This window comes from Styela clava, chromosome 4 (genome assembly GCF_964204865.1).
Source record: "Styela clava chromosome 4, kaStyClav1.hap1.2, whole genome shotgun sequence".
NCBI classification, from domain to species: Eukaryota; Metazoa; Chordata; class Ascidiacea; order Stolidobranchia; family Styelidae; genus Styela; species Styela clava.
In genome coordinates, this window is record NC_135253.1 from 12,441,681 (window position 1) to 12,568,597 (window position 126,917).

General features: G+C 35.3%; 12 protein-coding genes across 14 annotated transcripts; 6 read left to right on the forward strand and 6 right to left on the reverse strand.

Moving 5' to 3' along the window:
- The first annotated feature begins 902 nt into the window (after window positions 1-902).
- LOC120325646 (alpha-(1,6)-fucosyltransferase-like) lies at window positions 903-6,290 on the forward strand. Its single transcript, XM_039391730.2, has 8 exons — window positions 903-2,043; window positions 2,394-2,630; window positions 3,022-3,130; window positions 3,707-3,944; window positions 4,312-4,537; window positions 4,836-5,012; window positions 5,289-5,439; window positions 5,804-6,290. The coding sequence occupies exons 1-8, from the start codon at window positions 1,958-1,960 to the stop codon at window positions 6,140-6,142; spliced, it is 1,563 nt and encodes a 520-aa protein (XP_039247664.2). The 5' UTR covers window positions 903-1,957; the 3' UTR covers window positions 6,143-6,290.
- An 852-nt stretch (window positions 6,291-7,142) lies between these two features.
- On the reverse strand, window positions 7,143-10,745 carry LOC120325657 (universal stress protein YxiE-like). Its single transcript, XM_039391747.2, has 4 exons — window positions 10,539-10,745; window positions 10,326-10,418; window positions 8,266-8,372; window positions 7,143-7,755 (listed from the first exon to the last, which is right to left on the reverse strand). The coding sequence occupies exons 1-4, from the start codon at window positions 10,630-10,632 to the stop codon at window positions 7,510-7,512; spliced, it is 540 nt and encodes a 179-aa protein (XP_039247681.2). The 5' UTR covers window positions 10,633-10,745; the 3' UTR covers window positions 7,143-7,509.
- A 1,135-nt stretch (window positions 10,746-11,880) lies between these two features.
- LOC120325642 (uncharacterized) lies at window positions 11,881-29,742 on the reverse strand. 2 transcript variants are annotated; one of them, XM_039391719.2, is made up of 12 exons: window positions 29,265-29,742; window positions 28,479-28,569; window positions 28,126-28,208; window positions 23,995-24,080; window positions 21,391-21,577; window positions 19,592-19,747; window positions 18,537-18,686; window positions 17,623-17,809; window positions 16,559-16,675; window positions 15,936-16,043; window positions 15,177-15,347; window positions 11,881-14,672 (listed from the first exon to the last, which is right to left on the reverse strand). In XM_039391719.2, the coding sequence occupies exons 1-12, from the start codon at window positions 29,337-29,339 to the stop codon at window positions 13,333-13,335; spliced, it is 2,751 nt and encodes a 916-aa protein (XP_039247653.2). In that variant the 5' UTR covers window positions 29,340-29,742; the 3' UTR covers window positions 11,881-13,332. The 2 variants fall into 2 exon arrangements, with proteins under 2 accessions (XP_039247653.2, XP_039247654.2); XM_039391720.2 differs by having other exon boundaries at window positions 17,635-17,809; window positions 29,265-29,741.
- Window positions 29,743-35,767: 6,025 nt separating this feature from the next.
- Window positions 35,768-53,542, forward strand: LOC120325929 (uncharacterized). The gene is made up of 16 exons (XM_078112028.1): window positions 35,768-35,885; window positions 36,551-36,742; window positions 37,360-37,440; window positions 37,714-37,797; window positions 39,431-39,535; window positions 39,800-39,829; window positions 42,506-43,918; window positions 44,306-44,625; window positions 45,252-45,416; window positions 46,181-46,360; window positions 46,637-46,798; window positions 49,660-49,821; window positions 50,139-50,306; window positions 50,825-50,989; window positions 51,416-51,583; window positions 52,510-53,542. The coding sequence occupies exons 1-16, from the start codon at window positions 35,846-35,848 to the stop codon at window positions 52,690-52,692; spliced, it is 3,618 nt and encodes a 1,205-aa protein (XP_077968154.1). The 5' UTR covers window positions 35,768-35,845; the 3' UTR covers window positions 52,693-53,542.
- Window positions 53,543-59,921: 6,379 nt separating this feature from the next.
- On the forward strand, window positions 59,922-67,464 carry LOC120325656 (fibroblast growth factor 16-like). The gene is made up of 3 exons (XM_039391745.2): window positions 59,922-60,829; window positions 62,281-62,384; window positions 65,773-67,464. Exons 1-3 carry the CDS (start codon window positions 60,328-60,330, stop codon window positions 65,974-65,976), a joined length of 810 nt encoding a protein of 269 aa, XP_039247679.1. The 5' UTR covers window positions 59,922-60,327; the 3' UTR covers window positions 65,977-67,464.
- A 490-nt stretch (window positions 67,465-67,954) lies between these two features.
- LOC120325651 (haloalkane dehalogenase-like) lies at window positions 67,955-75,033 on the reverse strand. Its single transcript, XM_039391734.2, has 7 exons — window positions 75,015-75,033; window positions 73,660-73,771; window positions 72,980-73,206; window positions 72,545-72,716; window positions 71,443-71,610; window positions 70,667-70,922; window positions 67,955-68,227 (listed from the first exon to the last, which is right to left on the reverse strand). Exons 1-7 carry the CDS (start codon window positions 75,015-75,017, stop codon window positions 68,206-68,208), a joined length of 960 nt encoding a protein of 319 aa, XP_039247668.2. The 5' UTR covers window positions 75,018-75,033; the 3' UTR covers window positions 67,955-68,205.
- Window positions 75,034-76,198: 1,165 nt separating this feature from the next.
- On the reverse strand, window positions 76,199-76,843 carry LOC144421973 (uncharacterized). The gene has a single exon (XM_078111615.1). It carries the CDS (start codon window positions 76,841-76,843, stop codon window positions 76,199-76,201), a length of 645 nt encoding a protein of 214 aa, XP_077967741.1.
- A 559-nt stretch (window positions 76,844-77,402) lies between these two features.
- LOC144421974 (uncharacterized) lies at window positions 77,403-78,272 on the reverse strand. Its single transcript, XM_078111616.1, has one exon. It carries the CDS (start codon window positions 78,270-78,272, stop codon window positions 77,403-77,405), a length of 870 nt encoding a protein of 289 aa, XP_077967742.1.
- A 22,255-nt stretch (window positions 78,273-100,527) lies between these two features.
- Window positions 100,528-103,638, forward strand: LOC120326299 (haloalkane dehalogenase-like). The gene is made up of 5 exons (XM_039392561.2): window positions 100,528-101,103; window positions 101,253-101,473; window positions 101,820-101,994; window positions 102,394-102,561; window positions 103,285-103,638. The coding sequence occupies exons 1-5, from the start codon at window positions 100,944-100,946 to the stop codon at window positions 103,527-103,529; spliced, it is 969 nt and encodes a 322-aa protein (XP_039248495.2). The 5' UTR covers window positions 100,528-100,943; the 3' UTR covers window positions 103,530-103,638.
- Window positions 103,639-105,580: 1,942 nt separating this feature from the next.
- Window positions 105,581-108,264, reverse strand: LOC120325639 (haloalkane dehalogenase-like). Its single transcript, XM_039391713.2, has 5 exons — window positions 107,785-108,264; window positions 107,444-107,664; window positions 107,095-107,266; window positions 106,728-106,895; window positions 105,581-106,239 (listed from the first exon to the last, which is right to left on the reverse strand). Exons 1-5 carry the CDS (start codon window positions 108,152-108,154, stop codon window positions 105,977-105,979), a joined length of 1,194 nt encoding a protein of 397 aa, XP_039247647.2. The 5' UTR covers window positions 108,155-108,264; the 3' UTR covers window positions 105,581-105,976.
- Window positions 108,265-110,150: 1,886 nt separating this feature from the next.
- On the forward strand, window positions 110,151-114,141 carry LOC120325653 (haloalkane dehalogenase-like). The gene is made up of 5 exons (XM_039391740.2): window positions 110,151-110,340; window positions 110,631-110,851; window positions 111,550-111,706; window positions 111,920-112,090; window positions 113,314-114,141. The coding sequence occupies exons 1-5, from the start codon at window positions 110,211-110,213 to the stop codon at window positions 113,580-113,582; spliced, it is 948 nt and encodes a 315-aa protein (XP_039247674.2). The 5' UTR covers window positions 110,151-110,210; the 3' UTR covers window positions 113,583-114,141.
- A 2,259-nt stretch (window positions 114,142-116,400) lies between these two features.
- On the forward strand, window positions 116,401-120,169 carry LOC120325655 (haloalkane dehalogenase-like). 2 transcript variants are annotated; one of them, XR_013475061.1, is made up of 6 exons: window positions 116,401-116,637; window positions 116,937-117,157; window positions 118,013-118,169; window positions 118,397-118,567; window positions 119,362-119,458; window positions 119,758-119,897. XR_013475061.1 is itself a non-coding variant. In XM_039391744.2 (5 exons), the coding sequence occupies exons 1-5, from the start codon at window positions 116,508-116,510 to the stop codon at window positions 120,015-120,017; spliced, it is 939 nt and encodes a 312-aa protein (XP_039247678.2). In that variant the 5' UTR covers window positions 116,440-116,507; the 3' UTR covers window positions 120,018-120,169. The 2 variants fall into 2 exon arrangements, 1 of the variants encoding a protein (XP_039247678.2); XM_039391744.2 differs by lacking the exon at window positions 119,362-119,458 and having other exon boundaries at window positions 116,440-116,637; window positions 119,758-120,169.
- Window positions 120,170-126,917: the final 6,748 nt, after the last annotated feature.

Here is a 126,917-nt window from a genome sequence, read left to right on the forward strand (position 1 = left end):
TGCCGGCAAAGCTTTATCTTCCTTACTGTATTCGTTTTTGTAGTTTTGAATGATATCTGTCAGTTTTCAGTAGTGTTTCAAGAAAATAACTGTGAATTATAGATAGATAGTTTATTTTGAAAACTCCACAATCCGACAATACAAACAAATAAAAAATGGAGAATTCTGGAGAATTTATTAACTTAATTGTCATCATGTCTTCCGCGGAGCTTTACTTTAGTTGCAGTAATTAAAAACGAATCTCGCAAATGCTGCGATGGACAAGGCTTAACGTAGCTATATCAATACCCGCAAACAACACATGGTTGGTTAATTTCAATAAAAATGATGGTTTCAAACACGTAAACCTGCTTATGAGCGCCAACACATCAAAATACTCTCAAAATAAGTATAAATTTTACAATAGTAAAGTATAAGGATAATTTTCCTGGGCCAATAGTCGGGGAAACGTCCATAGCGCTGGTGCGCTACCAGACCTTGTCTTTAGAGATTGCCCTCGCCCGCTTTGCCATTATTAAATGAAGCGATATGGGCATGTCTTTGTCCTTTTTGCGTGTTACGCCACAAAAGATGTAGTGTCACAGTATAAAATACTCCCACAGCACGTTTCTTGTGTCCTCAGGGTTGCCATATTGGCTTTTTTAACGCTAAATTTGCCATTTGCTTTTTTCAAACGCGTTTGGCGTCAGAATTTCCGTTTGGCTTTTTGGCTTTTTTCGAGTCTATTCTAGTGTCTATTATTAAAATCATATGAAATACAATATTTAGTGTGTAACAACTGAACAATAGCCTATTACCTGTATTTAGCTACTTAACATTATGATTTCCTGGAGCATCAATTTCCTTGTTTGTTACATTAAATCTCACCCATACCCAAAGCGTATATATTCTGCAGCTGCTCAGACAGATGTTCAAGCAGGGTTGTAAACATTGCCTCGTTTTTATAGTTTTGCGTGTTATTTGTCAGTTTACGTTCTGTTTCCAAAAAATGGTTGTATAACTCAATTTTCATTATGCCTGATATGGTTTATGTGAGCTTTCAGCTTTAGTTTAATTCTGCAATTGCAGTAACGATGTGATTAACTACGCTAAAATTACTGAATTTGATATCAGTGGTCCACCTGTGAGCGGCAGGGGGTTAGATAATTTTTTAATAAAATTGATGGTTTATAAATTTTAAAAGTGAAAAAATTTTCAATAGTAAAGTACGATATAGGGAGAATTTTTTAAGATGTATCACAAGTTTAAGTAGAAACATATTGTAGGTATATTACATACTGACAGACTGAAGCGGCACCCTGTATTGTATATATTGAATGGTAAAATAATGCTGCCCGCTTGATATTTATTTTACTTTCTACAGTTCTATAGGAACTTTACTTTCTATTTGTGTGCCTCACTGAATGAACTGATGGCTCTACATCATCATCAGTACGTTGCCAAGGGCTTAAAATCTGACAAATCATGGGGCTTTTGTACTTAGTAAAATTGTTGGCTTTTTCTGGCTTTTTTATGTCTTGATTTGGCTTTTTTTGATCGCTGGGGTCTGGCAACCCTGTGTGTCCTTTTCCCCACGCCGAAAAGGGGCTTTGTCGGTGGTACTCGGCCATAGTAAAAAACAGTAAAGTGGTACGCGGTCAGTAAAAGGTTGAAAACCACTGCGTTTAGATCTTCGTATTTAATTATGTACGTAAAATTCAATACAACAGTGATTGAACTGGTTGAATTCAAAATCTTACATGTTCAGGAAATGTTAATCGATAACATGTTGACAATGTAAAACACATAAGAAGATAGCACTTTGTACCTCCTGCATTCGAATTCTTGACCATCAGGGCATAACATGCTTTTTGCGTAGGACTAAGAGCTGACAAATTCGTTGCCCCTTTTGTGCTGTGTTGGGAGAGAACGTCCTCGTGTTCATCTGTTGCATTGGAATACTAGGCTGAGTTCATTGATGGCGAGAGATACTTGTTCTACTCATTATCTTACTACATTGTCTGGAATTGTTGCAACTACAGTTATTGTTTGCATGGCGTACGGGTAATAATATTTACTAAATTTTGTGTATAGTTAGTTAAAAATACAGCTGCTCGTATATGCGAGTATTTTATTCTGTATGCTATTTAGGGCATGTTTGCTGAGTGTATTCATTACAGTACTTCCATTACAATATAATGTTAAATTTATATTTATTCATCTGAAACATGGCAATGAGTTACTATGCTTTTATACCTTGCCGTCAACCCACCTACAACTTTCGTTATATATATCATTCGAGTAGACAATAAAACCACGTTAAATATGGAGGGACAGAAAGGTGATTAGTTATTTGTAGACTCCAACGGCTATTACCTTTGTTAAAAAAAAATCACAGCTCCATTCATTTTCAGATTGGGACTTCAGATTTTCAGGTACAGGGAAATCAAGTTTCTACGTCCCCAATTTGCAACCGTTACGAAGTCAACGCCTAATGAAATATTAATTGAAAACACGTCTTTTCCTTTTAAATATTATAAGCCACTGTTGGATATATCCGTCGACATTAAAAACTATTGGTTATATTTTCGATCCGTTGTAAATCAGATGGATTTAAGGAACAAAACAAGTACAGTCGACGATGGCTACGTGTGAGTAAACTTTCGCTACGAATCATATAAAACATGATAATTAGAATAATATATTTTTATGTTGCATTCTACGAGTTCGCCCCTAACAAGGTTATAGTTTTTTGAGGGATTATTCGTTTACTTGATCAAAAGAAAAGACTGTGCTGGGGGAACTCATGTCATCTTTCTCGAAAACTCGATATGACTGGGTTCATCTGCACAAATCGACTCGACAAATTGTCAGATAGGCTCGACTCGAGCATAGTTATCTACAACTTATTAATAATAAGATATTAAAAATGCCCTAAGGTTTCAATAATATTTAAAATAATTTGATCCAGGGTCGTTTTAGTTTGTCCATTATTGCAAAATTTTAGACAAATTTGCCTAAATTTGTATTTATTCGATTAAGTGCAATGCAAAGTGGAATAAGAAGTTTAATGGGAATAACGTTACCAGAAAGGCAACATCGACTGAAAGCAATGTCAGACCACATAACAAAAAAGATAGTAGAACTTCAGGTACAGTCATATCAAATGTTGTGAATATCGTGGCCGACATTCCATGAACACAAAGCCAAAATGAAGGACGAATTGTTAATTTAAAATGTTTCAAATTACAATTACTTTCCAGAAATATTTAAATTCTGAATTTTAATTAGACAAATGCTTGACTTGCTTGATTTATCGATATTAGGAAATCTAAAACATGAATATGATAAACAGCTAAATTTCATTTTCCAGATAAAATATTTCATAATAGCATTTGAAAGTGTTCAAATATTACTAAGGATTCATGGTCTGATCAATTTTTACCTACCACGGAATTATTGGGAATGTGGACATTTATATTATATATTAAAAATCACCTTTGATGGCGTATAAATCATATATTTTGCATTGCAAACGTTTTGCTGATTCTCCCCTACTTCAAAAAACATTCTAGTTCTGATTCAAATGGGTGACGGCTCTGAACTTTGTATGTCCCTCTGTTGTTGTCACTAGAGGTAGAATAGTGCAGATACCATGGACTCGACAACAAACTAGTTCTCAGATCTGCCGATCGCTTCGCTTGCTTTTATGCAATTTATTTTTTAGTTTCCCCATGACTGCAAAAAAGCCAGATTATTGCTATGCGACATCGGCAATTTTTGTGGATTTGGATGCACGTTGCACTCACTCATAAACTGTCTCCTGCAAGCATTTGTTGCGGGTCGAACCATGGTGTTCAGGTCAAAAGGATGGCAGTATGCAGATGAAGGTTGGGAATATGCATTTCTTCCGTTGGGAAAATGTAAAGATGAGAGACAACTGACCTCGATTCCAAAATTATCAGGTTTGTGAGAAATAATTTTTGCTACAGTTATTGACAAATGTCGTACGGATAACCCAGTATCAACCAAGCATGGTACATCTTGCTAAACGTTATGAATATGCTCGCCATCGCACCTCTAATTACCCTGCCTGGCTTTGCAGGTTCGAATCTTGTGAGGGATAATTATGTGCCAGAGGATTGCTGGACTCCTCGCCGCCGCAGGGTAGTTCACATAAACGCTGGGCGGCTACAGCTGCATCCACTATCAATTCCATGCGTCTGCAAACATATAACTGGCTAACTAATCCTATACCCGACAAGAAATTGTGAAATTTTATAATTGTATTTCTAACTAATCTCATCGTGGTTATTTCTAATTGATGTCAAGAGGCGAGCGAATCAGAAAGAGTTGTCGGTTTAAAGTCAAAAGTAGAATCTTGGATTCATTGGTCCATTCCAACCGAACTTGAATCGGAGTTGAAACAGTTGCATGGTCACCCATATGGATGGTGGTTGTCTCGATTTACATCATACGTTTTCAGATTGAAACCATGGCTGAAGAAACATTTACAAACAGTTGAAAAAGAGATAAACTTTGAATCTTCTGTGGTTGGGTAAGTAGTTCCTGGCGGCTATATTAAATTCCCATACTATGTGAAGAATAATACTTCACTAATTTGAAATATTATAGTGAAGTCGTCATTTTTTATTTTGTCAAATCAAATTAAAACAAAAAACAGGAGACAAAAAATTTGACCTAAAGTTTCAAATATAATTCTATTTCAATCATTCAAAATCAAAATAGGACAATAGTGACAATACCGTTCAAATATCCAAAGAGTTTTATTTAAAAGTTTCAACCTAAATCGTACACAGTACTTCCTCTATATAACAATTCTCTTATAATTGTAGAATTCACGTCAGATGGGGGGATAAAATAAGGAAGGAGGCCGAAAAACATCAAGTTGAAGAATACATGGTGTTTGTCAAAAGATGGTTTGAACAACTTGAAAACAGTGGTCAATCAGTAAACAGAACGGTATATCTGGCAACTGAAACTCCAGCAGTTGTGGCAGACTTGACAACGAGGTCAATTACACTATTTTGTAGAGTTTTCTGCCCTATTTCCACTCAAACAGCGGCTAAGTTCATATCCCAGGAGCATAGTTTTCTATAACTATTCTGAATCGGTGCATGGCGGATAAAATGAATGATAAACGTTCATTCCAATTGATAAGATAAGTTAAAAAAAATTTTGTTTGTATTTTATTCAATAAAACTTAATGTCTGACATCCACGTTTACATTTTTGGGTTTTCGTTTCACTAATTCTGAAATTCGTTTTAAAATAAATAAATATTTTCAGATATCCGAATTTCAAGTTTATCGGCAGTCGTCTGGTAACCACTAAAACTAAACCAAGGTCACGTTATGAGCAAGGAGGATTGGAAAGTGTTTTATCAGATATTTATTTCTTATCTAAATGCGACTACCTTGTATGTACTTTGTCATCTAGCGTAAGTGTTTTGGATTTGTTTAGCCAGATTATATTCTACGTGTTTTATTCCCTATTCCTTTACTGCGCTTTTCATTGACTGATGTACTGACTGACACCTTTCTCTTGTTTCGAAAAGTATAAATTCCCAGCAATCAAGACCTAATTGTCCCAATCTTCAAAATCACATAATCCAAACTTCAAAATCACATAATACAAAACGAGAAAATCATAAGACCTGGAAAATTCTCGTTTTTAGTCCCGGTTCAAAGATAAAGAATCTCCATAAAGATTATTTCTGAGTTCAGATATAAATTAACTATATAACATATCAATGCAAGCGAATATGATAATTTCTTAATGTTAACGAATAACTCGTTTTGAAGGTCTGTCGCACTGCTTATGAATTATTGAACAATCGTCATGGAGATGCAACAACAAGATTCCAGACTGTAGATACTTGGTACAGATTGAAAAGAAATTTTCGGAATCCTTGGATTGCTATCATGGATCACAATCCAGCCGAACCAGACGAGATAGAACTTCGCAAAGGTGATCAAATAACAGTTACACTAAGTGCTCACATCCCTACGAACGATGGATTCCTGAGAGGCACTAACCAGAGGACGAAGCAACAGGGAAAATTCCCAGTATTCAAAGGTCGTGAACAAGTTTTTTCTTATAATGTATCAGAACTATATGATATAACGTATCCTTGGATATAAGAAATCATACCTGATCATTACCGACAAGGCATAAATACGAATGCATCTGGAATAAACTCGAATCCATGTTCATAATTAACATTAGTACTGCTTTTGTTGCGACTTACATGATTTAAGAGAATAGAGAATAAACGTGGCGTCATTGCAAGCTCATTGTGACGTCTTCCGAATATTCCTCAACCTAAGAGTATTTTAGTTAGCATGGATTTTCGTTGATAAATTTCTTATTCAACTATTGACTGCTACAAAGTATCAATATTAAACACATTTGGATAAAAAAAACGCTCGTGTTGAGTTCTTCTAGTCGAGAGCAAGTCGATTTTCAATAAATTCATGAAAATTTCCTCTGTAGGGAGGAATTTATAGGAATATTAGCACCTAGTATATATTGAAGTTTTTAATTCCACAAGCTAATTTTAAATTGTGGCTCATGGCTGTCACTGTACTATTCACATTCTGTTTGTATATCAACTAGATCAATCGTAGATCCTCTTCATTTAATTGGCCTTTTTTTTTCGTCTGGCATCTGGGCCTAACCTAACATAATGATCGCTAAATCTGGTAAGAGTCTCATACAAACGAGCGGTAGCGATAAGTAAATTACTGTCTTATGGAATACTTGAAACATGTCAGACTCTTCATTGAATCAAATATCTACGCTTAGCAGATGTTCTAGATCTGTCGTCGCATTTCAGAACTATCAGCAGATAAAAGGAAACACTAGATTACCAATCGCATGTTGTCATAAAAAGCATTTTGTGAAACAGTGTTACGGTTAAATATGAGGTACGTATACCAATTTGGTAATACTTTTTGCATAGCTGAGTGGAAGAGAGTCGATATTTTATTGGAATTCCAACGCAGGCAATGTATTTAAACCGTATCTTCTCATAAAATATTGTATGCTTATTAGGCTTCACTGAACGCCAAGTAAAAGTGGTAAAGGTAATCTATACTTCATCAAGCCTGATCCAAGTCCCAACAATAAAATACAAACACGAACTCTGAAAATTATTTATTCCAAATCTAGGGGGTTTCCGAAAGTGAAATCCAGACATAAATTAAAATGTGTTGGAAGTCACGTGATCAAATTTACCAGTTGTTGTGAACGATAATAAATGTTTTACAATTCCAATCCAAATTTGCCTCGGCTTGCATGGATATGAGCACAACTAGCTTTATATTGCGATCAACGACCTCTCGCCATATTGTCAGTCCAGATAATTGGAATTGGTGTCTTAGTGATGCGGACTGAATTTACATTGCATTATAAGGATATAAATACATAGGAGACTTATTTTAATTACCTTAGTTTCAAAACCAATGTATTTGTTTTAAAATCATCATAAGTTGTCATATACACTGATTTAATGGTGGTGGTGATGTTTTTCATGATGATGGTGATGATGTTTTTCTCCTGGACATACAAGAGATGGAATATGGCTGTGATGGATAACGTAGGTACTGATAGATCCAAGTATCGTTCTCCTCAATGTTCCTTGACCACGAGAACCGATCACGATCAAATCGACAGTATGCTTCTTAGCCGATTCGACAATAGCATGGCCCGGACCGTGAGTGTCCTCCGATACGATTAACACTTTATGCTTCATCTAACAAAGGGAAATGAACAAAACGAGATGAAAATACAATATTTGACTCGTCTTTGGTACAAAACAAAATATGTAGCCCTGTTTTTTCTTCGGACGGATTTTGAATGACGACTGTATTAATATCACGTGTTCAACTTAGTCGATACTTTGTGTAAGAAAAAGAATTCTTTCTAAATCCAATATTTAAAAGTTTTGTACAAATTGATTTACTCTTTTATCCCTAACGACTTTCGCAAACCTGTCCCTAAATTAATTGAAATATTTCATCACGATGTTCAAATATTGGAATGCAATACATTTTGCTGGTAAATGGTTATAAAACTATGACAAAAGATTTACGACCAGGAAAAAATTTGATAGTCGTATTAGCTATATACATAGTACTGCGCAAAGTACGTTTAAGCGTGTGCAATGTCAATTTTAAATATATATTGTTGGCAGAATCTACTGACAAAATAATTCTGTGTTGACTACAAAACTAGTGTGAATAAATTATTTATTACGATTTACCTTGGAAATATTACATTTTGCATTAAACTTGTCTTCGAGTTTCTTATTTTTCTGTTTTAGTTCTGCCACTCGATCTCTCATTTCGTCCGCACTGAATCCAACACCCTCTGCAATTGAATAGTTTATAACAAATTAACTTGAAATACATTCACGTTAATTGCGCCAAAGGTGGAGTGCAAAATTTGATTTGAAAATCGGCGCTTCAGAAGTGTGTGTACCAATACGGAGGGAACTAATTTTGTTCATCTATTTTACATCAAGTTGTGTAATGGGACTGAAACCTATGGACAGCGGATATATTCACTTGGCTAACACAGACACCCCGAACTCGCATATAATTAAAATAAGGAAAATCGGAATAAAGTTATGGCCTAACCCTAACCTGGTACACACACTATACGGGAGTACCTGAAAATCTAACATATACATTTATAGAGTTTGAGTAATCATATAGGCTAATTAATTGAGAGGGATATGATATGTTGGATCATCGGAATTCTATTTTTTTTATGCACATGTGTAAAATGCCCATTAAAACAATAAGTATGGCCTCGGAATGCATTTCTAATAATCTAATGTGTAAGATAAATATGTAGATAATTGGAGACATAGTGTCAGAATATCACGATGAACGTAGGGCAATAATACTGGCTACTCTCTAACAAATCAGTACCAACCTAATACCCAAAATGGAACAGGTTTGACAAGGTTGATGTACGAGGAATTTATAGCAAATTATATTTTGTTTTATAGCATAAAATTGTATGTAGCGTTAATATGCCAGATACCTATTCAGTTTTGTAATCTTCGTGGTTAAAGATAGCTAACATTCCTGTCCACCACTTTGGACACATCGGATTTTTAAATTTTTCTCTTGCGAATATTCAATCGATTGTGTGGCATTTTTGATCGAAGGCTTTTCACGCAGACCGTGTTAGTATCAAACTTTCACGTCAGAAGCATGTAAATAACACAATTCATGGTGCAATGGCTTCGCGAGATAATAGCGTTGTGGTTTGTTCATTTTTCTGCTTACTGCAACAAAGCCGGTGGTAGACAATGCGCACCATGTAATAAGTAATCCATTGACAATATTAACGCTGATGTCTGAACGTTGTGGACCGTTTTGCAAACAATTTGCTCTGTTATTTATTGTATAGTTATTACCGGATATTTAGGAGTACGTATGATACAGTGATAACGTTCGGACTTCTCAAAGAAGCCTACCACGGAACAGTCTTTGCATTTGATCAGTAATTCATCAATTTATCAATGGTACTCCTTGTGTTATGTATATACCGGTATAGCAAGTTCCGATTAAGATCTTTCTTGTGCTGATAGTGAACGAACCCAACGATATAAATCTTTGGATTGTATTGAAATTCATGAAGTAATATCACGAGTAGAATTTTGTGGATTATACACGAGATACTGTATCGACATGTAAAATTTAGCGCGTCATGGACGCATCAAGAACGTCTTGTGATACTGATTCGTTTCTACAAATAGATGCCGGAAATTTGAAATCATGTATTGCAACTGAAGGCCAATTGTGCAAAATGTAATGCTTAATCAAACGTCAATATTAGCACAACGTCAATGGGCGTGTAAATCGTTTCAACCGGCGATCGTGTAATAACCGAATGCTCGGATATTCCTAAACGAAGCGCGATATTTTATGTGTTATATAGAAACACATTGTACTTATACCTTCGTAAAAACCGGTCATTACTTAAACTATCAAGTGCAAGGGGAGAAAAAGAGGAAACACTTTCTTAAAGATCGCACACTGAGAGGCGGCGAATATATTGAAACCAATCATGTAACCCTGTCGCCGAATGGAAATATACTTTAAGGGCGAAATCTTGTAGGCCTACTGAAATGCATTCGTCGCGATAGTTACATCCGACAGACCACATTAGTCAAAATGAACGAAAGGCTCGTGGGAGTTTATACGTAACCAGACTGTCTGGCAGAATATTTTTTTGTATTGAAAATTAATTAATTTTAACATGAGTAGGCCTATTGAAAGTCGTATAATTAATAAAAAATAAACGAACCTGAAAACAGTGCATACGTTGGCATCTTTACTTGATCAGAGACGTAAAATACTATAACTTCATTTCCCGGGCGGTGAACATGTTCGGCATAGTCTACGAAATTAAATTCATAAAGTCAGGACTAAACAGATTGCAGTGTATAGGTAAGTAAAGAATGGGCTAGTTATCTTTCCCCGAATTCAGTATTGAAATATTTTTGACTTCAAAACTTACAATTAAAAGCGTGTTCAGCATTCTCGCTGTTGTCGACTGCAATCATAACACGAATTGGTTTCCCATGCTGTTCTTCTTGTTGTGCTTCTGCCATGTTGAGTTTGAGCGATCGCACTTGGCACCGGCGTCTCTGACGAGAAAAATAAAAGTGAAGTAAGCGAGCAATTCAATCGTATATTTCCATCGTCAGCAGAACTGAGAAGTTGTAATGTTAATACGACACCAGGCGGATGGATATACACAACTAAAAGCTATGGAAATATGGCAAAATGAGAAACAAAAAATGTTTCCCTTCTTCAATCACAAAAAAAAAATTCTTCTTGCACTTTGTTATTTTTTGTGTTTCACGAGTTGCCATTCACGAAATGGTTGGCTAACGAATGGCTAACTAATCATTTCGATTCAAAATATTCGGTCACTGGGCCTAAAAAAGTACTGGCAACTAATTTTAGCCTTGTCTAACCCAGCTTTTTGAGACAGTTTTTTTAATTAAACTAAACCGCTCTCAGATAAACAAAAAATGACCAGTAGGATATTTAAATTACCCCTCAAGTTTGGAAACATAACTGAAACTGATATAAAGCAGCCGAAATTATAAACACTAGTCCTTATTCTAAATATAAAAAAACTTGGCTTGTACAATGATTTAGTGCAGTAGAACAACGGAAAGAGAAGTGCAATAAGAACGCAAAGTAATACTCAATTCTGAGTATTCAGTCTATACTAATTCTAGACTAAATTGGACCCTGAGGATAGACTTCTTTATTTTCGGGCGTGAATTCTGGCTAATAGCAAATCAGTGTTGGTTACAAGTCCAATCTAGTGTTATAAAACCGCATGGCGTTGAAGATTCTCTGGCATGGCACGGATCTTTTCAAATCAACAGGAAAACAATTGTGTTTAGTCAGATCAAATATAGCGTTGGCTTAGATATATAGTTATTGTGCAAATTGTCTATTTCAGACTGGGTTAGATAGTTAAAAATGGGTAGGTTTTATGAAGAAGCCTGTTCATCCAAATACCGTGATGCTGTTGGGCAAAAGTGCAAGCGTAGATATTATTCCTGCTTCTGGGTCAGAGGATCATTCTCCTCATAGCAACTCGGAAGAGTTTCGGATATTTGCTTACCAACCCGATGTGATAATTGATGTTGTCGTCGTCGTCAAAGCAATGTTGTCAAATATTATATTTTTGTGGTTCTGCGAATGCAGGAGCGCTCGGCGATGGTGGAACCACGCATAGATGTTTGGGAAACAAATGGTTTGAAAATTAGTTTTGCAATAAATATGCCGCAACCCCCAAACTTGTTAGTTAGCGCGCAGAAATAGGAGAACGCACAACATTCTATAAATTTTCGTGAGTTTTATTATGTAATATAAACAAGTGAACGAAATATGAAGAAAAAAAATACAATGCTGCCAAAAGTTGCAATATTTCATTTATATTTCTTTCTTTTTGGCAAGTTGGGAGTTGGCCCTTGAGAAAAATGGTCAATAATATAAGGCAACATAAGAAAATAAACATGGTGCGGTAAACCAACAAATCTCACAAAACAAAATTCTTGCTGCATATTAAAATGTAATCAAAAATTGAAATTTTAATGCTGGTATATGGCTGACCGAAATTGAAAGAAATTAATTTGCTGGCAAATTTCCAAGAACAAAAGAAATAAATCGCCAAAAACTGTTATTGAATAAGATCATAACAGTTGACAAAGTGTAGCAAAAATTTTAATAAAAGGAAAAATTCATAGATGTACCGTTTCAATAAATTTTGACAATAAATCTACTTGTTCGCTCTTGAATTTAAATGATATTGGTCGGCCATTACTATTTTTTTTTCGTTATGAAAAGCGTGAAAACTCTATTAACATGTTACCTTTTCATAGTAATATAATCGGTTTTGTAAACAGTGCTGGCCATAAAGAGTGAGATGGTGTTGAAATACGCCGGAATGTCGATGAAGTTAGCGGAGGAGTGAATGCAGAAAAGAGTTCCCATGGAAACCGGTCACTGGAAATGAGAGATTATGCAGAAACGAGAGATTTTACAAAACAGAGTTTGAAGAAAAAAGATATTCCATCGAAAGGAGAAAACCCTGACATTGATATTGCCGGGATAAATGAAATAAGCTGCAATTTCCGTCCAGCAAAACAGAGAGTTGGTGTGATAAAAACGGTAAAATCAACAATAAAGAATATGTAACCAAGAAATCTCGGAGCCATACTGCGGAAGATTTTTTTAGAAACGCACTTTTTATGAGGTAATAAAAAAACAAGGAAGACAAAACGAAAATTACCTTCTGTACCAATCAAATTGAATAAAAAAAAAAAGACGGAAGTACTAGGTATAAACAAAATCATATACAGAAAATTAAAAATAAATGTAATTGAAGGCATCGCATGCTTGCAAGAAGTGATAAAATCAGGATGAAATTTATCAACAGATCATGTTAGATGAAGCTTGATGGACACCCATAACCAAAGGAATGTTTAAAAAAATTTGATTGCGAGCTCAACTAGACGAAAAAGCATTATCTCGAAATCAAATCCACGATTCTTAGTATTGAGCGAAATTGAGAAAGATTTTGCAATTAATAAGCTTGATGCAAAAGTATCAAACATTTATGCAAGATCGAACATGTATCGTGTATAAAATTCATCCTGGACACTGCAGAAGACTTTGAAAGAAAAAATGAACTTGAAATATAAAATACAATATTAAAAACTGAGAAGCAGATAAAAACATGATTATTGAGTTGGATTGTTCAAAGTTTTTTGAAAATAAATCTCAAATTAAACTATGACTTCATTATAGCTTTCAACAAAAGGTGTCCGTAACAAGTCATATTGAAGAGGTTGCTGTTTGTTGGCAGGTGTGTGAGGAGAGCCAAAGTATTCATGATTTTCTTCTAGATTTGGGACATCCAAACCACTGCTGGAGTCATAGGTACGAAGACTACCACGTCCACTATCCATTCTGTGAGTGAAACGTGAGTCGGAAAGCTTTCTTCGCTGAGCTGATAATGTACGCATGCAAGCTTCACTCATTTTTTGTGAGAAATCGTCATCTTCAAATGAAGAGAGTCTTCCTTGATCAGCTAAGGAATATGTATGGCCATCTGAGAATCTGGTATTATTTGTACGCCTTGGTTTCTCAGTGTGGTAGTGAGGATGATGATGTGGATGTACTACTCCTTTATGATAATGACGATTCTTAGGATCATATGAACTGGCAGTGGTAACGTTACCATTTGGAGCAGAAGAATTTACATCATCATAGTAGATGTACTTATCATATCCACGAGCTACAGTGTAGTATCCCTTTTCCATTCCGATAGGGTTACTTTCTCTTGTCGATCTTGATACTGGGACGAACGCAGAATTTCGCTTTTGAATTTTAGCAGATTCAGTTAAATATAAAGCTGATGGAATAGAGTTAACACTTTTCCCTTGACGCTGTTTAACTTTTCCGCCAGTGATAAACGACGCTGGGCCCGCATTATCAGAACTTTGGGTGCGGTGTATTGTATGCGCTGTAGATTTCCAATTCGGTATAGATTCTGAATTACTTTTTGAAATAGGCTGTTCAGAAGATGGCCTTTTTCCACTTTTTTTCTCATGGTGTGTATGATATTCCACCCTTGGCTGATGATGTTGGTGTCGGCTCGTATACGGATCCTGTGCTTTAATATAATAGGCAGATGACTTGGGATCTTCCGTATGACTTCGTACTCTTGGTTTTCTGGGTATAGTATGAAAATCATCATAATAAAGTTTTGCATCGACTGTTTTTTGCGGCGTGGCAGTTTGTGTTGATGTGTCGATGAAACTCCGTACTTTTTTTCGGTGTTTCCTACCACCATGATCTGTAATATCTACATGTTTGGACGAGTGGCTGCGTGCAGCATTAGGTTTATCTGATATTTTGTTATTTTGTACTGCATTGATGAGGACATCCAATGGAACTCCGTTCTTCAGGGTATCATCTCGATTCTCTGAACTCACTGACAGATGTTTAGGTGTTTTTAAGTCTGGATTATTGTTTTCACAAATAAGAGAGACATCGGAAACAATGCAAAAATCATCACCGGTCAAAGTATTGCCTCTGGACGGTCTTCCCGTTCTTTTGACATCTAAACCGAATACCAAAACAAAAAATAATTTTTAATGATAAAATGAGAGGTAAAAAATAGGCCGAAAGTTTCTGTTGACTTGTATTTAACAATATGAATAAAATTGATTGATGACGCAATCCAATATTCATATTCCAAGTTTAACCAATACAAAATACCATTACACATGAACAGTTTCATGTATTCGTCATACGAAGCTAAATATATTACTATATTTAATAACAATTATGAATCAAAACTTGTTGAATTAGATTTTAAAATTTGTTGTTTCAAAGAGAATACAATATACCATTGTCATAAGTTATTTATTTTTTTTCGTGCAGAGGTTAGGCTACAATCTAATCGAACTTTACAAAAACTTTACAAATAAATTTATAAGTTCAGGCATAAAAAAATGATGGCATTCTTGTTTGGCACTCTAAAACCGTCTCCTCCAAGTAAGGAGTAATCGAGGAGAAAGAACTTTCAATACCCCAGTACCGTCGATTACAAACAATATCATACCTAACACACTGTTATGTAGAGGCTTTATTTTCATTTCAGTCAAGTTCGGATCCGCCAAGTTATTGACACTCAAACTTTTTGAAGGTGGAGCAGTTAAATGATCTTCAGTGATATCAATGATTTCTTCTCTAGCATGATCATGTGCAATAGGATCAAAGTCATCAGCATAATCTGAGAAAAAAAGAGAATAATTTATTGTTATCCCAGTAGTCTACTGTGAAATGCCTGTGTCCTTATATTTGAGCATTGCTCTCTTGTTTTTCACTTGGTTAAAATGTGAAGGCTTTATTTTTCCTCATTATCATCATCTATCCAGGGGTGGGCAACATTTTTGAACCAGGGGCCAAAAATTTTACCCACCTAGACTGGCGAGCCATGCAAGTGTGAGGTAAAAGGGTAACATTTTATGAACAATATTTACAGTGTTAAAAGCAAAAGTGGAAAACCATAAGCCTTGTGCCGAAACTAAATTTAATTGCAATCTCAACAAATTCCTTGAGCTTTGGTTGGTAGTTTGGTTGTGGTAGCATCGGGCGGGCCAGATTGAATTACCCAGCGGGCCGTAGTTTGCCCAGCGGGCCGTAGTTTACCCAGCGGGCCGTAGTTTACCCAGCGGGCCGTAGTTTACCCAGCAGGCCGTAGTTTGCCCATGTCAGATCTATACTCAAACCCACACAATCTGTTTCACATAGGGGTCGTAATAGTTAAGACCAGCCCTATTAGAAAATGTTCTTTAGATAATTGATATTGATTACTCACTATCTTCATCATCTTCCTCTTCTGTTCTTTGTTTCGAATCGCTTTCAATTCCTGATGTGTGTGAACTTCCATGACTGGTCATTGATCGATAGTAGGACTTTTCTCTTCCTGAATGAAAAACCCTTTTTTTATGGATAAAGTGCTATATGTGATCATTGGTAACTTCCATAAAATAAATCATAACTACCGGATTGTAGGGAAACAATTGTTTGTGGCCGATGTGAGATTGTGATCATGAAGAAGTGGTGAACTTAAACTTTTGATGTTACATACTAGGCGAACTATACAATGGCCTTTTAAATAATGGATGTTTTCCTGACTCTCGACCCCAGAAAAATTCTCCATCATAGCACTATTGCAAAATTTTTTACGCTTATTTTTGAGAATTGGTGCTTATAAACGGGTTTACCTGTTCCAAACCATTATTGTTTAAAAATCAAATTCAACCACATGCCACTTATACATACTGATAACTAGTTTTAGCCTAGTCTATCGCAGTGTTTGCAGAGCAAATTTTTGAATATTGCTATGAACGTCATTAGCTTTAAAATTTTCTAAGATAATAATATGACAAATATGCAAATGAAGATGTAATGATACAAAAAATTTAAACCATCCCCCACCTTGTTGTTTCGATTTAATTTCATCCTCGTTATCTGTAGAATGATGTTCGTTACTTGTCGTGTCGGCGCTCTCGAGGTTTTTACCAGCGATATAGGATTCTCTGTATCTTCTTGCAGCTGTAATTTTAGGAAATTATACCAATGCATCAAATTTCACAGAAATGATTTTATTATTCCTTTTTGTTATCGGATACAAATCAGACTTTTACGTCATTGGCTATCTATTGTGGTGTTTTGCAATCAATGAGTACAATAAATTACATGTATAATATAGTGTGTGTGGTGATAATCACAATATGGGAGTGTGAGAAAACTAGTTTATCTGCATTTTGAAATTTCTCAGAAAAGTTTGGAACCACCAGAGTAGTTGAAAGAAACCACATTGACTTAAACAAGAAATATTTTATTAAAGGTCTTTTCACATCAAGTGAGCTTCCGCAAACAATAATTGCCAACAAGTCAGATGGCAACCACCTTCGCTATACTTCAAATTAATATGGAATCACAAGACACACATCACATGGGCATATCCTAAAAAAATCTTACATCCACAACACATACATGATCGTGTACAAACCCATTATAAAAAAATTGACTAATATATAATCGTGTTATGGGTTGAGCCAACAAATGGTCACAAATTAAATATTGTGACCTAGAAAATCAAACAAAGAGATAATGTTTCTGAAAATTTCTATAGGCAGATGAAAACATTGACCACTAAGAGTAAATAAATGTAAAAGTCTATTTTTGGCTTGTTCAGATGAAGTGAAAATTTTTGAATGACCTAACTGTAAGCTAAGGAATAACACGGGTAACACGGCCCATGCTTGAAATTTATTAGAGACCCACTAGAAAATGTTCCGCATCCAACGATTGCGCCGTAGGCCATAATTTTCCAACCACTTATACCTTTAGCAAATTCTGTTAAAAAGGATTTCAACACCAAACTAGCTATTTGACTATTACTATTCAATTCAATCTAAATTAACAAGATATTCATGCACCATGTTCCGGTGTAGACAAAATAATTATCCACTCTTTTTGACTAAATAATCACATACCCTCTGACTCACTTTTTTTGCCATCCACTTTTCTCATTTGTTGAGCGTATGGCGAAAGACTCATATAAAGTGAGTGAGTTTCCCTCAAAAAATGGAGGAGATATTTTGATCGTGAGTGACTTCCAGTATAATATGTCAATTTTCTGCAAGCAGGAAGATCTTCGGGATAGATTTCAAATCGTTTACCCTGTGAAAATAGTAAACAGAACATGTAAATATTAAAGATTATTTTCATAAACAGACAATAACTGATTTACTACCTTGGTCAATGTAGCACAAGAGTGATAAAACATTTAATATCACAAAGTAATATATATAACCACAGACGTAATTAAATTTTATAGACGGTGATAAAATAGAAAAATGTAATAAAATCAAAATCTGTTGACAAGAATGTATCAACACACACAAATGAAAAATAGGTTTGGCCATAATTGGTTTCAGGCATACAATGTGATGAAATGCAGGCGTTTGTATTGTCTGCAGGCTGCAGCTATTCATATATATATATATATATATATACATATGAATATTTTGGTAATTTCTCAAACATTATTACTATAATTTTACTATACAGTATCATAATCCATTCAACTAGGATATGTCCAGTATCCTTTGGTTAGTTACAGCTCCCTCCACAATAAAGTTCATGCATCTGAAACAAATTACTCGTTACCTATTCCCCCACCATATATAGACTGGTAAAGGGATGAGAGGACGTGGTTCGCCACATTTTTAAGACGTCTTATAGACTTACCTCTAAAATCTAGTTCAATCTAAATGACAATCGCAAAACAATTTAACGCAAATGTCCATTCACAGGGTGTAAAGGTTTCAATGAATGTCTGCATTATATCAATACCGCACAGAGCAAAAATGCCAAAGACAGACAGATGTTGTCTTGGAATCATTACCGTGAAAAACAGTCGTCCAACTTTGTTCCACATGAATTCAAATTCAAGTTTCCATGGAGTTTGTTGCATTTTCTCTGGATTTCCATAATGAATTCTTATACCTTGATGAAAAATACCCAGCAAAACACTTGGCTTCGTTTCTTTTTTATTCTGTGTGATTTAAAAAGCAAAAAATGTTTTGTATGGTTACGGTGACACAAAAATACAAAACAAAGAAGCCCTATAACATATTCATTTTCTAACCTGAAAAAGCCAATTCTTAAAATCAAGTATCCAACTACTAATAAATAAAAATTGTCTCTATTATTAGGGATTAAAAAACAACAAATGTGTGTGGTAACCATGAAGCTAACAGTCCATATTTCTTTTTATGCTTATTGTACTCGATAAACTCTCTAATTAGGTTTGACAAGACAGCAGAACAATCAAAGCAGCTTTGACAGGCATGGTAACTATGGTTCAAATTACATTTCATATTTTATTGAAAATTTTATAATTGAAAAACATTACTTTCAATTTTACGCTTATTATGATGCAATTATCTGAGCAATTTAATATTGAGTATCAAAATTTTTATACAAAATTGGGAAAATTTTAACATAAATTATGGTTTTACTATCAGAATGGTGCATTCACAGGTTTAAATGAGATTCCCATTATTTGCATTCCTAAAACCACTTTCTTACATGACATCAATTTTAATAGTAATTTCCATCAAACTAAATTGTCTGGTCATTTGCCATGTTTGCCCAAAGTGTTAGGGTAGATAATAAGGTAAGCTTATATAGTTTTTCTCCCAGTACATACAACTCTACAAATTGTTCTTAAAAGCAAATAGAAGCACAGGAAAAACTTTTGCACTTATTTAGGTCTTGAAGACTTGACCAACACACTTGAACTAGATATCATTGGACTTAGATAAAATTAAATACCGGCAGTTCATTATTAAAAAAAACCAAGAATTCAATTCAATTTTTTTTTCAAATAGGATTTTCATATTTTTAGCGTGAGGGATGGGCAAGCTGACAATGGAGCTTAATTAATCAATGCATTACCTTATATAGTTTGTAATAATGTACAGGGACGTCATCGATTCCTGATGCTTGTTGAATATACAATGCTTGAGATTCGAATGAACTTCGACCTTTGTGTTCTGCATGTAATGTTGGGAGATGGGAAAGAAGATAATCACGACCCCACTTTTCAATAAACTGAAACAGAATAAACGAGAATGGAAAATAAGCATTTGAGTTTTGGTGAATTGTATTTGCCTCGACAACTACATTATTGGACACAAAGTGGACCTATAGGCTATTTCCCTTGGTTATTTTGTTGTTGTTGATCATCATGTTAGAATCTCTTTTCTTCTTCTTGTAGCAAAATAATCGCTTTCCTCATTGACCTAAAGATTATATTTTTCGCTAGATGGCTATGGTAGTTCGCTAGATGGTTGACTTTTATTTATTTCAAAAATTCCTGTGGCCCCGGAATTGTTGGATCAGTTATTTTTAAATTAATGTAAAATACTGTCAATTCGTTTTGGACATCCCCGATTATCAATACACAAAACGTACAATAATATTTCAAATTTCAATGTTATAAACCACAACGGTTACTAAAAGCAAATATACAGGGCACGACTGTCGCAACTTCAAGTACTATTGTAGTGGGATTAAATCATCCACTTGACCGTTGTCTGAGCAATCGTCAATTTCTCAACACGCTTGTGTTTTGAAACCACAAGATTGTATGTATCAAATCTGTTATGGTGATTATCTTATTTTAAAAAGAGTCTGCGACTAACGCTCTGGCATATTTTTAAAACAATTATTGGTTTACAAAAGATTAGGATACTTGAAGCAAAAATGGACAAATCCGAATTATTTGCTGTTTCAGATATATTTTTCTGAATTTGAAATATACAATATATCTTGAATTAGTTGAATATTTTCAATAAATTTATTCACGCAAATCATGGTACAGCATGGAAATAGGATTTCGGGAAGTTAAAAATTGTTGTATTGCCAGTTTCTATTTCTACTGTAATCAGAAGTAAAATGATGTCAATTTATGGCCGCGCGTCATATGCTCGAAAGAACATATTTAAAATTAAAATAATTTTAATTTCTCGTACAATGAAAATAAGACGCTGTAACGTGCATGTCAATTATGAATATACTCTAACACTCGATTAGTTTTAGACCTCCCTGACTAGATGTAGACCAAAACATTTCGCAGAAATCTCTGTTAATTCCATTCGAGAATGATATATTAAAGGAGCATTCAGGCACTGTGATTTGTGAATTCAAGTATTGTTCATTTTGGTGATGCTCATCAGTCATCACATAATCGGAAAATTTCTAACACTATTATTTGAATTCACTAATATGAATGCCTCAGTTAGTTCCAAAAATCCAATGAGGTGTGAGTAGACATGACCTAGTCTATGATAAACCTGTGAAACTAACTCAACAAACAATTCAACAGCATTGTCGTTAAAAAAACAACAGCTGCTGTGAAGTTTTACTTACATGAATTTGCATGTTAATATTTCAGTGTTTTTTAACAGTTCATTGGAGCAAAAAAAGTTTAACAGAACACTCTAACACCAAAATTTATTTCTAAATTGTTTTATTGATCAAAATCAATTATCGAACAAGCTTGTGATTTCCAGAATAAATATGTGTAATTTATGTCGAATAAAATTAAATCTTTTTTAATTTTAGCAAATTCACTATAAAATTACATTGCATTATTTAAAAGGATCCTAAATTATCACTATTAAAATTTTATGAATATCATACAAAAATATTCTACATGCAGCCCTTATAGATTATTAAATACACAGACTTACCCAAGAAGGGAAATAATCTTCTGGTCTGAAATAATGGCCTTTGTGATGAACTGTATTATGATCTCCCAAGTCTGTCTGCAATGCATGGGATGCAATAGTAAATAAAATTTCATCTTGGGTTAAAACTTTTGATCTTGCTACATTTTTCTTTAGCTGGAGGTAGTAGAGATGTCTTGATATTGGGTCACTGAAATTAATAGTAATGTAATGAATGGGTGCATAAAACAACATCAAAGCATAGAGAATGAGAGGAATAGCATGCACGAATGGGTTACATAATTCGTTATTTACAAATTTGTATATTTATAAAAAAAAATATGTTAAATTTAATGCAATGTCACAGCAATAATACAAAAAATATGATGCACAGCACACACATGAAAAATATTTGCAAAAATGCATGTAAAATTCAATGTGATTTAGGGTTAGAGTTACATTACTTAGAATTAAACATATTGTTTCAGTCCAAAAATGATACATGCAGGAAAGAAATATTGCAAAAATGCAAGTCAAATTTAATTTAATTTCATATTACTTTCAATATTACTCTGAATTGAGAATGTTGTTTTACATCAAAGAAATAGAAAATATTTTTTTTTTGTGTGCACATGCATAAGAAAGAATGGTTCATCTCTCCAGTCTGAGATTTTCAAAAAATTCATTTCTAACAGAAGTTGAAATTCCTTATGCTGCAATATATTATCAAGAATTCACAAACAATTTTCTCAAAAAAATGAGCAAATTACTACAGAAACAAATTAATATCCATAATATTTTAGGAACAAAAATTTAGGCAGATATTATAATCTGGCTGAAATTGTTTCGTCTGTTCGCTTAGCTTCGAGTTTGAGGTCACAGCTCTATTTTTGGTGAAAAATATGCTTTAAGGGCACAAAAACATGTGTGATAATGGTGATAATTGTGGCAATATTATAACTATTGAAAGACAAACTAAAAATTTATAAAGGTATAAGTCATAATTGAAAATTGTATAAAATTATAGTCAAGTCAGTAACCTGGAAAGCAATTTCCCTATATACACTATAATTTGAAACTGTAATGTGATATTATAATGATTATGTAGTTTCACATTTATTTTGTTACTCGATTGAACGGATTCTTGAAAGAACTTTAAAATACCAACTGGGAAATATTATTCATTATACAATTTAAATTAAGCATTTTAGGAAAACAAGTATTTAGATAAGAATATTCTTCCTTACTGTTTCGAAGGTACATAGCATGAAGTAATAGGAAGTAATCCATAGAAGAATAAATCTGAAACACTTCCTGAAAAATGGCACAGGCTAGGACAAGGGTTGGCCATATCTAACTCCATTCAATATTTTGATATGTCTTTGATTATTTTGACATGATAAAAACCACTTGGTGGATAAATTTAAAATATCAATACAATTACCAGACAAATGGGAATATTAAACACAGTCAGATTGAATACGCATTCCCAATTCAAGTTCAAATGTAATTAAATTTAATTCAAATAATGGTGACGTAAATAATAAATGACAATCATATATTGGGCGTGTATTACATTTCTATGTATTGTTAATAACAGCAAGTCAAGCGGTAATGAAAACAAACCTAATTCCAGTGACAAAATTAAATCTTAACCCTCTGAGTTCAAATGGGGTAATCTTTTGACTTTTTACATAACATATCCCTAAATAGGTTATTATCCTGTGGGCGAATTGAATAGGCTTAACAAAACAGCAGGGGTGACAAAAGGCATCCATCTTATTCAGTCAAGCATAGGTAACCCAATTTCTGCTAAAGGAGAGACAAGGATAAAACCTATCTCATTGAATAGTAAATTGGAATTCATAAGATATAATCTCAATACTTGTATCCCAATAATTCAAAATCAAATTTCGGGGAAAAAAGGTGTTTATGATTAAGTGATTTCCTCAAAATGCTGTCAAATATAGTTTAAAAAAAATTGTAAATAATGAATCTTGCTAAGCCAAAATGCTAAAATTAATAAAGAGCATTTGTAGTATACATGATTTAATATATTATGAGTCTGCCGCTTAACCATCAACCGTGCCTATCTATTCATTCTATTTACATTGTTTTGGAAAGGGTGAAGCCAGAGATGTATTTTTGAAACCCCAAAATTTGAAATTCCCCCAAAGTTGGGAGTCAGAATATCAGATTTTCAATAATAATAAAAAGTATAAATTTTGTACAAAAACTCATAGAGCATTAGATTTTCTAAACATTTTTAACATTCTATTAAATAAGGCTTGCATATGCCAAGGTTTCTGTTGTCAAAATTGGATTTTCTTTGAGTTCTGAGCTAGAGATATAATTTTATATAATCCAGACTATTCCAGAGTCAAGTTGCAGTCAAAAATTTTTCCAACTCCCTGAGTCAGAGTCGATTTTAAAATTTTCACGAATTCGTGGGAGCCGTGGTTATGGCAATGTAGTGTTAGAGAAAAAAAAATCAAAAAGTAAATACTGCTTCCTCATACTGCCATCACAGTTTTGTACATATATAAATAAAGCAATAAAACATGATATGAAATGATTGCAAAATCAATAGAAAATGTCGTATAGCTAAACTTGTATAATTATCATTACCTGATCAATTTAGGGTGCTCCACATAAAATTGAACTTGAAATTGAACAGTTAGAACTGCAGCTGAGCTGACTGCCAGATCGCTTGCCTGAATAAATAAATAAAATTGAAAATGAAAGAAATGAGCTGAAAAAATATTGCCACTGGCTGGATGTGAATCAGGGATGACCACAAGCGAGTAATCTGATATTCTGAATGCATTCCGAAATATCACTTCTGAATATTACGGAATATAGAATTTATGCTAAATGAGTCATGTTCAATGAGGTTGAATTTGGAAGCACAGTGATTTGATGGTTTTTTCCCTTTTTTAAATTTCCAGAAATTTATTGAGGTCCTTTAGGTCCTAATTGGAAACTTCTATTGCACAAAATTATCAAATTTTTATTAAGTTTTTCAAATGCGACTATTCTAAAATAGAATATAATTTACATTTGATTCATTTCAAATATTCAATTCGTTCAGATATGATTAGATGAACATATCTACAATGTTGAATATAAGAAAAAAAACAAAATAACCTTTATTCTTTAAAATAAAGGGTATTCCAGTTATAATCAGTTGAAAAAATAGGCCTCAATTATTGTTTCAGTGATAACACCCATCTCGCTCTCAAAAAGGTGCCAATATTCTTGATTAATGATAAATTCAACCTCCCAATAAACTGATGGATAATATAGGTCAACAAACCAAGTGAGCAAAGGCAAACTTAGGATCTGTTTCAAGAGCAAATGAGTTTATTAATAGCTATCAGTCATAAATTAGAAAACCATGGATGTAAGATGTAAACTTCAGTAAACAGCTATTCATAACTGCTCACTGACATATGGTATGGCCAAGCATAAAACATAGGCAGCCTTAAATGAAGTTCGCAAATTCCGCTTAACGACGGCGACGGAAACATGGTTTGGCGAGTGAGTGTAAACAAGACATCGCTTCAGATACTAGCAAAAGAAAATTGAAATTAAAATTACTTTACGCCGCCACGATGGTATTTCATCCTATTAGCATACCGCTGTGATATATCTCGATCACTTCACGGGGTGCGGAATGTTAGAAATCGCAAATGTCACACAGCGGAGGAAATATTTTAGTTATGACATAATGAATGCGTTATCGCTAACCATTTTACAACTTAAAATACTCCGTGATTATTCACGACGATGATTTAGCAACGAATGTCATTATAAATTGGAAAATATTTTATCAGAGAGCTTCGTTTGGCCAACTGCAGTTATCGCGTCGTTCGTTCGGCCACGAATTAAACAACACAACAGGTATAAGATATTCGAAAAAAAATATGTGTCAATATTCATGTCAGAAAGCAGCGGATCTAAACACAAGATCTTGACGACGACCAGTCAGTCTATAAATCGCACAATCTTTATCCTATACGCATTACACATTATTGATTGCTTGAGATCGGTAATTAGGGTTATTAACGACTGTGTATGAATCAGTACAACAAACCGCATTACTCACTGCTGTAGTATTTTACGATTGCGTCATCGATGTACGGCAGCGACATTTTGGACGATTTACGGGGGAAATAAATCGTAATAAATATAAAGACACAAATAGCCGATGGGCCGCTAATATTATTAGGAAATGACTTCGACGATCGTAAAGTTCTCGCAGTTGGGAGGCGGTTACTTTTGCAACGAACTTTTTTTGGCACGGTCCCAGTTTCCCACATCTACATTTTACGGGGGAAGAAGAGAATGCGCATAATATTGTGGAAACAAAGAAGCGGACGCAAAGTTATTCGATACCAAAAAGCCTCAAAACAATTCAAGCGACCAGTCACGTGATTGATGGGCGAATGACAACAGAGTGTTATGTTGTGGGTTGAGGCAGCAACAAAACGCCGTAGTAATTCGTCGCGACGTCGTGGTAGCCGGAGGGCATAAATACCTCTTATATCAAACTTCAATTCGCCAACGCGCTATTATATCCTTTGTATTAAAATAAGTCTTAACCGCGCTGACTCATTAATTTGTAATTGTTTGAAAATACAGAGAAGAGAGGGATTACGTAATTGATTGTTGATAAGTCGCGCAATTTGTGAAACATCAATTGATTTAAAATCCAATCCTTCCTCATAGAAAATTAACTAGTTAGCGTTGTTTATAGCGATATTAAATCAAAGTTATTGATTTACTTTGAAGATACAAAACCTCATTTGTAAGCATCAAAGTTATATTTATAGAATTCCGCTAGCAATATTGGATTTGGTGCTTTGTCAATATAAAGTACCGGTAATAGAGAAGTAATTGGGAAATTATTAACATTTTAAATTTCTATCAAATAAATATATTGATAGACCAAATACATGAATCAAATAGATTAATAAATTGAACAAGAATATTACTATTCAATAAATGATTACCGATTCGAAAAATGTTATCTTGTACAAAACTGACAATTAACTGTTTACTATATAATTTTTTTCATAGATGACATACTTCCGTTACTACTATTGAATATACTGAATTACAATTAATCTTACCACTCAAATAGTAAAATTATTCGTCATGTTTCTACTAATAACCAAGCCAAAAATATAACCAACTAGGTAGTAAATAGTAATATAAAAAAGCTAAAGGATGCATAAAGCTGAACAAAAAATTCTTGCTAATTTTTTAATAGAATTTATCCCGGGAGAGAGGAAATCTGAGATGACTCAATCATTATATGGCGAACCATGGCTTTTCGTCCGGTTACCAGTATATGTTGGGTATTGGATTAGTTAGACAGTTATTTCTTTTCAATTGCATGGACTTAATGGTGGGGGAAACGGTATCCAACCAGCCTTTATGTGAACCACCCTACAACGTCGAGGAGTCCAACAATCATCTTACATAGAATTATCCCTCACAGGATTCAAATAACGTGAACCCACGCAGGGTAATCAGAGATGCGGTGGCGAGCATATTCCTAACGCTTAGCATGATACACCCACTGTCGGAGTCAATTGAATTAAATATGTTATCATTGTTATGAATATCACACTATTGCAATAAGTCCCTTGCACAGCGAAAACAAGATCAATATAATTTTTCACAAAATAACATCCAAATATGTGGATATGTGGAAGTGGATATGCTTCATATTGATTGGACAAAGAATATTCAGAATTGGTTTGAGTGTTAAAACAAATGTTCAGATATTGAGACGTCACCAACTTGGCCACGCAAGTGACAGTAACGGAAATGGAATGTTGTGGTATTTAAGAGTAAATGCAATGCATGGTCTATGGTCTGTGACAAACCCAAACAAGGACATCTGCTTGAACAGAATACCCACAAACTTTCCCATGACTGAAATATATCATGGACCAAAATACCCTTCTGTAACCAAAATGCAATTTCATCTACCGTATCCAGGGAAATAGATATTGTGAATTATGTTCTAATGTAAGAACCAAAGTGTTTTAAATGCAAGAATGCACATTGATTTAAACTAAACTTACTAATTTCTTTTACCGATAATATACTAAGATGCTAAATAATCAATTAGTCATTTTCCCATGAAGAGAATAAATTAAACTGATATTTCTACAACAGATACCAATATAACGTACACTAAGCGGTAAAAATACAGCCTGAAATGAGAATCAAAATTGGCATATTGACAATCTAAAATTATTTACAGAGTAAAAATAAAAAACAAGATAGTCTTCATACACGACCCTCGGATCATAGGGTGAGAACCCTCAGGCCCGTTGCCGAAATTTTAGAAATCCCATCTTGGATTCCAAGCGAGAACAGAATGAAATGAGAGTGTAAAATTTCATAGCCCCCCCCCCCCTCGAGCTCCAAATTCATATCAAGCACACTAACAAGATAGTAGTCTGCCCATACTAGATAGAGGTTTTAAATAGCCACAATTGGTCACAGCTTAATAATTACAACGACAGTACGGGTATCAGATAAAATATTTCAATCAATAAAGTAAAGTTGGAAAAAACACTATTGCTTAAAGAATAGCATATAAGCAGTTCTCCTTCTAATAACATATAACAGTTCTCCTCCCATAGGACTAGCAATCACAACAATACTTTTTGTTAATAGATATCGGAAGATTGATCAATTTGCTGTATTTGTTGGGGTATTAAATAGAAAAAGACTCACTCTTCTCTTTATTTCTTTACCCCATTCTTTCGGAGCATACTTTGAAATTTTGTACTTCAAATCCATAAACCATTTTTCATTGTCTGTAAGGAAAATTATTTTTATAATATCAATCAGGTTAATATCAAAATTGCACGCAATGGTAAATCAATGGGACTGAGCATGTAAACAAAACACATTAACATCATAAGTTCAAAAACCACGCTGTACACTTTACACTTAGTGTGATAAGTTGGGTAAGCTGGGTGAACCAAGATACACAGCAACTCCATGGGTATCAGTGTAAAGAAGTTATCTGTAGCATTGCCAGGAGTAAATGTGAAAAGTGCATCAAAAAATATTATGTTACAAACCTACTACTGTAGAGAGACCAAAAAAGTGTTTTTCTTTTATTGATAACAGAGTGCAAACTTGTTCAAATAATTGCCGAACTGTTGACTTGGTCTAAAAACACAAAATAAAGATTATATAAAATTGATAAATAATGATACAAAATTTTATTAATAAAAAATATGCTGTACAAATTATGCAAAATAAATTAAATATAGTAATAAGTAAACTGACCAGATGATAATATTTATTTAACCCAAAATTAGAAAAAATTTATATTCAATATATTTGCAATTATTAAATAAGAACAAAGATATAATTGTTTTAAAGATAACAGTATTTTAATTTGCTGTTTAGATTACCTATTTTTAATTATATAAATACAGAAATAAAAGCAAACTTGTGGGATACCATTGATGATATCAAAATAAGATTATGGGTTTGTTAAATTATTCTCACAATTCTTAACAGACTTGCACAAATTAATTACCTCAATGGCCCATTACTGTGTAATTGATAATGAGCTTAGCAAACATAGTATGGATCGAATTGGCACCTTTTCAGACTTAGTTAATTACCATCATAAGCTTTTAGCAAACATCATGCTGAGCAAAAATCATTCATTGCTCTCTTTATCTCTATGATATACTGACCCAAATAACATCATTGTAAAACAATATGGCCATAAGCTTCCTATAACTGTATAAAGCGGTCCTATAAAAACCATTGAAAATGCATACCGGTATAGGCTGTGTTCAAAATGATAGAACTTAAAAAACATAAATTAAAATATTTCTAAACTGTCTTACCTCAAATACTAACACAACAGAATCGTTGTTTAACAAATGAATCCTCACAGGTTTTTTACTTAATCCAGTCTTCATTTCAATGTCCTTTTCTTTTCTATCAATCGGGTGGAAATCGTCGTCGAACTCGAATTGTTTGAATATGCCTTTATCCTGGTAAAATAGGCTGTCTGACACAGGTCTTGGTTTCAATATTCCTCTGGTTTCATTGGTGTGCCGCAACCGTGGTTTAATATCATTCCTCTCCGAATGATCACCAAAAGCTTTAGGCAATCTTGGGTTGCATTTACGGCTTTGTTCAGAATGACGCTTTATATTCCCTGTTGAAACGCTACGTGCGCCAAGCGTGGTTTGTTTCTTGGTTTTAAACTTGCGCTTCACAGTAAACCCGAAACTAATAAAAAACAAAAACAATGATTTCAGTAAGCTATAATCAGATAATCGCCATTTTCACATTAACACCGGCCTTCAACTACATTTGGTATACTGTCACAAGAATAGGTTCCCCAAATTACCGAGCATACATCCTACAGCGCCTACGCTGCAGTGCGAATACCAACGCGACTACGAGACATTCCAAATCTTTGACGACGATGAAGAGAGATTGCGCTAACAAAAGTGTTCCGAACTTAATTTCTACCGCCATCGAGCGTCAGTATCAAGACGAACGACAACTTTGCGACTGCAAAATAGATCGATGAATTATTTTATATTTTGAACCCGCCTCGGTACAAGAAATAACAACACACAAGACGGAAATAAGGTTAGCTGCCGAATCTTCTAATAAGGTTTTTAAATATGAGACATAAAAGTACCACGTGGACAACCTCAGCTCGTAAAATGTGAAATAGAAAATAAGGTAAAAATACAACAACGATACATGAACGGTACGGTACACGGGTTTGTTAGTCGTTGGGTACACGTAATCTTATAAGAATAAGCAAAAATTAATCGAAGCAAATTTTCAGAAAATTTATCACAATTGCTCGAATTAAATCCGTGCCTACAAATACAGAAATTTGGCAACGAGGCAAACTGCCGTGGTAAAGTGCTTTATAGTCAAGGTCATTTTTTCCATCCAGTAAATAATATACGAAATTGACGAAAAAGCCGAAAAAATATGTTAGCAAAAAATAAAAAAATCATCACTTATCCGAAATAATAATTGACGCACATATTATATGTGATAATTTATGATTTATGTGTACGTACTACAAAATCAGTAAACACAAAACAAATTTTCGAATGAAGCTTACTAAATTCCAGAAACAAGCCAATGCGGGATAAGTAAGCGGTTGCTCTTGCGCTATTGCTATTTTATATCAATCACGTTCGCGGAATCTTTTCAACTTCTCACGGTTTCAATTCTCGAGGGGACGTTAGGTATTCCCCAAAACGCCAAGTTGGTCAAATTAAGAAAACATGTATTCATTAATAACAAGTAAGTGGGTTATTTTTTTATCCGTTGTTAAAGTGAAATGTTCTCTGTTATTACATTGGTTGCCTCTCGTGTACATCCGTGATTTACGACGTACAAGGGCGCAGCCAAGAAATTCACATTTCAAAAAAATCCGATACGCCATACCTCTGACGACATGAGGCGGCGAAATTCGGCGATCTCAATCAATGACGATATCAATTTCTCAATAACACGAGAGCAATGATCAAATATACTGATATGAAAGACAAAACAAAAAAAAGCATCATATCTCTTACGGTACCGGTGGTATCGATGGTCTGATCTGACCACGAGATCGTTGAAATGCGGACACGGAACCACGGTACGGTGTACATTTTTAATTTTAAAATGCATCATCGAACAAAAAATTTGAAGTCGTTTTATATTTGATTTATTATTTTATTTTGCTCACCTTATTGTGTATTTCACCTCATCATGCGGTTTGTTTGTAAACTCGTTGTTATTTCCAAATGATTCCGATGGAAGCTCATGAGCTTTTACTCTGTGACAGTGGCAGCAATTTGACTTGATGCTGCAAGGCACACAGAAGCTACTTTCACAAGGATTCCGAAATCTGCCTACGCAACTATTCATACAAGCTTCAAATTCTAAACATACTCCGCATCCCGGGCATTTTGTTAAAATTAGTTGATCGCTACTGCGAAAACGTGTATTCTGTTTAGATGCCATTTGCGGCAACCCATCATCGCTCCTCTGTCGAATCTCTGTCGTGGTATCTATGCAAGGCAACGAATGCGGACGCTGTTTGGTTTTAGAGACAACGTGCTCAGTGCCATTTATTGTCAGACTTCGAAATTTCACATTTTTGGAACGACTGTTTCGTCGCCTTCTTCTGACAAAATCTTCTAGAATAGAGTTGATGTAATTCTTATCGTATTTCTTATTGCTGGGTATTGCATGAGTCTGTTGTACATCTCGCACATACAAAAGTCTCGACATTTTTAACTCTCAATTACTGCTGCACTAATTGAAAAAGTTCATTCGCAATCACTTTAACGCCAAACACCTTATATATATCTCACTATCATTAAGTTTCTCCCGTGGAATGGCAAGATATAAAAACCGCGCTCCATCAACAAAATTAAGAGGATATCATAAACATACTAAAGGTTACGTGACCTTTCATGTTTAGACGCCAACCGTTGGCGACGTATGGTGTAAAATTGTCATATATATTTTCTGACGAAATGGCCGAGGCAAAGTAGCCTATCTTTGATTGAAAAATGCGCGACTTCCAAACCACTGGCATGCAATATCTAATTCATTCACAATGATAGTACTGTTTTGCAATTTGCGCAATGTCCCGAGCATCACATAGTGACCTCTCTCTATGATTGTTGATATATGAAACAGATTAACGCTCAACACGGCATTTATCTTTACACGGGTTACGTTTACATGTAAATGGATAATCCGCAGGAAATAGGTTCATTGCCGTAAACTTAAAACAACGCTTACGAAGGTAGTTTTTCGCCTGCGAAGGTTCATGCCATAATGAGCCTTTGGCGAACAATTACTGCAGCAACGGCACCAGGACCAGGCAAATATGTACCCCTTAGTAACACTGAACGCGGAAGTCAGTGCATTTTTCATACCCAAAAGCAATTTATGTTCTCTTCGAGAGAATATCAATTTATGATTATAAAGTTATAGTTAGACATGATATAATGTATATATATATGAAATATTCTTCGCAAACAAGTCTAACGCATTTTTGTCGCTACGTAACCCTGTAACCTTTGTACTAAATTAATCTCGCCACATAAAACCAGTCCAATTATATAAATATATACACATTATTAAAACATACAATATATAATTTTTCAAATGTTTGCAACTTCGGATACTAGTTGTGCATGTTGCAATTTACTGTTCAAGCAAAAGCAGTATTTTGCTAATTATATGGGGATTCTTTAAATACCTAACCGAAATGATATGGTCAAAATTGGTTACTCCCGTAGTATGTGTACAAGGTTAGGGTTAGGCTATAATTTTATTCCGATTTTTCTCATTTTAGTTCTATTACTAGTTCGGGGACAGTCTGTGTTAGCCGAGTGAATATACCGCATGTTCATAGGTTTCAGTCCCTTTACACAACTTGATATAGAATAGGAGAACAAAATTAGTTACCTTCATATTGACAAACATACTTCTGGAGCGCCCCTCTTGTGCTTTGAGGGGGAATTACAAATGAAAAAATTGCAGTTATTTTTGGGCGTGGTAAGTTGTATGTATTTGTCCATAGTCATTATAAAGTTTAATTCCAGATATCACTAACAATGAATCAGATAGCACTAATAGGAACCATATTGCTATGTTCTTTTTATATGGCTGACATCAGATACAATGCAGATGCATCCGCTCAAGGGTTATTGTGTAAATCGAATACAAAAATAATGTCCGGCGATAAAACGAGTTGCTCTAAGGACATTTTAGTATATTTATCACCTGCAACAAGGCCTTATTGTTGAAAACAGTTCATTGCATTCAGATTCACCTTTATCGCAAGAGTGATTATGACGTTTAACAATCAGGGTTAATGAGAAAAAAGTCGCATGGTTTTGAAGAAAACAATACTTGAGCATAATGAACGGAATGAACGGACATTTACAAAAGCCGGGATTAAAAACCTGAGAAATAAAGCGATATCCAATGTAAGAGCCATAGTCACCCGTGTTCTTTTTATATTCTAATATACCAGATTTATTTATTTATTTATATTGAAATTTATGTTGTGATAATCTCATTGATGATAATAAGACAAAATTAGGACGTAGCTCAAAAATAAAGACAAATTCTAATAAAGGACATATTTATTTTACAAGACCTAAGGCCTAAAAATAATAACAAATATTAAAAATAAGAAACATACGGTATATATATGATTAGCAACTTCTTATTGATGCTTTCTGCAGGCAGCATATGTATTGTATACAGGCGTACTTCCGCATGACAATGTACGTTTACCATTGATCCATAGACTAGATAATGGAGAATGTATATTCCAGCGAAATTCCATTGAATATCTCCTCCTATTCAAAATATTTGCGGAAGTCAATTGAAATTGATCTTTGATCGGGAGTCTACACTACATACAAAGGAATAGCAACACCGAACTGTTCAGGTTTTTGGAGGAAGTTATTTGCGGACTGAAGGATTCTGCAGAATTTGCAATATACAGGAACAAGCGCCATTGAATATGCAAAATTTGGGGTTTGTGAGTTACATGAATTTGTTTATAGTTATTATAATGCCCGATGCCATATGGTAGCATGAATACGGAAATAAAAAGAGCGGCTATCCTATTGGCGTGCTATTTTACCACAACCTCTTGAACGTTTGTTCTGAAGTTAGTCATGTATTGCTTTAAATAAAAATATGAATAATATAGCAATGCTGAAATATAAAAACAACTACAAAAAAGTAGAATTTTAGCGACACATTCTATCCCTAAATACTGTATATTTAGAATCGATTGGTTTATTAGCTATGAAGAGGATCGGTTTTTCACAGATTCAATTACAAAAGTAATAATGTAACAATGCGATCACTTTTATGTCCAATAAATCAGAATGAAATTATACCGAAAATGTAAATTGGGGTACTTTCTAACGGGTATTACGAAACGCATTTCTGTGGAGTATACACATATGCTGTGTGAATATTTAGCAACTGATAGATCACTGATCCACGTATAACTGAGGATGACTTTTCAGGAATGTTTGCCTCCGAGAAAAAAGCCTCACGCTCACTTCAAACAATAAAATGTTATCGATAATTTAGGTGTCCCAGCAAAATAAATATAATTAAATTAAATATTATAAATTTAGAGGGTGATAGATATTTTGCTATTAACGTTGAAAATATTTGTAGCCTATAAAAGTGCGGTATTCGATGACCATCTGCACTGGTATGTGAGCCAGATTTTTGATATTCAAATACACTTATTAATATGTCAGGGGAAAAAGTAGAAAGGGAGGGTATAATTTCTGAGGGCGTGTTTACCCCCTATAGGGGTAGAGGGGAATCACCGATTGGACCCTATATTTATGGACGTATACTCTGATAATTGTGATCCTTTAATTTTATTTAAAATAGTGAATAACTTTGTTACTGTGTATTTTATATTACAGACACTCAACACAATGCAGATGCCAAGACAAATTCAAATTGTATCAGATATATACCATACACATAACTTTTAGGTTGTAGATAGGCTACTTCCGCATGAGGTAGAGCACGCTTACCATTGTGATGATCTATATTCTATGTAATGGAGAGTTTCACACTTCAAAGAAATTCAAATAAATAATGTTTCTTATTCAAAACATTTTCGAACTCCCATTGTGCTGGTTTTGATGGGAAATTTGTCACTTACACAGAAACAGTCACATTTTTTCGCCTTTAAAGGAAGTTTGCGAAGTGAACTAAGGAAAAATACAATATACTTGCAATATGAAAAAAAGAAAGCGTTAAAGGCAACCGTGTATATAATACAGTACGCGTTGAATCAGTAGTTAATAGGGACGTGTACTGTACTGTAATAGGGGCTTGAAATACTGCCTAAAAGTAATGGCTCCAGCTGATGTCCCAAAAAACAGGATCGAACTGTTCTGTGGATGAAACTATCTATTGAGAAGATGGTATATGAAAAACACTATTTTTCTATGTGGGTTCAGAATATCACAGCAGGGAAACGAAAATACAAATGTCAATCGTCGTGCATTTTGTACAGCTATATTATCTCATACTTGGTGAAGGCAAACCGTGTTACATTGCGTCTGCTAAACGGAATCTAGAAGGAAATTCAGGCTAAAAGGATAGGATAAAATTTGCGCAATGCGTGCATATAGTTCGTATTTTTATGAAATATGAACAGAGAGATTGCATGAGTGCTAAAAGCCCCCGGAAGGGTGCTACATGCAAAAATGTCCGTAACCGCTTTTATAGATCTTCTAGTAGTTCTTCTGATTAAACCAAAACGGTAAACGAGTTTGAAATTCAAATATTCAATTTTATGTATTATAGAAATGTGTCATCTTGTTTGAATTCTTGTGATAAAATATTTTGGTAAATAAAAGTATAGAAGAATCTCTGATTGGCAATGGAGACAGATGATGAAGAGAAACAGCACTTTATTCAAGGTAAGAATTTCAAGGCAGAATCCCTATTCGGGTATACTACATTCGGTCCGTGGTCGGATGTTGCGATAATCAGCGATTACGTTTTTGATTTTTGTTTAAGGCCATAGACGACCACAGTAAATAGGTAACGTGAACCTCAGTTGACTAGCGTTATATTTTGCGTTCGAAAGTTATGTATCAGATTTATGTGAAGCGTGTTATGGTAATGAATCGCACGTATAACGACATAGATACATTTTATGAATGTGATCTTTTTAGAAACAGTGTCAATAGTGATAAAAAATGTAAACAAAAAGATTTTCTTGTTTTGTTGAATTCATTTATTATACAGAAGGGACCCAAAATTGATACCAATTTCTTATTTTCTTCACGAGACCAAATTGAAACGTGCTAAAAAGACATTGGTAATTACTGTAAAATGCAAAGAGATTGTAACGAACGAGATAGCTTGCTGCTGAACAACGGGCCGACTGTCGACTGTTTTCAGAAATAGATTGGGAAATTCTGTCCTATACTGCCTTAAAATCGTTTTTTTTCGAAAAGTAAAAATCAATTAATCAAAATATCAAAAAGATTTAATTGAAGTATTTTTGTCATCGCTTCAAAAAAAAATTAAATAAATCAAACTATTACTTTTTGACTCAAAAGTACTTAAACACTTTCAGACATTCCGGTCTCCGAAGTTGATATGGAAAATTCTTCATTCATAGAAGAGAAAAGTGTTGAAGCTGTAAACTTTGATAACGCCCAGGCAAGGTCTATTGACTGTCATGTTTTACCATCGTGTTCTTCTGATAACAAAGACAGAAAAGAAAATCAGTTAGCAGGGAAAGAAGTCAATTGCAGTAATATAACCGGTGAGTTATACATAAAAGAAAATAGAGTAAAAATGCAAAGATGAGGGTTGGGTTTATAGTTACTAGTTACGCATTTTATTTATTTTATTTTTTATTCTGATTCAAAGTTTTCAAACAAGTGTTTAGCAATGGATTTCATGCTATTTAAAACTGATCTTAAACTTATTGTCCGATGCTTGTACATTTCCTGATGAATTAGGTTTTAAATAATTTTTTTTGCTCGGATCAAATTGAGAAGTTTATACGTTTTACACCAGAACATAACGCAGCGGTTCCCAAAAGGTGTGCCGAGACGAGTTGCTATCAGAATTGTGTTAAACATAACTAGAATATGATTGAATATTTTGCATATTGTATTTACTATAAATGTTTTGTTGTTTCTTATTTTAAATGCCGTGTATATGAATCAATAAATTTATATCAAACTTTAAAAGGCATAAAGTACACATTAACGATCACAAAATTGAGTTTTATTTAAAAGCACATTTTTTCGTGTAAATGTGAGTTTTTTCCCTGATAATTTGGCGCCGCACGAAGAAAAAGTTTGGGAACCGCTGAAATAACGGATGGAAGGTGGAATTAGATAAATTCAAATCCCCTAATCTCTCTATTTTCAGAAACAAACATCGCTGGAAATGAAGTTGCGACATTGAATGTGGCAAGGGCAGACAAGATTGTAAATTATAACTATTACCTAGGTATGTAGATTTCATACAATGTATTGATTCACTCGCATAAAATCATATCGTACGAGATAATATTATAAAATAAGATTATAAACATTTTTTCCCTTTTTATGCCAAGAATTTCCCAATTTCCATCGATTATTCAGTATTGATCAAATGGCTACAAATCGACTGGTATAAAATTTAGCTCCTACATTACAAAATAGGGGGCAAATCACATTGCTGAAGTATGGAAGTAAAGCTTTTGGTTCTATCATCTAACGCGTCGTTTTCATATTTTAACAGGCGGAAAGCCCACGACAGAAGATGGAACAATTACAACAACTGAGACTGATGCTTGTCAGAGTCGTCTTGGCGACGGTTATCGAGGTACGTCAGTACAGGAACGCGTAGGCTATATTTTTTAGTTGGATAAAAACAGCTTTGCAAACATCACTCGTCTTCCTGGTGGTGTTTGAATCCGATCCAGCTCTACATTTCCTCTTCCGTACCAGAGTTAGTATAGTCGGGGTCTAAATTTCAAAATACTCATATCGTAGTCAAAATATCAAATATCAAATCAAATCGTAATAAGTTCAGCCAATTGGCAATTGCTTGAATTGGGATAAAACGTAGTACGTCACTATACAGCCCCCCTCCCAACTCCAAAAAAATAGAGATAAAAAACTTGTCCTGGGAGTTTAAAAATACGACTCCATTAAATATTGTCTCCAGGTTCATGTAAACCCTCCATGTACTTCCTATCTAAATCTTTACTTCGTGAACGCCGAAAAAACTAGAAAAAGTTACGGAAGTTTATTGTCACAAAACAAACAGACGTAGAACTGAACAGAAATGCAATTGATTTATGTTGTAACAATTATTAATGTTTCTCTGTATGATGCCATCGATATGTCTGCAAACTCCCTATGACATTTTTCGGACTCATTTGGTGTGTAACTTTACTAATTGTTTCGACCCGTTTGAACGCCGGCGTTGCTTCTACATATATATATACCGTAAACCGGTTTTTTAAAAGGGGTTGGTTACGCTGGAATAAAAAAAGGGCGTAAGTAAAAAAGCGATGCAGTGCGAAGCAGGGCATGTCTTCGAGTTTATAGAGGGATAAATTGCGTGTCTTTCATATAAGCAATGCGAAGCAATGTAGATGAAACTTCAGTGTTGGGTCTCCCTCGCCTCTTTTTGCCACACGTCGCTCGGAGTCCATTTTGCGTGTCCTGTTTTGAAATTTTCACTACTCGCCGATCTTTGCCATTTAGTCAATATAAGCACATCGTGCTGGACGATCTTCATTGATCAAGTTCGGCTGCAGTATTGCGGATAATGATTTTTTTAAGAGATCAACATACAACCATTCAGCAACCGTACAGGACATTCAGCTTATGCTGCTGTGGGATGGGGCAAAATAAACATTTATTAATTAACAGTGTATTGCTGGCATATACGGTACATATTGAATTGGTCATTTCAATATTACTGCAATAGCTTATTGGGTGTTTCAAAAGTATAACAGCCCAGAAGCTGCTATACATTCGAGTATCTTTTGTTTGATTATTTATTTTAAACCTTTTTAAAGGTTTGTTCGCTCTTCAGAATTCTTTATTTTGAATTTGTGTATATTATGGAGTATGTGGATAAACTATATATCTATTGTCAACCTCCAAACCGAGTGGTTAAAACACCAAGGCTTTCGCCACTGTCCACGTATATATTATGTCGTTGTGTCAAAGACAGGAAATTAACCCAATAATATCAGAAGGAAAGCATTACATATAGGTTCGGAAAAGTCATCAAAAAATATACCAATTCAATCATATTAGAAATTAGAATACACCAAGTTGATCAAGCTTATCGGGGTAAATAAGTGAAAGTGATATGAGATGGATCCCACCGGACTCATGTCGAATTCCGATTGATCCATTCAGACTCTGCTAAATTCATGTCTGCATATCAACGCAAAAAGTTTGCCTCAATCATAACGCATTAATTTCATTCTATTAAGGAAGCTTTCAACAAAAACGACAATATGAAAACGAAGCTTACGTTGTTCCAGAAGAAGTCATAACTAAATGTCCACAGTACACAGTTGTGCACGGAGGACAATACGGTGGGTTTCGACAATTTTGCTATTAAAAAATATAGTTATGTCTGATTTCTATAACAGATTTTGCGTTCTATTGTTTGCGAACATAGTTCTAAATAGACTCATTGTGTAGGGTATTCTCATGCAAACTGCAATTTGTGATGTGTGCATATAATGACTTTAAAAGCGCAACAAGAAGATTGCCAAGCAATACAGTTTCTATGTAGAGGCTCAACAGTCATTTATAGTTTGAACTCAATTAAAAAAATTTAAATACTGTTTCTACAGGTTTCGACTGTTTTCAATGTGGTAGATCACGTGAGTCCATTATTATTATTTGCAAACTATATCTTAACCGTATAACCAACAAATAGTTCCAAAACGCCATTTGTATATCTTCAGAGCCCAAGGGTGGCACGAGTTCGGATTTTCACGGATATGTCCGGATTTTTAAAATTGAAATTGGCTTACCAGAGAAAACCGAAAACATTAAAATACCATGGATTTCCGCTATTTATTGTTCTGCATTTAGAAATTTTTCTCAAATGAGGCTGTCTTCCTTAGCTGGGAATTGAGATGAGAGAGATGAGCAAAAGGCGTGGCTGAGGCGTTCAATCGTGACCGAATGAAATGTGTTCCCGCGAATTAAGATAAAACAGCTAAATATCGGTTCAATGGACCTTTCCCCGAGCATCGACTTCCTTGTTTACCAAGTGACATTGGCCAATCAGCAAGATGCAAAAAGTGACGTAACAATGCTCCCTGTTAGCATCCGCTCAGACACTTCTCTCACTCAGACAGATTTTCAAGCGTGGTCGTAAACATTACCTTGTTTTCGCGTTTTTGAACTCTATTCGTTAGTTTTCAGTTGTGTTTAGGAAACTTAAATATAAATCAGATAATTCAATGATCACTCCGTCTTTCTAGGAGTTTTAATTTAATTGCAGTAATAAAAAATTAGTGTAGAAATAGCTGTGATAGACTAGGCTGAAATTCTCTACCGTTACTTTTAAAAAACAGATTGTTGTATGCGATGAATCATAATGATGGTTTGGGACACATAACTCATTTTACAGGCGCAAACTTGCATAAGCATTCTTAAAATAGCCCCGACAATTTTGCAATGGTAAAGTATAGGACGAATTTTTCGGGGGTCAAAGGTCGGGGAAAGGTCCATAGGACTCAGAGTGAGAATGAAAAGGGAGAATTGATAGCCTTTAGAGACTCTTTGATATTTAGGTGCTGATAAATTTAGAATCGACTACAGTAGTTGCAGTTCGACATTAGTAAACAATTTTTTCTAACAACAGCAACAACCCACCTACGCAACAACTAGAATAACAATAATATAGCAAAACAATCCATAGGTTCGATCGGTGTAATATTAACCGAGAATGACGAAGCTAAAATGTTTTACACATATTACGAAATAAGAAACGTGTATGAAATGACGCACCAAAAATATGTCAATTTTACTCCACGTGAAAGCATCACCATTTCTTCGAATTAAACTCACTTTTAGACTGCCACTCTTGATTTTATTTTAACATTCTACGAGTAGGCCTACAGAGTGTATTATGATGAAAATATAAAATACTGACTAATCATTAATTTGATCCCACAATCAAAACTCTTGTACACTATTTATTTCTGGAAATCGTTGGCAACCCTGGCTAACTTAAAATTATGTTTGAGTGACGTGTTACCACTTTTGAAATTGTCTTGGACCCCCTCAAATCTCGTTTAAACCGGCATTCACTTATGCGTATAGTTTCAGTAGTTCATGGAATTTCACTAGTTGATTGTGTCTTTGCTCAAAGCTGCTTTGATTTTGAGTAGGTGGGTAGTGGGTTGGGTAAGTGATTGTGCTTTGAGCAAATTTTTATGGAAAAAAAATCCTTATGGTTACGCTAACATTGACCTTGATAAAAAAAAATTAATGTCAGAAGAAACCTCATCGACCAACAAATTTGGTCCTTTCGTTCTCACCGTTCCAAAATATATTTTATGGATGAATGATTATATTAAGTCATTGCTTAGAGGAAGTTTGGATGAAAATCTTACATTTATTTATACATTTATTCGTGAATAAAGACTAACTACTACCGATAATTATTTCTCCAAACGAACAGATTCGGATATCTTTGATAGCGAATAAGTCTGTAGAGAGATATTGTTAAATATCAGTGGCAAGTAGGCAAGGTAGTCTTGCTGGGAACAAAAGAAGGTATGACTAAGCGTCATATTACATCAAAATTGGGCTGACTGCGATCCTGCCGTAATGCGCCATTAAAATTTTGGAACAGGTTTAGCAACAGTTGGAAATTTAGTTGTTGCCCAAATCTTTGCTCAAAGTAAAGTTTCTTTCGTCCCTGCATAGGTGCGTATGTCAATGCTTTGAACAAATTCTAACAAATATTTTTTGTTATCAAACTCTTTAGAGAAATTTTGCTAAGGCAGATTTTGTCCATGTAAAAGTCGAGTAGGTCAGAAACAAATTTCAGACTTTCTGTAGTCGAACATAATTCGAATACCGATCTGTTCATGTACAGAAACTTTTTTGTCATAAAAAACAATGATAATTATTTTAATACGTTTTCACGCATTCCATAATACCTAAAATATTAATAAAACGTGTACCTAAACAACAAGAATTTCTTTTTTCAAGTCGATAGTTGTTCTCACTGTTTTTCTTTTTTCCTTCCTTTTATCACTATACAATTGTTATCTCGCTAACGTTCTGACTTGAACTGATGTTTGTTGAATGGTCGAGGCTCGGCTCGGTTGTTCGATCTCCGAATTTTTTGTTCCAGTACCACAGCATTTTTAACTCAAATTTTTTGGTCGACTACCGATTTGTTCGAGTGTCGAGTCGTTCGACCACCGAAGTATCGTTGTATTTCTCTTACTATACTTACTTTTCCAGTCATGAAATGCATGGCGTTTAACTTGATGCAACGAATAATCGGCACTTTGAGCTTCCTGTTTTTACAGGAAAGTATGCATCGGAATTCAAAAAAGTAGTCAACCAGAGAACAAGCAGAGAGTCTACTTGCAAGGTAACCGAATCATTCGCGGAACAAAATCTTAACGAACCTGCATGTGAGGTCAATCCTCAAATTGAGGAGCTGAAAAAATTTTATATTGGAGAGATGGAGCCAAAGAAAAATCAATACAGAAGGGGAACAAATTTTGATGTTACTTCGGAAGCCTCGTCTGAAGGAGAATATGTGTCACTCAAGGACATGTATAAGAGTTTCAACAATATTGAAAATCGACATGTTGTATTAGTTGGACATGCAGGTAGCGGTAAAACAGTATTTACGAAGCGACTGATTCAGTATACACTCAAAGCAAGTGGGCTGTGCGAGAAATGGTACAGGAAATCAATAATATTCCGAAAAGGAAGATTTAAACTCATTCACTTTATAAACATTCGTGACATTCGCGTCTCAGGATCTATCAGTCCACGTGAACTGCTATTCGATAACATCGTCACAGATTTGATGAGCGATAAGATAAAAGAACATGGATATAAATGGATTTTGCACAATCAGGAGAAAGTGATATTTTTCTTCGACGGTCTAGATCAAGCCACATGGTCTTTGCTTGGTAGTCATCCAAATATAGATCACAATACAAGAGCTAGTACACCAACCGTAATGTTCAACATTATCACTGGCCATCTTTTCCCCAGGGTACATATCGTATTGTCTTCCAGAGAGCACTGTATAGCGCCTCTTACCGGCAAACTTCGTCCACAGTCAATCTATGCCCTTGCAGGATTGGCCCAAAATGACGTAAAAAGGCTCTTCATCTCGATTCTAGGCGAAATCGGCCAGGAACAGTGGGATAAGATGTGCACACATTCCCCTGCTATCATAGCTCTCTGTTCCGCTCCTGCTTTTTTGATTTTTACAGCGATTGTTCAAAGTAAATATTCGGAAGATTCCCCGGATACAGTGACTGGGGTCATGTTACAGATTCTCCGTATTTTTATCAGATCCGATCATGTTCGAGTCACGAAAGAAAAACTGGAAAAAATTCACAGGTTGAAAAAAATTGCATTTTATGCCATGAAAGAAAAACGTGTTATTTTCACAAGAGAAGAATTGGAAGAAGTCGGTATAAATTCCAAAAGTATCGGAGATTTTATAATAAAGGTTCCAAACAAAAATTATATCAGTCAATGTCTACTCGATGGCGAATTCAGTTACTTCTTTTCTCATCAAACAATTCAAGAAATGCTTGCAGCTTTGTTCCTGTGTGAGGCTTCTACGTCAGAATTCGAAGGGTTCGTGAAAGAATCGCTTCATCTTAATCATTGGTCGGTTGTTCTTAGATTTACAAGCGGAATTATGCTTAATCTTTCCATAAAACTAGGCGGAGCTATTTCACTGGTGAAAAGTAAGTTATTTTAGAAAATCAATCATCTTGCTTGAATTACTAACTTTTGTCCATAAGATCATGTCTCAAATGGAACTGAGAACTTCAAATCGAATAGTAAATTATTCGAATCGGTTCAGATTCGTTAGATAATATGTTTTCAGTAATTTTTTTGTTCCTGTTGGACTCATCACAATAAAAAGTCACATACAATCAAATATCTTCCAAATATTCGAGATTCGATTGTGAAAAATATTCGATTCATCAAGTATTCGAAAATGTCCAGCCGTAGTCTCAAACTTGATAACATGCTTTTACATTATCTATCAAAACTATTATGTAAAATTATATGTAAAACTATATACCTAAAGTGAAAAATACTTTGTAACTTTCTTCTTCTAACTTTAGTTGACAATGGATTAGAAAAACGAAAAATTCTGAAAGATAGTTTACGCGAGAGATTGAGAAAAACAAAGGAACGAGAGAAGCCTTTTGAGATGATGGAATTGTTCGGAGTTCTTTATGAAGCGAATGATAGTGATTTTATTCGATCAAACGTTTGGGAAATTAATTTCGTGAACGCGGTCATCACCCCAAGTGGAATGCTAGCCATATCATCAGTTCTACGGCGATGTGAAAATCTCGATCTCATTCGATTTTCGGAATGCGGTTTCAAATCAGAAATACTTGAGATCATGTCTACTAATTTGGTGAATGTACATCTCCAGGTTCGATTGTAAATTGATTAAATTCAGACAAACTGAGATCATTTATATACAGGGTGATCAGACCAAGTATAGACAAATGTTTATTAAAATATCTACAATACAAATGTGAGAGAAAAATATATTTTGCACAAAATAGCATTATAAAGATAAATAATAGAATTCATTGTTATTTTTCGATATATCCTCCCTTTGCCTTCGCTACACGCCTCGATCTGATTTGAACTTGACTGCACGTGGCACGTATGGTTTCTTCTGAAATTTTGTCCCAACAAGTCATCAATCTATGCCTTAGAGCAGTTGTTCTCAAATCGAGTTACCCGCACCACTAGTGCTCCGTTTTTGGTGGACAGTAACGGGCGAGGGCGAGTCAAGCTCCAAACAGATCGGTAGGATATATCAAAAAATAATAATGAATTTTATTACTTAACTTTATATTGCTATTTTTCTGCAAAATCACCCTGCAAGGTAAAAATATTTAATTTTATTTTTGTATGCTTTAGTAGGTTAAAAAGTTTGTATCTCCAGGTTCGTTTGTAAATTAATTATATTCGGACAAACTGAGAATATTTATATATATACATATATATGTTAAAATGTTGCTTTTTATTTTTCTATACTTTGTTCAGGTTAAAATGTTTGAATTCGTACAAACTGGATCTGGACTGGATATTGACGGATTGAGCTACCTTGGATCTGTTCTGGGAGCTTGTCAATCAAACGAATTATTTTTAAACTTTGGATGCACTGGGACAGATTACAAAGAGCTTACTAAAAGCTTTAAAGAAGCAAAGGTAATGTACTAAAACAATTCAATTAAAGCATTCTCTTATAAAAGATTGTCAAATTTTTCAAAAATAAATTTCTAACAACAGTATGTGATTTTATGACTCAATCTATACAATGGAACGCAGTCAAGTCAAAACAAACGCTCAGAAATGATCAAAACAAATACTGCAACATCACGTTTATATCGCTCGAGTGTGGACTGATAGTGGTGCGTGAATTGTATCGAACCGATAAATTAATTCCATAGGACACATTATTTTTTTCCGGACGATGAAAACACGAAAAGTTTAACAAGAAAATATCACTTTTTCCATGCAAGGTGCATAAGGATTAATATCAATATTTTCAAAGGGAATCGCAAAATTAGGACAAGAAACGTATTTGAACTTCCGCCGCGACTCAGTCATGCACTTTGATATATTGGTGAACAATTTGTAATAATGGCAATGGGTGTTTCCGCGACTTTTCGATCGCAGGAAAATTCGTCCTGTTGCCGTTAAAAAATTTCTAATAGTTATTCAAGTGCATTTATGAGATTGAACTTACGTACATCAGTTTGACCTTGTCAAATTACCATTGTGTTTTAAACTATTTAAAACACTGGTTAACTAAAAAGTATTTATATTTCCCAACGATGGTCGATGCTAAACAATAGTAATAATGCTGTGATTACATCATATATATACCTACTAATACATACTTACCAATAAATAGCGTTTTCAACATTGAAAGTATATTTTGAGTAATAAAAGACTTTGAATTTGTTCAGATGCCGAATGTTCGAATTCAAAAATTCACATTCGAACCGACAGACGAAATGAACGGGCCATTGTTTTCTGCAATTGCTGAGTTTGCCGAAAATTACGCAGATGACGTCTTGGTCCCTTCTTTACTCAAATGTGCCGAAGAAGATATCGATGTAATTGGTGAAGGAATCGGATGCAAAAAAGCAAGTTTATTTGCCAAACATTTTTCTTACTTAATTTTTTTGCTATTAGCAGCAATACACTGCGGTAGCAATTTGCTATATATATATATAATATATTTTAAAATAAAAAAATGGGATTTTTCAGTAAAAAATTGACCGTAAACTGCATACTTTGTCGTTGCAACCTAAATTGTATATTGTGCTATACAAATAAGTTTCCATCCTTCTGTTTCTTTTTATAATTTATATTGATAACTATAGTGAAAATAAACCTCAAAATAAAATCTTTCTCTGTAGATGGTAATAGAACATGTGCAAATAGTGAATATGTCTACAGAACGAGCTAGAAAACTTGGAAAAACTTGCGCTAGCTTCCACGTCCAAGCAGTGGAATTGGATGCTGTTTTTATAACTGGAGAACATTTAGACATTGTAAAAGAGAATATTGGCGATGAAAAGGTATGAGTAAGCAGTACAGTATAAAATTTCAAGCTCTAAAATAGGCGCTCCAGAGGTATGTGCATCAAGATGGCGCACAACCTGACAACCCTAACCTGGTACACATACTATGTTCAGGTTGTGCGCCATCTTGGTGCACATACTTCGGGAGCACCCTAAAATAAAATACAAAATAGCTTTCGTTAAATTATACACATAGGCTATATTTTTTAAACATGTTTCTTTACCCTGATAATCAAAACGTTTTGCTTGATATAAAATCTCACATTTTGGGCTTGAATGACACGACTTTTTATATCTCCATCAATTAAAGACTTCTTCGTCAATCATTCATTACATTGAGTATATTTAATAAAAAACATAGCCTGCTTCGGTGAATATGTAATCAGCAAACGGAACTTTACCTGAAATCACGATCATACTCTATTTTATCAAACATGAGTGATTCAAAAGTATTGCTGTACACTAACATAAATAAATTTCTGTAACGTTTTGTCTGACCAAGGTCAGACTTCCTCGAACGTACATAGTTCAACTATAGGCTTGCACGTAATTTACGGATTTACGGAATTACGTAATTATTTGGAGTTACGGAAGGGAAGTTACGAATTACGTAAAGTCGTAATTATTGCATTGAAACGAGCTTTCTTCAAAGCAGTCAATTTCGTCGATTGCGAAAATGAAAGCTCAACAAGTAGAAGAAGTTAGAGTTCCGGTATTCGCAGCCGTTTTTCTCTCTCTTGTTACGTAGGTGAAGGAAGGCATGACGCGTTGCCATTTACTAACCTATTATCAACTTATCTGGCGTGGCCAATGTAAATTATTAACGTAGTTAATGGGGCAAGAACTGAGTAGGGCCGTTTGACGCCAACACACTTGGTTTTAACTTCTCCCGCAACTTAACCGTAGATAAGGGATAGAATTGCGTTGAGACCGATTGACGCCAACACACCTGGTTTCAACTTCTCTCGCATCTTATCTAGCATGGCCATGGCCAATGTACATATAACCGTAGATAGGGGGAAGAATTGTGTTAAGACAGATGGACGCTAACACGCCCGGTTTCAACTTCTTCGGGTGAAATGACTAATGAACGCAGGAGATCAATCTATCAAACATGGTCTATCAAACATTTGTATCCATTTTACTTTTATTTATTATTCACTTGTTCCAGTTTTCCGTTACTTATGGTATATATGTTCCGTTTCTATTTTATTCTATTTTATAGTCACGCGTTTGAATAGTGGGAATTCCCCACCAAGTGTGGATTAGCAATGCTTAACCATTCTTTATTGTTAATCTCAACACTTGATATATGAACATGGAATATCATATTATTTTTGGCTGTTTCATTTCAGACTTGGGGTATAAACAGGAAAATATCCATATCCTTTCAACACGACTATCTTGTGAAATTCAACGAAGAGCTTTCGCGACGAATTGGAACCAAATAAGCGAAAAGAGCGATTGATCACTCGCGCCAATACCTCGCCGTGATAATTAATGTCGCGCTTATCAAATAGCAATATGACGACAAAAGAGAGATTGCGTAATGAACCAAAACGACGGATTCCTCGTGGACCGTTGAAAATTTAACTGCTATCATATATAAATAAATATGAGCCTGTGTGTTTATTCTGTGCGAGATCCATTTTCTATTACAAAATCTTGATGTTCTGTTAACGGTTTTATCGTTATATATCAGTCCGGACTTGGCCTTGCTCATGATGTTTTTCACAATTCCTCTCAATATTTCGGCCATATATGATTAACTGTCTTACCAAATGCGGCAACTTATTTTGATTTATCGTCGACTTGAATACCACCGGCACTCGACCAAACTTTTGTCAATCTTGGCCGATAGGATCGCCGACTTGACCAAATAAATGTTGTGAGTGTAAAATAAATGTCACAAAATGCATTGTTTTGCGATATAACTTTGTATTTTTGGAGAAGGCATGTCATATAAGTTCGGTATTTAAATTATACGCAAATAAATAATATTTGATCTAAATTTATCGCGAATAATGTTATAAACATTCAGTCCGCGAAATGATTGAATGTAAAATGAAGCATGGTAATAGGAATATCGTCAATGAGTCGACATCAATAATCATTATTATAAAAATGCTAACAAGGCAGTAATGTCGGATAATGCAGAAAACGCTGCAAAAACAAGTCTTCGTCGCGAGGAAATCGTTGTTGGTTAATAAATTAAAAAACCCGTAATTTTTATTCAGTACTCAGGTGGTTTTAAAAAACTATCGTTTCCATAAATATCCGTATACCAGTGTCGGTAATGATAAAATAAAATTGATCGCATAAAAATGGGACGGTTAATTTGCGAAGGTGAAAAGAAAAACCAAAGCTAACACAAAAGATAAAAATCAGAATAAAATTAATTTGAATTCACTCCTTGATAGTTGGCTTTAACATCTGCCGCCGGCGTGTAGTACTGCCAAGAATAGGAAAACCCAACTTCAATGTCCCATTCGGAAAAAAAGTGGATTCAATTGGTTGTTACGATAGGTTTAAATGCGTGGAAAAATATCGCAATTACGGGGTCATTACGTAATTGATTTTGCCGTAATTACGGAATTGATTTTTGTCAATTACGTGCAAGCCTATTCAACTATAACAAAAAAGTAGTTGCATGCATAATTAATCAGTGATTGGTGGTTAACCTATCAGTGATTTGATTGGTTAGGGTATCAATCGGATTGGGGTTTGAAGTCAAAACTCAATCAGACGCTGATTTGTCATTATGACACAACGTGATATTGTTCTATGGAACAAGTTACTACTGCACGACAACCAAAATTTTGTTACTTTTTTAAAGAATATTTTTTTACGATTTTAAGATCCAAAAACTGATAGTACAAAGCCTTAAAGAAATAAGCTCGGCATTATTCGTTGCTCTCGCTGATTTTGTGAAATTCCACACGGAAGAACTGGAAATGGAACCGACAGTATGGAATGAAAGCGACATTGGAATCGTCAGCAGAGGAGAAAAATGCAAGAAAGTAAATTAAGTTAACTTGGATTTCAATTTAACAAAATCGCAGTTCAAACTTTTCTGCTCAAATTTCCAAGAGTTTCAGAAGGTCATACAAATTTTGATCGATTACAATCAGCGAGCACCTTTTTCTCAAATATGGCCTGTTTTTATTAAGGCGGATCACTGATCAATCACGAAAACTATTTATAGTATATATATATATTAAAACCTAGAAGAAGGATCATTCAACATATCCAATCTTTATTCTATTCTAAAATTACTGTTTAAATTATTTATGCTTGTTTTACAAAATTTCTAAGCTTTTATTTTGATCTTGACTAGATGCAAATCAGAGCTGTTAAAATAATCCATCACAGTATATCGATAAGTCGATGCGAACAGTTGGGAAATATCTGTTCCAAATATGATGTGGATGAAATACACATCTTCCGAGCCCGACTCGAATCTCAACATTTGCAAGTTTTCCTTGAATATGTGGAAGACGGAAAAGTAAGTTGAAATATTTGGGCTACATTTTTCAATTGATTAACCTAACTTTACATATCAGCATATTCTGAAAATCAGTGGTAAAAAATTCGATGCCGGTCGGGCCGATATTTTTGAAATCAGGTCAGACTGGTACTGTAAGATTCTGACCAGAGAACAGCCGGTAAACTTTAGTGCCTTTAGAATATATTTATGCGTTCTATTTGATATGATGTTGGTTTCCAAACGGGCGCTCCAGAAGTGTGTGTACCAATATGGAGGTAACTAATTTTGTTCGCCTACTTTACATCAAGTTGTATATAGAGACCGAAACTTATTGGACAGGGGATATATTAACTTGGCTAACACAGACAGTCTCCGAACTCGTAATTGAACTAAAATATTCTTAATTCAACCGGATAGCTAAAGAAAAATCGGAATAAAATTATGGCCTGACCCTAACCTGGTACATACACTACGGGAATGGCTACGTTCAAACGAGCCCTATCCTGTGTCCGACTAATCTGTTTAATCTATTTCAGTTTAATTCGTTGAGTATTGGTGACAACTACGAATTAGGAGACGAAGGTTTTGCTTTAGTTGGAGCTGTTGTTGTTAGATGTGAAGTTCGAAAGCTTCGCATGAGGGAATGCGATTTGAAAACCAGTGAAGTTAAAGCTTTTAGAGAAAACGTCAGTGATGCGACAGTAAGATATTATATATATATATACATCCACACCACCAGAGATATTTTAAAAAATAGAGCAGGGTGAGATATCGGGTTCGTAGAATTATTAGAAAATTTGAAAAATGAAACTAATAGACTTTTAACGGCGAGAAGAAAGCCGATAATCATATGGCGAACCATTTGATATCGATTGGTTCAATAGTTGCACAGAAAAGCGAGTTTGTCACAACAGCAACTTCAACCAGAAAAATTGAAAATTCTCAAGTTTTATGGACAAACAGGTCAAACGTCAAAACAGTTCTCCTTCGATTAAAAATACAGTAAAATATAATCGGGCCTCATTGGCCTCGAATAATTTGTGCGACATATAATATGCCTATATATAATACCAATATGACTATGCATTACGTTTTTTTAGGATATACATTTTTTATTTCAATTCTAGTTGGACAGTCTCGATGTGAGTTATAATGATAACTTGAATCCTTCAGTCTATTCTGAGATTGGCGTACTTGTAACACAGTGCCAACTTAAAAATCTTGCTATAAAAGATTGCTACCTGGAACCGAAGGGGATAAAAGCACTAAAAGACAATCTCGGCGATAACGTAGAGGTAAAATTCCATTTAGTAAAGTTTTAGAATATCACCGATGGAATCTATTTATCTAAAAACAAGAGAGCAATGTTCAAATATATAGACACGAAAGCCAAAACGGAGTACCAAAAAATTTTACAGTACCGGTCGTCAAACTACTACGGATATTTCTGACGAACGCCACGCGCTGCGCAATTTTTAATTTTTATTGTGTCTTTCCTCAAAACTTCCAAAAACAATTATTACCAACTGAAAATTGCAAGAGTGATATTTTCACAACAACAATAAGAACAACTACCGTGATTTAAAATGGAACAGCAAAATTTTAAGTGGATTAACTGGTCCCGTGGGAATCAGAGGATATTAGAAAAAAAATTAATAGCGATTTTAGCAATCGTTCGAATGCTAAAAATTTGAAATTGATTGGTCTATTCGGTAATAATAAAATAGTTTTTTTCCATAAAAACAACAATCCCAACTACAAGAGGGTCGCTAAATGATCGTTAAATCCACTTGTGTCTAACTAGCGAACAACGCAAAATTTGCGTTTCCGTTATCTGTACGATATCTGTATTCACTTAGTAGCGCAATTTCATTTACGGTAAATGATACCATTTTGATTAGAATCTTGTTTGAATATAATGGTATTTCTAGCATCTGGTACAAATGTCACTATTATTATTTTTTTGACTCGGTAGTTGGCGCACTGTTCACGCTCGACACCGCGGCACTGATCACACTGCATAATGTCATTATGTCCAGGGGAATTAATGGACTCCTCTCCATTTCAGGGTGGTTCAATAAAACACCTATAGTCGGCTACTTCCCTCTTCGAACTTTGTGCGTTTTAAGGAACTGGTGAACTTTTTCCGTATAGTCCTCTGTGATTTAGTAACGTTATTGTTTATTTCCTCCACCCAAATAAAGTATAAATTTATTTACAGTTTCAAACACTGGATTTTAGTGAAAATAAAGCCGACAAAATTGGCAAGGAAGGATTGTCAATGATTGGAGAAATCGTTCGCAAGTGTAAAGTTGAAAGTCTATTGATGAAAGATTGCAAATTCGATGAAGATCAGTTAGATACTTTCAAGGAAATGATTGGCGACATCGAATTTCATCACTAATATTTCTATAAGACTTAAAATTCTGTACTCTTGACCAAATCTTTGTTATTTTGTAGTATATATAGTGTTTTATTTTTCAATATTAATATTGACTAAAAATGTGACCACGAAAACATTATCGTTGAACGAATGGCCCGACAAGTTTAAACAGTCAATTTCGGAGATTTTAAAAGTTCGACTACGACCCCCATATCAATGGAAAAAAACAGAACCAGACTCCAGGTCCACAGATCTGGTTTTCTATGGAGATTTTCTAATTCGTAATTTTCCCAATCTGATTTTTGGCATTGAGCCGTCAGAGTGTACAAGATATAGAGAATTAAAGTTATTAAATTAAGTTATTAACACAAATTGAAATTTAAATAAGCACTGAAACAATATCAGTATATTGCTGTATTATTAGAATATTTTTTTTCTCAGTATACTCTTTAAATATTTGAGTTAGGATTATAATCAACACACCCCGTAGCTATATAAAATGACATAACATATGTTCAACGTAACCTTCATTACTTTCTCCTTCATCTTGTACTACGGCGCGTAGCATACTTTCGTGATATATAGCCTACTGTACTACGAAAAGAAGTGATTTTACAAATCGTGGCTTCTCGCATTTCTATAAGCCGAACTTTAAAACGTTTTTCTACCCTCAATTAAGCCTGCTCACGTTGCTAGGCTATTCATGCTATTTTTAAAAAAAGTTTTCTTATTTATGTTTCTTTATTCCGATTTCATACGAGTAGCGATATTATTTTTTATATCTTTAACAACATCATTGAACTTTTTTAACGATATTTTAGTAAATGTGGAAATAAAGAGACGATGTTTCTATGCATAATAATTATGAAGAATTATTTTTAACGATTGCAATAGACTAGAGGGAGAAAAGGAGACACAACCGTTTAAAAACTTTCGATTTGTCCACAATCCAGGTCCAAGCCTGACGAAAGTTGTACTACTTAGCCAGTCCTAGCTATAGCACGTGTAAGGTAGTCTGAATTCTGGTCACCGCCTTGATTTAAAAAAAATTGTACGATTTATGGACGAACTAATTTTTAGGGTGGTTGATTTTGTTCTGCATATGTACATGAGGGTTAGAGTGGCAGAATTAGAAAAGTAATCAAGCGTAACCGGTTAATTATAGCAGATATGTTATGCTTTAATTCAGGGCTCTTTAAACTGGGTGTTCCGACCCCCAGGTATGTCGTGGAAGGGTCCAAAGGTAAAAGTTTTTTTGACACTAACTTATGTTAAAACAAAATATCGAACAAATTTGGAAGTACCAGTACTGAGACCAACCATCACCGAAATAGAGCCGACATTCGATATTTCTGCGAGAATATGCAAGTGCAATGCTCAGTTTCCTTATTAATATTTTTTTTAATATTTTCTGTATTATTAAATTTTAATTTTTTTTTTAGTTTCTGGGGTCGGAGAAAAATTGGCCGTGCCGAGTGGGTCGTGATAAAAAAAAATTTGAGCAACACTGCTTTAATTCATACATCAGTCAGAGGTTTAAAATGAAATCTGATTTCATTTTTGTTGAGTTTATGCCTCTGTGTTGTAGTTCAATAACGGTTACTTTATTTCTGATAAAAATTTCGTTTTGCAACTTTTAAGCAATTTAACCCGAAGTCTTTTGTTAAAGGAACTGGACTGGCTTCAGAAACTTAAGAAGATGACAACTAAATCTATTCCAATTATAGAAATATATTATAAAGCTTTTCATGTTTTAAAACAACCATAAATAAAATATGATATAGGCGGCTCGTGGTCTTTCTTTTTCGTGTATATTATTAGGTCAAAGTGGGATGTTTAGCTGATATGTACAAGATTTTATAGAAGGCTTCTCTTTTGTTCAACACGAGTATTCACGTAATAGTTATTCAACGACTTGCGGATATCTTTACTTCGAAATATCAAAGCACTAGCTACAGAAAAAACAGAAATTTAGTCTAATTTTGCTGTAATTGTGGGTTCACAGTAGTTTCAATCATGCTCTACTCAATGGAGCTGTACAGCAAGCACTCTAGTGGTTGGTGGCTCTGATTGTCGAACTCACAGTGAATTAACGAACTTTTTGAAAGCTTTAAACATAATATTCCTCAAGTCCTAAAATATGCGGATCACCTTTATGGTAAATTTACGTTGACAGCATAGATAGGCTATTGAAAATAACGATTACATGAGTCTTAAATAGAAATCCGGACATTTTATGTTTTTCCATTGTAGTCGGGTAGAAACAAAGAAATTAATACGACGGTAATTGATGGATTTACGCAAATCTATTGTATGTCCATGAAAGTCAATCGGTATGACATGAATGTATTGTTTTTTAACAAAATATGTTCGGAAAATTGTATCTAATTCTTCGTATATATCATATCAGCTCTGGTTCTTTTTTCGATTTCATAATTTGTAAGAAATAACTTTCTCATTGCGCTTTTACCATGGAAAACGAAATTGTAAGTTGAGGCCTAAGATTCATAACATGTACGCTGGTATTTGAGCTTGATTTCGAAATATGGTCTCTGTGAACCATTCTCTGATACGTCATGATTCAAATTAGATGTACTCAAATTCTCATTATCCGTGGCGCTTTTCAAAAAAACCCAATACTTGTGGTCAATTGTTTCTCTAATTAAAATACCTAGTTGGGATTTTCACGCTATTCAATCAGATATTCCACTCGTCATCATATAAAATACTTGTTTTACAATTTCAATCATAATCTTGAGGTATAATACTAAATTTTTTGAAAATAAAATTCAATCTTTTTTTAATGTTTACCGACAGTTCCAAAAATATATCAACGACAAAGAGGCGCTAAATTCAACAGATTCGGCAGAATCTGTTTCCGCATGATGGAAGTTTAAATACAGTCAGGTAACAGCTATCGAATTCATGGTAAAGCCACCTCTAAATAATAGTATATTTATTTATATATAACGACTTTTTAATGAAAGTTAAACACATTCGAAAAAGATGAAACAATTGAACTGACTTACGAAAACAGCAAGCGTTGCCTACTATAGCAGAAGACGATTTTGATGCTATAAACCAGGGGTGTGCAACCTTTAATACAGGAGTGCCAGATACAAATAACTGGGCGAAACCGCGCGCCGCCCTTCATTTAACATGATATATATGCTTTCTAGTAGTTGCAAGCACAACAATTTTTGGTATTGATTTTGTAATATTCGTTTTTGCTTCACAAAAACTAGCTGTTAGTGCATTGTGACGTCATAGGCATAAATGATCGAACTCGGGTATGGGCATTGCAACTCAAAGGGATTGGAATTACTTGCACGTGCTAGATTGAACTAAATTGAAAACTCGTTTGCGGGCCGCACACCATTCAAAATTGTCACTTCTCAGCGGGCCTCCCAAATTTTCCTTGTAGGCCGCATTTGGCCCGCGGGCGCATGTTGCACACCCCTGCTATAAAGTATTAACTATACAACTTATCTACAGGGTTTGTACTGATCCAATGATAAGCATTTCATTACATAACGGCGCACATATACAAAAATGTGTTATAATTCGTCAATATAAAAGTTTATATTACAAATGTAAATAAATTTGAATAAAAAAATGTTGAATGTGGTAGAAATGGAAAACCTAGAAATAGGTCGGAAATGTCACCTGTTTAATACTTCTGTAGATATCAATCAACATACCTTATATGCAGACGGCACGTGTGTCTGGCTTCGCAAAGATTGATAATATTTTCCACTAGGTCCTCCTTTATTTTATCTATTACATTGATGATCTTCTATAAAAGAGTATTTCATGCATAATCAAATCCGACCAGATAATATTTTAAAAGTAGAATGTTACCATTAAAAATAATTAATATGATACCTAATGGCCGATTGATCAATTTCACAAATAAATAAATTGCAGATAAATATATATAATAGTGACTGAAATAATAACATTCCTTTGATGTGAAAACCCAGCAGAAGAGTTTAAAATAGCGTTTACTTTTCAGGATAACTTTTAAAAGCCTAAAAGCAACTAAAATAGATATAGCGAGTGTATAGTTTAGATTAAATTCACTCCACGATTAAATATTATCAAAATACCATATGTTGCGATCTTCTTTTGATGACGATTGTCAACTCTTCGTTTCATATATAGGCTACTCATGAATATTTACGCAAAAAAAGTGCGTGATACTCGAGGATAAATATTATAGAATGAATACTCCCTCCCAGTATGTCTCAATGATAATATTATGTTCATTACTAGAGTTATATTTTCTATCAATCGCTTCCACGATCAGGTTTGTAAATTGTATTTGAGATTACTGGGCCTTGACCATTTCAGTTATGTTCACTAAATTTGTAATATTGCTTAATTTATTTAGCCCAGAAAATCAGAAAGAGATGAATGAGAAAATATTTTATATTCTCATACAGCTATCATAGTATGACAACGTCCGTTCAAATTTTTGTGCAGAATTACGTTGTAGACAAGATCATAGGCATCGTTTGGATATTAATGAAAGGGTTGCAAGCTTATTACGTAAAAGTCGAGCCAAACTTTGGCCTTGGATTTGAACTTTGACAAAGAAATTTTAAGCAGAGTACGATAATACATCTGCAGATCTTAGATGACACTAAAAAAGAAGATTCAGAGGAATTCAAATTCTAAAGTCAGGAAGAGTGATTCCGCTCCGAGCTATGTATAGTGCACGAATTTTACTGTTTAATGTGTTTTGTGGTTAGAGCTATTTTGTGTCATATATAAATAATTGCACATCTGCAAATCAAAATTCAAAAATCGCTTTTCGTCTGTGCTATTTGAAAGCAAATTTATTTATATGGTTCTAGTGGTTTGAGAATTGGCAAGAATAAAAAATTAGTTGTGTTAAATTCTCGGGTGAGAGATATATTGAGTAATGTAAACTTGTCTACTCATTCTTTATCTTCACAAATCCAGTTCTTTTAGAAACTTTTTTGTATGTAATGAGCTGTAAGAATGTTTCAGTGGTGTATCAGAAACAACGTCACCCTCCTGAGGAAGGCTCGGGTCATTCTATGAAGGGCACGATAGATAATCATGGTGCCTCAAATATGTGTTGCCGACCGTGTAAAATAAAAATGGAAACAAGCAGATATAGGATCATAATAACGTAAAACATAATTCGTGAACATCCGCTCAGACACGCGGCACGCGTCTGCATTGTCTGAATTTAGTTGTAATCTTTTGAAATTATGACAATAACTTTTGACGCACTCCGCCCCCAAACGTCTAATTTGGTTTGCTTTTGATGAAACATTTTCGGCTTAATTCTAATGAAATCGAACGGAAGAAGTTGAACAATGATATCAATTAATTTATTGTTCTTCTAATTATCAGTATCGCGTCAGATGCGTTTCAAACATATTCCCTCATATGTCGGATATAGATGAAATAAAAAACTTTTAGCCCCAAGTCCTTATCTTTCTACAAAGCGTGCCACGCAACGGCAAGATAATATGATATTGAAATCAAGTCCTATTTTCCGGAATAACACGTACTGATATCTTTTCAAACATGTTGTTCGTTGAATACGTAAAAAAATATTACAGCACAGCACTAAAAGAAAACCAATAGGTTATGCGTTTTTTTAACGACAACAAAAAATTTTTGAAATTAAAAGTAACCGAAAATATGAATGGAAATTGCACTAATTAAATTGAAATTTTAATAATATTATTATCATGCACCGTTTAAAAAACTAGTTGCAATTGTAAATTAAACTGCATAAATATCATGATTTTTCTTTATTTTAAAACTAAAAAGTAGAAGTTTGTTTTGTATTAAGAAGTAAAAATCTGCATTCTCTGAAGACCACGACGCAGTGATTTTTGTTTTATTTTCAATCTAATGAAGCCCGTTCTAGAATCTAGGCTCAAAGACTTAAAAACTACAGCTGTTAATTAATATGATATAACCATTTCTATAAATATTTCGCATTTAACGAATTATCTGTTTGGTGTAATTAGCAAGCTTCTTGTCAATTGAAGCCGTATGTTATTCCGCATATTGGATTCTACCATTATGTCATTTCTCGTAATTAGATATTTTGTTTTCACCAAGAATTCAAAACATGGTTCAATTTCGAATCACTGTTGGTGAGTTCATGACGAAGCGACACATTGGTTTGGAATGTACGTCGTGTTGAAAAGGTTTAGAAATTTATTTAAAACCACCACACAACACCTTTGAAGATGAAAATGACTTCATTTTGTTATTTTATACCAACCCCTTTCAAAATCATTGATTATTTATTATTCATAATTAAAAAAAAACGGGGGGCCATCCTTGGGTTATGCTAGATTAGGAATATTTTTTTTTCACCGATTTTTTTGTTATACCGTTTGATATTCGAGTCCTCTTATAATGACCGTTTCCCGGCGCCATGACAGATATCAACCAACAGAACACAATCTATGGTCAGCTGTACCGTGGAATTTCTCCAATTCTTAAATAATGCGCCGCGGAATGTCTAAACAATAGATCAAATTAGGTGAAAAGAATAATGATCGATGATCAGTTACCATCTGTAACAAACACCGGTTAATTTTGACAACTGAGCAATCACTACCTATTCTCCGCTGCTACGATTACTGTGTACGTGTATTCAGAAATAGCTTTGGCGGGACGCTATATACGCAATCCGAAATGCAAACAAATAGAGACGAGATAACTTGGCACAAAAATGTATTCTATTGCATTATTTTGGGAGCGTTTGATGTTGGTCACGCCTCCGCTTTTATTGACCTCAAATACATTTAGCTCCAATGTTTTCGCTGTGTGGGTTTAGGGAGCGAATTAGAAATCGACTTGGGTACGTTAATTCAAATACGCACCATCAAAGCGCGACTTTGGTGCAACACCTGATAGGCGTTAATGTTCTGTTTGTTTTTGCGCCAACGTTAGTTCGTGTTTGGAATATAATAACAGGCTTTTATGTGACCGCTTTGCGTTTTTAGTCAAAAGTGATTAACAAATTTAAGGCTCTTTTAATTGAAATCGACCGTGGAGGCGGCGTATCCGAAAGTAGACGAAAAAATATATCAGGATACGTAAGCTTTTACATTTGCGGGAAAGATATAAATACGATAGAATAGAAGGCAGTATGATTAATATAATATCGCGGGCAGTGATTGGATATAGTGTCTTGAACCTTCCCGCTGTGGGTTGGCCAACCCGGCGGGTGTGAAAATCCTAAGTTCGCGAGCAGGCTTAATTCGAATGTGCTTGATGAGAAAAAGGCAGTAGAGATTTACATTGCTATTATATATGTAGGTAAACCATATCATTATCTTCGGACAATTGAAACAGGAACGCGAGATTTTATTAATGAGCTACATGAACCACAGAGTATTATATTCAGTTTATTCTCTTCTAGGGCGCATATGGTTCTCGCAATTCTCACTGCCGGACAGAGAAACATAGCGTGCAAATTAGGGAGGTAATTAACGGCAGGTGGGTGACTAACAAGAATTATTAATACATAGGAGAATAGTAAATTTTCAACAATATGGAAACCCTTATAACCACCAGTGAAGTAAGTATTGTACGAATAAACATGTTCTGTTATTTGCAGATTTTATATAGATTTATTTTATAGCCAATGCGATGCTGTTGGGAAGCGAATGTATCGCGAAAGCGCTTGCATATAACTGCTGCATCGTTTTATTTTTATTACTTGTCTGCCATCCGGACTCGTCTATATTTGCAGAGGCACGCAGGCGAGGTAGTTCAAAATCATACAGGTTCAGAAATGGTCACCAGAAGTGGCGAGAATCATCGGTGTTTCGCCATAGACTATCTAACCCAAATAAGGATGATTCAAATCACAAAAAAATTGACAATTTTATGCCGCAACGAGCGCGGCCAACGGTTGATGCAAGAACTGAGCGAATAAGACAAGCTATTTTAACTCTGCCAGAATTATCAAAACTTTTGGATCCCCTAAGACACGCGTCAAATATAAATGATATATTTGCACCAGCGGACAATTTTCACCTTATGGGTACAGTAAGACGAAGAAGATTATATTGTCGTGTGGGAATGGGATATCATTTAGAAATTCGTCGAGATGGAAGAGTAATGGGTCGCCATCGACCAACTCGTGATGGTAAGATTTCAGTTCATTTCAATTATATTTACTCATCGAAATATCTGCCGTATTATCCTTTACCGTATTCTACGCTATTATTATAAATTACCACCGTTCGAATTCAGTACTTACGCGGAAAAATGTTCCTACAATTTTTTTCACATTGTTTATAAATATATCAGCGGGATATATTCGTACGCAGCGTGCCTGCTTAGACAATCTTGTGCCAATTTAAATTTCATATCATGTCTTGCATTATGTTTAGCACGATGGAATTGTCTGACTGGCTATACTGGATTTTCAACTGTGGGAAAACTAATTGTCACTGCATGACTTTATTCATATCACCTACCGGTGTCTAGCACATCAGCCACAAACGTCCCTAAGAATCCTCGCTTCGATAAAATTAATTTTTTTTTCGGTTAAAAAATAGCATTCTAATTTTTATTCCGATTTCTTGCGATTACAGGTGCATTACTAAAGTTTTCTGTTCAATTTTTGAATATATTTTAAATGTAAAACTTTTTTAAATTGTAAATTAGCGCAAATGATTTGGAGGGTTAATAATTATAAAATTCTTGAAAATGAAAAAATGAAATTACGGAATAAAATTACAAATTATCAAAAAATTATAAAAAAAAATTTGGTTGTAATTTTCGATTCAAATAATTTATTTTGAAGTATTTTTAACATGGGTGTTTGTATGTTGTAAGGGCAAAAAAGTTTTCACCACTGTGAAAATATATTAATTTCCGATGTTCGCCACATCAAAGCACAGACGAAATGTCACAGCGTATCATATATCAGTATTATAAGCCACAAATGTGTGTATCAAGCATTTAAGTATTTCATATTTCATACAAAGATATCTAATTATGAGAAATATGATATTACTGTCGCGGGGCTGATCACTATATGATCTTTAGAAATGATGATTTTACGGCAACAAATGCGCGTGTAGTAGATTTTAAACATGTTTATTCAGACATTGGGGTGAAACTGGGGAATGAAATAATATTATTGCGTCACGTTTGATGTCAGATTGACATACACAATACGTTTATGTTTTATTCATCTACATATTCATCTACAATTCATAAAAGTGTGTTATATTTTTGAAAACGTTTTTGCTTTTAAAAATGGAAAAAAAAATCCTAATAATGGTTCACTATACAATACGTTTCACTATATGTTCACTATACGTTTTGATTGATAAAATAAAAATGGGAAAAAAAGTTTTTTATTTATTTGTTTGATTGGAAAAGCATGTACCTGACTATTGCTCCTTGGCACGAGGTTCCGTTTGCTATTTAGTATTTTATACTACTGGTAATTTCAACACAAAAAATATTAATTGGCATTAGTATTACTATAAATGTAGTATAATTGATATTAATCATTTTACTTTTAGAAATCCGTGTAAAATCACATTGTTACACAACGTGTTAAATTGTAAAATCTATTTTCAGGTATTTTAGAAATCTTCAGCGTGAAGACCGGTGTTGTGGGAATACGTGCAGTTGCCAGTCAACGTTATTTATGTATGAATAAACGCGGAAAGCTTTATAGTTCGGTAAGTATTATTGATCTTCCGTTTGAAATATTTTTCATAAATAAAAATAAAATCTTTTTGACGTGAAGGAGAAAAGAATTTTTACAATCGAAATAGTGTCATTGAATATAATTTAATTAGTTGTTTTATATTCATATTGCGTGAAGTCGTTACTATAGAACTAAATTGCGTCCATTAGCAATAATTCCTATACACACCCGCCTTCAACCTTTGTCAAGAAACGGGGGTACAAACAGATTATGTCGCAATAATGTAATAAGTAAATTCAAACTAGGCTTAATTAATACGTAATAATGCGAAACAATTAAGGTATTTCAAATTCGCGCGATTTCGTAACATGGATAGGGATGTATATACGGTTCTAATCGCAATTTGAATGGCTCTCTTCGTGAAAATAACGCTAACGTCCGTTGTATCGAATATATATTTTTGGATATGTACGTTTATTTTCATTTATAAATAAAAGTTGTATCGCGTTTTCCTTCTCTAAATTTTAATTTATTTTTGATCTTTGTATTCTCGGTTGCAACCAAACGTATTTTCGGAAGCGCTTTGGACTCATGGTAGGGAAACGAACACAAATAGATCTTATATTTTGACAAAAGTGTCACAGAATAATGTTGATAAATAAATCAAGCGCGGTATATTATTACTATCAAAGGTCGGGAAATATCACGTGATATATTGCGGACGCGGAAATGTAAATACTATATGATGTACAATTTTAACCACGACATTTTGGGTTTGAACTCCTGCCCTTGACGCATTGTTGCGTCATAGTTAAGAATTGATAAAAAAGAGCGTATCAATCAACGTAGTGAAAACCAGATGTTTCTCTCTTGTCCGATGTAACGCATGTCGTGAGAAATTTTTAACTTATTGTTATCATTGTTCCAAAACATTTAAACAAAAATAATTATGATATGGTGACACGGTAATTTCAATGATCACAGACATACCGCACACAACGCTTTCCTCAAGTCATATGGCACCTGGCGACGTCAACCTTCATAAAACCTCATTTTTCATACGCCGAATTGTATAACCTCACATACTTTAGCATGAATTTGATAAAAATCAGCGACATTTGTTCACAGTTTTGGAATTGAAATTAAAAATACTAATTTACGAAATAGTAATAACCCTATCATGCTCTTTTTAGAATTCTCAAAAAATTATTTGTTTTGAGTTGAAACGAAAAATTGTTTTTCACACGACAATCATGTACGTTTTTTTCATTGAAATTAATATCTCCGTGACGTCAAAGGACGTTTAAAAGACGCCGCTTAAAGTTAAAAGAAAAAAAATTCTCATATTTTGAATTTAATGAAACGAATAAACATGTATTATTGGTATATGTACGATTTAAAATTAGATGAATATCGCGACAACTCGCTTCCGTTTCTAAGGTCGTCAAAAGAAAACATCGACTTATTATTATTTTACCTGGCATAGATGATATCACACTGAAATATGTTCCCACTCTAGGATTATTCTACAAGTCTGGAATTTATGTTATACACGGGGAACCCAAGATCTAACAACAGAGTTTGAGCGCGTCCCATTGATTCAGTCGGCAAAAACATTCGACTCGCTTTTTGTTATTTTCGATTCGCAATGTAATAAATACTATTTAAGCATTTGACACCTGACAGTTAAATGATTACAATTTTTGGTATGGGACGTTTGTTGCGCCGTCAGCAAAACAATACACCTTTCGGACGAGAACAATGAATCGAGCGAAGCCTACCTTATGTGAACCAAGTATTGATAAACGCGCATCATATGGGAATTGCTTGGTAACTCAAAGTCAAGATAGATTATAACTAAACTAATTTTAGATTAAACATAATCTTTCGGTTTTATCAGTTTCATCTAACCCCCGAATTTAAATTGCTATTCCTATCAGCTTTGAGTCGTATCTCGAGCCTGCATGGCAATTTCATAATTTTGATGAAATATAAGACCAAAAATTCCCAACATATAAGCGCTTCATTCGTGTAAAACGATGGTTTAAATTTTACAATTTTTATCGAATAATTTTGACCTTCAAAAGTTTGTTAAATTTCCTAATTTTTTAAATGGTTTTATTTTGACAAAGTCATAAATCGTCCATTACTAATTACATTTATGATGTTAATTTAAATTAACTTTTTGCTTCAAAAATAGAATATTGTTTCGAAGTTGTCCGATATTTAGACGCGGTTTCCGTACCGACCGATATGGCGTAATTAAAATCTATACTCGACACAATGGATCACCATGTGAACAGATACAATTAGATTTCTACGTCTCCACCACATTGCCAGTGGAATGTCCGTCACAAAGATTTTGTTACGTCATATGCAGTCGAGTGTGGACCAGAAAAATATTAATCATCACATTTGTTTCAAAAAACGTTTGTGCACGATAGAATTTCTTATGGCGACTCGCAATACGGAAAATTACGCAAAATAATTGATTTCAATGTAAATCTAATCTGTAATCACGAAAGTACAACGAAATACAATGCTCGCAATTATATCAGCAGATACCGTCTTTCCGGCTTGCCTATATCTTCCGGAACTTTGCTGGCGTCTAAAACCGAATTAGCACCGACGCAGCCCTTCCTGCGTCCCCAATCATACTGGCCGCCTATATTTGTTTGATATGCTACAAGTGACCCTTTACAACCTATCGCTTAAGACTGTTAGAAGTTGGAGGCGGTATATTTTTTGCGCGTGTCCAACAGAAGTCGTCTGCGATTTGCGTTTTCGTTTTAAAACAATGTTCCATACAATAACAACTCATTATTATAAAGATAAACATATTAATTATCGAGTTTATTTTACGTCTTTATATTATTCTGTGTGGTCGTTTAAAACAGCGTATTGGGATATATACTACGATTAATAACGTCAAATATTTTACCATCATAAGATTTCGTGAAATAATATTATTTTGTACAATAATTATTAATATTTATATACAATATATTTATGATGTAAAATGAAAATAAATTATTATTCTACGATTACGTCAATTTAAGGTAAATTTAGAAAAATAAGTATTTTAAAAACCAGGTGTCGAATCAGAATTGGCCTTTTCGTTTCGGTCGATTTGATGAATGATGATAGGCCGTTGTAAACTTAGCGGCTGTCAAAAACAGTAGAATAGACACGGGAGTAAACCTCAATCTTGAAAAGAAAAATGTCATGTTATTAAGACTGAAGTGAAACCCACACCCCCCTCGATAAACACCTGTGTCGATTTATAATCTATTCTTTCTCTCCATGACCCACTAAACCTATCAATTCCTCACTAACGAATGGCAGTCATCTTCTCTAATCTAGAATTAATACTTCAACAAAATTTTGAAAATTTAACGAATTTCTCTTTTTTTTTACAGTCTCAATTTATTCATGAATGTGAATTTCGAGAAAGAATCGAAGAGAATAATTTTAATACGTATGCATCAAACTCATACAGCCATCACGAGAAACGAACTGGGTACTACATGTCGCTGACAAAAAGAGGAAAATCTAAGAAGAGTAAAAATGTTTCTGGGCGACAACAAAAGGCACATTGGTTGCCGAGAAGTGTGAATGACTGATAAACATTTGACAGTAAACCTATATATCTCAAGAAGTGGAAATTCTTCGAAAGAAAAACGAGGGGTGGTGAATTTAACACCAGGAATAGCGAGTGAAAGCACACGCGATCGCGGTGCGAAAAAGCGCGTAAAGGAGAGGGGTTCGAATCCGCTGGCGGTTGCGACCCACACAGCACCGAACATGCTTTGACAATATGCTACTATGCTGCTTTGACAATTTTGAGGGTTGTACATATATATCAATGCATACTGTATGGTATTTCAATAACGATTTCTCTAAAACAAACTTTAAAGAAACTATCAAATCATTTAGTGCATACTGTCTTGGCCATGGTGGTGGTATCCATATCTATTAAGTTGAGAAGAAACGTACTGCCAAGTGCCAATAAAATGCCTTTTGCAAGAACTTGAATATGCACAAAACCATGTTCAAACTATTCAAAACACAACCATCCACAATATATTGCAATTTTTCATTTATAAATCGTGTGGATTGTTGCATTTTCTTCCACATAACCACATTTCTTCACATAATTTATCACTGTGATTTTCATGATATAGTTTACTACACCGTGAACAAACTTATTTGTAAATTCACTGAATTTTCACCGTGAAAGTGGCTACCGTATTCGTCGATATTTGCATGGGTAATAATGGTTGCGATGTGATTCATTCGAGCGTAGCCTACTTACAAATGACATATTGAGTTACAGTAAAACGCTTGTAAATTTTTTGGTTATTTAACCCCTGACCCCCCCAGTCGTGGCGATACAGTTTTTCTTCATATAATGTAATTTTCATACTAATTACTGAAAACACTAATTATCCATTCCACTTAATATTATATAATTTTCTTTCTAATTGTGGTCATGGATTGCCTTAAATCCCCGCACTTTAATATTTTCACAATACCAACTTGGACAACAATTTCGAACGAAGCCTTCCAAATAATTTATTTTTCCACAGTATAAATTATCATTTGACAAGGCACCATTTTCGTCCCTCGTAGAATTCATTTGGACATTACAAATTTGAAGAGAGAGCTTGAAAAGATTGTGAAAAATACCCACAAGAATTTAAAACTGATCTATCTCTTATATGACATACACTGTCCTATATTCCACATAAGATACAACTGGTTTGAATGTTTGAAAAAAATAAATGTGTTTTTCCGGTACTTGGTTTGATGAATTGTGCAAAATCGGGAGTTTCTATTTTATTCTGTAAATATTTTTGTATTAATGTAATTGAACTATCGATCTAGCGCATTTTGTACACTGTTTACTCATATTTTTCTCATTTCTTTTTAATATTCTCGATTTATATTATTCCAGCATTTGTATATATCTAATTTATTTGTACAATATTTCATCACACAGTGGCGTGTTTTGCGATATCTTTGCCATGAAAATGCTGTCAAAATTTTTATGTTCCGTTGAAATGTTCAGTAGTTTATTCGTGAAAATAAATGAAAAGGAGGCAAGTAAATCTATGTTTGATGTATAAATTTGCTTACAGAAATGTTTAGCTGATCAGAACAAATATCAAAACATGAGGATATCAGTCAAAAAAAAACATAAGTCAGGTCAAATGATTATATTGTTATTGCAAGAAGTGGCACAAAGATATCAGTCTACAAATGAAAATTAAGAACTGCAAGCTGATAATATCTATCACCACGTTGGGAATACAGCAGTGTTTCAGTTTACTTGCGCTGTTAATGTTTTCCTATCTTCGCCTAGCTTAAACTTTTTTGTTAACGATTAATAGTAATAACGGGTTTTTGAGTGTAGAGGATTTGATTTTTTCAGTACGCGTTCTAGATTTCGCTGTACAAGAAAAGTAGGCTATCGGCTTTAAATCACAATTGCACGCAAATCTTTAGTTGGCATGTCCAAGTAATAAATAAGTACAACAATTCAGCCGGTGTGGTACGGAAAAGAATCAAGCAGACTGTATTATAAACCCACTCTTCAGATGAAAAATCAAAATAATGAGTATTTTTGAGACTGCTTCATTAAATTCAATCAGCTATCAATGAAAACGATCACAGAAATTGAAAAACAGCGATGTTGGAAAGAATCGATAAAAAAAATCTTTGTAAAATATATATTTCAAGTCCTTCAAACCTGTAATTCATTATAACAAAAGTGGAATAGTTTATTGATCACACAATAATCATCATTAAAGGTTTGCCATTTCTATAGCATTGATTTCAAAGTTGAGATTTTATCCCAGTGCGTTTCCTTCGCTGAAAAATAATTTTTGAACTTCTTAGGTGCAAGATAAAATGTTTATTTAAAATCCATTCGTGATATGAAGTTTGTGAAATGTTGCTGACGCAATTTTAGTGACGACTGAAATGGTAGCAAAGTATATATATTTTCTAGAAGACTAATTGTTTTAAAGTAAAGTTACCACATTTTAGCTACGTGACTCAGAATTCTCGTAAACGAATTACGTGGTTCAGTTGGGTTCCTTAGGGGATAGAATTCATGGCCCGAAATTGAAAGTCAGCACTACAGTGAAACGCTTAAAGTTAAGAACGGGCCGCATTTACGTTCTGATCTCATCGCTGAAGTTTGCACAAAAACTAAAACGGTTTTATAAAAACTTTTAGTAGAGGGCCAATGAAAAAATATTCACAAGATGAAAGCAATGAGCCCCAACACAAAGTCTTTTATTTAAGCCTAACAAGAGATGTTAGTAAAGATGATTGGGTATTGATTCAACATTATAACAAAACGGGAACACTTGATATTTTATATAACACGTCTTAGCGAAGACAGGAGTTAGAAAAGGTTGTCCCGGGGGTTCGTGATGGATGTGTTATTATTAACTGCTTAGTATCCTCAGTTGAATTTAACATATAAAACAACATTAATCAACGTCGATAACTTGCTCTCGAGAGGATGGCGTGATAAGCTTAGAGAATTGTATACAAGCTATATTGAGGCTGTGTTCCAACACGCGATCGGACTAATATTTAGTATGTTGACAGAAGGATGTCATGTGTTTCCCTTCTTTCCTTCGATAATCAGAGATTAAGGTTTTTTGTTCGTTTATTTAGTCGACGATAGGACGTATTTTGCGGTTTATAAAACACTATATGATTGTTGTAAGCAACTGGCACAGGTGATGATGAGAACCGGAACAGTCGTAAACACAAGCAGATCACCATTTCACGAAATAATATTTTCAAATTCGATTCACCTGGTTTTTCACGGATGAATGATATCATAGCTGTACGGGACATCCTACACGACTGATCTTCAAAACGTGAACCGACAGAGACGCGGGGGTACAACGTCGCCTCTGCGACGTTACCCCGCGTAACGTAACTTCGACTGGGCGTGTATTTGAACTAAGTGCCGGTACCGAGAAGTAACAATTTAAAAGTGACGTTTTTGGCTTACCAAAAAACTGGAATAAGGCGCGACAAATAACGTGAAGGTACAATCTCGCCTATGTGCCGTTACATCGGCGTAACGTAACTTCGAGTGGACGTGCATTTGGTGCCGATACCAAAGTAATGAGTTACAAAAGTAATGAGTTAAATATGACGTCTCGAACTTACCAAGGAAACTGAAACAAAAGGTGACAAATGAATTGTGCGCATTTAAGATTGGTATATCGTATTCGAAAAGGCACGTTAATAAACGCATGCTCCTCTTACTTGTGGGCCTGCTTTAGGTCTCGGATTTCCAAAGTTATTTAAAAACATTAGTTTAATCTTAATGATATATATACTATATTTTACTCCTATTATTACAAAAGCATATTACGCATTTATTATCAAATACATTTTCTCTTTTTCGGGAGTGCGGGCATAATTGCCCATTTCGCTTCACGGGAATATATTTCTCTCTTTTCATCTCTGAATAATTAGAATTCCTAGATCACACGTTTCATTACGCTACGTTTAATATGCAAAGATGTTGATATTACCAATCAAAACAAGAAATGTGCGAAAATTTTGCCGATCATCTAGTCTTGTGATTTATAACTTTTGAATTTGTTTCTATTTATAGATGATGACAAGCACTAATGTGTTGGACTGAATATTTTTCCTTCGATGAGTCTAATACATAAGATTTTTTCAATATAGTTTGTTGGTTGAGTACCGAGTGCACAGCTGATGCTGCGGTCCTAGCCCTGTTAAACATTGGAACAATCAATGTAGGTAGCCTCTTGTGCGCCACAGACACTGTCAATTGTGAGTGCAATCTTTCTTAAATGACGGGACTGGCCTACTGAATTATGAGTTTTACATAAAGATAGATTCATCTGTTTAAGCGAATAAACAATGTTTACAACCTTCAATTCTGTTACACATATGGCCGAAATAATGATTTTTTTGCCGGTTAGCGGAATGTCAATTTCAGTCTTCTCGGATTCTCGCTTAGTGCTTTAAAATTATACCACAGCGAAAACCACATCGAAAATATCTACAGTTGAGTTGGTCGGTAAAATATGTATATGTATGTAACAATTTTGAAATTTAACATGAAGTATATAATTTTTTTTTAAAAAACATATCTAGTGAACTATCAGAAATAAAATGAATTTGCAGCGACTTGCCAATGCGAAAAATTATGTTCTAATCAGTTTAAATGGCGCTTCAGTACATTTTTTGTGAATTGCATCGAATAGCGAGTTTTCTGTATTGTGCAGCATTAAAATATATCACCTAAATACATGATTCAAATAAAATTCGCGAATGGAAACTCCAATTTCATCTGGTGAATCCTCTTGCAGATAATGAAGGCCGCTCACGGACGCCATCTTCAGGTTAGGCCAGTTGCGTACAATCTTACGAATTGCAGGCGACAGTTGGCCGGGATTTGCGTCAATATACAGCTTTGGTAAATAGGAAGATTCGGACAACCATGATTTGTAAGATAGCATCTTTTCTCTAACAGATTCTGGTCCATTTTCTCCTAGACCTGGGAAAAGTTTAAAAAAAAATCTTGTTCTTAAAAATATTTTGTCCTTGCTACAAAACCTAAATAGTGCCTATACTTAAAACTAATGCTAGGACATAGTAGAGACTCCATTAGCGTATAGAAAATTGTGACTCGTTATATTTATAGCCTCTGCAGTGGTCATATTTTGCGAAACGTTATCTTGATTATCTCACATCGCAATAGGAACAACAATACTGTACCAATATTATTGAAAGTCATAAGGAACGTTTCGCGGCGGGTAAACAATCTGTTGATTTTGTGGGTGGTTGATTAAACATTACTAAACCAAGGGTAACTCAAGTTTTTTTATTTTGCATGCAGCTTTGTATCGAAAATTGACATAATGAACCAGTGTGGTTAATAAAGCATATTTGATGTATGGCACTTTGGGACTACAGTAAGTTTTCAGAATATTTATAGGTCATCCCGTGTGCACTTTTACTTCGATAAATCTCTCCACCTATCACCATTGTACCGTTCAATGCTAATTAGTACGTACCGTCGATTATAAGCTGCCGTGGAAATGTTAATGTTGGCCTACGCCCTTCTCCTTTGTCGGCAAAAGGTTTTCTGTATACTTCCATCTCCTCTGGCTTTAACGTTCTTTTGATCGCTAAAGGTATGATCTGTTCAACAAATGCGTTGTTTTCGAGAATGAGCTCTTCACCTAAAATTCAAACAATCAGAGTGCAATTGGTTTCCCGAGCTCAAAATAATTTATCCAACTGAATTACCTAACCTTACCTTACCTAAACAGTCGACGATGAATATAACCCGAAGGGATTTGTGGCCTCGTTGCAGGGTGGTTCACCTGTTGTGATCTTTTATACTCTTTATACACATAGCGTGCCCAACGTGGCACGTCATAAGCTCGAACGTGGCTCGCAAACGATTTGGTAAAAATTGTTTTCATAATAAATACTTATATCTCACGGTTATTTTATTTAATTTAAGAGTCTTGCTATACAGTTCTACACTAACACAAATGTATTTCTGTAACCTCAATCATACGAAACGTTACAGAACTACATTAGCGTTAGTGTGCAATTTAAGTGACACTTAACTGGAACCTTTTGAACTTGAGGTCAAACCAAGTTTTGAATGAGACTAAATTCATTACGTGAGTTTCACTTTCGCCTCTAAAAAATATCCAGTTTTGCTGAGAAATGCAAAATCTGGACTGTTCAATTTGCAAGCACGTACAGTTGTGAATGGCCATCCTCAATCATGAAAATGAGCAAATTTTAGCTACAGACAGATCAACAGATGAACATTTAGATTCAGTGATGCGCATTGCTATTTTTCATTTGAAGCCCAACATTTTGGTCCACCAAAAACGTTTTCAAGGCAGTGGAATTTCAGAACCTTAAATTGTTTCAGTAAATAAGTATTCGTTTTGTGTTTTACATAAGATCGTTCACAACATCTACAACTATTCGAACTTGGCGTGACACGCGACAAGAATATTTTAATAACATTGGCACTATCCTCATTTGAGTTGTACAACCCAGCTCTATAAAATTATCATGACTAAAAATAGGCTTTGAGATACCTTGACAAATTCACCAATCTTAACCACAATATAAATATAATATTCTTACCTAGCGGTGAACGAAAAGCTTTAAATGCTTCACGTCCTTCCTCTGGAAAATCTTCGTAGGTAAGAGGAGCAACGAGCGATTCCATGAAAGTAATTGATTCTACACGATCGCGATTACAGTTGGCCCAATGAAAACCAAGAGCAGATCCCCAGTCATGGATGACCAAGTTTATCTGTATAGATATTTTATCGTTGCGATAGTTTTTCGTTTATACTTTTTTATCTTTTCTGCATTACAGTTATAATAAAACAAAGTTTTTTTTTTCAAATTCTAATCTAGACTAATATGGATCAACCACAATCGTTCGCGGAAGGCTGCTTCATACACAATTACAACCGCATACCAAACAGACTAAAATATTTGTGTAAATGCCTTGTATTCAGAGCGGAGACCGAAATTTGTTGTGAATAGTGTTTATTATAAATTCATTGATACCTTGTCCGGAAGATTTAAAGATTCCAATAAATTCGACAAATATGAGTAATGATCGTCAAAAGTATACATCGAATCCTTCAATTTCTGAGACCGACCCATTCCTATCAAGTCAGGAGCGATACATCTTGCTATATCTGTCACGTGAGGTATAATATTTCTCCAGAGATAAGACGATGTGGGATTACCATGAAGAAACACAACCGTTTTAGTTGTATCTTTGTTTCGACCTATAAGATAACAAAAATTCCTTTTTTATAATTTGGTCAACATTTTGTGTTGATATATATATATTATACGTTCATGTTCGCTGATACCTAAAATGAAGGTTAGCCCAAGTCAGTAAGCACAGAATGTAAGTATTTAGTTACACATTTAATATACAGAGGTATTGTCGTTATTTCTCATATTGTGAGTATTTACTTCTTATAGGTGAGGGATAAGTTTGCATATAATCTTGCTTTTAGCTCCACAAATGCAGAATATCAGATCATTGCTTCTCTTGTTTGTACGCACAGGTCAGTCGACTGGGTATAGGTGGATACTTTACATCCGCCAGCTGACCAGAGTGCCATCCGTTTGATTTAGAACCCGAATTTTTCACCTAATCTTCGGTTCATACATAACTAGATGTACCAATATGATACAATAGCATTTCTTATCTAATATATACAGTATCTTACCAACATCCAAATAAGCCATCTTTGCACTATTTACAATCGCCGTTTTGTAGTTTGAATCCGATGTAACACAAGATGATAACAAACGTCCAGCCAACTGATTCATCCATTTTGCCTGCAAGAGGAGTTTCGGTGAGATACAAGACATTTTCTCAGTACAGATTAACAAAGCAGGTTCGGAGACAAAGTCAGTCCAAATCTGTCTCCTTTAATGATTGCGAATATGAGCCACGCAATAGCTAACAATGCTGCGGCTAACAACAGATTCAAATATATGTAATTTACGTCCGTTGTTTAATGTGAAAAGGATTCATATTAACGTTCCATGGCTGACTAAACTCCAGTCAATTATTAACCAAGTTTATGTACCAGTCGCATTTATAATTACCGCGCGACGCTTATGATGAGGCCCGACCGATTCTCAGCTACACTCGAGTCTGTGAACGTGCAAACCACTGCGAGTATTTTTTATACGAATTTAACGCATGATTGCGCATGTGCCAGAGATGAATGTGAACCAGTTTTAGAATAGAAAACAAAGTATCGACTATTTGTATATGAGGTTGGACGTGAAAAATCGCATATCTCGCTATTAATGGAATATCAATTTTAATTGTCAATACTCGAAAGGAAGTCTATATTTATTTTATTTAATTTTGTATTAATTTTCTTCGATATTGCACATCAAATAGTTTGCTGTGGATTTCACGGTCACAATCTTAAATGGCATTCTGTACAACTATTGTAACATCTACATTTTTGGCCATCAACTTATCTGCATTCGATCTTATAACATTTATACTGTAAAGAATTGAACGAATGCAACAGGGATAAATTACAAAATTCGGTGTTATGTGATTTGTCCTTCTAATAGTCCCTAGGCAGATTTGTGGTTTTGAGAGAAGCAAAGTCACACGTACACACTCATAAGTAAAGTAGACTTATATCGTTGGGCGAGGCTAGAAGCAACCAATGAAACGCCAAGAGATATTGAGAGTTTATAGATTTAGGACTTAGGTTAATGCAATACCCAGCAACAAATACATATCGATCAACACGAGCAATTCAAGTCACTGCGATCTAATGAATTGGAATCAATTAAGTCTTTATACTAAAACTGAATTTACTTCGAACAAAATCGAAACTATCCAGTTGGCTCGTTTTATAAATATTTAATTTGTTACTAAAGTATATTTCAAAGCAATATATATGTTCGTTACAATTCATCATTAACTGACAAATATTAGGCTATTCAAATTAGTTCTCAGGCATATGTAATTATTTAGTCGTGTTTATTACTTATCATCATAGTATCAGTATATACGATAAATGGCCTAAGGGATTGGATTAAGACGTACCATGAAATTATCTCGATTGAATATACAACGATTCGATTAAATGAAGATAGTAAAAACGTTGCGTTTATATATCGGAATTTATCATTAGTAGAAAATCATTATGGCAGGATCTCCACACGCACACCCTACTGCTAAAGATATCGGTAAAGTTCGTAACAAAATCATAGATATTGGAGAGGGTTGGAATGAAGTGAAACTTTATCTTACTGGTTGTTATTATTGTACGCTCCAGGGATATATACAAGAACATTTTTAATTAGAAACATTTTAATTTTTGTTGATTCCAATGATTTTAATCGGTCATAAAATATATTAATTACAGAAAGGAAAATTGTGAATGATTTATATATTTTTTATACCTCCGCAACTGACAGTAATGTTTATTTTTCATTTCTTCCACATTTCATCCTACTGCAAATAAATAACAAAAAGGGACATTCAGTGGAGCCATAATTCGTATTCAATCATAAACATATATAACTAGTCTGAATGCAATAGCCCTAAACAACTAAAACAAAATCTAATGGTCACGGTAACTAAACTAAGTCATACGCAACCTACTGCATAATCTAGGAATTACAGTTACAAACGAAACGTCTCGATAGTCAAAGATGCTCGCCGACTTCGGCAAGTCTAGAAGCGTCTCGATGCGACATCACAAAGGGGTACACGTAAATAAATTGAGCAACGCGATTGCGACACTATAATATAAACAACTTGATTACAAAATGAAATTTGATTATTAGCGGTCCGTAACATTCCGGCCCCAAATAACTTTAACATTGGAAGGGTAAGTTATTTTAACATAATAAAAGAAAGGACTGCGACACAAAAAATCTTAAGCAAATTTAACTAAGATTTGAATTTTATCGTGCTTTATAAACTGATGAACCTTCAAAAAACAAGAAAGAAATTATTAATACAACGAAACATATGTATACATGACCAAGTATTTTGTATGCAACAATAACGTTATGCCTCAGCAGCCTCTAAATGGCATAACTTTCTAATGTCTTTCAAAAAAGTCGAAGTTGCAGTTTTAAGTTTGACTCTTCGTACTATTCCATCAGAGTCAGGATACGTATTCACAACAAGTGCCTTCGGCCAGATTCCTCGGCTTAATCTTTCATCCACCATCAACTCAACACCACATCTCCTATCTTGAAATTAGGAACAGGTTGCATTCACTTCTGGCGTTGTTGCAGTAGTGGGAGATACCCTTTGATCCAGCGTGACCAAAACTGGTCACACACCCACTGAACAGTTCGCCTGTATTTCTTGTAACCATCAGCTTTGATGAAAACGTCCGGCGGTAAGGAAGAATCCAAACTCCAAGTGAGAAGCGACATGGGAGTTAACGTTGTAGAATCATCTGGGTCGTCATTGACAGGTGTTAGAGGACGATTGTTTAGAATCCATTCGATTTCTACCATCAGAGAATGCAAAGATTCATCACTGAGTACACGCTCATATGTAAGAACAAGCACTATCTTTCGCATAGAGCGAATCATTCTTTCAAACACACCACCTTGGTGGCTGCTGGCGGGTGGATTCCATTTCCATTCAACTCCCTTCTGACAAAAACAGTCATGTATTTGTTGCTTGTTCCACCTCCTGATTCCTGTACGAAACTCTTTCTCTGCTCCAACAAATGTAGAAGCATTGTCACTGACAATTTGTTTTGTCGTTGAACCACGGCGATGTAAGAATCGAAACAATGCTTGAATAAACGAGCTAGTTTCTAGGGAATAAACTACTTCAATATGAACAGCTCGTGTTGCAAGACATGTAAAAACACAAATCCAACGTTTCACATTACTGCGTCCCATTTTGGACAAGACATGGCCCATGTAATCTAAGCCCACATAGGTGAAAGGTGTGGAGTGACTCTACTCTTGGGTAGAGGTGCCATTAATTGTTCACCAGTCTTGGCTTTCCAGCGACGACATTGCCTGCAAGTGCGTAGATAATGTCGAACGGTCGAGTGACCATTGACAATCCAATACCGCTCTCTCGTTGCGGCAAGAACATGTTGAGTACCACAATGTCCGTGCTGTTTGTGAAAGAAGTCAATCAACAAACCAGTTACATAGTGTCTTTTTGGAAGAATCACGGGATCACGTTTTGAATATTCTGGCAAAGGGGAATTCTGCAAACGGCCACCAACACGTAAGATGTCATTTACAAGAATTGGGCGAAGTTTTTGCACATTGTTGGCATTCAACTTAACATTTCCTTGGTTTTTGATTGCCTCGGCACAAGAACTGAAATCATCAAAATTTAAAATCACATCTTTAAAGCAATGCGATTGCACAAGTTTGACAACCGCTTCGGTAGCTTCAGCAAATTCTTCCACGGTCAAAAAACCAATTTGTTTTGGCTGCTCGTTCATTGGACTTTGCTTGCTTTCAGATAGCGGATAAATCGCAAAATCCAAATAACTGCTCGAAGAAGTTTAGTGAAAGAAGAGTACTTAACAAACAACTGATCCAATCCATGAACAGTTTCTTGAGTCGAGATATTGACCCTTGCTTCTTTCTTCAGTTCGGGTTCATTTTGATTTAAGAGGGCTAATACGACAGGTCGTATAGGCCATTTCGCTTCACTCTCTCGCAAGAAGAGTGGACCATTGAACCACAATTCAGCACGATTGACTTTGTCTGGCATAAGTCCGCGGGACGCCAAGTCGGCCGGGTTACGCTTAAAGTCAACGTGTCTCCATTGGTCAGGAGTTGTGTGCTTATTTATAAGAGCTATCCGATTGGCAATGAATACTTGAAAACGACGAGATTTATTATTAATGTATTGCAAAACAGATAATGAATCCGTCCAATAAACAACGCGATCTATTGATAATTCAAGCTCCTCAACTATCAATCGAGCAAGTTTCACTCCAACGACTGCATCGGATAGTTCCAAGCGCGGAATAGTCATTGGTTTAGATGGGGACACACGAGATTTGCCCATAACAAAGGAAACACAATTTGTTGTGCCATCGGAAGTACGCATATAGCAAACTGAGCCGTATCCCAGTTCACTAGCATCACAAAAACAATGCAACTCAATTCCAGTAACACCAGAGAGAGATTTAACGCATCTTGGAATTGTTACAGATTCAAGTTGTGGTAGACAGCTTTTCCAAGTTGTCCAAGTCCTTTTATATTCCGGAGGAATTGCGTCATCCCATCCGAGCTCAAGTACACATAGTCTCTGCATTAATTTCTTCATCGGTAGGAAGAACAGTTGAAGAAATCCCATTGGATCATAAAGTTGACTAACTATAGAAAGAATTCCACGGCGTGTGGAAGGCTTTAGGGCAGTGATTCTCAAACTAGGGTTTGAGAGCCGCATGCGGCTCTCAACAACCTTTCCTGCGGCTCTCGTTAATGCTTCGAAAATTAATTATTTTCAGAGAAAATTTTTCATTGAAAACTAATCATTGACTCGAAATTAAGATGCTGAAGTCTATTAGTTAGTCGAATGAATTTCCCCGTGTTTATTTGCGTAGCGTTGACTAACCTACAAGATGCAATAGTGACGCAACCGAAGCGTTTCTCGGACACTCGTACACTTTTCACTTGGCAAGATTTTAGACATGGCTGTATTCATTGGCTTGCTTCCGTGGATTTTCAGTGTTTGTCGCATTCCCGGATATTATTTATGAATCAAATAACTCAATGATTATTTTAATCCTAGAGCATTTTAATTTTGTTTTGTTATCTGGCGATCATCTCAAGCAGTTACTGCACTTTGCAACCTCCGCGATTACGACCCGCTTTGACAAACTTATTAGAAATCAAAGCCAAATTAAATGGCTGTTAGTCTAGGGTGGGCAAAATCTAATCTTTTTTGAAATCGAATAATTGGAATATTTTTTTTATACATAACAGGGATCCAGAACGTCGGAGTTCGATACACCATTTAGAAATTGATAGAAACATTGAAAAGTCGGTAAAAAAGCATTTTTTCAGTGGTTAATGGTTAACTTTATCATAATCGCTGATTGTCTTTGTCACCGCGATCGTTTTGGCGGCGATATTCTAAAGTTTGTATTCTATATTCACGCCCTTTCTCGTTTTTTGCAAGAATAAGCGGTCGCCGAATATCGAAGTTTCATATTTCTAGTATACCCTTGCGTTCACATCAGCGACAGCTGTTGAATACATTAAGGGCTGATTTTCTAAACCAAATTAATTTTATTCTGAGTTTTATCCCCTGTCTTAGATTTGATCTTCCTTATCAACGCTTGTAAATTACCCGAGCCTGTTTAAAGTGAACTGTAACCGAGATGCAGATATTTATTAAAACGATACTTGAGTTTCTCGTGCTTTCCTATGGTGTTCGTGTTATTTTAGTATTAGATAGATAAACCTAGCAAATTTACGATTGCGTGAATCCTGAATGTTGATTTAAAAAAAGCGAATAAAAAAATTGGCAATAAAGGCATTCCTAGGCCTTTGTGCCTAATCGAGGGTCAGACGCTAATCATACCTAATTCTCTAAAGTTTTAAGTTTTTTTTTTCAACAAAACAACAACCCCGATGGTTATTATAGCTAAAATACTTACTGAGTAATGCTCAATTTTCTTTACGGAATTTGCAAATTCAGCACTTCACTTAATGATTTTGATTATGTCATGCTATAAGACTTTAATTAGTACTGCCCAATTACTTCAAAATTTACCAATTGTAATCATTTTCGATGATAATAGACGCAACAATTCGTGAACGAGTCAGTGTGCATTGTCACAACGAAATTCACGATTAATTTTACGTTTTACTCTTGGCTCAGCGGCCATGTATGGTCGAGTACAATGTTACATATTCAAAACATCACTTGGCCAAGGATGGAAGAGATCACTAAAGAGCTAATACAAAGTGCTTTAAAGGGAGTAGGCCATGACATTTCTTATCTGGTTACAATTTAATGAGTATTTTCATACAAGTAACTCATACCAGCTTTTGGAAAAACCTCTGGTCATTATTAAATCCATTCTATTTACATAACTAGAGTTTTCCAACGATCTAAAATCGCCTTTTTCACAATGAAACACCGAAAAGTCATTTTAACATTTATTTTCAATCAACTTTATGTTCGGTAATGCAAGAAATGGCTAATGATATGTCACCAGGCATGCGGAGTTTAAAATTTTGGAAATTTATTTTAAATACCTAATCTGATTTGACGTTTCTAAATTTACGGAACGGTCGATACGTTTTTTTTGCAAAATAATGTATTGAAACGATACGTTAAGTGCAAAGATAAGCATATAACACCATAACGCAAAAACAACGACTTTTCAAATTTGTCTTTTTTTTTCTGATAGCGAGCGGCGCAGGGAAATCTCGCACAATTCACGATTGAGTTGGAGACGCGTGAGTTCGGTATCCAAGCAGATCGGCGCAGGTCACGTGGTACCGGATATTCGAATAGTAAAATGGCATTCGAATATTTTGCCCAGCTCTAGTTGTTAGGTGTGTTACTGTGTTGTTGTTACGAGGACTTGGTATTTTAAATACGCGCTTAAGGTTTGTTGTTATTTTACCTTGCGTTGCTTGTGTGCGGCTCTTCACAGCTTTGAGGTTTGAAATGCGGCTCTGAGACTAAAAAAGTTTGAGAACCACTGCTTTAGGGTAACATTAAGTCTAATTTCGAAGTTATCAGTGGAGGTATTCCAATTGACACCAAGAGCACGGTCTACCGGAAGATCATCAAAATCGAGACTTTTGACTGATGGAGCCAAGTCACCTTGTTCAACAGCGGAAAGGACTTGTCGAGAGTTACTCAGAAACTTCGTGAGAGTAAATCCGCCTGATTTGAGTAATAGAATTAATAATTCACCAATCAGAGTTTTGATGTCATCGACTGAAGACATTGACTTTAAAAGATCATCAACATAAAAATTGTTTAATATAGTCGAAATTGTTTCAGAACTGGCATTTGATTCATTGGGCTTAGCAGTAGTTTTAAGAGCATACGTTGCACAAAGTGGGCTAGAAGTTGCACCAAAGATATGTACATTCATTCGGTGATTATTAGGGATTCGTGTGATATCTCCCTTTGGCCACCATAGAAAACAAAGAGAATCACGGTCAACAGGATCCACCAAAACTTGGTGAAACATTCCTTAGATGTCAGCCATTAGAGCAAATTTTTCTTGGCGGAACCGCAATAACGTTCCAATCAAACTGCTGGCCAAATTAGGACCAGGTAACAAATTTGCATTAAGAGAAGTACCATTATAAACTTCGGAAGAATTGAACACCACACGGAATTTGGGTCCAACAGCATGATGGCATATGTAAAATGTTTTATCAGGATCATAAACATGTTCATCAAAAAGCTCAGTTGCGTGGCCCTTCATTCATCTTTGCTGTGTATTTTTGGAACAGTTCGTCATCACGCTCAAATTTGCGTTTCAAAGAATTCAGGCGATTTTCTGCAACATGACGATTATACGGCATTTTTACATGATCGTCACACCAGGGCAAGCGCACCTGAATATGACCATTAACTTTGGCGACAGAAGAGTCAAAAATGGACAATGCGCGATGATCCTCAATAGAATAAGCAATGTCATCCGAGCTAGGTGCTCGGTCTTCTATAAAATCATAATCAAACATCCGTTGCATCTGTTTATGCAACATATCGTCACTGCTCAAAGCAAAATTGACTGAAGATACAGGTTTAGTTTGAATCATACTTGGATCTGGTCCAACCGAGACGTGTCCTAACCGCTCGGGGTTGATCAGAAGTGCCTTTTCGCATGTCAATTACTTCATGAGCTGTCTGTATGCCAGCGCCAATCAGTAAGTCGACGTCACCATGGCCAACATGTGGGAAATTCAAGCCCAATAAATGACTATAGCGTTTCACGTCATTGTTCGTAGGAATACTCGATTCAACTTTTGGCAACTTATCAACTGCAAAAACATCATTGATCCGAATTGCTTTATTCTCTTTTATGCCTTTCAGAGACAGATTTACAATATTTCCATTTAACATTTGCGTACCATTCATATCACAAACATTGCGTGTCACATCCACCTCTTTTGTTTCAATTTTGTCAAGGAGTCGTTTAGTACAAAATGTTGTGTCTGACCCTTCATCAAGAAACGCATGTTTCCACTTTATTCTCGTTATGCCGGCCCCAAACAACAACTGGGACAACTTTGCATCTAACATTTGGACTTGTATGAACAGTAGTTGAAGACACACTTGCATTATCTATTTTACTTGGACTGTTTGTTTGACATGTAGAATCCCTTTTTGCATCAATGTATGACGACTGAGTTTGAGATTTAGTGACATTTCTATGTAATAATGAATGGTGAGGTTTTCCGCAATGTTTGCATTTGTGCATGGATTTACAATCTTTACTTCCATAACCCTTACTTAAACAGTTAAAACACAGTCTTTCCCTTTTTACCAAGTCCCACTTATCTGAAATAGGCGTGAAAACCAACACATTTCCACATTGGGTGATTCAAGGAACAACATACACATTTCTGTTTATTAGCAATGAATATGCTCTTATACTTCAAATTGGAAGAGTGAGTCGTATTCTAGTTAGTTTGTGTGGAAAATACCCTCTGTGGTTTTTTGGGTTTTATATTAGGTTTGGTAAATCGTTTAGATCGTTTTTCTGCAATTATCCTACCCATTGGGTCATTTGCAGCAGTAATTTTTTCTTCGAGAAAACAAATTAGCTCTTGAAATGTAGCAAAATAAGAATTTAATCTTCCACTCACCCGATAATGAAATTTTACCTCAAGATGTATCGATAGTCTACGGAAAACATCAAGAATAACGCTGGATGAATTAAGATCACTTGCACATCCCCATTGTTCAAGGATGATTTGACAATTAGGTAGCTCCGTTGTGAAGTCGCTGAGGCTCTGTATATCTTCCTGAATTTGAGGGCCTTTCGTAACAGCATCCAAATGAGCTTCGACAACAATATGACGTTGACCAAATCGAGTTTCAAGAAGACTCAAATTGAGTCACCTAATGCCTTTTGTAGGATTTTTGTAAGATCCGCAAGATCGAATAACCTTGTGTGCCTGACCCGTGCACATATCGAGTAAATAACGTAATTGAACTGCTGGATCAGGCACCTGAGTCAATATACCGGTAGTCTCTTTGAACGTTTTGACAAATTGAAAATTGTCCAGAGGCGATCCATCGAAATGCTCTAATTGTCGATTTGGAAGTGTGAATCCTTGATGAATGAGAGCATTAATATCACGTAGAAAATGACCAACTTCATTGACTTGACTTTGCATGTTACCTTGATATGGCGATGCCGGCCCCATATAAACACTAGGGCGGTCCGGTTGCGATGACAATATACGATTTGCAGGGTGAAATGGTTCTGCTAGAGTTAGGGTTACCATACGTCCTGCTTTTCAGCGTTTTGTCCCGCCGTCCCGATAAGTCAGCCAAAAGTCCCGCTTTTCCAGCATAATACACAAACATGTTCTCGTTTCTGTTGTTTTTTGTAGCGCAGCGCTAGCCTACTTACTGAAGGTGAATGCGTTCGTTTCCCGCTGATTCCCATTGATGGCAGACGTATTGCATGTAAAACCAATACTAATTTAGTCTAAATTCGAATTATTTGTACCAGTATCGTTAACGTCAATTCCTTCCTATTTTTCGAACCAAACCCGATATTTGGACAGAGAATATGCGCATGACTTCGATAACAATATGGTCAATAAAGACAGCCGAGCTTTAAATGTTGGTCTATGTAGTAAAATCGGAAAATGTGAAGTTATAAAATCACAGCTATGGGGTCGTTGTCTTTCGAGGCGTCCCGATTTGAAGTCACAAAAATATGGTAACCCTAGCTAGAGTTGACATGACTCTGGGTACAGTTGTAACGAGAGGTTGTACATTATTAGATGATATCGGGTTATTTCTGTTATTCGAAAAAGAATCAAACTTGGTAGAGGCAATTGTGGTAGGTATCATTAAGGCCAGATGATCTTGTCCGAGAGTCATTTAGTGGAGAAGGTCGATTATTGAGTACAGTACCAGCTGGTTGTGGCGCAGTTGATTCTGTTCTGTCCCCCAATCTTCTAGTAACACCATGGGTACCTGCATCACAATTTACGATGGGCAAGGTAGCCAAAAACCCAGCACCAACATTTGTCAACATTTTGGGTGGGGAAACTTGTTGTTGTTCATTACTCACTTCAAGCAGATTCGAAGCAGACATTGAACGTACTAGCATTAGGCTTGCACGTAATTTACAAATTTACGGAATTACGGAATTATTTCGAATTACGCAAGCGAAGTCACGAATTACGTAAAGTCGTAATTATTGGTCGAGCGCTTCCGCGATTGAAACGAGCTCTCTTCAGAGCAGTCAATTCCGTCGATTGTAAAAAATTAAAGTTTAAGTAAAAGAAGTTAGAGTTCCGGTATTCGCAGCCGTTTTTCTCTCTCTTGTTAGGCAGATGGGGAGGGCATAACGCGTCATTTACTAACCTATTATCAACTTATCTAAGATGGCCAATGTACATATTAACCGTAAATAGGGAATAGAATTGTGTCGAGACCGATGGACGCCAACACACCTGGTTTCAACTTCTTCGGGTGAAATGAGTGAAGAATGTAAGAGATCAACTTATAAAACATGGTCTATTTGTAAATGTCGTGATAATTAATGTCGCGCTTATCAAACAGCAAGAGACGGAAGAGAAATTGCGTAATGAACCAACGCAACTTAGTCCTTTCGGCATCGGTAAAGCGATTGAGACGGCAAAGAAACAACATTACGACGGGATTTCCCGTGTTTATTCTGCGCGAAATCCATTTTCTATTACAAAATCTTGATGTTCTGTTACCGGTTTTATCGTTATATATCTGTCCGGACTTGGCATTGCTCAATATGTTTTTCACAATGCCTCGCAAATCGCAATATGTCGGCCAAATATGATTACCTGTCTTTACCAAATGCTGCAACTTATTTTGATTTATCGTCGACCTGAATACCACCGGCACTCGACCAAACTTGTGTCAATCTTGGCAAATAGGATTGTCGACTTGAGTTAGAAAAATAAATTAATATTTTCATGAGTGCAAAATAAATGTCACAAAATGCATTGTTTTGCGATATAACTTTGTATTTTCGGAGAAGGCATGTCATATAAGTACGGTATTTTAAATAATGCGCAAATAATTAATATTTGATCTAAATTTATCGTAAATAATGTTATAACATTTAGGCCGCGAAATGATTTAATGTAAAATGAAGCATGGAATTCGGAATATCGTCAATAAGTCGGCATCAATAATTATTATAAAATGCTAACTAAGTAGTAAAGTCGGATATTGTAAAAAACGGTGAAATAACAAGTCTTCGTCGCGAGGCAAGCGAAAGTATAATCAAACGAGAGAATACGCTTGTAGTTGATTAATAAATTAGCAACCCGGAATTTTTATTCAATACGAAAGTCGTATTAATACGTCAATACGATTTTAAAAAAGTGAACTATCGTTTCTTAAATATATTACCAGTGTTGGTAATGATAAAATTGATCGCATAAAATTTGGTGATAAAGTTGATAAAGGAAAATCAAAGCTAATACAAAAGATAAAAATCAGAATAAAATTATTTTGAATTCACTCCTTGATATTTGTCTTTAACATCTGTCTCTGGCGTGTGGTACTGCCGGGAATATGAAAACCAAACTTCGATGTCCCATTCGGAATAGAAGTGGATTAAATTGGTTGGTATGCTAGGTTTAAATGTGTGAAAAAAATATCGCAATTACGGGGTCATTACGTAATCGATTTGGCCGTAATTACGGAATTGATTTTTGTCAATTACGTGCAAGCCTAACTAGCATGTTCGCCGAATACCTCCGAATTCCTTTTGGTGGAAGTGTTCGCTGACTCATATCACTCCTGAAGGAACGTACAGAATGATTGTCCACATTGGAGTCGATTTCAATTGCAAATTCTGCTATTTGTGCAGACCTCTCTAAAGCTTTGCGTTCAATCTCAATCTTTCGTTTCTCCAATTCTGCCTCCGCCTTCTATTTTTCCAATTCCAGTTTTGCCTTCGCTTCGCGGAGCGCTAATTGCTTTTCTTCCTCCAACCTCTTTGTTTTTAAGTCTATCAGTTTTTTATTTCTTGATCTGGAAGATGACGAAGATGATTTTTGACTACTTGACGGACTGCGACGCGGCAGTCTCACAATACCACTCTCAATGGTTCAAGTATACCGCTTGCTCCACATTCTTGAAGATAACAACTTGAACCTTTAATTATCTCATTTGCATTACTCAGATGCATCTTCCTTTTCCGTAACACTTTCCTTAGTGTCCGTCTTGAAATTTTCAATTTTTTGACACAGGTTGACGCAGTGCTGCACCGCGGCATAAAATATTTTTTTTTGTAAGTGACAAGCTTGTAGTTCGTTGTATGCGACATTAACTGGTTAATTTCTTTGTAAATATTAACCACATTTTGTATCATATTGTTTGATGATCGAATCATGTCAGTAAGACCTTTTTCTTGTGATGCTGTTGAAACTGTTTCCTCGCTTTTATTAGACATCTTGCTTCTTTCAGATACTACAAATGCGAGTGCACCGCATTAAAGTCAGCAATAATTCAGCAAAACCTTTTGTTAAACTGAGTGATGAAACGAGAATTAGCAGTTTCTGCACTTATTCAGCAATTAACAAGAATAGCTGTCAAATTCTTCTAAGAAGTGTAGTGATCCAGGTTGAAGTTTCGTAAAAAATGTTGGATATTTGGACTAGAGTTCTAGCGTTTGACTTTAGCGTACTGTAGACTAAGAACCTTTTGCTCGGTGCAAACAATAATACTTTGATACGATCTTAGATGAACCTTGCAAAATCCCTACCCAGTTCCACACTGTCAAACAATCTGAATTACTTCGAAACTTATATTGAAAAGGTTCCACAGCACTTTAAATGTTAATCATCAAGCAGCAAATCCAGAAATAATGACAGTAAACATACAAGTAACTTGCAGGTGTAGATAACGTCTTGAGAACAAATACGAAACGTCCAAACCGGGGTAATGGGTAACTAGTACCGTAACGGGTAATATGTACCCTAACGGGGTTTTACAAAAGTGAACAACTTAAATCACAATTAAGATAAATAACTTAACTGCAAATAAATAACAATAAGGGACATTCAGTGGAGCTATAATTCGTATTCAGTCATAAATATATAACTAGTCTGAATGCAATAGCCCTAAACAACTAAAAACAGAATCTAATGGTCACGGTAACTAAACTAAGTCATACGCAACCTACTGCACTACAACCATAATCTAGGAATTACAGTTACAAACGAAACGTCTCGATAATCAAAGATGCTCGCCGACTTCGGCAAGTCTAGAAACGTCTCGATGGGACAACACTAAAAGGCTGAAGGAAGAAACGGATGAAGTGGAGGGAAAACGGAAGTTGAAGTGTTCCCAAAGGTGAAAAATTAAAAAACACTAAAAGGCTAAACACTAAAAGGAAGAAGTGGATGAAATTTCTTCCGACGGGTAGTTAGGTGGCTGAAGTCACTAAAAAGCTGAACACTAAAAGGAAGAAGTGGATGAAATTTCTTCCGACGAATAATGAGGTGGTTGAAGTCACTAAAAAGCTGAACACTAAAAGGAAGAAGTGGATGAAATTTCTTCCGACGAATAATGAGGTGGTTGAAGTCACTAAAAAGCTGAACACTAAAAGGAAGAAGTGGATGAAATTTCTTCCGACGAATAATGAGGTGGTTGAAGTCACTAAAAAGCTGAACACTAAAAGGAAGAAGTGGATGAAATTTCTTCCGACGAATAATGAGGTGGTTGAAGTCACTAAAAAGCTGAACACTAAAAAGAAGAAGTGGATGAAATTTCTTCCGACGAATAATGAGGTGGTTGAAGTCACTAAAAAGCTGAACACTAAAAGGAAGAAGTGGATGAAATTTCTTCCGACGAATAATGAGGTGGTTGAAGTCACTAAAAAGCTGAACACTAAAAAGAAGAAGTGGATGAAATTTCTTCCGACGAATAATGAGGTGGTTGAAGTCACTAAAAAGCTGAACACTAAAAAGAAGAAGTGGATGAAATTTCTTCCGACGAATAATGAGGTGGTTGAAGTCACTAAAAAGCTGAACACTAAAAGGAAGAAGTGGATGAAATTTCTTCCGACGAATAATGAGGTGGTTGAAGTCACTAAAAAGCTGAACACTAAAAAGGAGAAGTGGATGAAATTTCTTCCGACGAATAATGAGGTGGTTGAAGTCACTAAAAAGCTGAAACCTAAAAGGAAGAAGTGGATGAAATTTCTTCCGACGAATAATGAGGTGGTTGAAGTCACTAAAAAGCTGAACACTAAAAGGAAGAAGTGGATGAAATTTCTTCCGACGAATAATGAGGTGGATGAAGTCACTAAAAAGCTGAACACTAAAAGGAAGAAGTGGATGAAATTTTTTCCGACGAATAATGAGGTGGTTGAAGTCACTAAAAAGCTGAACACTAAAAGGAAGAAGTGGATGAAATTTCTTCCGACGAATAATGATGTGGTTGAAGTCACTAAAAAGCTGAACACTAAAAGGAAGAAGTGGATGAAATTTCTTCCGACGAATAATGAGGTGGTTGAAGTCACTAAAAAGCTGAACACTAAAAGGAAGAAGTGGATGAAATTTCTTCCGACGAATAATGAGGTGGTTAAAGTCACTAAAAAGCTGAACACTAAAAGGAAGAAGTGGATGAAATTTCTTCCGACGAATAATGAGGTGGTTGAAGTCACTAAAAAGCTGAACACTAAAAGGAAGAAGTGGATGAAATTTCTTCCGACGAATAATGAGGTGGTTGAAGTCACTAAAAAGCTGAACACTAAAAAGAATAGATGGATGAAATTTTTTCCGACGAATAATGAGGTGGTTGAAGTCACTAAAAAGCTGAACACTAAAAGGAAGAAGTGGATGAAATTTCTTCCGACGAATAATGAGGTGGTTGAAGTCACTAAAAAGCTGAACACTAAAAGGAAGAAGTGGAGGAAATTTATTCCGACGAATAATGAGGTGGTTGAAGTCACTGAAAAGATGAATACTAAAAGGAAGAAGTGGATGAAATTTCTTCCGACGGCTGGTGAGGTGGATGAAGTCACAAAAAAAATGAACACTAAAAGGAAGAAGTGGATGGAATTTCTTCCGACGGGTGGTGAGGTGGTTGAAGTCACTAGTAAGCTGAACACTAAAAGGGAGAAGTGGATAAAAAAATTTCCGACGAATAATGAGGTGGTTGAAGTCACTAAAAACACTAAAAGGAAGAAGTGGATGAAATTTCTTCCGACGGGTAGTTAGGTGGCTGAAGTCACTAAAAAGCTGAACACTAAAAGGAAGAGGTGAATGAAATTTTTTCCGACGAATAATGAGGTGGTTGAAGTCACTAAAAAGCTGAACACTAAAAGGAAAAAGTGGATGAAATTTCTTCCGACGAATAATGAGGTGGTTAAAGTCACTAAAAAGCTGAATACTAAAAGGAAGAAGTGGATGAAATTTCTTCCGACGAATAATGAGGTGGTTGAAGTCACTAAAAAGCTGAACACTAAAAGGAAGAAGTGGATGAAATTTTTTTCGACGAATAATGAGGTGGTCGAAGTCACTAAAAAGCTGAACACTAAAAAGAAGAAGTGGATAAAATTTATTCCGACGATTGATGAGGTGGTTGAAGTCACTAAAAAGCTGAACACTAAAAGGAAGAAGTTGATAAAATTTATTCCGACGATTGATGAGGTGGTTGAAGTCACTAAAAAGCTGAACACTAAAAAGAATAGGTGGATGAAATTTTTTCCGACGAATAATGAGGTGGTTGAAGTCACTAAAAAGCTGAACACTAAAAGGAAGAAGTGGATGAAATTTCTTCCGACGAATAATGAGGTGGTTGAAGTCACTAAAAAGCTGAACACTAAAAGGAAGAAGTGGAGGAAATTTATTCCGACGAATAATGAGGTGGTTGAAGTCACTGAAAAGATGAACACTAAAAGGAAGAAGTGGATGAAATTTCTTCCGACGGCTGGTGAGGTGGATGAAGTCACAAAAAAAATGAACACTAAAAGGAAGAAGTGGATGGAATTTCTTCCGACGGGTGGTGAGGTGGTTGAAGTCACTAGTAAGCTGAACACTAAAAGGGAGAAGTGGATAAAAAAATTTCCGACGAATAATGAGGTGGTTGAAGTCACTAAAAACACTAAAAGGAAGAAGTGGATGAAATTTCTTCCGACGGGTAGTTAGGTGGCTGAAGTCACTAAAAAGCTGAACACTAAAAGGAAGAGGTGAATGAAATTTTTTCCGACGAATAATGAGGTGGTTGAAGTCACTAAAAAGCTGAACACTAAAAGGAAAAAGTGGATGAAATTTCTTCCGACGAATAATGAGGTGGTTAAAGTCACTAAAAAGCTGAACACTAAAAGGAAGAAGTGGATGAAATTTCTTCCGACGAATAATGAGGTGGTTGAAGTCACTAAAAAGCTGAACACTAAAAGGAAGAAGTGGATGAAATTTTTTTCGACGAATAATGAGGTGGTCGAAGTCACTAAAAAGCTGAACACTAAAAAGAAGAAGTGGATAAAATTTATTCCGACGATTGATGAGGTGGTTGAAGTCACTAAAAAGCTGAACACTAAAAGGGAGAAGTGGATAAAAAAAATTCCGACGAATAATGGGGTGGTTGAAGTCACTAAAAACTGTACACTAAAAGGAAGAAGTGAATAAAGTTTCTTCCGACGAATAATAGGGTGGTTGAAGTCACTAAAAAGATGAACAGTAAAAGGAAGAAGTGAATGAAATTTCTTCCGGCGAATAATGAGGTGGTTGAAGTCACTAAAAAGATGAACACTAAAAGGAAGAAGTGGATGAAATTTCTTCCGATGGATAGTGAGGAATACTTGAAAATTTAATATATTAGGAATTGGGTAATTTAATGTTTGTTCTGTTCGTATTTATGAGACAATGTCCTCGTGGATTCGTTTTTTGTTAATTTTTTATATGTTATGCTCAGTTCGAGCCTGGCGAATTGAAGGCCATGACATTCTCGTTATATTCTTTTTAATTTTGATGTAATGTGCAAACAAATTAATATATATATATTTTCATATCTAGCTGTTCTAGATCAACAAACCTTGTAATTTATAATATGTTTGTGGCCCACCTCAAAATGCCTCTGAGGCTTACCAGTGGCCCATGGCCCATTGGTTGAGAACCAGTGGTCTAACAGGACTTCGATTTGACTAATACATCATTATTCAAAGTCTTCGTGCGTGAACTGCTTGCAAAATTTATAAAAACAGATATTAAGTTCAAGGAATGAAATACGGAATCAAAAATAAATTATATTCGGGCACAATATCACGGCAATCTATTATTAATCACGGCAATTATTATTAATTTTTGATTCCTATTTTCGTATTTACAAAATACAACGGCGATCCATGGACTTAAAATGTGTGGTAAACTGCCCGATTATAATTAATTCTTGATACATATTTTCGTATTTATAAAATAATAAAAGATATATATGCGGACATTGAAGTGCCCGAATATAAAAAAAATCCATTCGTATTTACGTACTCACGAAAAAATTGTCGCAAGTCAGAAATATAATTTATACTTTATCCCGCTTTTTGGCAAATAATTTGGATAATGGTTGGTATTTAAAAGTATGGACTTTTACTAGGATGATTTTGTGTTGCGCAAAATGTTCAAATCTATGACCGATAGCACTATTTTAAATGCTTGCCGTATTAATTTAATTCTGATAACGTAACTCATGGTATATAAAAATATATCGCAGTAATCTGCAAACATGAAATGCATGGTAATATAGTCATGTTGTAGAGAACAGTTATTCCATTGTTTATTGTATGCAAATTCCTTCATATACTATAGATCAGTAGTCGGCAACCACCGGGCCGCGGCCCATCGCCGGTCTGCGGAAAGGTCACTACCGGTCCGCAGAAAGGTGACATGAAAACGTACAATGCCATTGTTATCTTCATGTGAGGTTGGGTTTTAAAATGGCAATTACAAAAACGAAAGATCGAAGTGGGTTTAACGTAAGAAATACGTTACGTGAATAGTATCACCTTCGTTTTTGAATGTATTGTCAACATACATTTTCTAACGCATATTATTTATTACATTAGATTAGTTCGTTTGTATAAAGGTGGTCCGCCAAAATTTTGGTCAGGCTTTACCGGTCCGTTACTGAAAAAAGGTTGCCGGCCACTCACTGCTATAGATCATTGATTTTCAACCGGTGTTCCGCGAGAGACCTCCGGGTGTTCCGCAGGAAATTGCTTTTTTGCAGTATTATGACGTCATAACTGATATTTAACCGTCCGATGGATTTATATAAATTTCACAAAGCGCGGTTCACAACCGCTTCCAATCTTGCTATCAATTTCCACTACCTATCTTTGCGAAATGAGTTTTTAAGCATGGCCGGTCTAGGGCTGTGCAAAATATTCGAATAGCGAATACAATATTAAAATATTCGAATGCCATTTTACTATTCGTATGTACAATACCACATAATCTGTACCGCTTTGCTTGGGCACGGAATTCACGCCGGTAAATCGATCGCTTGGATTACGCGAGAATTCACCCTCGGCTTCCACTGTTATTATGCAAAAAGCGTGCCGACACTAGTCCGTAAATGTAGAAACGTCAACCCAAATAAGATATCTAAAATAAAGTTACCAGATTTTAAAGATGTTATTAGCCTCCGCATGCATGACCCGAATAGAAAATCATTTTCGGAAATTAAGAGTTACAAAGACGTTTTTTTTGGAGTGTTGAATTTGCAAATTCCGTAAATAAAATTATGAATTTCCCGGTAACGATATTAGCTATGATATTGGTCGGAGTATTGATTTGTTGTAAAATAAATGGTGACTTGAGGTGATTAAATATAACTAGCGTCTTCCCTTCTACTAGGTACGAAAAGCACTTGGGCACAAAATTGTTTACAATTTTTTTGGTATCAGGTCGCGTATGTAAAATATCGTTCAAGAGTGCTGCCAAACGACAACGTAGAAATGCCTTCATTTCAGATTTTAAATCAACATTCTTTATTCACGCAATCACAGCTTCACAGATTTATCTAATCACAGTATCAAATTGATTTATTTCGAAAATAACACTGAGCCTAAGAAAGTCAATTGTCGTCTTAATAATAAATGTGTGCATCCCGTTGACGATAATGATAATATTATTTGCTTAAAACTGGGACATTTAATTTGCAAACGGCGATAAGTTAGATCAGAGTCGGCGCAAAAGATAAATATCAGAATACAATTAATTTGGCTTTGAAATCACTCCTTAATGTCATTAAAATCTGTCGCTGATGTGAACTCATAGTTATATCAATAATATGAAACTTCGATCTCCGCCGACCCACGGGAATTAATAGTTGCGCAAAAGAACAAATGGCGGGAATTTAAAAACGTTCAGGGGGACAAAATATCAGCGCATATGACGAAATTAACCAGTAAAAATCGCTTTGTTGCCGATTTTCAATGTTTCCATTAATTTCCAAATCTACCTCCGACGTTCTGGACGCTGCTGCGTATAAAAAATATTCGGTATTGGACTATTCGGTATTTGTTAAGAATATTCGAATTATTTGATTCGAAAAAAATATTCGATTTTGCCCACCCTTTTCTTGGCCGCCATAAGAATATAAAAACACGAAAAATTGAGAGTCGTCGAGAAAGAGCTGCGTGTTTGTCTCTCTCAATTAAATTCCAGCCAGAATAAAAATTTGAAACTCATCGAAACAGGCCCAGATATTACATTAAAATACCATCTCTGTTCCTAGCTCATCGGTAGCTCTGAATCGGAATATGTGTAACGTCTTTTCCAGCTGAAGTTGACAAGCTAATATTAAATCTCGTTAATTTATTTTTTTCCGAAATGATCGATGTCAGTTAATTGCATAATATAGTTTATTTCCAAAAATCTCATTTGGTGTTCCGTCAAAATTTTAGAATAAAAAAAGTGTTCCGCGATACAAAAAAGGTTGAAAATCACTGGTGTACGAGGTTAGGGATCAGGTTGTGCGACATCTTGGTGCGCATACTTCAGTAGTACCAATATTTCAATTTCAACGAAGTTTAAATTAAATTTCAATCAAAATTAAATGTTTTCTAGAAGTCGGTATCTGATCGTTTATCAAATCATGTCAAGGCGTACCATAACTTAGTCGCAGAGAAGGTGTGCTGTTGCATATTTTTAACAAAATTGCAATGAACTTTCGGGTATACGATCTATTTAAATTTGCGTGTGATAGAAACTTAGGTCAGTCACTCAACTGACAGATTGAAGAAAATTAATTACCCACACAGCACGTCAGCATCTCGAGTGATGATCAGGGTGTGTTGCGCTGAACATGAAAATGAATGAAAGCAGATCAATAAAAGTAAATAACGAAAAATTCATTTACATTCTCGTCTGGCAATTGGTGTTATTTGGAGTGTTTGTTTTTCTTCGCTAAACGGCTCTCTTTCTTTTGAATCGCGTAAATCAGATTCGAAAAAAATTGCGATTTGAATCGATTCAATTCATAAATCTAAAAGGGGCATGCCTACTCATCAGTCCGCTTTCAGGGTCTTCATCCAATCTCACTTCCGTCGGGATATGTTTTGGCTATTTAACTCTCCCAATGTTCGGTATTTTAGTGACTTCAACCACCTCAAAATTGATAGGACAAAATATCATCTAACCCTAACGTACTTCTTCCTTATAGTGATTAGATTTTTAGTGACCTCAGCCACCTCACCACCCGTCGGAAGAAATTCCATCCACTTCTTTCTGTTAGTGTTCAGCTTTTCAGTGACCTCCGCCACCTCATTATCCGTCGGAAGAAATTTCATCCATTTCTTCCTTTTAGTATTCAGCTTATTAGTGACTTCAACCACCTCATTATTCGCCGGAAGAAATTTCATCAACTTCTTCCGTTTACTGTTCAGCTTTTTAGTGACTTCAACCACCTCATTATTCGTCGGAAGAAATTTCATCCACTTCTTCCTTTTAGTGTTCAGCTTTTTAGTGACTTCAACCACCTCATTATTCGTCGGAAGAAATTTCATCCACTTCTTCTTTTTAGTGTTCAGCTTTTTAGTGACTTCAACCACCTCATTATTCGTCGGAAGAAATTTCATCAACTTCTTCCTTTGAGTGTTCAGCTTTTTAGTGACTTCAACCTCCTCATTATTCGTCGGAAGAAATTTCATCAACTTCTTCCTTTTAGTGTTCAGCTTTTTAGTGACTTCAACCACCTCATTATTCGTCGGAAGAAATTTCATCAACTTCTTCCTTTTAGTGTTCAGCTTTTTAGTGACTTCAACCACCTCATTATTCGTCGGAAGAAATTTCATCAACTTCTTCCTTTTAGTGTTCAGCTTTTTAGTGACTTCAACCACCTCATTATTCGTCGGAAGAAATTTCATCAACTTCTTCCTTTTAGTGTTCAGCTTTTTAGTGACTTCAACCACCTCATTATTCGTCAGAAGAAATTTCATCAACTTCTTCCTTTTAGTGTTCAGCTTTTTAGTGACTTCAACCACCTCATTATTCGTCGGAAGAAATTTCATCAACTTCTTCCTTTTAGTGTTCAGCTTTTTAGTGACTTCAACCACCTCATTATTCGTCGGAAGAAATTTCATCAACTTCTTCCTTTTAGTGTTCAGCTTTTTAGTGACTTCAACCAGTGACTTCGACCACCTCATTATTCGTCGGAAAAAATTTCATCCACTTCTTCCTTTTAGTGTTCAGCTTTTTAGTGACGTCAATCACCTTATTATTCGTCGGAAAAAATTTCATCAACTTCTTCCTTTTAGTGTTCAGCTTTTTAGTGACTTCAACCACCTCATTATTCGTCGGAAGAAATTTCATCCACTTCTTCTTTTTAGTGTTCAGCTTTTTAGTGACTTCAACCACCTCATTATTCGTCGGAAGAAATTTCATCCACTTCTTCCTTTTAGTGTTCAGCTTTTTAGTGACTTCAACCACCTCATTATTCGTCGGAAAATATTTCATCCACCTCTTCCTTTTAGTGTTCAGCTTTTTAGTGACTTCAGCCACCTAACTACCCGTCGGAAGAAATTTCATCCACTTCTTCCTTTTAGTGTTCAGCTTTTTAGTGACTTCAACCACCTCATTATTCGCCGGAAGAAATTTCATCAACTTCTTCCGTTTACTGTTCAGCTTTTTAGTGACTTCAACCACCTCATTATTCGTCGGAAGAAATTTCATCCACTTCTTCCTTTTAGTGTTCAGCTTTTTAGTGACTTCAACCACCTCATTATTCGTCGGAAGAAATTTCATCCACTTCTTCTTTTTAGTGTTCAGCTTTTTAGTGACTTCAACCACCTCATTATTCGTCGGAAGAAATTTCATCAACTTCTTCCTTTTAGTGTTCAGCTTTTTAGTGACTTCAACCACCTCATTATTCGTCGGAAGAAATTTCATCAACTTCTTCCTTTTAGTGTTCAGCTTTTTAGTGACTTCAACCACCTCATTATTCGTCGGAAGAAATTTCATCAACTTCTTCCTTTTAGTGTTCAGCTTTTTAGTGACTTCAACCACCTCATTATTCGTCGGAAGAAATTTCATCAACTTCTTCCTTTTAGTGTTCAGCTTTTTAGTGACTTCAACCACCTCATTATTCGTCGGAAGAAATTTCATCAACTTCTTCCTTTTAGTGTTCAGCTTTTTAGTGACTTCAACCACCTCATTATTCGTCGGAAGAAATTTCATCAACTTCTTCCTTTTAGTGTTCAGCTTTTTAGTGACTTCAACCACCTCATTATTCGTCGGAAGAAATTTCATCAACTTCTTCCTTTTAGTGTTCAGCTTTTTAGTGACTTCAACCACCTCATTATTCGTCGGAAGAAATTTCATCAACTTCTTCCTTTTAGTGTTCAGCTTTTTAGTGACTTCAACCAGTGACTTCGACCACCTCATTATTCGTCGGAAAAAATTTCATCCACTTCTTCCTTTTAGTGTTCAGCTTTTTAGTGACGTCAATCACCTTATTATTCGTCGGAAAAAATTTCATCTACTTCTTCCTTTTAGTGTTCAGCTTTTTAGTGACTTCAACCACCTCATTATTCGTCGGAAGAAATTTCATCCACTTCTTCTTTTTAGTGTTCAGCTTTTTAGTGACTTCAACCACCTCATTATTCGTCGGAAGAAATTTCATCCACTTCTTCCTTTTAGTGTTCAGCTTTTTAGTGACTTCAACCACCTCATTATTCGTCGGAAAATATTTCATCCACCTCTTCCTTTTAGTGTTCAGCTTTTTAGTGACTTCAGCCACCTAACTACCCGTCGGAAGAAATTTCATCCACTTCTTCCTTTTAGTGTTCAGCTTTTTAGTGACTTCAACCACCTCATTATTCGTCGGAAGAAATTTCATCAACTTCTTCCTTTTAGTGTTCAGCTTTTTAGTGACTTCAACCACCTCATTATTCGTCGGAAGAAATTTCATCAACTTCTTCCTTTTAGTGTTCAGCTTTTTAGTGACTTCAACCACCTCATTATTCGTCGGAAGAAATTTCATCAACTTCTTCCTTTTAGTGTTCAGCTTTTTAGTGACTTCAACCACCTCATTATTCGTCGGAAGAAATTTCATCCACTTCTTCTTTTTAGTGTTCAGCTTTTTAGTGACTTCAACCACCTCATTATTCGTCGGAAGAAATTTCATCCACTTCTTCCTTTTAGTGTTCAGCTTTTTAGTGACTTCAACCACCTCATTATTCGTCGGAAAATATTTCATCCACCTCTTCCTTTTAGTGTTCAGCTTTTTAGTGACTTCAGCCACCTAACTACCCGTCGGAAGAAATTTCATCCACTTCTTCCTTTTAGTGTTCAGCTTTTTAGTGACTTCAACCACCTCATTATTCGTCGGAAGAAATTTCATCCACTTCTTCTTTTTAGTGTTCAGCTTTTTAGTGACTTCAACCACCTCATTATTCGTCGGAAGAAATTTCATCCACTTCTTCCTTTTAGTGTTCAGCTTTTTAGTGACTTCAACCACCTCATTATTCGTCGGAAAATATTTCATCCACCTCTTCCTTTTAGTGTTCAGCTTTTTAGTGACTTCAGCCACCTAACTACCCGTCGGAAGAAATTTCATCCACTTCTTCCTTTTAGTGTTCAGCCTTTTAGTGTTTTTTAATTTTTGACCTTTGGGAACACTTCAACTTCCGTTTTCCCTCCACTTCATCCGTTTCTTCCTTAAGCCTTTTAGTGATGTCCCGTCTCGATGCGATATCACAAAGGGGTACACGCAAATAAATTGAGCAACGCTATTGCGACACTATAATGTAAACAACTTGATTACAAAATGAAATTTGATTATTAGCAGTCCGTAACATGGGCCATGGCTAGGCTTACCATACGTCGCGCTTTAGGCGGGACAGTCCCGCTTTTTAGCGTCTTGTCCCGACGTATCATCCAAAAGTCCCGCTTTTGCGTTCAGCCATCCAGCATAATACACGAACATGTTCTCGTTATGTTGTTGCTGTGTAGCGCAACGCTAGCGTACTTACTGAAGGTGAATGCGTTATTTTGTTTGTTTCGTTGTTTCCCGCTAACATTGTTAGCGAACGTATCACATGTGAAATCAATTCTAATTGGTCCTGTTTGAACGTTCACGTGAATGTAACATTGAGCAACGTCTTTTTGAAGGTGTTATCGACAGATAAGAATACTTGAGCGAATAAGTAAATTCCCAATGCTTGAAAACGGCAGACTATTTCATTATTCTTTATTAACTTCGCTGTGCATAAAAAAATCTAAATTCGGATCATTTGTATCTTTAGCGTCTATTCCGTTCTATTTCTCGAAATGATCCCGATATTTAGACAGAGAATGTGCGCATGAACTCTCGATTACAATATGGTCAATGAAGATAGCCGGGATGGCTTTAAATGTAGGCCAATGTAGTAAAATTGGAAACTGTAAAGTTACAGAATCACAGCTAAGGGGTAGTGTCTTTTGAGGCGTCCTGCTTTGAAGTCAAAAAAATATGGTAATCCTAGCCATGGCACATCACAAATGAGCCGCGGCCCTATTAGATGGGCTGTGGCCCCGACCCATGGGCCGTAGAAGAGTCAAGTCCCCTGTAGGGTAACCGAGCAAGTGGCCGTGTTATCCATTTCGATCCAGACGTACATGAGTTCCATTTCGTCAAAGGAAGCATTATCCTTCCTCGTTTGCTAAGAACAGAAATTGATAGGATGGACGTTTGTCAAAAATAAGATTCACAAACAGGGGTCCGTGGCCCACAAATTTTGGGGAAGCCTGGTCTAACCGTAGTAGTATATATTTACGGTCTAGTCAAATCTGAACTGAATCGATCAGTTCAGACTTCTCACAATTGTGTTAACGGGGAAGTACCTCGAAGTTCAAAGGTCAGCAATCAACATGAAGAAACAAAACACGAAAAATTAGTTGCGAGATTTTCTGTTTTATACGGTAGCGTTTACAGATATATTTCAGATAGATAGATATTTTAATTTGAAAACTCCATAATACATACAAATTAAAAAAGGAGAATTCTGGAAAGCAAGCAAAACCTTTAAAGAAGTTTAAAACATGAGAAATATCAAGTCTGCATGTGCCTGCCCGTCAGCCAGACTGGATTCCATGGCAGGTGCACGCCCGAGGGCGCTAGCGCTCCGCAAAAATGCACGCGAGCGAAATCAATTTTGCACGCCGAAAATTTGCAATTGCTCACCAATGTAAATCGGTTTAAATGGTTTTAAAATCAACAATCCAGTAATATAAAGATGCCAAAATATTATAACTCCACAATTGTCGACAAATACCAGCTTGCAAGATTTGGTCTGATCGAAATATTGCGAAGCAAAAAGACCATGGACCTTTCCCCAACCTTTGACCCGCGAAAAATTCCTCTCATTGTTACGTCCTTTTTTGCATCTTGCTGATTGGCCAATGTCACGAAGTAAACAAGGAAGTCGATGCTCGGGGAAAGGTCCATATCGTGTTGAATGATAGGAAATAGGAATCCCGTGAGAATAGTTATGGACGAAAAGATCGCCTCCGCACCAATGGCCAAGTACGGCTCTGATTCAGCGTATTTTTCATACAATAATTTTACACGAATGTACTGAACAGTACCGGTATCTAAAGTTGCTCAAACACTCCCAAAATTAGTAACAAAGTATGAAAATAAAGTTTGGGGTCAAAGGTCAAACATCCATTTTGCTCTAATTTGACGTATTTTTTATCCATTAATTCTGCGTAAAAACACTACCAAAATTAATGACAAAGTATGTCCATTTTGCTCTGGTTCAACGTATTTTTTATCCGATAATTTTACGCGGATGTACTGAACAGTACCGGTATCCAAAGTCGCACAAACACTCTCAAAATTAGCGACAAACTGTAGAAATAATGTTTGGGGTCAAAGGTCAAACGTCCATTTTTTCTCTGACTAACGTATTTTTTATCCGATACCGGTAATTTTACGCGGATGTATTGAGAGGTATCTGATGTCAAAGTCAGTTGCACGCGAGTGCAGTTGTTTTGCACGTCGTGAGCTATAATTGCACGCCAGGAATTCTTATTTGCACGCGGGAATTTCTGATTGCACGCCCGATTTCTCGTTCAAAAAGGCCATGAAATCCAGACTGGCCCGTCAGCACACACACAAAAAAACAAACCCAATTTAACGAGACATGTTAAAGACCAATACGATCTCATACAAAGATAATGTGGGGAGTGCAATGTAATAAAGTGACGAGGATAGTCATGTATCGATGTATGTATGTTGCCTTAATGCTGTAATGCTCCTGTTTGAGGAGTTGACTGTTTACTACTGTACTATGGTATGAAATTATAAATAGTTGAGTAGTTGACTATGATATTGTGCAAAAATATGTATACAAGGACGCTTAACCTTGCTGGATTTTTAAGGCAATACCAACGAGTTGCAGACTTTTCGAAGTCGGCTTCTTCCCATTCTTCAGTGAAACATTCTGTGATTGTGAAGAACTCGTCAATGAATTATGTAGATGAAGGTAATCTATCTTACGTTTTACGTAACATTGTATCACTGTAGAGTTGTATGGTAAAGTAGTTGTGATATGCGAATATTATATGGTCAAATTCAATATCATATCGTATACCCTATGTATATAATATATATATTTTTTTTTATTCGGCATAGGTTCAAGTGAAGTAAATTCAGTGGTATTTTTACATGGGAATCCAACATCTTCATATCTATGGAGAAATATATATCCAAAGATTTCTTCCATTGCCCGCTGCTTTGCTCCTGATTTAATTGGGATGGGTAGTTCTGATAAAGTCAATAATCTCATGTATACATTTGATGATCACTTTCAATATCTTTCCGAATGGATTGACAAGGTTGTGAAGACTGATAATGTAAGATTATTATTTTTCTCATGTTTTGATTATTATATTTCTAATCGTCTAGGAGTTCCCATATCTGAATAATTTGATATTCTAGAAATCTAATAGGGGTTACAGTATAACCAGTGAGATGGCCTAAACATGTTTTTTCATGTGGGTACCAGTCCATATTGGTTCATACTAAACGAATAACCAACCTATTAACTGCTCAAAGTATTTACCTATGCACTGAAGTTGAATAAAAATGAGAAACCTTGGTTCTGGGGTAAATTACACTGAAATAAACAGTAAATTTGCCAATATAACCATTTTCCATAGTATTAATTTCTAAACCGTTGAACTAAATTTTTTTAACCAGATTCATTTTGTTATTCATGACTGGGGTTCAGTGCTTGGATTTCATTGGTCAAATTTAAATCGTGACAGAGTAAAGTCAATTGTGCATATGGAAGGTATTGTTGCACCACTTGAATCATGGAATGAATTCCCAGAAGGTGGTCGAAAAGCCTTTCAAGGAATGAGATCGCCAGCAGGTAGTTTTTTTGTTTGTAATGAATGCCTAAATTCATGAAGTAGATAGAGATAATATATCTATTTTATTAAATTAGTGTTGTCTGAATTTGGTTGTATTTTATTGGTTATTTTGTTTTGGATCTTGCACTGGGATCCATAGTCAACCTGGGGGTGTGAACACTATATATTGTTCAAGAAATTTGTGTCACAGATTTTAATTTGAGCTAATATAAATGGATCTATAGCGTAAATTAAGATATATGCCAAATATATAATTTGACATCTTTTTGTTACATGAATCCATTACCGGTACATGATTTCACTGTTAAGCTTGGGATAAAATTTACATCCAAACAGTAAAGTTTTACCTCGTATTTGCCTATCTTTGAAAATAATTGCATTCGGTTCTTTTGTTCAAGGTGAGGAAATGGTGCTAAAGAAAAATTTTTTTGTTGAACGTATTTTACCCAGCAGTATTATGACTAAATTAAGTGATGAAGACATGGAAGAATACAGAAAACCTTTTGCTGATCCTGGGGAAGACAGAAGGCCAACTTTGACGTGGCCGAGGGAGATTCCCATAAAAGGTGAGCTGTACATAAAGAATATTATTAAATTAATTAAACCGTCTTTGACTAAATCTACTTCATCAAACACAATGCCCACCAATGTATGCATGCCAAATTTGATGGATAAGAATGAGTATGCTGAACGGGAAAAGTTCTGGTTCTTCTGAAATCAGAAGCTGTTTTCAGAATGTAAAAGGTTCACAAAAAATTGTATAAAGATTCCTTATATATTGCCATAGGAGTAAAATTGATAAAACAGATTTATCATATCAATTCTGGTTTATCATGTAGATCAGGGGTGTGCAACCTGCGGCTCGTAGGGAAAAATGTGTGGCTCGTGAACAAGTGCCAATTTTTAGTTGAGTTTAATCTGGTACGTTCGAGTAATTTCAATCCTTTTGCGTTGCAATGTCCATACCAGAGTCCAATATATTATCTATGCATATGAAGATACAATGCCCTAACAGCTAGCTTGTGCAAAGCGAACAACGCATGTCATAAGATCTATAACCAAAATTTTGTGCCTGCAACTACTAAAAAGCCTATGCTAAATAAAGGTGCAACCTGGTTTCATCCAGGTATTTGTATCTGGCTCTCCCTCTCACCCCTAATGTAGATGATTCGATTGTTTCATGGAATACCAGTCTCAATCTTGGCAAATCAACTACCGTAAATGTAAAATGAGAAATATTTTTGTTGTTACAGTTTATTGAAGAGTTACTGTAAACTATATTTTCGTAGGTGATGGACCAGACAATGTGATTGACATAGCTGATTCATATTACAAATGGTTGTGTAAAAGCAAAAATTTACCAAAACTTTTCATCAAATCTGAACCTGGATTTTTTTCACCACTCATCGAAGAAAAAACTAAAAATTGGCCAAATCATATCACAAAATCAGTAAAAGGTCACCATTTTCTACAAGAGGATTCACCACATGAGATAGCGAAGAATATTCATGAATTTTATAATCAGATAATGTAAAAGTGATATAAATCGACACTAATCTAATTTATATTTTATTGCATTGATTTCTAATAATTTCTAATTTTTCATAAAATTTCTAATCAAATTACATTTTTGTGTTCTGATGGATTGTTGGTCACGCAGTTATGTCACATCGGTTAAACGAAGCGTTGTGCTAGACCAGACGGACTGTTATTAAATAGAATACAAAAAGTGATTTGAAATGGCGAATTTTGGTAATCCTAAGGAGGGGGGGGGGGGTATCTATAACGGTAAGCCAGTGTTTTAGGATTATTAATGACCGATGACGAAATGGATAAAAATACTCAACTAGTAGTCATTTGGCCAATCATTACTATTTTAATGTAAGCGCCCACAGGAAAAACTCTCGAGCTGGTGATCTATAGCAGCGGTTACCAACCGGGGGTCCATGGCCACAAGACTAGGCTAAAAATTGATTTTAATGCAATATTGCGTACCTTCCCCTTTAAAGGCATATTCTCCCTAGTTTCATTACCAAATATGGTTATTTCACACGATGTTTCCGCTTTCTTGTGCATGAATAGTTTGATCACGATGGGATTTGGAATCGACCAATCAAAATAACACAGGTTTCACAAGACTGCGAGGTAGCCGTGGTAAACGCATTGTAGGCTAAGAGATACTGTATATATATTTAAATTTTTAATAATCCCATGAAACTGAAATAGGGCGACAATTGTGTGATAATTTTCCTGATTGTTCAACTTTTTGTGGTTGATGGGAATTGCGCGCATGTGGTGGTCGGATGATTGTAAGCAATATCCATGCTACGCTACAATATTACTCCATTTTCGTTTGCCCTTGTCAGCGTTACCAATATAAAGTTTGTCTAAATATTCATCCCCGAAAGTGCGAACCCACATATAGTAATAATCGGTGCGATGGCAAGTTTCCAAGACAAAATACGATCATCTCTAGATTCTAGACCAGCGTTTCCCAAACTGTGGGAAACTGATCCTACAACGCGTCGCCGTCGGCCTAAGGCGAACTAACTAGGGTAGTGTAGTGGCACTTTCGTTAACCTTCGGCCTAGCTTTTTGACTGTTAAGGTCATCATCAAGGTCACAGCAATCCTTTTGGCTTCGCTATAGGCCAGGGGTGGGCAACCTTTTTTAGCTCGCGTGCCAAAATCGGCTAAATTCAACGACAAAATTCTTCCGCGTGCCAACCAAAATTAAAAACAATGCTTTGCTACTTTCAATGTAAAAATACCCAATAATAAACCTTAAACCTTAAATGTACAGACAGATTCACTATTCAGGAAAATATCAATCCGACAAATAGATTTGATTACTTTTCTTATTCTATATTAGTGAGACAGAGACTTCTGCTGCTGCTCAATTACCGCTCATAGAGATTGGGTTTATACTTTGTAACATTCAAAGAAATACGCGAACCACTGGTTTGATCTTTGCGGCTACTCCTGTTCGAGACGTAATAAAATTCATAACTGAGAACAGATATTTCCAAGCATATGTAGATTAAAACATGGAGCGTAATGGAGTTGCGAAGTTTTTAGGGCACGAACAAATTTTGAAGAAGGCCTCCCAATCACGCAATAGTTCGTTTTTTGCACTTATCTTTTGTATTCTCTTCCCTAATCGCTTATATTTCTTCCAAAATCAATTTATAACTGTAAGTTAGTAACTCTAACCAACATGAGCTGTGCATTTTCACAAATCAAAAAGAAATGAAAAAAAGGGTGGTACAGACGAACTATATTACGTAAGAATATAGCCAAATGAATGCTGCGCACTTCTCGACGATAGTACACTCAGTTGTTACGTCATACTATATTTTTCTGTAGCCATATATCATGAAAGTACAAAAGAGTTTGTTAACAAATGATAATGAATAAACGAACACCTAGTTTCATCAGATAATTCAGAGTCTTGAAACATTTCATCTGAAAGAGAATGATCTCGTTTCCGAGGCCTCGCTCGTGTGCCAAATAAATAGGCAGGGGTGCCCATCCCTGCTATAGGCAAACAAGTAGGTCTTCTAAGGAATGAAGGCAAAATGTCAACTCTCCTTAATTAAATATTTATTATAAAAGCAATATGTATAATATTGAATCATATTATAGGTATGTTTAACACAATTCTGATCGTTTTCGCGACGCATTTGAAAAACTCGCCACGGCAAACCCATTGGGAACCGCAGCATTACAGCGTTTTTCTTTATCAATTTCATTTTGTGCTGTTCCGCGAGGCGAGATAAAAAGTGTAAGTGTTCCATGGCCGAAAATGTTGACCACATAAAGCATCTCAATTTCCTTTATTCGAGTATCACAATATTGTATATCAATCAAAAGGTAAAAGTTAATGCTGTACAATATTTTACAGTAAGTCAAACAACTGCGCTGTGAGAAACTGTGTATGCGATTATCGCCATTCACTGACTAAACAGTTATTTCTGATCATTTAGGACAAGCGTTTACTGAACACTTTAAGATTCAAAAAGCAGTAGATAGCGTCGCTAATTTCTTCAGGCGAATCTTCTTGGATAAAGTGAAGTCCTTTTACAGTAACCGTCATCTGATTCGGCCAGTCTTCAGATTGTTTTTCCACGATTGACGACAAGCCTCCCGGTTTAGCAAGAATACGTAGCTTTGGAAGGTAGGAGCTTGTTGAAAGCCACTTCTGATATGAATCGGCGTATGCAAGTGTATTGTTTGGACCTTCGCCTTATAAATAACAAAAGATATATGTGAACTATACGGGCTAACGATGTAGCTATATAGACTCACTCAATTTTAATTGAATTTCACAAAATTCAAAATTATTGCATATCAATTGATGAACAATTCTGTGACGGGTTATTGAACGAAATTCGGATTGATGAGTAGTTCTAAATCTAAGTTATTGTTGGGAAATGTAAGAACGAGATAGCGTTCGGAGACCACCGACTTATCGATCTAGCGCCATTATCCTTCGCTTTGACTCAATAGCGACACCGCATGTCACATCACTCACAATTAATTAATAACTCGCTAATTATACGACAGAATTCATCCAAAATCAATTGGCTTCTGGTCCGAGATATGATGAATGCACATGCAAAATTTGGAGCAGATTCAACCTCGCTTTCGTGAGATCGTGTGTATCTAACAGACAGATAATCGAACAGACAAATACCTATCAACATAAGTAATGAGTAAGTCTTCAATATTACCTCTAATTGGAAGTTGTCGTGGCCAAGCTAACATAGGTCTCCTGTCTTCTCCGGGGTTTATGAAAGGTTTGTTATACTCTGCAATTTCTTCTTCTGTGAGTTTTCTCAATACACCGCCAGTCATTATACTCTCGACAAGTAAATCATTTTGAAGAGCTACAATCGCACCTAAAACGCGACAATTATATGGCTGTACTTTAAAGATTAGTTAAAAAATCTTTTATTTTAACTTTCTTTAGTCCTTGATCTATTGATTTCTCGCATTTAATGTACATATTCAGAAGGGAGCTGATATACATAAACTGTTGTTGACAAATGTTCCTACGGGAAACTCCGCACATATATATGCTTTCATTTTTTTACAAACCTTGCGGTCCTCTGAATGTTTGTAGAAGACGTCTTGCATTTTCGTTGTAATCTCCCCAAACAATTGGGCCGGTCACACTCTCAAAGTGTATAATAGATTGAACTCTGTCACGATGTAAGTTTGCCCAATGAAAGCCAAGCCCTGATCCCCAGTCATGGAGCACTAGTGTCACCTGGAACGTATTGTATGTATACATATATTTGCTTTCTGAATATTTTTGTTTTTAATAGCTTGCTCTCAATTTCCTAATTTTGTTCTTCCTATTTTAGCGGTGCAATTTGTGTTTTCGCACTTTTAGTACAACAATATTTTAGATTGGATGGTATTTTAAATGGCGATAGAGACTTACTTTTTTAGTTTTCACAACCTTATTCATCCACTCAGAAAGATACTGGAAATGATCATCAAACGTATACATGAGATCCTCGACTTTATCAGAACGACCCATTCCAATTAAATCAGGAGCAAGACAGCGGGCGATGTAAGAAATCTTCGGGTATATGTTTCTCCATAGGTAAGATGACGCCGGATTTCCATGCAAAAAGACAACCGTATTTTCAAAATCACCACCTGGAATAAAACCGAAGAATGAAACGAGTTTAGAAACCTGATCTATATATATCTTAGTTGTGGGGCATTTCACCACTGTATTACTTTCTTGAATACATAATGAAAATAATAAAATAGTACCTGTATCAATGTAACTCATGGTGGAACTTTTCACCGAAATTGTCTTATAATATTCTTCATGCCGCTTTGTTGGAACATTACCACACGAAAAGTAAAAGCAAAGAAGAAGACAAGCTCCTAAATTATACATGAATTTTACCTGGCTAATTGAATGTTTAATTTTCGTTAATTGTGAGTTATCATAACGAACACAAAACATTTTTGGTCTCGGCTCGAATGTGTGCTGAGCTGGTCGGACGAAGAGAGTAAGCCCTCTACCAATATGTGAAAAGATGCAATCCCATTGTAAAATGGCATCTTTAAGAAGCGTTGGCGCATCCACGAAATTTCGGTCTATTAATATCTGTCTTAATAATCTTAAAATTGCCATACAACTGAATTCAAATTACACAATGAACTTATTTTATGATTCGTAAAATATACTTTCTCGTCTAGTCTGTGATTCGATCAAAGTAATGCGGTTTGAATATCTAGATATAATTTTACTAAGTGTTCTCGACTGTACATTGATCCCATCTTTGGAGTTACTCACCTGACTCGCCGCTCTATATATCAAGCCTACAATCATGTTTTTCTGAAGATTCCTAAAATTGCTTGCGGGCAATTTTATTACAGGGTATATATCCGGAACAAAATATATGTTGACATAAAAAAGTTTCCGACGTATTCCTCAACGAACAACCTTTACTTAGTAAGTGCTTATTTGCGATCAATTTCACTTCGCTGATGATGTTTGCGTAATCCACCGATCGTTGTAATAATGGAGAAAATAACAGGGTTTATGATAGAATGCCATTCTAATTCTATATTTATATTTTGTATCAATTAAAATCTATGATCATCCTCTCATTACATGCATGAATGTAATTGTATAATTGGGTGAGCGAACACGTACTACTTCTTTATCAATACCTTTCCATCTAAAATCTGTACGCTTAAAACCTACTTGAGGTTTTGTTTACTCTCCCGATTCTATAATCAGTTGTTTTTATTTTATTTTTATCTATTATTTTATCGTCTACTGCTGATTATGGAGTCGAAATAAACTTATACTTATACGCTGTATAGGGAATTATCGTGAGAAGTATACAAGTATGCATCCTAATCAGATGTATATATCTCTTTTGTTGGCTTGAAGTAGTTTCGTTCTGTAAAGCGGTGCGGCGATATAACCGCACTAAAATACAAAATGGTGTGTTGCATAGTAACTTTAAATGTCTTGGACTCAATTATGTACTCGCGGGAGGCCTGATGTGGCTTCTTTGCTTTTAATGAAAAATGAAGGCGAGACAAACTCGAGCAACCAGCCATACTTAACTTAATCTGTTGGGTGAGGCGCTCAAGCAAAATGTTTTGAAAATCGGTCAGCTTATACTCACGAGAAGTAATTGACTCTAACTTATTCACTCAGATAATAAGCTTCAGTGTACGAACTCACGTGCGACAAATTTCACTTCAAATTTAAACAAGTTTCTTGCCCTTTTCCCAACATACCGAAATATAGCCATGGGACCCCAGCATGTTCGTGCCTGATAGAGCTATTGAAAAGTAATTTATTTTATCATTTTTATTTGGTTGGTTTTCATTCAATCAACTCGGATTGGTTAATAATTTTTTTAACGCTCAACTGTGACAAACTGTAGCAATTTTGAGGGTACTAGTAACACAATCTCAGAGTGCCAAACTCGTCATTCTGTATAGCTATGAAATATTATATATTTTTATCTATTCAGTGGCTTAATATTCTCTGTTGAGTAGCTTATGTCCTTCAAAAATGGGTTTCGGGAAGGACATTGTGTTGTTCACGTGCATGACGAATCAATCTGAAGGATTTTGGAGTAATTCTAGAAAGTACAACGACACCGCACTTACAATACATGAAACGAAAACGGGGAGAAATACCGGTTTTAGCCTTAAGCTACGATTGACTTGCACAAATTGATTTAATTGACTATAAATAAGCGAATAATGACAAGGCAGTTCTATCATTTTCTCTCTTGCTATTTGTAGTGATTTGAAAAAATTCATCTATTTTAAATGTTCACACCGTAAAATAAGTTCACATTCCTACTTCTGGAATAATCTTCAACTGCAGTTACATGACGTAAGCATATTATTAGAAACTTTTTTGCTAAATTGAAACCTAAAACGATCTATAAGTCCAAGCTGAGCCTGTGCTATATAGCGGCATTATCAATACGGACTGTTCTTTCGTTGCTATGATTTTTTTTTTTTTGAACGACTATGACTCGTCAATTTTAGCGCGAATGTGATAGTATCAATGATTTAGGCCTGCGGCAAGGCTACATAATTTTAATAAGGTATGACAGGAGGTCGACCATGTGTATATATATAGGCCTAAATGGACGGTCATAAGTACATCAACAGTGTTTGATCAGACATCAAGTTTTACTCGGAAAAATAATATGTCTACGATTGGAGTATGTCTGCTGGTTTGCTTGTTTTTGCCCTGTGGAAGAGTTCCGGTTAAAACCCATGAAAAATACTTGAAGACCGTCACCGTGAAAGGTGCAACTATGAGCTATGTTGATACAGGTATTTATATTTATTCAAATAAAACATAGCTATGTGGCCTTGTAATGTTTACATCTGTCTGACTCTGTATAGCATCCAAGGTTTTGACGCCAGCCGATGCGGCCGCAGCCCATTTGGCAAATGCGATTTCAGTTTTAAATAAATCTTTCTTAATGAACAAAATTGCAATACAATACAGTTATAATCAATTTCATATTTCAGCATTCGTGCGGCCCTGTTACATTGCTTGATTGAGATTGTTTTGTTATAAAAAACTAAAACTGTTGTCTTACCTGCCGATTTTATTTCAGGCGGTCGTTTCGAACACACCGTTGTGTTTTTACATGGAAATCCGACATCATCGTATCTTTGGAGAAACATCTACCCACAAATTTCGTCGATTGCTCGATGCTTTGCACCCGATTTAATTGGAATGGGACGATCTGATAAAGTGGAAAATTTGATGTATACATTTGCTGATCATTATCAGTATTTGTCCGAATGGATGGATAAAGTAGTTAAAACAGAGAAAGTAAGTTAACTTGAAAATTATTTTCTAAAGTATATATATATATCATTTTATGAACATGATTAGTAAAATTGCCCTTGTTTTTCTCAAAATTTCATATTCAAAAATCTGTGCCTTCCTGGAATAAGCACAGCACACATGTATTTTCAACCATCTATCGCTGAGATTCGATCTATTTGTTTTTGAGAACGATTGTCTTTGGGCGTATTTAGCTGTTTACACGTTGAAATTATAATTTCTACTCCGGTTGCAAATACACTTATACCATATAAATATCATATACAAACATTTTGCAGAATCGCTGAATTGAGATAAGATAAATAATTTGCTAACGCCTCGGAATATAGTTACCTTACTTAAAAAGTTTTGATTCGAAATAGACCGATATCGACTAAACAATTTTGTCATACACGTTGCAGGCTTTGCTGATATTATATTAAGGGTATTTTCTCTTCTCTCCAGAACAAATTCCATTGATACAACACTCTAATTTTTTACTATACTGTAATTGCGTAACTTTCTTAGATTATTGTCCAACTTTTAAAGGCAAACATTATAATTGCAAAAAGCGAAATTATCGTTTCTCCCATTTACTATTGCAAATTTGAGCCAGATTTTGACATTTCCAGAAAGCGTAGGCATATTTTTTTTTATGATGCGCTCTTTCATAAGTTTCATACTATTTGTTTTTATTTTTTCAGGTTATTCTTGTGCTACATGACTGGGGTTCTATACTTGGATTTCATTGGGCAAATATGAATCGTGCAAGAGTTCAGTCTATTGTTCACATGGAGAGTTTCGTCACACCGCTCCCCACACAACCTGAAACCGAGTTTTTCCGTCAATTGAGATCCGAAGGTTAAAATAGCACATATTTTTTGATACTTTAATACAATTTGTATAAAGATCGTAATCCTTAAGATAAAATCTTCACCACGAATTGATATCTAGCAAGATACTCAATTGTAATTTGTTTAGCTATATTTTTTACCTAGCGACCACTCTAGGAGATGAACGATAGAACTTTAACCTCGTATAGCAATAATCCATGTTCTTTTTAATTTCCAATAGCGGGAGAACAGATGATATTGGTGAACAACCTTTTCATCGAGAATATTATGCCCGCAAACATCATCCGAAACCTGACTGAAGAAGAGGTGAATGAATACCGCAGACCTTTCGTCAATCCCGGAGAAGATAGAAGGCCTACTTTGACTTTTCCGAGACAAGTACCAATCCTAGGTAATATTCGGTAATATAAAACGAAGTAAAAATTATTCAATGTTTTGACTGCGACTGACTTGGCCGCAAGAAATGTTCCGACGTAGTAGTTTTGATTAATATTGAAATTATAAGCTGCAAAAATATTGCCACACCTCGATTCAATCGTATCGGCTGAAAAATGGCCGCTATTTACGATATAGCCTATTCCGGTCTTTGATCTGATATTAGATATGTTGAATAATAAGGTAGCATACGGACGATAATAACTGAAATGCGTTTTTACTCTTCACAGTTGTTGTATATATAGGGTGGGCCAAAAAATGTTACCTTACGACAATTTTCAAAAATGGTAACATTTTTGGCCCACCTTGCAGATGGTACGGTGAATGATTGCGTACAAACTTACCGAACGGGCTGGCCACTTAGTCACACTCGCTTTTCACCTCGCGAGTAGATACGTGTTTTATGACGTCAAGGTTTCTGGTACCATGACGTTTCATTTTAGTTTTAAACTTCTTACTGTTTATATTCAAGTTATTACCAAATATACTTATAACTACAATTTCGTAGAATACGCAGATCGAACGTCTCGATTCCTTGCGCCTTTGCGCAACAAAGCGTCTGCGGAAACTACGATAATTGGTGTAAGTGTTGAGATCCACCTCTGCACACTTACTAAGTTGCAAAGGAATTTACGATGCTGGTAATGCAAAACCTTTAAACCGTTAGTAGTGATTCTAATGAAAAGCCATTTATGTATTTGAATCACAAATGTCAACTTCTTGTTCTGGAATTCCTGTTCTTCAAGCTATAATTATGTTCTCTGCTAATATAGTTCGCAGACAACTATTTTATACCGGCTTCCAATCAAGATGATAATTTCATAATATCGGCTTCGGAAATATCGGCGCATCGGTTTCGGCGAAAAAATCATATGACTATCTCTATGCAATACTTGTGTATCATTTTTTGTCAATTAATCACAGATATACTTTTTGATAGGCATACTAGCTCGTAATCGTTGTGCCATATCACGATTTTGAGCTCTATTGTGAGCCAAGACAAAGCCCAGACTGCTGAACTGATCGCTTGCAATCATCGTATACATTAAATATTATTATATTCAAATATTTCATAATATATATACAATAATCATTCATATTTTAAGGTATCCAAACATATCATCTACCTGCCCTATTCGCTGTCTAATACAGTTTTTTATTTATCTAATCAACCTATAGGTGAGGGTCCCGATGACGTGACGATGGCGGTGAATGCATACGCCAAATGGTTGTCAACAACTTCTCACATACCTAAGATGCTGATTCTCGCAAAACCTGGAGGATTGTCCAACATCACCAAAAAAGTTGCAAAAGATTGGCCCAACCAACAGATGATAACGGTGAAGGGAATTCATTTTATTCAAGAAGATTCTCCGAAAGAAATAACAGACGCCATTTACTGCTTCCTGAATCTGAAGGTTTTAGGGAAGAAAGCATTAATATCCTAAATTATTTCAAACGTGTGAAACAAAATCAATATTCTTGTCACTAACCTACTTTTTTGAATTTTGTTGACAATAAAAAATAACAGGTTCTGTTTAGAGCATTTTCGAAAAGTATTTTAGGTCATTCTCAATCTTTGAAAATTTGGCCGAGACCTAACTAAGTCAACTTTTCATTATGAAAACACATAGGTCTACTTTACAGTTGTAGCTTTACACATGCTTTTACGAACAATAATGTTCATACAGTATCAGAAATATTGTAAAGCTCGAAAAAATATTTTTTCCGTATTCATTTTTTCCATGTACTTTTCTGCTGCAATTCCTACGAGGAAAGTAAAATTGTTCTTTTTTTGTTCTACCAACTTGTTACATTGTGTAAAATCCACCATGCTAAATGAAATGGCCCCTCACATTCAAAGACACTTGCTCCGAAAAGGGGCGTATCCTCTTGGCTGCAAATCACATCCTCAAGTCTTTTTTTTTTTCAGTATATCGTGTATATGCTAAATGGTGGAAAATATTCGATGGAATTAAATAAACTACCCTTTGGTGAATAAATTTAGATTTATGTATGCTATTTGAAAGGCTGGAGGAATAATTAGGAGTTTGTCTAATGACGTGTCCAGATTAATTACAGGGCGGAAACGGATATTTTGTTTCAAACTACATAATATATGAGTCTACATATATGAGTAGAAAGCTCACAACATACAAAATTATTTCTTGCCATATATATACTTCTTGCTAGTTATAGAGGTTATTGGACACGAAATGGACCCATAGATCGTTGTGACATTTTGTATGAAAATATATATATTAGTTACCTGACCAAAACTGTGAAAACGAGGCGCTTTTATCAACTCTGCTTTAATTAATATCTGTCTGAGCGGCTGCTAAAATTGTAATTGTTACGTCATGGATGACTTATTTCTGATTGGTTATGATTGAGGGAATAAATAAGGAAATCGATTCTCTGGGAGAAATGGTTGTTTTCCCGGCCCTTGACCCAGAAAAATTTTTCTTATATCTTTCTATTGCAGGATAACCTGTTAACCGAGAATTATTTTGATATCTGATATCCGGATATTATTGTGACGGTTAACCGGATGATGAAGCAGTATAAATAATGCATTTGCGCATTAGTGATTTTTATATTTTTTGTTGAGTGGCGACTAACATCTCACCACAGGAGAGTTGATTCCGATTTCTTTCTTTTTCTGTCGTCATTCATTTGCCATACCCTCCCTAGGTACATCGCTACTTACGCTAAAATAAAAGCACTCCTCATCTAGATATGGAAATAAGGGGTGAGCTGCATGAATGAATCCAGTTTTAATTTGTAATTTTGCTATCTTTGCGAATTTTTTTGACCTATTATTGCAATTTCAATGACTATAATTTATTTAGTACATTAAATGAAGATATTAATATATCAACAAAATCAGGAGAAAGTCGGGTGCAGTCTCGTCGGTTTATAACGCCGAAAATTGTTTAGAACGCCATTCTAATTCTATATCCACATTTTGTATCAATTAAAATCTATGTTCATCCTCTCATTACATTAATGTAATTTTATACGCTGCGCAGTGAATTATCGTGAGAAGTATACATCCTAATCAGACGTATATATCTCTCTTGTTCGCTTACAGTAGTTTCGTTCTGTGAAGCGGTGCAGCGATATAATCAACCGCACTAAAATACAAAATGGTGTGTTGCATAGTAACTTTAAATGTCTTGCACTCAATTATGTACTTGCGGGAGGCCTGATACGGCTTCCCAACTTTCAGTGAAAAATGACAGCAAGAAAAACTCGAGCAACCAGTCATGTCCAATTTAATCTCTCGAATGAGGCGCTCCGACACAAGGTTTTGAAATTTGATCAGCCCATACTCACGAGAAGTTATTGATTCAAATTCACTTTAATATTCAACATCAGTGTAATAAATTTTTCGGGATCACGTGCGGCGAAATTCATATTGCATATTTAAACAACTTTGTTGCACTTTTTCTAACATGACGAAATATAACAATTAGACGTCAGCATCTTCATGGCTGATGGAGCTTTTGAAAAGTATACTTACTTTATTTTAATAATGTTATTTAGTTAGTTTCCAATCCATCACTTCGAATTCGTGAATATTCAACGCTCAACTGTGGCAGACTTTATCAATTTCGAGGGTACGAATAATTAGACAGTCTCATATAGTGCCAATGTGAATCAACGTTGAAACACGTCTTTCTGTATAGCTCTGAAATATATATCCTTTTATCTGTTCAGTGGCTCAATATTCTTTGTTGAGTAGCTTATGTCCTTCGAGAAAATGGTTTTCGAGAAAGACATTGTGTTGGGCACGTGCATGATGAATCAATCTGAAGGATTTTGGAAAAAAAAATCTAGGAAGTGCAAGGAGCCTGCACTTACAAACAAAAACGGGGAGAAATACCGGTTCTAGCCCTAAACTACGATTGACACAAATTGAATTTATTGGCGAATAATGACGAGGCAGTTTTATCATTTTCTATCTTACTATTGGTATTAAAATGAAATTCATCTATTTTATATGGTCACACCGTAAAATTAGTTCTCTACTTCTGGAAAAATCTTCAACTGCAGTCACATGACGTAAGCATATTATTAGAAACTTTTTTGCTAAATTGAAACCTAAGACGACCTATAGGTCCAAGCTGAGCCTGTGCTATATAGCGGTATTACCAATACGGCGTGTTCATTCGTTGTGATGATTTTCTTCGGTATACGACTATGACTCGTCATTTTAGTATCAATGATTTAGGCCTGCGGCAAGGCTACATAATTTTAAGAAGGTATGGCAGGAGGTCGACCATATGTATATATATAGGCCTAAATGGACGGTCATAAATACATCATTGGTTTTTGATCAGCCATCAAGTTTTACTCAGTTAAATAATATGTCTATGATTGGAGCATGTCTGCTGGTTTGCTTGTTTTTGCCCTGTGGAAGAGTTCCGGTTAAAACCCATGAGAAATACTTGAAGACTGTCACCGTGAAAAATGCAACTATGAGCTATGTTGATACAGGTATTTCTATTTATTTAAATAAAACTTGGCTATATAGACTTGTAATATTTACATCTGACTCCGCCCAGCATCCAAAGAGGTTTGACGCCAGCTGATGTTGCCGCAGCCCATTTAGCGACGGGAATTTCAGTTTTGAATAAATCTTTCTTAAAGGACTGCCGGCTGGCGCAAAATATAGCTTCTGAGAATTCAGACAGAATTTGTAGATGGTAATAAAAAAGTTGTGGCTCTGTTCCATTGCTTGATTGAAATTGTATTGTCTTATATCCAAACTGTGTAACCGGTCGATCTTATTACAGGCGGTCAGTTCGAACACACTGTTGTGTTTTTACATGGAAATCCGACTTCGTCGTATCTTTGGAGAAACATCTACCCACAAATTTCGTCGATCGCTCGATGCTTTGCACCCGATTTAATTGGAATGGGACGATCTGATAAAGTGGAAAATTTGATGTACACATTTGCGGATCATTATCAGTATTTGTCTGAATGGATGGATGAAGTAGTTAAAACAGAGAAAGTAAGTTTTCCTAGGAAATTATTTTTAAAATATATACTTTTATGACCATGATTGGTAAAATTGCCGGCGCTCCAGAAGTATGTGTACTAATATGGAGGTAACTAATTTTGTTCACCTACTTTACATCAAATTGTGTAAAGGGACGGAGTTTTATGAATACTTGGCTAACACAAACAGTCCCCGAACTCGCAATAGAACTAAAATTGGGAAAATCAAGATAAAATTATGATCTAGCCCTAACCTGGTGCACATACTACGGGAGTACCAAATTTCCATCATTTGTCTCAAAATTTCATATTCAAAAATATGTGCCTTCGTGTCTTGCTAATGTAAGCAAAAGTGTGATAAGCACACTCCTATATTTTCACCCATATATCGCTAAAATTTAATCTATTTGACTCGGAGAACGGTTGTTTTGGGGCGTATTTAGTTATTTACTAATTTCAATCAAAGCTCTCCGACTGTGGTTGCAAATCTTCTAATACCATATTTTTTACAAACATTTTGCAGAATCGCTAAATCGAGATTAGATATATAATTTGCTTTCGCCTCGGGATATAGTTACAACTACTTTTCTTTTATTCGAAATAAACCAATAACAGCTGAACACTTGCAGGTTTGCTCATATTTAGGTACTAAGTTATTATCTCTTCAGAACAAATTCCATCGATACAACGCGCTAATTTTTTAATATATACCAAAAATATTTATTGTAAAATGCGAAATTCCCATTCCTACGTGATTTACTATTAAAAAATTTGGCCCGCCAAAATTTTACATTTCCAGAGCGTAAGCATAACTTTTTATGATGCGCCTTTTCATGAGTTTCATATTATTCGTTTTTTTCTTTTTCAGGTTATTCTTGTGTTACATGACTGGGGTTCTATACTTGGATTTCATTGGGCAAATATGAATCGTGCAAGAGTTCAGTCTATTATTCACATGGAGAGTGTTGTCGCGCCGTTTTCCACACAACATCAGACCGTGTTTTTCCGTCAAATAAGATCCAAAGGTTAAAATAGCGCTGATTTATTAATACTATTTGCATAAAAATGGAAATCCATGAGATAAAACCTTTACGACGTATTGGGATCTAACAAGATACTCAAATGAGTAATCTTGGTAAGATGTTTAGCCACATTCTTCACCCCGCGGCAGCTCTAAGAGCTGAACGATGGAACTTGCTCTATACCCCGTAGAGCAAATAGCGAAATACCGATTCTTTTTGATTTCCAATAGCGGGAGAACACATGGTATTGGTCAACAACCTTTTCGTCGAGAATTTCGTACCATTGAACATCATTCTAAACCTGACTGAAGAAGAGATGAATGAATACCGCAGACCTTTCGTCGATCCTGGAGAAGATAGAAGGCCTACTTTGACTTTTCCGAGACAAGTACCCATCCTAGGTAATATTCGGTAATATAAAACGAAGTAAAAATTACTAAATGTTTTGTCCGCGACTGATTTGCCCGCAAGAAATGTTCCGACGTAGAAGTTTTGATTAATATTGAAATTATAAGCCGCAAAAATAGTTCAACGCCCAGGTCCAATTTTATCGGCTGAAAAATGACCGATATTTACGATATAGCCTATTCCGGTCTTTGATCTGATATTCGATATGTTGAATAATAGGTTACCATACGGACGATAATAACTGAAATGCGTTTTTACTCTTCACCAAAAAATGTTACCTTATGACAATTTTCAAAAATGCTAATATATTTGGCCCACACTGCAGATGGTACAGTGAATGATTGCGTACAAACTTACTAGCCGGGCTGGCCACTTGGTCACACTCGCTTTTCACCCTCGCGAGTAGATACGTGTATTATGACGTCAGGTTTTCTGGTACCATGACGTTTCATTTAAATTTTGAACTTCTTACTGTTTAAATTCAAGTCATTACTAAATATACCTATACCAACTACAATTTCGTAGAATGCGCAAATCGAACATCGCGATTCTTTGCGCAACTAAACATCTGCAGAAACTACCATACTTTGTGTATTGAAAGTGTTGAGACCCATATCTGCATACTTATTAAGTTGCGAAGCAATTTACGATGCTGTTAATGCAAGTACTTTAAACCGTTAGTAGTGATTTTAATGAAAAGCCATTTATGCATTTGAATCACAAATGTACACTTCTTGTTCTGGAATTCATGTTCTTCAAGCTATAATATTGTTTTCTGCTAATATAGTTCACAGACAACTATTTTATACCGGCTTACAATCAAGATGATAATTTCATTATATCGGCTTCGGAAATATCGGCGCATCGGTGTCGGCGGAACAATGGTATGACTATCTCTATGCAATACTCGTGTATCATTTTTTGTCAATTAATCACAGATATACTTTTTGATAGGTCTACTAGCTCGTAATCGTTGTGCCACATCACTCTATTGTGAGCCAAGACCAAGCCTAGATTGCTGAACTGATCGATTGCAATCATCGTATACATTGAATATTATTAAATTCATATATTTCATGATATATATACAATAATCATTCAGATTTTAAGGTATCCCAACATATCATCTACCTGTCCTATTCGCTGTCTAATACAGTTTTTTATTAAATTATTCATCCTATAGGTGAGGGGCCCGATGACGTGATGATGGCTGTGAATGCATACGCCAAATGGTTGTCAACAACTTCTCATATACCTAAGATGCTGATTCTAGCCAAACCTGGAGGATTGTCCAACATCACAAAAGAAGTTGCAAAAGATTGGCCCAACCAACTGATGATAACGGTGAAGGGAATTCATTTCATTCAAGAAGATTCTCCGAAAGAAATAACAGACGCCATTTACTGCTTCCTGAATCTGAAGGTTTTAGGGAAGAAAGCATGAATTGAATGAATCCTGAATTATTTCAAACGTGTTAAACGTAATTAATATTTTTGCGTACCTTTTAGTATAATAATAATAAGTATAAGTTTATTTCGATTCCATAATCAGCAAAACAATAAAATGAATGGTAAAAATAAATAAATAAAAACTGATTATGAAAATCAGGAGAGCGAACAAAACCTTAGATAAGGTTTAAAACGTACAGAATGTATATAAGATGGAAGGTTTTGCCAAGAAGATGTGGTACGTGTTCACTCACCTAAAATAATTGAAATATTTCACACACGCACCCACACACACAACCGTATAGAAGTTATTAAGTAAAGGGAACATGAAAAATTACATACTGGTAGTTAATAAAAAATAAGTAAATAAAAGTTACTTGCCACACCATATTAATAAATTTATGATTGCCACTGCCAAATTGATCAATTTTATAAATGGGAGTGAACAGTAAAGATAAACTTTTATAAAAAAATATATTGTCAAGCTGATTATAGATGGAGTCAAATGCCAAAATGCCCAACCAAAGTTGCCAGAATTGGATGCATGAAGAGGTGGGCTAGACCACTTCATTGCCCAAACTAGAGCCTATCATTGCCAAATTATAGTCCAGATTGTAATAAGTATTTAAATCTATCAGTAACTTTATAAGTATGAGTAATTATAATTAATTAAGGTAGAAAGACAGGGTATAGGAATATGTTGGTTGCTAAGGTTATAGCCTAAGGTTTTTTTTTTCATTCTCAGATATTGACTTCTGCAAGGATAAAGGAATTAGTATTGTTATTTCACAGGATCATTTCATTTAATTATTGTGGCGTAATAGATGTCAATTCAAGTTTATCGTGGATGAGACATCAGCCTGCGAATTTTGTTGTTGTAGACACCATTTATATTCAATAAACTAGCCATTGTATTGATCATCACGGAACGACCTGAAAAAGAGAAATTAAATCTGCGAGTAGGATATTCAAGGGTTACATATATGGAAACAGCACTACCCTACACTTTTGTTTAGAATTAATTATTATTTCGAGTAGATATTGATTATTAGTTATCTATCTTTAAAACGCTAGTTCAAAGACCAGAGTTGAAATATGGTTGGGACACCGGGTGAATCCTCGCGAACCATGCAGAAACTCTCAAACCACACTGACCATTCGTATGTTGGCCTTCACATCAACTTCACAGCAGAACCTCAACCTAGGATAAAATTTTGTATACACACAAAGCAAATCATAGAATACCACAACAAATTAAAACGAAGGGGAGAATCCAATATATCTCCACTGGTCGCCTAATTACAATAATAGGTACAAGAGCTAAACCATACGGTCTACAACCCTCATAAGGTATCACACCACCCACATAGAAACAAAAACCATGCATGTGTAATGTCAAAAATCCAACATTAAGCAAAAAGGGAACATGCGCATGCAGATGTCAGAGTGTAAACAGCCATTTGAAAAATAAATAAATAAAATAATTTGCTGTGCATGCTACAGAACCCGACACACCAACATTATATGTAGAACAGGTGGAGAGAGATTAACTGCCGGCTCAACAACAATCAGCAGCTGCAGGGGCAATAGCAATATTGTAGCTGTTTAATATTTTCATGAAAATAAGTATGTGCAAGTGAAGAGTGTCCCAACTTTCTATCATGGTCATTCATGAAGGTTCAATATTTTTTGTGTCCGAGCTATCAAAACGTTGTAGCTAATTACATACGGAAGAGTATATATATCGGTAGGGTTATGGAAAAATAACTTTTAGTATTTGGATACCAAGTACGACTTAACTTGTTTCTGAAATGATTTTTTGGATTTTAATGACTTCAAATTCAAGGGGAGAGAGTTCCATAGCTTAGGTCCATTATAGCATAGGGCATGCTGGCTCACAGATTTACTCATAACCGGTATAAATAAATTGGAATTACTTCTTCGATTGGAAGTGGTTTTGGTTAGTATGTCGTCAAAGCAGTTTGACAATGAATTGTCATGAAAATCATAAACTAATGATAATACTTCAAATTTCATTATGTCTTCAACCTTGAGTATATTTAGCGATTTATAGAAATGATTTACGCTTTCACGTTTACTTTTCCTAAAGACAATTCTTAAAAAATTATTACAAATGCTTTGCAATTTCGAGACAAGTGTTTTATTACCATGGAGCCAGACTGAGCTACAATATCTAATATGACTTAGTAGTAGAGATTGAAACATTGCTAGTAAAGCTGATTGATTAACGCACTGGGATACTTTGGCAGCAACTGCCAAGTTCCTTTTTGTTTTACCAATAACATGCGACATTTGTGATTTCCATGACAGATTTTCATCAAAGATAACTCCTAGAAATTTTATTTCTTTCACTCTTTCAATTTCATTGTCATTGAGCAGTAGTGGTTTTGAACAATTCACACTTTTATGCTTGATTGGGTGGAATAATACAAATTTAGTTTTGTTAGCATTAAGAGATAATTTGTTAACCAACATCCAGCTATGAATGTTGGTTAGTTCTTGGTTTGCAACTGTGAGTAGATCTTCAAGGTTTTTCCCATGAAGAATCAAGTCAGTGTCATCAGCAAACATGATCGACTCAGAGGATTTCAGACACCTGGACATGTCATTAATGTAAGCTAGAAAAAATAATGGGCCAAGTAAAGATCCCTGTTGAACTCCGTGCTTCATGACACAAATATTTGTAGAGAATAAGTTGTAATATTGCACAATTTGTTTCCTGTCTTGCAGATAGCTCCTGATCCAATTGAATGGAACGCCTCTAATTCCATAGTGATAGAGCTTACTTAAAAGGATGGAATGGTCAATGGTGTCGAAAGCTTTTGAAATATCAAGAAATATTCCAATTGCATGTTGTTTGCCTTCAAAGGCCTTGGTCAGTTTATGTACCAAAACATTAGCAGCCATAGCAGTGGAGTGATGCTTGCGGAAACCAAATTGATGAGAGTGGAAAACATTGTTAGTTTCAAAGAAGTTTGACATTCTACTATACATTATTTTTTCAAGAATCTTAGAAAATGATGGTAAAAGACTAATAGGTCTATAATTTCCAAGATCTGAAACACTACACTTTTTAAATAGAGGAAGAACTTTAGATGTCTTGAAGCTTTCAATGAATAATCCACTAGATAGTGAAAGATTAAATATATATGTCAGGATATCAATGATACGTTCTGGAACATGTTTCAATACTTTGAATGAAATACCATCGATTCCAAAACTTGACTTGGGCTTCATTTTGCGTATAATATTTTTTATTTCTAATGATGTAGTTGGCCGTAAAAACATGGATGAGGATTCTTGCTTCCCAAGATAGGAAATGTGATTTTTGTCACAGCCAGCTGGTTGTGGCATACAGTCGAGCAGGCTTTGTGCCACTTGGGAAAAGTGTTCATTAAATTTATTTGCAATTTGTGTATTACTGCAATCGAGTCCAATCAAAGGACAAGAACCTCTTCTATTTTTACCAATAAGTTCATTAATTGTTTTCCACACTGCCTTGATGTTACCTTTGTGAGAGGCAAATTTAGATTTGTAATAATTTGATTTCTTTTTGTAAAGCAATCGAGTATAAAGGTTCCTGCATTCATTGAACTGTAATTTGTGCTTGTCATTTATGTTTTTATTGGACACGAAGTGGACATAACGATCGTTTCAATATTATGTTGTTGGACACGTAGTGGACATAACGATCGTTTCAATATTATGTTGTTGTTGTTGTTCTTGTTCTTTGACACGTTTTTAAAAAGTCGCTTTTCTCTTCGAATACTGGACCAATTGCTTTGAAATTTTCAGTGGTTAAAGATTAATTTTTTCGCTAGAAGGCTATTACTTTTGTTTATTCTTAAATTTTATATGAATCCTATGAGATATGATATTTCATACAAAATTTCGCGATATTTATTTTTACTCATGGGAACACTGTTTTACACTTATTTCAAGCGGTTTCGCGATCGATTGTCTTGCTCAGTACTACAGCTACTGTAGGTCGGTACTGGTAAGTTGCCATACCGGTACCGTAACGCAGTGAAATTGACTTATTCCTTCCGCGGTATTACTAATGCTGCAATGCAAGTTTTATAGCCTATCGTATGCGGAACGGAATATCAGACCTACAGGTTCGGTACCGGTACTGGTAGCTCAGTACGTAAGTACGATACTGGTACTGGTGCCGGTACCGGTGTCTTACCACAATGAAATTACCGTAACTTATTCTTTCACGGTCCTACCAGTGCAGTAATGCAAGCGTTGTAGCACTTGTAGCCTACTATATTTGTTTATTTTGATGAGAGTCTACTGGAAACAACATAAAATTTGAAAGGGAAGAATTGTTCTGTGATCAATTATCTGTCCTAAAGTGTAAACAACATAAAATTTGCAAGGGAACAACTGTTCTGTGATCAATTACCGTATATGGCCTACAGTGTACAGGTAAGATGCTGGCTGACTGCTAACCGGTACTAGTAGCTCAGTACGTAAGTACGATACTGGTACTGGTGCCGGTACCGGTGTCTTACCACAATGAAATTACCGTAACTTATTCTTTCACGGTCCTACCAGTGCAGTAATGCAAGCGTTGTAGCACTTGTAGCCTACTATATTTGTTTATTTTGATGAGAGTCTACTGGAAACAACATAAAATTTGAAAGGGAAGAATTGTTCTGTGATCAATTATCTGTCCTAAAGTGTAAACAACATAAAATTTGCAAGGGAACAACTGTTCTGTGATCAATTACCGTATATGGCCTACCGTGTACAGGTAAGATGCTGCCTGACTGCTAACTCAGTACCGCTTGACACGTTTTTAAAAAGTCGCTTTTCTCTTCGAATACTGGACCAATTGCTTTGAAATTTTTAGTGGTTAAAGATAAAAATTTTCTCCAGAAGGCTATTACTTTTTTTTCGCTATGACGTCATCAAAATTATGTGACTCTACGTGTCCATATATTTGAGCATAGCTCTCTTGTTGTTCTTGTTCTTTGACACGTTTTTAAAAAGTCGCTTTTCTCTTCGAATACTGGACCAATTGCTTTGAAATTTTCAGTGGTTGAAGATAAAATTTTTCTCCAGAAGGCTATTACTTTTATTTATTTTAAAATTTCCTGTGGACTTCGAGAGATTTGTTTTTTGTGTTCAAAGAAGTTATCAGAATAAAAAATAGTGACACCTTGTGGCGATTGTGCGAAGGCATATCAACTGGGAAGCGATCGTAATTCTTGCTCCGCTATGGGGAATCGAGATGTTTGGGGTTACCGGTACCCGCAACGAAAGGTTTTTGAGGTTAAGTTAAACTACCGGTACTGTTTCGCTCGGTGTTCAATCAATCAATGTTCACTTTCCATATATTTCAGTATTTGTAGACTGTGGTTCCCGTGTTAAGTGATACCGGTACCGGTACGATAGCTGGGAAAGCTATGACAGTCCCTGTGGCCTGTACGGCACGTACCGGTACCGTTTACAGGTTTACGTACCGTCTTACCGGTACCGTAGTCCGTTACGGTACGTACCGGTACAGGTACGATATCGGTAGACTAGTACAGTATTACTGTACTAGTTGCATTAATTATATTTGTTTAGAGTGTGTGCCTGCATTGAAATTAAGTTTTTGTAATGAGCCAGCATGTCTGCACAGCTGCTATGCCTTTCTAATTTTTCGCTGTTTCGTTACATTTTTTTAGAAACAACATTTGCATAAATACGTATGATACCGTATGCAGAGGAAGAAACTTCACAAAAATTTCAACATGTGCAGCAGGTTAGTGTACATAAATCAGTAAATACAGAAATACCGTATGCAGAGGAAGAGACTTTACAAAAAGGATAAGATTTACATAATTATCCCGATGGAGAGGAAAGCCTATAGAACGGCTTAACCATATTGCGAACCACAGCCTCTTGTCTGGTTACCGGTAAGGTACCATTCCAAGTCTGGTATGGCTGTATGCAGGTATGGGATTAGTTAGTTATATTGTTCAGTTTTATCAAATATAAATTGATAGATAGCCTACTCACCTATTTTAAAAATCAAATTGTTGCAATTTGCAGATGTGAGAATGAAATATATGACCACTGTACAGTCAATGACGTAGGTGTGTGCCAATTCATATCAAGTTTATTTACATGTTTACTCTTGCTGCATTTGCAGTCGAATTAACTTATTTCATTTTTTTGTACGCTTGCACAGCTGCAATGTTTATGCTCATCTTTTAGCCTTTTTTCATTACAGTTCTGCGGTAAACAACATCAATATGCTAATAAAGAAGCATTACAATCTTTCCAATAGTGTTCAACATGTTATGAAATATGGTGGTCGCGGTTTCATCAATGCAAAAAATATTTGCCGGTTCAACAGCGTGATGCAATTATTGCAAATAGTTTTCGTGTCCATATATTTGAGCATTGCTCTCTTGTTGTTTATTAATTTCTTATAAAGTTTTTGTTTGACTTTGTTGAGTTTGCGTAACTCAGTATCATACCAAGGTTTGTTTGTTTTTTGTAAGGAAAAGATTGAGAGTAAGCAGTAGAGAATTTTTCAAGCAAGTGTTGGGATCCTGGATGCTGCTGAAGTCATCAATATCAATAGAATTCAGTTCGTTCATAAAAGTATTCAAGTTGGACGAAGTAAACTGGCGGTAAAGCGTTTCAATTCTGTTCTGAATTTGCTTTTCTATAAGAGAGCATTGTACAATTGGCAGATGATCAGAAACACATTCTGCTAAAACAGCACTATTAACTTTTTTATCATATACGTTTGTCCAAATGTGGTCTATACAGGTAGCAGAACTTGAAGTTATCCTGGTGGGGCAGTTTATCAGAGAATAATAGGCCAGGTTGTGCATAATATCAACAAATAGGCTGGTATTCATATTGGACT

Bases quoted from the DNA above. Each gene is read 5' to 3' on its own strand.
- LOC120325639 (XM_039391713.2), bottom strand. From the start codon at position 108,154: ATGGCAATTTTAAGATTATTAAGACAGATATTAATAGACCGAAATTTC. The intron at 107,665-107,784 runs GTACTATTTTAT...GTTTTATTCCAG, and splicing joins CATGAGTTACATTGATACAG to GTGGTGATTTTGAAAATACG. The intron at 106,896-107,094 runs GTTTGTAAAAAA...GTCGCGTTTTAG, and splicing joins AACATTCAGAGGACCGCAAG to GTGCGATTGTAGCTCTTCAA.
- LOC120325653 (XM_039391740.2), top strand. From the start codon at position 110,211: ATGTCTACGATTGGAGTATGTCTGCTGGTTTGCTTGTTTTTGCCCTGT. The intron at 111,707-111,919 runs GTTAAAATAGCA...AATTTCCAATAG, and splicing joins CCGTCAATTGAGATCCGAAG to CGGGAGAACAGATGATATTG. The intron at 112,091-113,313 runs GTAATATTCGGT...ATCAACCTATAG, and splicing joins GAGACAAGTACCAATCCTAG to GTGAGGGTCCCGATGACGTG.
- LOC120325646 (XM_039391730.2), top strand. From the start codon at position 1,958: ATGGCGAGAGATACTTGTTCTACTCATTATCTTACTACATTGTCTGGA. The intron at 2,631-3,021 runs GTGAGTAAACTT...TATTCGATTAAG, and splicing joins ACAGTCGACGATGGCTACGT to TGCAATGCAAAGTGGAATAA. The intron at 5,440-5,803 runs GTAAGTGTTTTG...CTCGTTTTGAAG, and splicing joins TATGTACTTTGTCATCTAGC to GTCTGTCGCACTGCTTATGA.
- LOC144421973 (XM_078111615.1), bottom strand. From the start codon at position 76,843: ATGGGACGCAGTAATGTGAAACGTTGGATTTGTGTTTTTACATGTCTT.
- LOC144421974 (XM_078111616.1), bottom strand. From the start codon at position 78,272: ATGGGATTTCTTCAACTGTTCTTCCTACCGATGAAGAAATTAATGCAG.
- LOC120326299 (XM_039392561.2), top strand. From the start codon at position 100,944: ATGATATTGTGCAAAAATATGTATACAAGGACGCTTAACCTTGCTGGA. The intron at 101,995-102,393 runs GTAGTTTTTTTG...CTTTTGTTCAAG, and splicing joins AGGAATGAGATCGCCAGCAG to GTGAGGAAATGGTGCTAAAG. The intron at 102,562-103,284 runs GTGAGCTGTACA...ATATTTTCGTAG, and splicing joins GAGGGAGATTCCCATAAAAG to GTGATGGACCAGACAATGTG.
- LOC120325642 (XM_039391719.2), bottom strand. From the start codon at position 29,339: ATGAAGACTGGATTAAGTAAAAAACCTGTGAGGATTCATTTGTTAAAC. The intron at 28,209-28,478 runs GTTTGTAACATA...TTTTCCTTACAG, and splicing joins TGGTCTCTCTACAGTAGTAG to ACAATGAAAAATGGTTTATG. The intron at 17,810-18,536 runs GTAATGATTCCA...CTATTTTCACAG, and splicing joins TTGGACGACTGTTTTTCACG to GGTAAACGATTTGAAATCTA.
- LOC120325656 (XM_039391745.2), top strand. From the start codon at position 60,328: ATGCTGTTGGGAAGCGAATGTATCGCGAAAGCGCTTGCATATAACTGC. The intron at 60,830-62,280 runs GTAAGATTTCAG...ATCTATTTTCAG, and splicing joins CCATCGACCAACTCGTGATG to GTATTTTAGAAATCTTCAGC. The intron at 62,385-65,772 runs GTAAGTATTATT...TTTTTTTTACAG, and splicing joins GCGGAAAGCTTTATAGTTCG to TCTCAATTTATTCATGAATG.
- LOC120325657 (XM_039391747.2), bottom strand. From the start codon at position 10,632: ATGGCAGAAGCACAACAAGAAGAACAGCATGGGAAACCAATTCGTGTT. The intron at 10,419-10,538 runs GTAAGTTTTGAA...TTAATTTCGTAG, and splicing joins TGCTGAACACGCTTTTAATT to ACTATGCCGAACATGTTCAC. The intron at 8,373-10,325 runs GTTCGTTTATTT...ATTCAATTGCAG, and splicing joins AACGTATGCACTGTTTTCAG to AGGGTGTTGGATTCAGTGCG.
- LOC120325929 (XM_078112028.1), top strand. From the start codon at position 35,846: ATGGAGACAGATGATGAAGAGAAACAGCACTTTATTCAAG. The intron at 50,307-50,824 runs GTAAGTTGAAAT...AATCTATTTCAG, and splicing joins AATATGTGGAAGACGGAAAA to TTTAATTCGTTGAGTATTGG. The intron at 50,990-51,415 runs GTAAGATATTAT...TTTCAATTCTAG, and splicing joins AAAACGTCAGTGATGCGACA to TTGGACAGTCTCGATGTGAG.
- LOC120325655 (XM_039391744.2), top strand. From the start codon at position 116,508: ATGTCTATGATTGGAGCATGTCTGCTGGTTTGCTTGTTTTTGCCCTGT. The intron at 116,638-116,936 runs GTATTTCTATTT...ATCTTATTACAG, and splicing joins TATGAGCTATGTTGATACAG to GCGGTCAGTTCGAACACACT. The intron at 118,568-119,757 runs GTAATATTCGGT...TTCATCCTATAG, and splicing joins GAGACAAGTACCCATCCTAG to GTGAGGGGCCCGATGACGTG.
- LOC120325651 (XM_039391734.2), bottom strand. The intron at 72,717-72,979 runs GTATCAATGAAT...ATATCTATACAG, and splicing joins CTTTAAATCTTCCGGACAAG to ATAAACTTGGTCATCCATGA. The intron at 68,228-70,666 runs GTGATATATTTT...ATTATTTTTCAG, and splicing joins TATTTGAATCATGTATTTAG to CGAAGGAAACGCACTGGGAT.